Raw genomic sequence first — 144,179 nt, forward strand, 5'->3', positions numbered from 1 at the left:
ATATACTTTTTGCATACCTTCAACTTTAAACTTAGGCACCCGTGTCACAATTTCTTTAGTCTACATAGACTTCATTCTTTGCACATTTACATGCCCAATTATCTTATGCCAAATATCTATATCCGTAATAACTCCTGAACCATTTGCAAAAATTGCAGCACTCACTTCAGGCATATTTACATTCAATGTAAACATTCTACCCACTCTGTTGCCTTTTGCAACCAACCTGCACTTATCTTTAAAGTCTTCTACATAACAACCATCAGGGTTAAACCGGACCTACAACCAACCTTGCTCAATCAACCTTTTGCAACCAGCCTGTACTTATCTTTAAAGTCTTCTACATATAACAACCATCAGGGTTAAACTGGACCTACAAACCTTGCTCAATCATCTCGCCAAAACAGAGACCAGATTCTTTGTAATGTTTGGAACATAAAGTGCATCTTCAAGGTACTTCACCTTACCATCCTGCATAGATAATGGCATATCTCCAACATGGGCAATCGGATGAGGAGTGTCATCCCCTGTTCAACAAAACCTTATTCAACTCTTCATTTACTTAAACCACTCACCATGACTTGTCATGTGGTTTGAAGCACCTGAATCAATATACCATACATCATCCTTACATGTTGCTACATCATTTCCAAACACAACATTAACTAAATGTTAAATAACAAACAACCTCTCATTATCCTCATTATTTTTGCTAGAGGATGCATAGTTGTTTTGTTTGTACTTTTCTGTTTTACATGTCACTTTGCTTCTTATAGCAATCTACCTACACATATCCAAGCTTACCACAGTAAAAACAACCTTGTGTATCATTATGTTGCCTTTGCCAATTACCACGACCTCTCTGACTTCCTCTGCCTCTAAAACTGGCCTCTTCCACTGCCTCTAAAACTGGCCTCTTCCACATGTGTTTTGTTGTTGCGAATCCTAAGACTGCACTACTGACCATAATTTTGATTACGTGTTCGGCCACCACCTTGGCCATGTCCACGATCTCTACCTCATCCTCTACCTGCACTTGTGTAGAAGGCGTACTGCTTTGAACTGTTTTTGTTTTGTGAACACTGTTGATTTTCACCCAAATTCTTCTCTTCAATGATCAGCATTGACAACAAATCTGTGAAGTTGGGAATGTTCTCTCGAGTTTGAATAGATATCTTGAATGCCTTGTATTGTGCAAGACCACGTAAACAAACTTCCACCCTATCGGAAACACCAATTGATGTAAGGGATTCCACAATGCCCTTGATCTTCAAGGCATAATCATTCACAGACATATTTTTCTTCTCCACAGTATGAATCTCATTCTTTAACTGAATCTTTTGTGCCTTGGTACTAGTTTCATTAATACAGCTTCACCAAAGTATCTCATGCCTTGGTGACTTAGCATCATGCCCAATCATAGTGTCATGTATGATGATAGAAAGCCAATACATGACTTTCCTTGCTCTTTGATTCCAATCCTTGAATTCTTTTACATTTGTAATAGTTGGATTAATCTATGGTATCTCTGGTGCCTCCTCATGTTCATCTTCAATGTAATCCCAGTAACCATTTCCTATCAGGAAATTTGTCAATCTAAACCTGCAAGAATGGAAGTTGTTCTTGTAAAGCTTCTCTATAATAATATGGTTTATTCCATCATTCAACATCTTATCTGCAACACAAATTTACAAAAAACAGCACTCTTATTTGACCTACACAAACTGTTGTATTCTTTCTAGCGGTACTATACTGCACCCACACTGTCACAACCAGTGACCTTAATTTGCATACATAAACCCAATGGCAGCTTTAAGACCTCTTTGCAGTACAAAGAGTGTCTGCACAACCAATCGCCCTTCCTACAGTTCCAAAAACAGAGTTCTGCAGAGAATTGAAATTTACCCACAGTGCCCGTGAACCAATGCGAACTGAAAAACGGAGGTCCAAACACTGTCTGCACAACCTTCAATGTAGTTTTAGTAACCTTTTCCCATCACAAAGTTTGTCAATCTAAACCTCCAAGCATGGAATTTGTTCTTGTCAAGCTTCTCTACAACAATTTGGTTTATTTCATCATTCGACATCTTGTCTGCAACACAAATTTACCAAAAATAGCACTCTTGTTTGACCTACACAAACTGTTGTATTCTCTGCAGCAGTGGTACTATACTGCACCCAAACTATCACAACCAGTGACCTCAATTTGCATACATACACCCAATGGTGGTAACTTTAAGACCTCTTTGTAGTACACACAATGTCTGCACAACCAATCGCCTTTCCTACAGTGTCTGCACAACCAATCGCCTTTCCTACAGTTCCAAAAATAGAGTTCTACAGAGAATCAAAACTTACCTATTGCAGTGCCTGTGAATGCCTGTGAGCTGAAAAACGGAGGTCTAGACACGCCCGATATGCTTTTGCAGCCCAAAAAATGACGTCCAACACAATTTAGTTGCCTTGTAGCTTTGCTTTGCAAAAAAAGCTCCTCAATTGGAGTTCATTTGCCAGTGGCTCCCAAAAGGTCCCGACAAGGGTGTAGTAGCCAACATAAAGGGAGAAGAGTAGATGAAGCTCTTACCCTCGTACTACTTCCTGTTCTTCTCTTGCTTGTCGCTCAACCCTTAGCATGAACTAGTCTCTGATACCATGAAAAGATGCAAGGGAGAAGAGAGCTTGAGCTCTTGCAAGCACACACACACTCACACAAACCCTAGAAGAGAACACACAAGGTGAGAGGGTGAAAATTTGCAACACACATTTCCAATAGATTGCTGACTTGCATTCTGTGCAACCACATTTCCACTTACGTTAGCCCCAACAACATCTTTTTCAACAACATACTAGCTACTCATCTCATCAAATACAACATCCATGCTTACCCTCAATCCACGTGTATCAGGATTATAATTTCTATATCCCTTTTTTTCAATGGAATACCCAATAAACACACATTTTTCAATGGAATACCCAATAAACACACATTTTTCTACTTTTGGATCCAGCTTAGTACTCAAACTCATCTAGCACATGTACATATAATATACAAATAAATCCAAAAACTTTGAAGTGAGACAAATCAGGTTTCTTGCCAGTAAACTTCTCCTCTGGTGTTACATCATGTATGGCTACAATAGGAGTCTTGTTCATGATATAAACTGCTGTAGAGACAGCCTCCGCCCAATAGATATGTGGCATATTCTTCTCTACCATCAATGCTCATGCTATCTCTACAATGTGCCTATTTTTCAGCTCAGCAACTCCATTTTTCTACGGAGTGTATCTACATGTAAATTATCTCTGAATGCCATTCTTTTGCAAGAATTCAGAGAACTTATTGGAGAAGTATTCTCCCCCTCCATCTGACCTTAGGCACTTCACATGCTTTCTTGTTTGCTTTTCAGCCACTATCACTCTGAAATTTTGAAAATGAATGAACACTTCACTCTTCTCCTTCATGAAATACACCCACACTTTCCTCATGTGATCATCAATGAATGTTAGATAGTACCTACACCCATCCATAGACATAGTCTTTGCAGGAACCAATACATCTGCATATGCACAACATCTAGTACATTCTTGCTCACATTTTCGTCATGTGGAAATACATGCTTTGTTTGCTTTTCAAATTTACATGATTCATATACTTTCTGCATACCTTCAACTTTAAACTTAGTTAGCCCTGTCACAATTTCTTTAGTCTCCATAGACTTCATTATTTGCACATTTACATGCCCAATTCTCTTATGCCAAATGTCTATATCTGCAACAACTCCTGAACTATTTGCAAACATTGCAACACTCACTTCATACATATTTACATTCAATGTAAGCATTCTGCCCCCACTTTGTTGCCTTTTGCAAAACCAGCCTGTACTTATCTTTAAAGTATTCTACATATAACAGCCCCATCAGGGTTAATATAAACCGGACACCTACAACCCTACTCAATCATCTGGCTAATTGAAACTAGATTCTTTGTAATGTTTGAAACATGAAGTACATCTACAAGGTACTTCACCTTACCATCCTGCATAGACAATGGCACATCTCCAACATGGGCAATCGGATGAGTAGTGTCATTCCCTCTTTTAACAAAACCTGGTTTTTCAAGACTCTTCATTTCCTTGAGCCACTCACCATGACTTGTCATGTGGTTCGAAGTACCTGAATCAACATACCATACATCATCATCCTTACATGCTACTACATCATTTCTAGACACAACAATAACCACATGTTGCATAACAAGCAACCTCTCATTATCCTCATTATTTCTACTAGAGTTGTTTTGTTGCACTTTTCCATTTCACATGTCACTCTACTTCTTATAGAAATCTGCCTACACATGTCTAGGCTTACCATAGTAAAAACAACCTCGTGTATCATTATGCGACCTTTGCCAATTACCAGGATCTTATTGACTCCCCCTGCCTCTAAAATGGCCTCTTCTACTTGTGTGTTGTTGTTACGAATCCTGGGACTGTTAATGCTGCTCTGCTGAGACCATAATTTTGATTACCTGTTCGGCCACCACCTTGGCCACATCCACGACCTCCACCTCGTCCTCTACCTGCACTTGTGTAGAAAGCCTGATGCTCTGAACTGTTTCTATTCTGTGAAGACTGTTGATTTTTACCCAAATTCTTCTCTTCAATGATTAGCATTAACACTAAATTTATGAAGTTGGGAATGTTCTCCCGAGTCTGAATAGACGTCTTGAACGCCTTGTATTTTGGCTCGAGACCACGTAGACACACTTCCACCTTATCATCATCATCAAGAGAAACACCAATAGATGCAAGGGATTCCACAATGCCCTTGATCTTTAAGGAGTAATCATTCAGAGACATATTTTTCTTCTCCACAGTATGAAGCTCATTCTTCAACTGAATCTTTCGTGCCTTGGTGTTAGTTTCATATACAGCTTCACCAAGGTGTCCCTTGCCTCCTTAGGTGACTTGGCATCCTATATATGCCCAATCATAGTGTCTTTTATGCTAAAAGAAAGTCAATGCGTGAGTTCCTTTCTCCTTGATTCCAATCTTTGAATTATTTTACATCTACAGTAGTTGGAATAATCTCCGGTATCTCTGGAGCCTCCTCATGTTCACCTTCAATGTAGTCCCAGTAATCTTTTTCCATCAGGAAATTTGTCAATCTAAACCTCCTCATGTTCACCTTCAATGTAGTCCCAGTAATCTTTTTCCATCAGAAAATTTGTCAATCTAAACCTCCAAGCATGGAAGTTGTTCTTGTAAAGCTTCTCTGCAAACAATCTAGTTTATTCCATCATTCGACATCTTGTTTGTAACACAAATTTACCAAAAATAGTACTCTTGTTTGACCTGCACAAACTGCTGTATTCTCTGCAATGGTACTATACTGCACCAAACTATCACAACCAATGACCTCAATTTTCATACATATACCCAATGGCAACTTTAAGACCTCTTTGTAGTACACATAGTGTCTACACAACCAATCGCCCTTCTCGCAATTTCAAAAACAGAGTTCTGTAGAGAATCGAAACTTACTCGTAGTGCTTGTAAACACCTGCAAATTGAAAAACGGAGGTCCAGATGCGTCTGAAATGTATTTCGGCCCAAAACATTTTGTCCATGGACATTATGCTTGCCCTATAGCTCTGCTCCCATGAAGAAATCTCCTCAATTGGAGTTCGTTTGTCAGTGTCTCTGAGGAGCTCCCGACAAGGGTGTAGTAGCCAACACAAAGGAGGTTGAGTAGATGAAGCTCTTACCCTCATACCTCTTCTTGTGCTTTTCTTGCTTGCCACTTAGCCCTTAGCATCAACCAAGCTCTGATATCATGAAAAGATGCAGGGGAGAAGAGAGCTTGAGCTCTTGTAAGCACACACACACTCACACAAACCCTAGAAGAGAACACACAAGGTGAGAGGCTGAAAATTCTTCTTCTTCTTCACACAATAAAAGAGGTCTACAAATAAGATAAAGCAACTAACACAAATAATAGAGTATATACAAGAGGTCCATAATGTGAACACACTAAGTGGGTAGGTACGGACCAGTCGGTGTAGTCCAGATAATAGAGTATATACAAGAGGTCCATAATGTGAACACACAGTGGAGTGGGTAGGGACTAGTCGGTGTAGTCCAGCTATAGAATCTCTGGCGAAGATATGTCGGTGCCAGTTACCTAACCCACCAGTGATGTAAATGTCAAACGTTCATGTAGGCACCTCGTGAATGTGAGCTCATGTTGAGCTTAACATCTTAACATAAAGGGTTCAAGAGCAAGGATGAGTCTTGCCATCTAATGAAATCTTGGAACATGCAAGAGTCACCCTAAAGACTCGTAAACACAAGTAAATAAGATTAGGAAGGGGAAAACCACGTGAGAGTTTGAGATAGCTGAGGTGAGGAAAATGCCTTAAATGTTTGAGTAGGATAACCTACCTTTGATCTAGACCAATGTTGGGGGTAAAGGCGCCTCCGCCTAGCCACCCATGTATTACTACACTGACACACAGTACCCACACCTGCACACTGCAGGAAGCCGGCGCCATCACTATCTCTTCATTCTTTATTCTTTCAGTGACATTTGAATAAAGGGAAGGTCGGTCACACATCGTGATTGTTGGAGTTCCCACATTTGGTGTCTCTCTCTCTCTCTTGCTCTTACTCCATCCCGCCATAGCTCTCACCTCCGTGCTCTCTTGTTCGATCCTTCTCACCTTTCAACTAGTAATCAGAGCTTGGCTCTTCGAGGTCTTGAGGGTGGTCGGGCACTCCTACCTTCAGCATTCATTCGAATCCCTACACCATTGGTCTTCACTCTTGGCAGCAGCCATAGCCATACCTTCGAGCTTCCAGTTGGTCTCATCCTTCTCAGGCATGCATTGGGCCTTCTTGGGCAACCTCAGGGCATTCATCCATAGGTATTGGAGCTTCTTTTCATTGTTTTACTTCAGTTCACAAGGTTTGAAGAGCAGGGCAGCCATAGCATTCTCTCATTTATGGGGTATGGGCTGCTTCTATCAATCATCTACCTTGTTGGGACCCCCTTGAGTCCCTCTACCTTCCAAACCCCTTTGCCTTGACCTTGTGGAGCCCCAAGCTCCCATTTTCAGCTTGCGCCATATCCAGGTCTGTTTTCAGCAGCAACAAAAACGTGGCTTCATATCCAGCTTCTCCAAGCCATTGGCACTTCACAAAGGCTTCATTTGATGCATCGAAACATGCTTGGAGCTTGGCATTGAAGGTTTGATCACTTGGCATTGGATTTAGACTGATTTACCTCAGTTCTAGGACTGTCATAATAGTCCACAGACATTTACAGACAGTGTTACATCAACCGCATCCTTAATTAACGTCATCTTGCATAATCTATCATGCTGTTTCCATGTGTGTTGATCAATTAGGATAAGACATGCATGTGGATGTGTGCTGTATTATATGGTAATTATGCATTAGCGCTACAATGATCGCATACATGTAGTTCCTCACATTGTGCTGTTGCGGTGTTCATGGTTGCAGGTATTAGCGTCGCTAAACCGCCACCCTGCATGATGTTTAAACTAATCAGCATCATTCTAAACCACATGCTTAATTAACACCATCTTGCATGATCTATCGTACTATTTCCATGTGTGTATATCAATTTGTATGGATGTCTGTTGTATTATATGGTAATTATCGGCAATGATCGTTAGAATTCTGATCACACATACACGCAGTTGCTCACATTGTGTTGTGGCGATCATGGTTGCAGGTTAAAGAGTCTTGCACTCTGTCAAGCATTGCAGTCCGTGAGCTGCAAGCGGAGCTCCAGATTGAAGCTGTATCAAAGCGATAATTAATTAGTTGCGCAGCCGTTATCTACATTTGATTAGATCCGCTTGTCGCCTATATTGGGACTTATCCGGCCTAACATCACTTCAATATGTTGTTGTACTTCAATTAATCTAATCCTATCTTTCATTAATTATATTATCATTTCACTATAGTTATTTTTGAAAGATATACAAAGCCTCAGAATTCCAACTCTAAAAAAGGGCTTAAGCACATTTATGCATGGCATTGCATGCTGTTTTTTACTTCTAGCCCTTTGGGCAACAAGTGCTCAGATGGTTATGATTTTTTATGTGAAGCGGTTTGTATAATTATAAATTATCACTAGTACAAAACATGGTAGAAATGGCAAAAAAGTGTCATTAAATGGCACGTTTGAGATGTCATTTCTACCATAATTTGTAGTTATAGTTTATTTGCCATTTATTGTAATAGTATTTTTGTCATTCAAGTTATCTTTTTTTAAGTTATTATTTTTAAAGTGCCAAATCAAAAATTTGGCCCATTGGAGAGGAATACGCATCGCTACCCTATTCGTCCTTTTGCCTTTGTCTTCGTTCTGCCATTCCTCTCCTCTAGGCCTAAAACTTGAAGGCTCCAATGGGCATCAAAGCCATTTTAGCCTTCACGTAAAGGCTACCACTAAAAAGAAGCTTGCAAATAAAGGCCATAAAAGCAAAATTTCCTTAATAGTGGGCTTCAAATAAAAGCCAAGATATCACCTAGGCCTTCAATTTTGAAAATTTTGAAGTCTAGGGCAAGGTTGCAAATTTCAGGCCTGCTCTCCTCTCCTTGCTTTGAGAAGGTCTCCTAGTTGTGCCTCTCCCCCAAACACAAAATGGTGGGGCCACTCGCCTACGAGAAACCTTCCACTTCTTGTAGGGCTTCTCTGGTTCAGGATCAAAGGAAAAGCATTCTGCATAGTGTGGTCCCAAATGTGATCTGGCCAGTAGATATCTCCACCCTACCACCCATCATGATTGGTAAGGATAACTTTAAGATGCATGTAAACCCATTGTCACTTCAGAAAGGACAAGTGGCACAAGGCTCCCCCAATCTCTCTCTCTTCGACTATCCCCTCGGTGACCCACAAATAGCCCATAGATCCACCATTGACAAAGGAAGAAATAAGGAGATCTTATCAAATCTACAGATTTAAGTAAGAAAGTTATGTCCATTTCAATCACCCTTCCACTTCATCTAGCTTGGGATTGGGCTATTACACACAAGGCAAGGGCACTAATTGGGCTCTGCTTTGCCCCCACCCCTCGATGGAGGTTCTCAAAGGTTGGATCAGGGAGAATTGGGAGAGTAGAGGAGTCTAGGTAGAACATACTCAATTTCTCCCCACAATAACTACTTCACTTTTTGTTTAAAGAGGAGGAGTTGGCACTTATGATGCTATTGGTGTAGGACAGTGGATGATTGGCAACTCGCCTCTCTCCCTTTTCAGATGGTACTCAGAATTCTCCCTAGCTAGCCGTAAGGCTACTAGGTGTCCTATTTGGGTGGAACTACCATGTCTCCCCTTCCATCTTTAACTCTTCCTCAAGAACTTGGTAGAACCCTTGGGTCGGCTACCAGGTACCTGCCCCATGGCAAAAATCAACCCGAGAGATGGCACCCACAAGCCTTAGTAGAGATAGATCTATCTTGAAACTTTCCAAACAACCTCTTGATTGATCTTGGAGATTGTATCATCTCTCAAAAAATAATTTACAAAAACCTCCCCAATATGTGTCTTAAGTGTGGTGACCGCAATCACCAAGTCAGAAATTTCTTCTCTTTACCATGGTCAAGAAGCTCAAGAAGAAGTAGAGTCTAGTAAGGAGAAATAGACATGAAGAAGGTCGTATTTAGGTTAATAAAAGATGTAAGATCAACAAACCCCCTCTCCTGCATTTCATCCTCCAAAATCTAGGGATACAAATAAATTTGTGCCACTTCTTGTGAACGATTATGACCCCACTATTGCAGGTGGGCTTATTTTCAATGTTTTTTCCAATGGATTTGAACATGTTAAAATCCCCGAAAGCATTGATATGCATGTTGAAAAAAGCATCGATATGGAACTGTTGATATGCACGTCAAAATACATGTGTATATATGAGTCGAAATACGAGGTGTTAAAACCGTCCAAAATAAAAGTTATTTTTCGACCTCTTTTTCGATGTTGTTTTCGACACTAACAATGTTGCTTATTCCGAATGGTATTTCAACAATTTCAATGACGGTTATATCGATGGATAAAGGGTTTATTTTTTTTAAATAATGGTACATTCAGGTGTAGCTGGGTGTACCAGTATACCAGTTTTACAAAGTGCATCCCTGTTCTCTACTAGTGAAAGGTCACAAAACTTAAAATTTTTATTAAGTAACAAAAGTTACATAGCTCATAATGGAGCCGATAAAAAGAAGTACACAAAACAGGCCCGACTCTTGTACATAGAACCTAATCATCGTCGTTGCCCTCAGGGTTTGGCACTAGTTCCTACAAAAGAGTATTCAAAGGGTAAAAACTTAGAAGAGACAAGTGAGGAAAAAACTAATGATGCCCTCTTGCTCAAGTTGCTCGAGGAGGGCATATGTTCCGTGAATTAGGGCATACCTTTCCTCCGCATAACTCACAGCACAACCGACCACTCCTTGCTAGAAGCATGAAGCACGAATACTTATTAACAAAAATGAAATGCCCATTATGCCAAAAAAAAGTGAGTGATGGTACTATTAACACTTACAAAGTATGTGTGGAAAGCATCCCAGCCACCACTTCCAAGATGGGAGCTCCCTATGCCCTCCATTCGCTTCGTTGTGGCCTCCTCCTAGTGCTTATACCTTTGGGGATTTGCATGGTGCTTTCTACACTCCTCTTCCCAAATCTCTTCTGTGCAATTCCCCTATCTTTAGCTTGCTATGATGTCGTTGCGCTAGTGCTTCATCATGTTCACCATGTGATCTTTTATCCATCTAGGATGGACCTCTTCACTACCTACTAGTGCTGCCCATAAACTCACTCTTGATTTGATTCACGACTCGTTTCTTATTGGTGCTATCAATTTTATGCCATATAATCATGTAGTCGTGGGGAAAAGGCTATATGGTATAACTCGCAGATTCGAGACTTCATCTCGTTGCCAACATCATCCAAGACCAAATTTCTGTCCACTACTTGGTATCAGGAATGAGCTGGATTGAGGGTAGAGGGATTTTTGTCGAAGCAGCATGATGAGCGCGAGCGTGGTGTCCCCTCACAACTGGCAATGGGTGGGCACTCGCGCGGTGCTTAATAAGGGGAAGAAGCATCTGTGGAGTCACCACCATGGCAACGATCTATCGAACAATCTCATCTTCTACGACTGGAAATAGTCAAGAGAGCCGTGGGCAGGGTTTGTGTGATGTGCCGTGGAGAGTCTGAGGGCGTGGCTTGTGTGGTGGTGGGATGTGATGGCTTTACACAAGTGCCAACGCCTCCCCCAATGTAGGCTTAAGCCATAGCCCTTTTCACAGGGAACATCTGTGACATTAAATGATAAAATTGACTCATGGACATTGCCTGTGTGGTGTAGGCACAATGCAGATGTGTCACTGGGTGTATGATCCATGGTCTACACACATACCATCCATGCTTATGGGTTTGTCCAACAACATGCCCATGCCTATGCCATGACATGGGCAACATTAAAAGCAAGAAGATGCTTTTAAAAAAACCCATAAGCATGAGATTAGGGCACTTAGTGGATAGATTGTTTGCTATTTGGAGTCTTGAGGGAGGGCTTGAGAGGGACAGACAAAGAGAGAGCTAAAAATGACTGAAAACCTACAAAAAAAACACAAACAAAACAAAGCATATTAGCTACTTTTGAAAACCACACACACCCCACACCACACCACACAAAGGCATTAAAATTCATGCATGGATAGAGCTTAATGCATAGATTAAGTTCTATGTATAAAGCTTAATGTGCAAATAAAGCTTTATGCATTAAGCTCTATGCATAGAGCTTAATCTGCATATATCTTAATGCATGCATTAAGCTCTGTGCATAGAGCTTAATCTGCATATAGCTTAATGCATGCATTAAGCTCTGTGCATAGAGCTTAATCTATGCATTAAGCTTTATGCATAGATCTTAATGCATGCATAGAGCTTAATGCACAGAATAAGCTCTATGCATAGAGCTTAATGCATAGATTAAGCTCTATGCATAGAGCTGAATCTATGCATTAAGCTTAAGCTAGATGCATGCATGCTTTAAACCTAAGCTAATCCTAAATCCCAGTAACCAAGGGTGTAATAATCAAAAGCAAGGTAAATAATAAATAAAAAATAAGAGAAAAGCAAAAGGGCTACCTAGAATCTCAGCAAATTAGAAGCTGAAAAACAAAAAAAAAAACATAGCATGTTAGCTCACACACACACAAAAAATCGGAAGCAAGAAAAGGATGGGAGAAGGGCTTAGATTTAGGGTTTAGGGATGGGGGAGGTGAGAGGTGAGAGACGAGAGGAGAAAACTTGCAAAAATTTGGGGGAGAGAATAGAACCTACAAAAAAAAACAAAAAACACAGCATGTTAGCACCACACACATACAAAAAAAAATTGAAGCAAGAAAGGGATAGGGAAAGGGCTTAGGTTTAGGGTATAGGGATGGAAGAGGTAAGAGGTGAGAACATGCAGATATGCTAATAGTGAGGTGCCGCAGTTTTGTTAAAAAATTTCTAGAGTCGAAATACACGTCGAAATAAGGGTCGATAAAAGCTGTTTTCGACATGTGTTTCGACGGTGATTTGCGATGCTTATTTTGACGGTCATTTCGATGCTTGATTTTGTTCACTTTTTTATGCAAATTCACATTCAAAATTTGAATTTTTTGGTAGCCCGATACCTTTCTATAAAGAGACAAAAATATACCGACTAGGCCATGCATGAACTATAAAAGAAGCTCCACCTCCCCCTCATTTGGCCCAAATTCACATGCATATTCAACATACATGGAGCCCGTGAGTGCTATGAACCTTTCAAATTTTGTCAATTTAGAGGAGAAAATGTTGTGCCCATGCAGTCATTGTAAGTACCAAGTTGCCCGACGTCTCAAAGAATTCGCAACGAACATTCCAAAAAATGGGGCATATTTCCAGTGGAGCACTTGCAACATCCACTTACTGGCCTCAATGTTTGCCAAGACAACAATGAGCCAGTGGATATCCAACTTGAGTGGAGCAAAAGAGCAAAGACAAAGGCAACCTTGATGGGATCAGAACCCGAGGAGTAAGCTTTTACGGACTTGGATCAAGTTCTAGAACATGACATGGACGACATAATAGATGCCCTACATGACACAAGCCACGGAGTAGATGATCATGATTCGGAGCATGCAATAGTCCAAGAAGTAGAAGACATCAGAGTTCTAGAACATGACATGGATGACATAATAGATGCCCTACATGACACAAGCCACGGAGTAGATGATCATGATTCAGAGCATGCAATAGTCCAAGAAGTAGAAGACATCAGATGATGTATGGAGCATGCTTTTGGGAGGAGAAAGAGATACGTACACTTGCTCGTTTACTACTTTACCATGGATCACATGTAACAGTTTCAGTTTTCTGCACTTGCCTCTCCATATTGAACTTACAATCAATATATGGGTAGGAGCGTTTTAAAACTTATGGGGTATGTGTCCCTTCCTCTCTCTATGCCATCACATGCTTGCATGAATGTCTTGTCTTTATCCTTTCCTATTTGTTCTATTATATGTACCATGTTATTGAAGGATCAAATTCTACAAGAAGACAATGTGATGCCTTTGGACCGTGCACGAGCAAACAAAATGTTGCACTCCATAGGGATGGAATATAACACACACCATGCTTGTCCAAACAATTGTATTCTCTTTTTGCATGAGTATGCCACTTTTCACGAGTGTCCACAGTGTGGTTCATCAAGATATAGGCAAGATGTCCAAGGAAAAAGGGTCCCTGGCTGCTAAAGTCTTGCAACACTTCCCCATCATTCCATGTATTCAAACAATGTTCAGATGCAAATCCATTGCATCTTTAATGACTTGGGATCAAAACAGCAGATCCACAGATGACGTTAAGCATGTGCCTGGTGATTCTCCAATATTATGGAGGCATATCAAAGAGAAGTGGGTGGACTTTAGGGAAGAGATTTGTGATATTTGTCTTGGACTAGCAATGGATGGAGTCAATCCATTTGTCTTACGAAGTTCATCATGGAGTACATGGCCCGTTTGCCTAGTGAACTATAACCTGCCACCATGGTTAGCAATAAAGAAGTGGCACCTTTACTTTCCTTGATAGTTCCAAGGAAGTACAAGGTTAAGAACATGGACATGTCTACTTGGCTCCATTAGTTGATGAGCTACACACGTTATGGGATTGTATCCAAGTTCATGATGCGTCTAAGTGGTTTGGATAAAGGGTTGCAACAGTGCGATGAATACTTATGTGGACCATGCATGATTGGATAGGCTATGGAGAGTGCTCTGGTAAGTTAATTATTCTAAGATTTTTTGATTAGATTTAATTTCAGGATTTAATTATTCTAAGATTTTTTGATTAGATTTAATTTCAAGATTTTGGTATTTTTATATTATTTGCATATCTCATTCACAATCATTAGTATATTTGACAGGGCTTTCAATATTTGGTTATAATGCACGCTCTATATGTGGGCCTGGATTAGAAGCCCGGTACTCAATAGCTTTGAGGAAGGTTGTTTAGCGAGGGCCACAAAAAGTATTTCCCCGATAACCATGAGCTGCAACAATAGAGATTTCTAGGGAGGCCTCCTCATATGCTAAAGCCAAGTGATTGGAGGAGGACATGGGAAGTGGATCCAAGTTGTTCACCCCCCGGAATGAAGCAGCTATCCATCTTCCATCTACTACCATACTAGAGTGATCTTCTAGTCAATCATCTTCTTGACCCTATGCACATTTTCAAGAACATAGCCGATATCCTTTGGAAAACCATCACAAGTGCTAAAGAGAGCATGGTACAAAGGGATGATCTGCGAGGTGGATCGCATGCAGCACTTATGGGCACATAGTAGACTTGATGGAAAGGTGATTCTCCCTAGAAAACCTTGGGTCTTACCAAAGGAGCGAAATGTAAAGAAGTGCATCTATGAGTTTCGTAATCCCACTAGTTGTATACATTGCTTGAAGGGATAATTCACAAAGGATGCAGAGCTTAGTGGCTTGAAGTCTCATGATTGGCAGATAGTTTGTGCTGCCAATCGCCATGAAGGATTGCTTCAGTGAAGACATAAGAGCAACAATATACAAGATTAGTGCAGTAGTGGTGGCAGAGAAATTATTTCTAACAAGTTTCCTGACCATTCAATTGCACCTACTTGTTTATGTGGTTGATGAGGTTGCTATAGTAACATGTGTTGTTCATAGCCGATGGATGTTTTTCCTCGAGAGATTTATGAAGACACTGAAAGGTTTTGTTCTTCAAAAAGCTCGCCCTGAGGGAAGTATGGCAATGGGATGGCTTGTTCGAGAATCTCTTGTATACATAACATCGTACATCAGACCCAGATATGCCATGATTATGGACACAAGAAGAGGATGATCGGCTCGTTGGGGAAGAGACTTAAGGAGACAAGGGCTTCAGAGAACAATGGATATGGCATTGCGAGAGAAGATTAATAACTTTTGCATCCTTAACTCAAATGCTATGGAGATATGGATCGAGAGGTATAGCCTAGCAAAGAGGGAAAGATATTGAGACCGTTTGAATTTTATAAAGAGTCAAACAACTAGAGCATTGCCACACCTAGATTCACTTGCTCAACTTCTAGAATTTCCTTCTAGTAGATGGCTTTAGAAAACCATACAGCTCTAATCTCTTAATATAAGCAGCCTTTATTTGAAAAAGAAGAAGAGTTATTATGGGAAATCAGCAAAATTTGGAGGTTTTTCAAGGTTTTTTCGAGCACGAAGGGGGCGGTCGGACGGGTGGACGTGTGAAAGCCTACGAAAAAAAATAGGGGACAGCACTGGTTTGTAAGGCATGCCAACCGACGCTCTTATAACAAGAAGCGGCCATGGCACTTGCATGGCTAGAGTTTCTGCGCTGAACCACTCGCTTTCCGAATCATGGGACTCGCCCATCATTAGGCGCCCCTGCAGGTACCTCTGTAAACATCAAACCTTCCCTTATTCTTTCAATTTAAGCTGTTTCTGCCTACTCTATTTCCACCTTGATGGAAGCATCTTGAGCAAAATTTGCATGCTTTTAAATATAGGTAATAAAATGCATTGTTTTCAACTGCACAGCTCAAATATCATCAACAGCATGATTCCCTTATTACCTTGTTTTAGCCATGGATGGCCATCCAATCACATTTGAAGTCATCTGTATGCCTCTGTAGCCATGTTCTCTATAGGCATGGGCACGCATCCCATCGCCATGTTTTCAATGGGTATGGGCATGCATCCCATAGCCATGTTTTCTATGGGTATGCATCCCATTAGCCACGTTCTCTATGGGTATGGGTATTCATATAGTTATACAAGAAAAAGAAAGCATGAGATTTGGCAAATCTTTCCAAGTATGTCTCCATACACAGGCTCCACATTTTGGTCATGATTGGTTTGGTCAATTGGCATGCCACCAACATATTTTAGTGTGATTCGGATTCGAATTCGTTGTCTGGACTTGGCTAAACGGCATGATGCATGTATTGAGCATGTTGGATCGTTAGTGTTGCCTATGAAGTGGGACGCAAAAGTTGCCTTTACTGTGCCTATGTGAAATTCCCAGCTGCTAAGCATTGTCAAGACAAACATGGTAGTACACAACAGCAGCAAGCTGATGAATGATGTAACTCTTGAGAGTGCGGATTGTAAACACGTTGAGTACTTGTAGGTCCAAAAAACGAAGACGATGGCAACGGATGCGGTTGAGAGGGTTATGAAGGCCATAGGGCGGCAGTACCCGACCAGCATTTAATACTGGCCGACTGGCAGTTAGCAGTCGTGAGGGTACTTTCAGCAGCCGACTAGGCTTTTCCTAGTCGTGGGGCTTCATGCATCAGCCGACAGCCTCTTGAGGCAGCCGACTGCTGATTTGTTGAGGTATAAAAGCCTCTCCTCAGCCCACATAATCCCATTCAGGTATTCAGCAGAAACGACTTCAGTTTTGCAGCATCCTACTCATCTCCAAGCAACAAGGAAGAATCTCTTACATCTCAGCCAGCATATGTGTAGTCCTCAGTGATCCGGACTTGCATTAGTGGCCAAGGAGAGTCTTCAGCAGAGCCTCGGGATAGCTGGATACTCCGTCGACGTTTGGGCCTCCTCGTCCTTGCGTTGGGCATTCATATCATTTGTACTTAGCATTGTACAACATTTCTCCAAAGAACGATATAAATAAATACTCTAGCTTGTAGGGGGGGGCCCTTTGCCCTTTAGTGGGTATTGGGACCCAATCCGGTGTTGTCTTCTACATTCTACATTCTCTACTCTCTCCCTATTCTCTAAAGTTGATGCTACATATTCTCACCACATAAAGGTATAAAGAAGGCCCTGTTGGGCGTTATCACGATCAACCTCGGTGCATGTAACATCCATAGTGAAGATGCGGAGAATCTACTGCCAAATTTGTTGAGCCTAAGGGCAATTCCAAAGACAATGTCGCTCTTAGACTCTTGTTTTGGCCGACCTCCAACTGCCAGCCAAGTGTCGACCGCCAAGCTCTTGTGTGCCATCAGTCAAAGAAAGAGGGTGATCTTTCTAGGCTGAAAACTATCCTGAAGCCTCTTCCAGGAATCTGAAAGGAAATGTTGTGAGAGGCCGTGTGATTGCCAATGTACTGTTGCTGCCAGGTTGCCATCGATCTTTGGCAATTGAATCCTCCGGCCTACCCGCGTTGTATATGCAACGAAGGGGGCATCCAGAGTCTCCTCCCGGTCCGCGAGATCATGCCAAGTCCACTCTCCCGGGTCCCACTGTAGGCGCGTGAGAGGTCCTCCGCACTCCCATATCCATAGCTGCCAGAATCTCTCCCTGGGCACCTTGGACAGTGGTGGGTCTATGTGCCACTCCCGTGCCCGAAAACCAATCACCCTCACCCTCTGCAAGGTGAGGGAAGCTCATATCTCTCTAGTCTGCCATGGGATCCAATAGAAAAAGTGAGTAGACCACTGCCCTCATTTGCTCCATGGGACCGCCACGAGAATATCATGTCTGGTAAACACACCTAGCCACACTAGGGGAGGCGGGTCTGGGATAGGAGTCAGCCACTCCTGAGGGATAAGGCTCAACAGGTTTGGTTGTGGATTGTCCGCATCTTCACGATGGACAAGGCCTCGACCCAGATCATTACATGGGGCACAGTCGCTTGGGCCACAGAGGCTGAGGCGGTCAGGTCTTACGAGGAGGATGGTGGGGGGCTAGCCCTTTAGGTCTCTCACCTCCGCATTTTGGCAATACCAGTCACAGCCCCATCTACGGACCACTGGCTCATGTCAGAGATGGGAGATTTGCAGTAGCATCACAACGTGGCACAGATGGTGAGCTGGATGCAATGAAGCCATTGAGAGTACCCACAAGCCGCCTGCTGCAGAGTCCATCAGGAGCATTTGGCTCGACATCATCCATACCTTCCGCGGCCAGTGGGGGAAGTTGCAAGGAGGCTTTGGCCGCATGCGGAAGCGGCGGGAAGCTTTCTTGAGGCTCTGGTGGCCTGGCCCTTTTCTCACCGATAGAGGTGGTGATCCCACTTGGTATTACAGACCACCTCTGTGTGTTCCCCCCCCCCCCCTTCCCTTGTATGAGATACCCTTCCCCTCGTAGAGCGGCCAGCTAGAGGGGAAGTGCATCTTTCTCCCTTTGATTATTTGATCCCCACCCTCTACATGAGGAGACTTTGTATCTAGCCCCTCGTGGTTGTATTTAGCCCCTTGTGGCTGTTTTTCATTAACTAATAGAAGGATCTTTTTCCCGAATTTTGGAATTGCCAGATACTATGAGTGTTTGTCCTCGCGTGTCAAGAACCCGATCATCAACATAGAAGCAGTCTAAGTGTGCATAGATGTAACCTGCAACAATTAGACCAAGAAAAGAGGAGAGAGGATGGTGGCTGGCCTTCTGTGAATATCATTGTGAAGTCAACAATGTCTGCCATGTATAGAGATGTATGGAGAGAATAAACCTCTCCTAGGAGGCCTTCTTAAGTGGGTGCGCCATACCCACTTTTCCTCTTTTTTTATCAGTGGGTTGCTCAACCATATTCTAGCGTGGAGGTCACCTTTGAAGAGATTGAGTTCCCTTTTTTTCCTGATTGCTACGAGTTCTTGTGTTTGGTGCGGAGGTTGCCTCTGAAGAGATTGATTGACCTTTTTCGCCCGGTTGCTACAACATTTGGAGGGCCATCTTGAATGATTTGTCAAGTTGCAAGGGCCCGAGATAATGTCAGCTCTAGCGCATGACGTCGCGGTAGTTATGGATTAACCATGACGATGCTTGATTGTTGATCTCTTACACTTTCCATTCTTTGTTGAAGTAGGCTGGTGAGGCTCTTACCTCTTGTCATGTGTATAAAATGCCATGGATATTCTCTGGAGCTAGTCCAGAGAGAAGGGGCAACCAGAAAAAGAGCAGTAGAACTAGATGATGGAGCAGAAGGTGCTGAAGTGGCAAGTTTGGACTTGGAGGAGGACCAGGATGCTGTCGGTTGCATGAAGGGGTACTGTCGGCTGCCTACTACGGGAGGCGTCGGCTGTACCAGAGACCAAGGCGGCTGAAGGAGCATCATGACATGGCAAGGCGGCTGAAGGCGCAGCATTTTATGATTTATATAACCAGTCGGCTGGCCGACTGCTGGTTGGCCAGCACTCCAAGGAGTCCAAAGGGCTATAAAAGGGGGCACATGCTCATTGTTGTAATCATTCATTCCTTTAAGGAATGGGTCCAAGTTAGGGACTGTTTTGGGTGATGTTCACCTCTTTAGCAAGGCAGCCTAGGGCTGTAGACTAGAGTACTTTTTTGTACTATATGAAATATACTGAATTTCCAGCATATCTCTCTCTCTACTCTCCCTTTTGTCTGCGTTTTTGCATCAGCATGTTCTCAGTGGTGTTTAGGGCTGAAAGAAGACTCTTAGAGCTTCCGCGTGTTACACCTCTGCTCTTTGGTTGCTTTTAGAGCACCATTTCATGTGTATTTGCTGGATTGATTGTCCTTCCTTGGCCAGGACCTTGGTGTTTGTTTTCTCCTGCTCAGCTTGGTACTCTCTCTCTGTGGGGTTGCCATTAGGGTAACCTTGGGTAAACAGACTTGGGTGCACCCTTCAAAGTAATCTTGGACCTCTAATAAGGTCTTCGGGGTGCCCATAATTGTTGGCGTTGTTGTGAGCTACATTGATCATTAGATGACGTGTTACTTTGTCTTCTCTTCCTTTGTTTGCTAGCCACTGGCGAGGGATCCTTAGATGGCATGCTGCTTGGTCTTCTCTTCCTTTGTTTGCTGGCTATTGGTGAGGTATCCTTAAGTAGCCAAATTTGAGCATTTCCCTCATAGTAACCTTGGGCACCTAGTAAGTTCTTTTTTACCCACCTCTGGTTGTTGTCAGACACCATGGAGTTCTTTGTAGGTGTTGCCTCTTCTTGTTTTTTTTTTTTTTTGGGGGGGGGGGGGTAGTTTTTATGGTAACTTGCAGAGCATTTGTGGGTTGCATTGGAGCCTCTGTTTTTATGATGACGGGTAGAGTTGACAAAGGGGTGATTGATGCGGTAGGCTTTGGGAATGCAGGGAACACGGGGATTGTTGGAGTTGGATCTTCCTCACTTAGTACGACGATTACCGTTTCAATTGGGGAGTTATGGACTAGGCGCTCGGTTCTAGATATAGCAATTGGTTTGGCATATCCATCCTGTTACATGCGGAAGCTCTGGGAGTCTTCTTTCATCCCTAAACACATCCTGGAACATGCTGATGCAAAAGCTGAGTAATCCTATGATCCAGCCAAACAAGAGGTTGAATGCTGAAAACGATGAGCAACAAGGCCTTTTATAGGCTTGGGAATATCCACATGGACTGGCCGACTGCTGGTCAGCCAGGTCTAGGAAAAGAAATCAATTCATATGCTGCAGCCAACTGCTCCTTCTACTCTCATAAACTGTCCGACAGCAAACCCAAGGTCCTCCATTAGATATCCCTTGCCAAATCAGCAAAACGCTCCTCAAACAGTTGTTTCTACTCTGTCTTTGTCTTGTTGCCTCTTGAGGACTAGCTTTGAGGTATGCTTGTGCATGTTTTGCACATGACATCCCCCTCTGCTAAATTTGATGACAGGATTCCAACCTGTTTCTTGGATGACTGTCATCATCCCATTCTATTCCTGGAGTCCCTTTGTCATCCTTCCTACTCTGGCAACCATTTCACTGAAAACCCGGCCCGGTCTCCAAATCCACTCCAACACTGATGAATATATATGCATTTGTTCCATCCAGCCCCCATTCCATTCCTTCCATGTCCTTGAACAGTGTCTTTGGTCTTCTTTTGTGAGAAACGAGTCTGGCACTCTCACTCCATCCCTTGGAGGATCAACCTCCCCTGGAACTGTTCCTGAAAGTGCCCCAAGTGGCACCCGACTCACAGGACTGCCATCCCCTTGGGCTTTGTGGAACACCACCAACCAACCTCTTGGGAATTCTTCCTTGTCTTGTGTTCCTTGCCTCGGGCCTCGTACTTGTGCACTTTCCTGTGCCTTGGACCTGTGCACCTTCATTTGGGACTGAATCAATGTTTAGCCTTGCTGAGCCTGATGCTCTAATACCAATGCTACATGCGGAAGCTCTGGGAACATGTAGATGCAAAAACGCATGCAAAAGAGAGAGGAGAGAGAGAGATAGCTGAGTATTCAGTATATTCATAATGTACAAAAAGGTACAAGTGTCCTTACAGCCATAGGCTGCCTTCTGGAAAAGGTAGAATACCTAATCAAATCCTAGTCTACGACTAATCCTAGTCTACGACTAATCCTAGTCTACGACTAATCCTATGATCCAGCCAAACAAGGGGTTGAATACTGAAAACGACGAGCAACAAGGCCTTTTATAGGCTTGGGAATATCCACATGGACTGGCCGACTGCTCGGCCAGGTCCAGGACAAGAAATCAATTCATATGCTACAGCCGACTGCTCCTACTCTCATAAACTGTCCGACAGCAAACCCAAGGTCCTCCATTATATATCCCTTGCCAAATCAGCAAAACGCTGCTCAAACATCTGTGTCCGCTCTGTCTTTATCTTGTTGCCTCTTCAGGACTAGCTTTGAGGTATGCTTGTGCATGTCTTGCAGATGCCACATCCCCAGCCTAATAGTGTTTTTGCTTGGATTATAAATGCAAGGATAACAAGGAATATACCTTCTTGGGGTTATTTCCAATATAGAATGATTGAATAAGCCAACAACGAGTATTTAGAGTCAACCGACTTAACACGAGCAACTGGTTGGAGTCAACTCCATTTTTCCAAGAGTACATGAGGTTTCTTGTTCTCTAGAAAAATGGAGTCAACTCCGTTTTTCCTAGAGTACTCTATGAAAAATGAAGTCTAACTCCATTTTTCCTAGAGTACACAAGGTTTCCTCGGACATTAAGTTGTGGCAAGCTCTCTTGTGTACGAGAGCTTGTTTGTCACATGTGGAAGCTCTGGGAGTCTTCTTTTAGCCCTAAACACCATCATGAAACTGTCAAAATACGCAGCGGAGATGATAACAAAATCTGAGACCACAAGAGCAAGTAGAGTGTAGAAAATAGACAGCACAAGAGAAGGAGAGAGATAGGCATGTAACTCTTCTCTATACACAAGATCCCGCAATGAAAACAAGATACAATAGGTGGGGGGCCATGGGGCCATTTTATATGGCCCCATGAGTGCAGTCGGCCAGTAGAAGGGCAGCCGACTGCATGCTGAAGTCACCTGACCAGGATTTACTCCACTCGGCCAGCATGCATACATGTGTGAGGTCGGCCTGCTCTAGTCGGCCAGTAGCCATCAGTCGGCCAGCACCTGGACCATCTTGCCAGCACAAGGCAGCCTCCCACCAATGGGAAAAAATGGGGAAAAAATACACCTATATAGGGCGGGCACACCCACAACAGAGGCCCTGAGTCTGATAAAGACAGGAGATGACTTCTAACACCCCCTTTGAGCTCCTGGCTCTGAAATCAACCCTAGGGAGCTGGAGTGCCGCGTGAGCGTAGCCTAAGGTAAAGACATCCTGAAGAGGTCCGCCGCATTGTCCTCCGTCGAACAATAAAGTAGCAAGATGTCACCAGCCAAGATCTTCTCACGTACAAAGTGATACTGTATCTCTATGTGCTTGGTCCGGGCATGGAAGATCGGGTTCCGAGCAATAGCTATACGACTCTGGTTATCACACTGGATGACTGTGGGCTCCTTATGTGGAAACCCAATCTCGCCTAGCAGCCTCCGCAGCCACACAACCTCGCAAGCAGCACCACAAGCAGCCCGGTACTCTTCCTGTGTCGAAGATAGGGCAATAGTTGGCTGCCTCTTACTGCTTCAAGAAACTGCTCCTGAGCCGAGGGTAAAACTGTAACCTGAAGTGGATCTCCTCGTGTCTTGATCTCCTCCCCAATCTGAGTCACTCCAACCTTGGAGTCTGACTCCATCCCCTCCTGTGTAAAAGAGTCCTAGATCCTTCGTACTCTGCAGATACCGCAAGATCCGCAATCCTACGCCCCAATGAGACTTCAATGGCGTCTGCATAAAAGAGCTCAACAGCCTCACGGAGAAGCTCAAGTCCAATCTGGTGTTAAGCAACCAGATCAATGAACCAACCAACTTCTGATACTGCGAGGCATCAACTGGCTCTCACAAGGATCATTAACAGTTAACTTTGTGTTTGGGTCCATCGGCGAAGTAATAGGCTTGCAGTTCTCCATCCCAAAGGCCTCAAGCAACTCATGAACATACCGTTGCTGAGAGACAAAAAACCCCCTCTAGGTCTCCCAGATCTCCAATCCCTTTAAGAAGTGGAGTAAGCCTAGGTCGGTCATCTCAAACTCCTTTGACAAGGTAGCCTTCGTCACGCCAATGTGCTCCACATGACCGCCAGTGAGAATGAGATCATCCACATAAAGGATGATAATCGTAACCATGCCGCGTTCCCGAAAAAGAGATGCAATTTGGGATCTGCAACCGATCTCTGAAAACCAGTCTGAACAAAGAAGGAATCAATCTTCTGATTCCAAGTGCTGGGAGCCTGCTTAAGACCATACAAGGCCTTACATAACCTGTAAACCATCCCTTCTAATCCTAGAACAACAAAGCCTGGAGGCTGCTCAACATACACCTCCTCCTGCAGGTCACCATTAAGGAACGCAGATTTTACATCCATTGGATACACTGGCCACCTCTGAAAAGAAGCAAGGGCATCCTTGTAGTCGATGCCTGGCCGTTGAGCATAACCTTTAGCCCCACAAGTCTGGCTTTGTGTTTGTCCATCGACCCATCTGACGCATATTAAAGACCCATTTGACACCAATGACTGGCCGTTTCGACGGCCTCGGTACCAACTCCCATGTTTTGTTCTTCTCGATGGCATCAAGTTCCACCTGCATGGCTTTCCTCCAAGTATCCTGTGAAAGGGCTTCCTTAACGGAAGTGGGCTCCTTGTCCCGCAGAATACGAGACATCAAAGCATAGTTTACCTGAAGAAGCTCTGCTGTATTGCTTTTGTCGCGGACTCTGTGCAATCTTCGAGGGCCGTCCTTTGTGGTCCACTATGAGGGTAACTCCATGACACCTGACTCTCGAAGGGTGTCCAACAACCACCTGGGTACTCGAACAGATCGTGGAGCCTCCTGTAGTTGCGGGGGCTCTACTCCAGCTGCGGGCTCAACCTCCTGTGTACTGACTGAGGTTGATCAACTGGAACAATGGTCTGGGAATCATCATCAGACTCTTCTGGATCTCCAATAAGTGGCGGCTCCTCGACAGTGGATACTGGAACATGCTCATCAAAGATCACATCCCGGCTGACAACAATCTCATTCCTATCTGGATCAAACAATCTGTATCACTTGGAAAGAGAATTATACCCCACAAATATAAGCTTGCTGGGATTTGGAGTCAAGCGTCCCCCTCTGTTTCTTCGGAATATGTACATACGCATCACTCCCAAAAACACGGAAGTGCGAGACATCAGGTTTCCTGCCAAAGTATGCCTCAAACGGAGTCATATTAGGTAGTGAAGTCATTGGAGACCGGTTGAGGGTATGGACAGCCGTTGCCACAGCCTCTTCCCAAAGTGGACGAGGAAGATCACGATGCTCGAGCATGGTCCACGCCATCTCCACCACAGTCCTGTTTTTGGTTCTACAACTCCATTCTCGGAAGGCGATCCTCTATTGGCCAGTTCCCTCGTGATGCCATGATCTGCACAAAATCTGAGAAATACATTCGAGGAGAATTCACCCCCTTTGTTAGCCCTGAGAGTCTTTACCTGCAATCCAGACTCTTTTTCCACCATCACGTGCCAATCCTTGAACCGTGCAAAAGCTTGGTCCTTCTGTGAAAGAAAGTAGACCCACGTGAATCTGGTACAGTCATCAACAAGCAGCATAAAATAGAGAGATCCTCCCAGTGATGGTGTGCTGAGGTCCACACAAGTCAGCGTGAATCAACTCCAATGCATTTGAAGCCCGCCTGGAAGCTTGCTTTGGAAAGGATTCCCTGTGCTGCTTACCACGTATGCAAGAACTGCAACGTCCTTGCCTGCTGCCAACATTGGGCAAGCCAACAACCATCTGGTCCCGGAAAGCTCGCCGCAGTGCATCCATATTTAAGTGGCCAAAACGAAAGTGCCACAGATCTTCGACTTGAGAACCTGTCAATGAGGAGAGTGCAGAGAGCTTGTAGATACCATTCTCCACACCGCCTTCCCAAACTACCTGGCCAGTCTTACGGTCCCGTAGAGCAACTGAATGCTCCTCAAATTCCACCCGAAAGCCAGTCTTGCATACTTCATGCACTGACAGAAGATGAAAACCAAGAGCAGGGACATAAAGAACACGGGAGGCATGCTTGCCCCCTTGCCGTCGGGAATAATCTCCATCCGGCCCTTACTGTGAATCGGAATGGTGGAGTTGTCGCCAATGAAAATGCGACTTGACTGCCGTTTCAGATCCAAAAAGAAGTCACGGGACGGAGACATGTGCCTGGAAGCACCACTGTCAAGAATCCATTCCCGGGTATCCTTACTTTGCGGTGAAGCCAACTGCCTCCTCGCTCGAAGACGATGAAGCATCGGAGTCCATCTCTAAGTGCACAAATGCAGGAGTCTTTGCAGCTGAGGTTGAAGAATCAGCACTCTTCCCAGTCCGCTTAGGACACTTCCTGCAATAGTGGTCTTTCTCGCCACAATCATTGCAGGACCGCTCGACCTTCAGTTTCTCTCGTTCTGTTTCAGGCTTCTTCTCAGAAGACTTCTCCGGTGAAGTCTTCCCTTTGCCCTTATTGTTATTCCGGCCTTTTCGGCCGTGCCAATTAAGGTCTCCGAACCTCCGCTGTGAGGAGGGTTCGTGAAACGTTCCTTCTGGTCCAAGACCATGGGCACAAGCTCCTCCCAGGTACTGGTGGTGAGCCTGCCATGGGACAACAAAGTAATGGCCATATCTTCTGATGATATCTCCCAGCCTGGAGAACTTCCTGCTGAAGGGCCTGCAGCTTGTTAATGTTCTCCCGCATCGTCGACGACTTTGAAGGGTTCATAACCCGCATCTGCACTTCCAAGGAAATCCTCTTCATGGGCGATACCCTGTTATAAAGAGAAGCCAAGTGCTGCCATATGCCTCTGGCCAGCGTCATATGCTTTACGTGATTGATTACTTGTGGTGTGTAGTTGAGGAAGATAAATGACCGGACCCTGGCGTTGACATGATCCCACATCTGTGCCTGTGCCTCGCGGTCCTTCTTCATTGACAGTAACTCCCCTTCCTCTGCTTCCGACCGTGGAACCCCGATAACGATGAAATCGGCAAGGTCATATGACTCCAGCACAGACTCCATTATCACCTTCCAGATGCCGTAATTGTTCCCGTCCAACTGACGGTCCACTGGGAACGTGGGGAGAGTTGGGATCTTCACATGCTTCTCAGCTAGCTCTAATAAATCTGCCATCGCGGGGATGTAACTGAAAAGGGTGGGTCGGTGGGAAAAAGAAACTTTAAACCTGCAAGTGGCTGTCCAGCAACTTAGCCCGCCTTCCTCTTGCTACTTCTCTTCCCGAACAGTCCCGAACAGTCCACCAATCAGCAACGTAACAATCCCCCTCTTGCTCAGAAAACTCCCAAGATCTTTCAAGAGCCTAGGGCTCTGATACCATGTAAGAATGCGCAGCAGAAGACTAACGCACGTAGGAGACGCATCACCATCGAGCTCCACGAACACCCCCAACGGGCACTGCAGCATCCCTCTACCGGGCTCCCATCTCCTGGTGAGCTGGCTCCCAAAACACCGGCCGGGGGAGATGACTATGACAAGGTGCCACCACACCCTATATATGGCGCTTCAACTTCCCATGCTTCCACTTATGGGATAATCCAAGGCACCTTCTAGCCATAGATCACACGCTCGAAATTGCCAACCTTCCACCACCCTCCCTCGATTCGAGCTCTGCAAGCAACCGAGGCGTCGCCCAGGACCACACACGCCTGAGCCGCCCAGGACCACACACGCCCGGGCTCTGATACCATGTCAAAATACGCAGCGGAGATGATAACAAAATCTGAGACCACAAGAGCAAGTAGAGTGCAGAAAATAGACAGCACAAGAGAAGGAGAGAGATAGGCGTGTAACTCTTCTCTATACACAAGATCCCGCAGTGAACAACATGTAGCCATTTTATATGGCCCCATGAGTGCAGTCGACCAGTAGAAGGGCAGCCGACTGCATGCTGAAGGCACCCGACCAGGATTTACTCCAATCGGCCAGCATGCATACATGTGTGAAGTCGGCCTGCTCTAGTCGGCCAGTAGCCATCAGTCGGCCAGCACACCTGGACCATCCTGCCAGCACAAGGCAGCCTCCCACACCATGGAAAAAAGGAAAAAAAATACGGGGAGTGAGGAAAAATGAGAAAACAATAGAGGCCCTGGTGTTTGATAAAGACAGGAGATGACTTCTAACAGAAACATGCTTGATGACAAACGCATACAGTAGATAGAGAAGAGAGAGAGATATAGTTGAGAATTCAGTATATTCATAATGTACAAAAAGGTGTACAAGTCCTTTTCCATAAGCTGCCTCGTCAATATAATGCGCTTTGCCTGCGCGGAACGAGAGGACCCCTGAATACGAGCCCAAGTAGCCATGAGAGTATGGATGATATCACCCCATATAGTACTAATGCACTGAGACCCAAAGATGTGGACACCCTCAATAGCTCTCTAGATGTGCACTGAGACCCAAAGATGTGGACACCCTCAATAGCTCTCTAGATTTGCTGTAATACTAGCAACAATCTCCCAACTGGTGTCAATCCTCTGTTTGGGGGGTGTATGCTTGGCAATACCTCTACGAATGAGAATAGCAGAGTCTGTACCATTGCCCTCGTAAAAAGGATGCGGACCAGATTGGGAGAGCCAAGCAACTGCCCCCCAAGTCACATGCATGGCACAACCACTCAATTTGCCCATAAGTTGGGCTATAGAACCCCAAATCTGCTGTGTAGTGCTGCACCCCCATAAACAATGCTATATAGTCTCATAGTCTGCTACATATCTCGAGCAAGTAGGTGCTACACCGAAGACCAATCTCCACTGATTTCCGTATAAATGCCAAAGCGTATGCCAATATCTGCACTGTATTGTTGGAGAGAGATCATAACTCTCCCAATATCTGCGTTGTATCGCTAGAGAGATATAATTCTCCCAATGAGACCTGAGAGCAGGGATCCTATGCATCGGTCGAGTGAGGAGAAGCCTGGCATTCTGGACCGTGAACGTGAAAAAGGGAAGGCTTTTCAATGGATCGAAGGCATCAATCCACTCCCACTCTCCTAGATCTCTTGAAGATATCTGATAGGACTGCCACCATATAGCCACAAACACCAAGAGCCATGAGTCACTATCTGAGGAGAAAGGTCAATGAACTAATGCTTCCCCGAACGACCAAATCCTCACTGGCCTAAGCCTAGTCTCTGGGATGATCCCCTCCATGCTATGTCTCCTCAATCTCCCTCCAAGCATGATAGAATAAACGATGCAATCTGTCTCGGGAGAGCAATGAGCTACAGAGGTATGCCTATTCTCGAAAAGACTCCCAGCCAACTCGGATGATGATAGTCTCCATGAAAGGTCCCAGAGAGCCACTCATGCGGAATAGCTGCATCAATCTGATCAGTATGTATGCGAGAGCCCCTAAGATGCTGAATGGATGCAGCTCCGATCCTCCGGAAGACTCTTAAGGGTCTTCCAAGCAAGAACTGTGTATGCACATCTCTCCCATCCTGACCACTGCATGTAAAGAGATGCACCAAGTGGTCGACCGGCCTCATCCCTGATGAACTCGTTCCACATAATAGGTTGTTGGTTAGCCTCATCCAAAGACCTAGGAAGCCTTTGTCACAAAAATGGTCTCATGGTTCTCCATGCTCTGACAATGGCTGCAATAAGAGGGGAAGATGGTGTCCTGATATCAGGCTCCGTGAACAAAAATCGTGCTAGGCAGCCAATCTCTCCCAACACGGGGTATACATCCGGAAATCTGAGACAAGAAAAAATCCTTTCAAGGCTCAGTGCTTGGTAGAAAACCTCTGACCACAAGTTTGTAGAGTAACGCCCTGCATTGAACATCCGGATCAATAATATTCAGCCCTCCCTCTCGTCTGGGCTGAATAACTGTGATTCAAGCTACCCTGGCACGAGTGTCTGTGGTGCCATCCAAACCCAACAACAGAAAATTGCAGATCAATCTCCGCAAAATCGACCAATGCATGCATGAGAGAAGCACCAACAAGAGGAAATAAACCAAACTGAGGCAATGAATACTTGATTAGCCACCAAAGCTCTGGAGGCTACATCTAATCTCCTGGAGCTCCAGTGAAAAAGCTTCTTACGGATACTCATGCTCTGATACCAATTGTAAGGATCCCCCCCTTCCAAAATAGGGGAAACACTTAAGATAGTCCACTAAGTCTTAACTTGGAGAAAATTTCCTACTCATCGACACCTTGATCATGCAGAGATTCAAGGATACGATTCATAGATAAGACCTAGTCCTATCCCGCAGGGGAGCGTGGTCTTCTAAAAATCAAATCACCCATAGGGTAATTGATCATAATTTAGGCAACTACTAGTCTTGATTCCTAGAGACAACGCTTTTTTCCTCATCCATGCAAGGCACAGCCCCACTGGCCTAGTCTTCTAGAATAGAATTGCCCGAGAACCTATTTATCTAGCGTAGGGCTTTCACTTAATTTGTTGGAAAGCTACCCGACTAATCGGGTCCACCCAGCCATAGGATGGTGCTGTCAGGGCATTCCATCCTCCCACTTTCCACCCTACTCGTGTCAATTTGTTTTCTAATTAATCCTACCACACTGTTTGACATAAATAAACATGTTCCTTAATTAAGGCCCTTTTCACAAGGTTTGTTAAAACAACCTTTTTCCATAGAACAATAATGCCAAAGGCAAGATTTATAAAAAAAGTTTATACATGAATCAATTCCATACAAGCCAAACCGACTCTCTTATTCTTTTCCTTTATATTGCCGATGATCTAGAATTCGGCCTTCCAGCCTCTACATGTTGGACAAAACCCTACGGGACTATACACCTCATCGTCGACCGCTGCGAGGACTCAAGCCGGCCTGTCGCCCTCTCAGGCTCCGTCGCTCGATCCTCCCGTCCCTCAGAGGGATGTCTACACACTAGGGTAGGCTTATTCACCGCACTAGCCTGGGCCCTCAGAACTAGACAGCATCACAATCTCTCGCCTCAGTCGGCGAACCTTATTCTCCCAATGGTATAAGGGATACCTTGGACCAATCCCGGGCTTTGCTAACGACGCCGCCCGGCTACACAAGTACGGAACGGAGTTAGCATCGAAGCCAGGAAAAACTTGCACTCTTTCTCTTAAAGATAACAATTTCAATCATTGAATACATCGTCACTTCAAATAGTAGCTTCATACATTTTTTTCAAAGGAAAAGATACACATCTTCTTTCTTCATTTATTGACATTAATATTAAAGAAAAACTCTTTTTAAAAGATAACCAAGCTAACCTGGCCAACATTTCCTTGTGGAGCTTGCAACGGGAGGGTTGGAGCCACATTAGGAGCATCTTTGCCAATTTCATTGTTGCGGCTTGCTTCTCCCGAGGCGATATTTTGGCGTTTTCGGGATGGAGCCATTGTGAATACTGTCTTGTAGAGCGCGGCGTTGCGATCGTAATACTTCAGTCAGATCTCGATTCCGAGATCGTTTGCTCACTTTATGAGCAAAAAACTACAGCACGCGAACCCTCTCTAAGGTAGAAAACCTCTTGCTAAAGTCCACGCAAATGGGAGGGGGAGGGGTGGGGAAAATTGTGAGATGTTCTTAAGGAGGAGACAAAAACGTTTTGCTGAGGGATGAGGGGTGGTACTGTAAGTCTCTTCACACGGGGAAGGGGAGAAGAGTTAAGGACACTCTCTCCTCACAAGGGTGGGCTGGCTGAAAGTTGGCTTATCTGAAAATTGGTAGATCAGGGATGCTGAGAGGGAGCAACAAGAAATGCTTGTAGGTACTGCAGCAAGTACACTGTGTAGGTACAGAAGGGCGGTACAAACAGCGGTACGGCCTTATGCAGAGTATGGGCTACGCAGGAATGCGTGCTGGCCATGGAGCACCCCGAGGGTTTATATAGCCTATACTCTGCATAAGGCCGTGCCGTCGTGTGTACCGCCCTTCTGTACGTGCATAATGTACTTGCTGTAGTACCTGCATGCGTCCCTTGCTGCCTCCTCTCAACACCCCTGATCTGCCAATTTTCAGATAAGCCAACTTTTAGCCAGCCCATCCTTGTGAGGAGAGAGTGTCCTTAACTCTTCCTCCCCCCGGTGTGAAGAGACTTACACTACCACCCCTCATCCCTCAGCAAAACGATTAAGCGTTCTCCTTAAGGACATCTCACAATCCCTCCCCCCTCCCATTTGCGTGGACTTTAGCAAGAGGTTTTCTACCTTAGAGAGGGTTCGTGTGCTGTAGTCTTTTGCTCATAAAGTGAGCAAACGATCTCGGAATCAAGATCTGACTGAAGCATTACGATCGCAACGCCGAGCTCTACAAAGCAGTATTCACAATGGCTCCATCCCGAAAACGCCAAAATATTGCCTCGGGAGAAGCATGCCGCAACAATGAAATTGGTGAAGATGCTCCTAATGCGGCTCCAACCCTCCCGTTGCAAGCTCCACAAGGAAATGGTGGCCAAGTTAGCTTGGTTATCATCTTAAAAAGAGTTTTTCTTTAATATTAATGTCAATAAATGAAGAAAGAAGATGGGTATCTTTTCCTTTGAAAAAAATGTATGATGCTACTATTTGAAGTGATTCTGCATTCAATGATTGAAATTGTTATCTTTAAGAGAAAGAGTGCAGGTCTTTCTTGGCTTCGATGCTAACTCCGTTCCGTGCTTGTGTAGCCGGGCGGCGTCATTAGCAAAACTCGGGATTGGTCCAAGGTATCCCTCATACCATTGGGAGAATAAGGTTCGCCGACTGAGGCGAGAGATTGTGATGTTGTCTAGTTCTGAGGGCCCAGGCTAGTGCGGTGAATAAGTCCACCTTATTGTGTAGACATTCCTTTGAGGGGCATGAGGATCGAGCGACGGAGCCTGAGAGGGCGACAGGATGGCTTGAGTCCTCGCCAGCGGCCGACGATGAGGTGTATGGTCCCGCGGGGTTTTGCCCAGCATGTAGAGGCTGGAAGGCCGAATTCTAGATCATCGGCAGTATAAAGAAAAAGAATAAGAGAGCCGGTTTGGCTTGTGTGGAATTGATTCATGTATAAACTTTTTTTATAAATCTTGTCTTTGGCATTATTGTTCTGTGGAAAAAGGTTGTTTTAACAAACCTTGTGAAAAGGGCCTTAATTAAGGAACATGTTTATTTATGTCAAACAGTGTGGTAGGATTAATTAGAAAACAAATTGACGCGTGAGTAGGGTGGAAAGTGGGAGGATGGAATGCCCCGACGGCACCATCCTATGGATGAGTGGACCCGATTAGTCGGGTAGCTTTCCAACAGATTAAGTGAAAGCCCTACCTACGCTAGATAAATAGGTTCTCGGGCAATTCTATTCTAGAAGACTAGGCCAGCGGCTGTGCCTTGCATGGATGAGAAAAAAAGCGTTGTCTCTAGGAATCAAGACCAGTAATTGCCCAAATTATGATCAATTACCCTATGGGTGATTTGATTTTTAGAAAACCATGCTCCCCTTGCGGGATAGGACTAGGTCTTACCTATGAATCGTATCCTTGAATCTCTGCATGGTCAAGGTGTCGATGAGTAAGAAATTTTCTCCAAGTTAAGACTTAGTGGACTATCTTAAGTGTTTTCCTATTTTGGAAGGGGGAACCTTACAATTGGTATCAGATAAGTACCGGAGCAAACTGCTCTGAAGGAGAAATATCAACCCCAACCTGACATTCCAAATATCTAGCAGTGCATCCTCTACTGACGCAAGTAAAACCAAGCTTTGCACCCCAAGCAACTCTCGGTGAGTCACTTATCCAAAAACCAGCAGATTTGTGCCAATTAATGAGTGGCCTTGCTACCAAACAAAACTCTTCTGGTACTCCCCGAAAGGAACATAAGCATATGTGTGAGGCCTCCAAGAACATGGCTGTGTCATCAGCTAACTCAGAGTCAACCAGCTCCTCTTGACTATGGAAAGACAACTCTCGATGAGTCACTTATCCAAAAACCAGCAGATTTGTGCCAATTAATGAGTGGCCTTGCTACCAAACAAAACTCTTCCGGTACTCCCCGAAAGGAACATAAGCATATGTGTGAGGCCTCCAAGAACATGGCTGTGTCATCAGCTAACTCAGAGTCAACCAGCTCCTCTTGACTATGGAAAGACAACCTCAATCCAAAAATACCAGCAGTGGAGCGGAGGAAGATGATCATGGCTTCTGTAACTATAATATATAATAATGGGGTTAAAGGACAACCCTGCCGTATTGAGCGAGAAATTTGAAACCGCTCTCCTCTATCACCACAAGCGAGCACACTACTTTGGGCATCACGATACATGCATGAAACTCCCTTGATCCATCTCTGAGAGAAACCCATATGACTAAGAGTAGCCTTAAGGAAATCCCAATCCACTCTATCATAGGCCTTCTCAAAATCCAAGCGCAGAATGGCTAAGGGCTGATTGCTCGCTTTGGCCCATTCCACGGCCTCCCAAAATGAGAAAATGTTATCAAGGATGCTCCTTCTGTGTAAGAATCCATTGTGAGTATCATGAATGACATCCTACAAAATTGGCTGCAATCTGATGCTCAATGCCTTAGCAAGAATGTTATATGTAGTCCCAAGTAAGGTGATAGGTCTCCACTGGCCAATCAATGTCTTATCCCCACTGTTAGGGATAAGATAGATAAGTCCCTAAGTGAGAGAAGAAGGCATAGAACCTGTGTCCCACATCTCTTGGAGAGCCGATGTGATCTCAGCCCCAATCTCAACCCAAAAAGTAATGAAAAAAATAGGGGAGAGGCCATCTTCTCGTGGACACTTACCATGAGGTAAGGCATGAAAAGCATGACTGAATTCCTCCATAGAAAAAGGGGCATCCAGAATGACACCCATATGCTCTGTGCTCAAATGTGGCAATGCATTCCAAACGTTCCTATGTGCCCTATGTCTCAAATCAGAGTGTGGCTCAGCACTAAGAAACCGGCGATAGAAATTAGTGGCAATCTGTCTAACCATAGGAGGATCTGAGTGAAGAGTGCCATGTGAATCCCGCAACTGCTTGACACTATCTCTGGTATGAGATGGGCCGTGAGTAGCAAAGAAATGTTTGTTGCATCTGTGACCCATCTGGGTCCAAAAGGATTCCCGAGTATGGTAACGGTACTCCGTACGATGCTCAAGAGAGTGATGAAGTTGTGCCCTAATAGGACATAAAGAATCTGCAACCCATTGAGCATGAGGATGTTTCTTGTTCTCTTTTTGTAAGGCAGCCACTCTGTGTCTAATAGCCCTTTCTAAATCCAAGGCCTCTTGCCTCTTAGAAAGGGCACATGTGTGATAAAAGTCACTAATATCACAGAGAGCAGAGGCCAGGCTGTGCGAGGCCTGCGAGAAATCATGAGATCTCTAAATATCAAGCATACGACGTGATAGCTCTGCATCTGAAAACAAATGATCAGGGATGCGGACATAGGGTGCTGATCCATGGCGACTCGGATCTCTAATGCATATAACCACCGGGCAATGATCCGATTTAGAGGTTCTTGTAGGCAATAAAAGTATGCCCCCCTCTGTGGAGCGCCCAATCATCCACATAAAATCTGTCTAACCGTGCATAAATACATCCTGCATCCCTTCTCCTGTTAGACCATGAATAAAGAAGAGTGGATTGTCTCCTTGAAATGTCATCATCATGCCAACAATCTCTGCCATGAATGGAGTGTATAAACCTCTCCCAAGACGCTCTTTCAAGAGGATGCACCAAGCCCTCATGTCTACCTCTTTTATCCATTGGCATCTCAACCATGTTAAAATCTCCACCGATAATCCAATGGTTGGCAAGAGGCATCAACATAGTGAGAGATTTCCAAAAGACAATTATGGTTAGGAGCATAGAGGTTGAGAATACGAATGCGTGTAGTACCGTGCATAAGAAGGATCTAGTGTGCTCTTGCAGGCAAAATGACACCATGTCCAATGATGCAAGGCAAGATCAAAGCTGAAACAGAGATATAGACACAACCTTTGGTACCAATAGCTGGTGACCAAAAGGTGTCCCGAGAGAAGCTTGTGTCATATTTTTGACTTTGCACATGTGGAGGAACACCATGGAAGGGTAGGTACAAACCCTGGTGTGTGTTTCAGGCATGGTTTAGTATATGTGGAAGGACTCCATGGAAGGATTCAGATCCTGGTGTGAGCTCCTCACATGATTGGTTACATGTGGAAGGGCTCCATGGAAGGATTGATATCCTAGTGTGAGTTCTTGGCATGACTTAGTACATGTGGAAGGGCTTCATGGAAGGGTGGATACTCTGGTGAGAGTTCCTGGCATGCTGATGAAGTCTCATGGAAGGGTGGACACCCTGGTGAGCATTCTTTATACCTGTATCGGCGGTGCGCGAGAAGGGTTCGGTACAAGATGAATAAGTTGGGAGATGGAATCCAAAATATTATACATAAAGCATTTGTGTGTGTGCTGACATGCATGAATGACTTGTCTTGACTGCCTGGACAATGCCTGGTATTTCTTCCTGTGATTGTCTATGGGCTCTGGGGATGCTTGGAAACCCTGTGGACGCGTGTGTGCACACCTGTTTGGGACTAAGGTGGTGGTATTATGTGTTTTGTAGGTGGTAAAACACCCCAAACTCAGTTTACGTTTGTAAAAGTGTTTCGGGCTTGTGTACATATGGGATGCATGGCATGCAAAAAGACTTTGCCCTGAATGCCGTGGCAGATGTACAGAGTGGATGGTTTGGTAGTAGGCTAGTACATGCATGTTTTTTTTGGAAGCAGGTGCTTGAGGGTTGAAGTTCTTTTATTATAGCTGTGCGTGTGGCCTTGAGGAAGGTTGGTCTTCAATGTGTGGAAGGCTTGCGGAAGGTCTTTGAGGTTAGCAGTGTATGGGTAGTGGCCATATTTGGTAAATTATGATATAGCTGATCGAGGACCTGTGGCAGCTCTTGCGTTCATTTTGGAAAGGTGCCGGCACCGCACATACTAGTGAAGCACGAGGGATTGCAGAGGGGCCCTCCTGGCATCGTGGACGTGAGCATGAAGGCCACCTTTCGAGATACTAACGTGGCCATCCTCCAGGCCTTTGGAGACACTAACGTGGCCGGCAAAAGTTGACTTTCAGGTCCTAGCTGCCCACTATTCTGACAGCAGCTTCGCCAAGCGCACAAGAGACCTGGGTTTTCTTTTGGCTAGCGATCGCAGCTCATGTACGAAGTCGCCAGAGTAGGGGGGGCGAAGTCGTCAACGGCAGCGTAGGCAGTAAAACTAAAGAGGACGCCGTTTGGAGGAAGAAGAAGAGGCTGGTGTTGAGCGCAGCTGAGTAGTGAAAAGGTGGCGCCAACTGCAACGAAGCCAAAAGAACAAGATAGCACGTCGACTGTGAAGGAGAGAGAAGAGGAGGGAGCGTCGACAGCACAGTAAAAGAGACAGTCAGCAGCAGAGAGAAGAAGAGGGAGCGTCGACAGCAGAGTAAAAGAGACAACAGAGTAAAAGAGACAGTCAGCAGCAGAGAAGGAGAGGGAACTCTTACGCTAGGACAGCAAAGAGTGGAGAGAAGGAGAGGGAACTCTTACGCTAGGACAGCAAAGAGTGGAGAGAAGAGTAGCAAGCCATATCTTGTGCAACCAGTGAGAGCAGAGAGGAAGAGGCAAGATTGAAGAGGTCGGGTCGCCATCGCTCACACACAGACGGAGGAGCAAGAGGTCTGGCAAGCGTGTGGCAGCCAGCTTATGGTTAAGAGAGAGTAAGCAAAAAGGAGGGAGGAGTGCAGTAAGCAGAGTAAAGGAAGGAAAACGTCACTGCAGTTAAGCCATGTGAGGGTGGTGGCAGTGTCGACTGCATCGAAACAAGAAAAGAGCACATTAACTCTAGAAAGAAGGCAAGGGTGGCACTAACTCCAGGAAAACCGACTAGTGCTGACAGCGCTGTATATATATTTGCTTTGTTGGGGTGCAACTCGTGATAGCCAGAAGCTTGGAGAGTAGCCTACTACAGACATGTATCTTGTTCTGGAGAGCTGGGTCCAAATATCCACGAACTGTATTTTGAAGATCCCTCAATGTTTGAGATTGTATACTCTGATAGTGATACAGGGTATTGGTCAGTTGTAATTCACATAGATGAGAGGGAGTGGGTAGATTATGAGTGGGTGTTAGAGGAGGATGGTTCTGAGGATATTCTGGATATCCAACTTTGTAGAGACGAAGATTTGTTTTGAAATAAAGTCTTGTTTATGCTCTTGGGTCTGGTGTTCTGGGTGTGTTTGTATCTGAGTATGGAAGTGTGACACTCTATAAAGGCATATACAGCTATACCGCTTCCGTGTCATCACCGGTGCTGTGTGCGAGGCCCAGTGTTGACTCCAAAGGTTCGAGAGGAGTGTGAGTGTGAGTGTGATCCCAAAGCCTTGGAAATACCACGAGCCTGGGGCACCACCAGCACACTGGCTGGAACACTTCTCACACAATTCACCACACCACCCACACCAGAAAAACAGCACAATGACCCTCTACTAACCACAACAGCCTGTAGATCTTTTACGGAAGAGGGAAACACCTGGACGCATATGAGATCACACTCACACTCCTCTCGAACCTTTGGAGTCAACACTGGGCCTCGCACATAGCACCGGTGATGACACGGAAGCGGTATAGCTGAATATGCCTTTATAGAGTGTAACACTTCCATACTCAGATACAAACACACCCAGAATACCAGACCCAAGAGCATAAACAAGACTTTATTTCAGAACAAATCTTCGTCTCTACAAAGCTGGATATCCAGAATATCCTCAGAACCATCCTCCTCTAACACCCACTCATAATGTGCCCACTCCCTCTCATCTATGTAAATTACAACTGACCAATACCTTGTATCACTATCAGAGTATACTATCTCAAACATTGAGGGATCTTCAAAATACAGTTCGTGGATATTTGGACCCAGCTCCAGAACAAGATACATGTTTGTAGTAGGCTACTCTCCAAGCTTCTGGCTATCACGAGTTGCACCCCAACAAAGCAAATATATATACAGCGCTGTCAGCACTAGTCGGTTTTCCTGGAGTTAGTGCCACCCTTGCCTTCTTTCTAGAGTTAATGTGCTCTTTTCTTGTTTCGATGCAGTCGACACTGCCACCACCCTCACATGGCTTAACTGCAGTGACTTTTTCCTTCCTTTACTCTGCTTACTGCACTCCTCCCTCCTTTTTGCTTACTCTCTCTTAACCATAAGCTGGCTGCCACACGCTTGCCAGACCTCTTGCTCCTCCGTCTGTGTGTGAGCGATGGCGACCCGACCTCTTCAATCTTGCCTCTTCCTCTCTGCTCTCACTGGTTGCACAAGATATGGCTTGCTACTCTTCTCTCCACTCTTTGCTGTCCTAGCGTAAGAGTTCCCTCTCCTTCTCTGTTGCTGATGCTCACTGTCTCTTTTACTGTGCTGAGGACGCTCCCTCTTCTTCTCTCTCCTTCGCAGTCGACGTGCTATCTTGTTCTTTTGGCTTCGTTGCAGTTGGCGCCACCTTTTCACTACTCAGCTGCGCTCAACACCAGCCTCTTCTTCTTCTTGCAAACGGCGTCCTCTTCAGTTTTACTGCCTACGCTGCCGTTGACGACTTCGCCCCCCCTACTGTGGCGACTTCGTACATGAGCTGCGATCGCCAGCCAAAAGAAAACCCAGGTCTCTTGTGCGCTTGGCGAAGCTGCTGTCAAAATAGTGGGCGGCTAGGACCTGAAAGTCAACTTTTGCCGGCCACGTTAGTGTCTCCAAAGGCCTGGAGGATGGCCACGTTAGTATCTCGAAAGGTGGCCTTCATGCTCACGTCCACGATGCCAGGAGGGCCCCTCTGCAATCCCTCGTGCTTCACTAGTATGTGCGGTGCCGGCACCTTTCCAAAATGAACGCAAGAGCTGCCACAGGTCCTCGATCAGCTATATCATAATTTACCAAATATGGCCACTACCCATACACTGCCAACCTCAAAGACCTTCCGCAAGCCTTCCACACATTGAAGACCAACCTTCCTGAAGGCCACACGCACAGCTATAATAAAAAGAACTTCAACCCTCAAGCACCTGCTTCCAAAAAAAACATGCATGTACTAGCCTACTACCAAACCATCCACTCTGTACATCTGCCATGGCATTCAGGGCAAAGTCTTTTTGCATGCCATGCATCCCATATGTACACAAGCCCGAAACACTTTTACAAAATTTTGCCTAACATACTTTGCCCAACCCCTAGCGTGCAGGACATTGATGTTCTAGCAGTCAGCATTCATAAACTGCCAGCCTCCAGGGTCAAAAGGCCACTGTTGCATGTCTCTTCCAATTATACACGCCTGCCCATCTAGTTCATCTAGGTGATACACCAATTGGGAGTTCCTTTCATCCAAAACTAATGGCATCTCACCATTCTGACTATCCTCTTCAAGCACACTCTTAGCATCACCAAAAGCTGGGTCTGCATAACCTTTATCCACATTTTCTTCTCCTTGGGTCAATCCCAAACATACTTGGGCCTCACTTGCCCACTGCAGAGCCACAGTTAAAAGCATATGTATTAACATTTTGCAACCCAAATCCTTGGGCCTTTGACTACCTAGCTCATAAGCATTCACTGTTGTGGAAAAGTTTCCGTCTTTTTCCAGCATAGCATTTCTAGACCTCATAACCCCAAATTCACCTGACTCTGGCTCCCACATGCCGGGTTTCTCAAGTATTAGTTCTTCTTCAACCGGTTCAATAAGAAAATTCCCAGAATCCAGCACATAAGCATTGCTCACTCACAGGGTCATCCGTGACCAGCTTTCCACTTCCACTGTCCTCTTCGGAAGGTGCTTCAAGCATCATCTTGTCCTCTACTTCCTCATTGCCAACCACCTTGGGATCTTCTTCAAGCTCAGGATTCTCCCTTGTCTCACCCCTCATGTCAAATCCTGCTAGATCTCCCATTTGCAGTCCATCTCCTTCAATCTCTTCGTCTACTTGCTCTTCCACTCCATCCTCTTCTTGTAGACCATCTTCTGTCTCTCCCCTCCTCCCCTTAGGTTCCTGAACTGGCTCTATAAGCCAAGAGAGGCATCTGTCGACATCCAAATCCCTGCCTATGATTGGCAAAACCTTATTCTCTGCAAGAACTTTCTCTGCTTGAACTTTAGAAGCATAAATAACACACCCTGACTAGTGGAAACATTATCAGAAATCTGGTAATTCTCATAACCATAAGCTGGCATAACATCCACCGCTATAGACTTCACAGTGCTCTCATTAAACTGCCCAAAATCCTTGGCGAATGTCTTAGGATTTACCTGGTACATTCCCCTGCCAATTTGTTGGTACATAGTAGATGTTTGTTGCACAAAATCAACCTGGACCATATTCACATCAAGACAACCATTCTTGACCACTTCGTCTTCCTTGATCATCCCATAATCCGCCATTTTCTTCAGCTTCCATTCTTTCTCTTTCGCAATCCTCACCGCCTCTTCATAAGTAGAAGGTTGCTTCAAGTCCACTTTTATCAACAAACTTTGCTTCAAACCTGCTATGAATCACTTCTTCTTCACAAACATGGGGGGAACTTCTGTTTCAAGAGCTAAACACCATCTTGTCCATAGCTCACTAAAAATTGTAACATAACTTGCCACACTCTGGCTTTCACCTTGCTTCAGCTGCTTGAGCTCTTGCCAAACGTCATTGGGATCTTCTCTTCTCTGAAACTCCTTTGAAAGGGCTTCTCTCAGGTTTTCCACCATCGTCATTCGAGATGGGGTACCAATCGCTTCTTTTGCTTCAAACCCTCGAAGCCATGTACCCGTTGTGCCCTTCAAAAAGATCTGGAAGAGCCTTAAAATTTGATCCGGATTATCCACATGGTTGGTAATACATGCCAACTCCATGTTTTCCAGGAAATCCTCTACATCCTCATTCTTATCACCGTGAAATTCAGGATAAGCAAACGCCATGGTTGCAACCTGTAAACTGAAGGTCTTGAGTTCGATCCTCAGTGGGGGCACCAAAAAGCTGTCGGAAATTCCGGACACGGAATCACCTGCCTCTATAGCTGTCCATCCAACAGCCTTGGAAATACCACGAGCTTGGGGCACCACCAGCACACTGGCTGGAACACTTCTCACATAATTCACCACACCACCCACACCAGAAAAACATCAAAATGACCCTCTACTAACCACAACAGCCTGTAGATCTTTTACGGAAGAGGGAAACACCCGGACGCATATGAGATCACACTCACACTCCTCTCGAACCTTTGGAGTCAACATTGGGCCTCGCACACAGCACCGGTGTGATGACACGGAAGCGGTATAGCTGTATATGCCTATATAGAGTGTCACACTTCCATACTCAGATAGAAACACACCCAGAACACCAGACCCAAGAGCATAAACAAGATGACACGGAAGCGGTATAGCTGTATATGCCTTTATAGAGTGTCACACTTCCATACTCAGATACAAACACACCCAGAACACCAGACCCAAGAGCATAAACAAGACTTTATTTCAGAACAAATCTTCGTCTCTACAAAGTTGGATATCCAGAATATCCTCAGAACCATCCTCCTCTAACACCCACTCATAATCTGCCCACTCCCTCTCGTCTATGTAAATTACAACTGACCAATACCCTGTATCACTATCAGAGTATACAATCTCAAACATTGAGGGATCTTCAAAATACAGTTCGTGGATATTTGGACCCAGCTCCAGAACAAGATACATGTCTGTAGTAGGCTACTCTCCAAGCTTCTGGCTATCACGAGTTGCACCCCAACAAAGCAAATATATATACAGCGCTGTCAGCACTAGTCGGTTTTCTTGGAGTTAGTGCCACCCTTGCCTTTCTAGAGTTAATGTGCTCTTTTCTTGTTTCGATGTAGTCGACACTGCCACCACCCTCACATGGCTCAACTGCAGTGACGTTTTCCTTCCTTTACTCTGCTTACTGCACTCCTCCCTCCTTTTTGCTTACTCTCTCTTAACCATAAGCTGGCTGCCACACGCTTGCCAGACCTCTTGCTCCTCCGTCTGTGTGTGAGCGATGGCGACCCGACCTCTTCAATCTTGCCTCTTCCTCTCTGCTCTCACTGGTTGAACAAGATATGGCTTGCTACTCTTCTCTCCACTCTTTGCTGTCCTAGCGTAAGAGTTCCCTCTCCTTCTCTGCTGCTGATGCTCACTGTCTCTTTTACTCTGTTGTCGACGCTCCCTCTTCTTCTCTCTCCTTCGCAGTCGACGTGCTATCTTGTTCTTTTGGCTTCGTTGCAGTTGGCGCCACCTTTTCACTACTCAGCTGCGCTCAACACCAGCCTCTTCTTCTTCGTGCAAACGGCATCCTCTTTAGTTTTACTGCCTACGCTGCCGTTGACGACTTCGCCCCCCCTACTGTGGCGACTTCGTACATAAGCTGCGATCGCCAGCCAAAAGAAAAACTAGGTCTCTTGTGCGCTTGGCGAAGCTGCTGTCAGAATAGTGGGCGGCCAGGACTTGAAAGTCAACTTTTGCCGGCCACGTTAGTGTCTTGAAAGGCTTGGAGGATGGCCACGTTAGTATCTCGAAAGGTGGCCTTCATGCCCACGTCCACGATTTCAGGAGGGCCCCTCTGCGATCCCTCGTGCTTCACTAGTATGTGCGGTGCCGGCACCCATCCCATATGTACACAAGCCCGAAACACTTTTACAAAATTTTGCGTAACAGTGTTCACATAGACTTAAATTTGGGCGGACAAATTATAAAGTGTTCACATACACTTATGTTCAGGTGGACAATTTTTAAGGTGTTCACATCAAAAGGGACCAATTTTTAACAAAACTTGGCCATTACTCAAAGTGGGCAGCCCTCAAGCCAAGAAAAGCTCCACGAGTTGCTATTCTGGGGGAGGAGGGCCAAAATCAGCTAGGCGCCTCCCTTTCCAGATGTTTTTTGGCTGTGGAACATGCAGGGCTGGTGCCAGTTGTGAAGAGGGCATGCGAGGGAACTTGATGTCATGTGCATCACAGATGCCATGGACATTTCTAGGGCTAGATCCAGAAGAGGCAAGCAGATAAAGACTATGAACCAGTAGAAGATGGACATGGAGCAGGGTTGGACCATAGCATGGATCAGAAGGCTGTCGGCTGCAAGGAGGCTGACATCAGCATGACCAAGGGGCTGTCGGCTGCAGGACTGAAGGTGCTGGCAGCAGGCGCATATAGAAGACAAGTCGGCAGCATTTAAATTGATTTTATGACTTAACAACTGGCCGACCAGCAGTCGGCCAGTTCCCCACAAGCTCCAAGGCCTATAAAAGGGCACCTTCGCTCTTTGGTTTACTCATTCCACCCACTAGGAGTGTGGGTCACTTAGAGGTCCCATAGGGGACAGAATTTAGGGTTAGGAACCTTTTTATGAAGGCAGCCCATGGCTGTACAGATTTGTACCTTTTTTGTACATAGTTTATACTGAAATTCCAGCACTTCTCACTCTCTCTCTCTACTCTCTCTCTACGTGCGTTTTTGCATCATGGTGCGTTTTAGCATCAGAAGGTCTTAAAGAGTGTTTAGGGCTGAAAGAAGACTACCCAGAGCTTCCGCGCGTTACATTGGTATCAGAGCATCAGGCTCAGCAAAGCTAAACACTGATTCAGTCCCAGATGATGGTGTACAGGTCCAAGGTACAGGAAAGTACACGGATTCGAAACCCAAGGCAAGAACACAGATCGGGAAGAACTCCCAGGAGGTTTGTTGGTGGTGTTCCACAGTGCCAGATGGGGATGGCAGTTCCGTGAGCCAGATGGGTTCTAAGGGAACGGTCCCAAGGGAGGTTGATCCTCCAAGGGTGATGTGAGAGTGCCAGACTCAGTTCCAGGAACGAAGACCAAGACGGTGTTCAGAGTCAGGGCAGGAATGGATTGTGGACTAGAGGAAGACCAGATGCATAGATCTTCATCAGAGACAAGAGTGGTTTGGAGAACAGAACGGATTTTCAGAGAAAAAGGTTTGCCAGGGATGGATGATGACAGAGGGACTTCGGAACAGGATTGGGATGATGACAGTCATCCAAGAGCAGGTTGGATTCCCGTCATCAAGTTTAGCAGAGGGGGATGTCATGTGCATCACAGATGCCATGGACATTTCTAGGGCTAGATCCAGAAGAGGCAAGCAGATAAAGACTATGAACCAGTAGAAGATGAACATGGAGCAGGGTTGGACCATAGCATGGATCAGAAGGCTGTCGGCTGCAAGGAGGCTGACATCAGCATGACCAAGGGGCTGTCGGCTGCAGGACTGAAGGTGCTGGCAGCAGCAGGCGCATATAGAAGACAAGTCGGCAGCATTTAAATTGATTTTATGACTTAACAACTGGCCGACCAGCAGTCGGCCAGTTCCCCACAAGCTCCAAGGCCTATAAAAGGGCACCTTTGCTCTTTGGTTTACTCATTCCACCCACTAGGGGTGTGGGTCACTTAGAGGTCCCATAGGGGACAGAATTTAGGGTTAGGAACCTTTTTATGAAGGCAGCCCATGGCTGTACAGATTTGTACCTTTTTTGTACATAGTTTATACTGAAATTCCAGCACTTCTCACTCTCTCTCTCTACTCTCTCTCTACGTGCGTTTTTGCATCATGGTGCGTTTTAGCATCAGAAGGTCTTAAAGAGTGTTTAGGGCTGAAAGAAGACTACCCAGAGCTTCCGCGCGTTACATTGGTATCAGAGCATCAGGCTCAGCAAAGCTAAACACTGATTCAGTCCCAGATGATGGTGTACAGGTCCAAGGTACAGGAAAGTACACGGATTCGAAACCCAAGGCAAGAACACAGATCGGGAAGAACTCCCCGGAGGTTTGTTGGTGGTGTTCCACAATGCCAGATGGGGATGGCAGTTCCGTGAGCCAGATGGGTTCTAAGGGAACGGTCCCAAGGGAGGTTGATCCTCCAAGGGTGATGTGAGAGTGCCAGACTCAGTTCCTGGAACGAAGACCAAGACGGTGTTCAAAGTCAGGGCAGGAATGGATTGTGGACTAGAGGAAGACCAGATGCATAGATCTTCATCAGAGACAAGAGTGGTTTGGAGAACAGAACGGATTTTCAGAGAAAAAGGTTTGCCAGGGATGGATGATGACAGAGGGACTTCGGAACAGGATTGGGATGATGACAGTCATCCAAGAGCAGGTTGGATTCCCGTCATCAAGTTTAGCAGAGGGGGATGTCATGTGCATCACAGATGCCATGGACATTTCTAGGGCTAGATCCAGAAGAGGCAAGCAGATAAAGACTATGAACCAGTAGAAGATGGACATGGAGCAGGGTTGGACCATAGCATGGATCAGAAGGCTGTCGGCTGCAAGGAGGCTGACATCAGCATGACCAAGGGGCTGTCGGCTGCAGGACTGAAGGTGCTGGCAGCAGGCGCATATAGAAGACAAGTCGGCAGCATTTAAATTGATTTTATGACTTAACAACTGGCCGACCAGCAGTCGGCCAGTTCCCCACAAGCTCCAAGGCCTATAAAAGGGCACCTTTGCTCTTTGGTTTACTCATTCCACCCACTAGGGGTGTGGGTCACTTAGAGGTCCCATAGGGGACAGAATTTAGGGTTAGGAACCTTTTTATGAAGGCAGCCCATGGCTGTACAGATTTGTACCTTTTTTGTACATAGTTTATACTGAAATTCCAGCACTTCTCACTCTCTCTCTCTACTCTCTCTCTACGTGCGTTTTTGCATCATGGTGCGTTTTAGCATCAGAAGGTCTTAAAGAGTGTTTAGGGCTGAAAGAAGACTACCCAGAGCTTCCGCGCGTTACATTGGTATCAGAGCATCAGGCTCAGCAAAGCTAAACACTGATTCAGTCCCAGATGATGGTGTACAGGTCCAAGGTACAGGAAAGTACACGGATTCGAAACCCAAGGCAAGAACACAGATCGGGAAGAACTCCCAGGAGGTTTGTTGGTGGTGTTCCACAGTGCGAGATGGGGATGGCAGTTCCGTGAGCCAGATGGGTTCTAAGGGAACGGTCCCAAGGGAGGTTGATCCTCCAAGGGTGATGTGAGAGTGCCAGACTCAGTTCCAGGAACGAAGACCAAGACGGTGTTCAGAGTCAGGGCAGGAATGGATTGTGGACTAGAGGAAGACCAGATGCATAGATCTTCATCAGAGACAAGAGTGGTTTGGAGAACAGAACGGATTTTCAGAGAAAAAGGTTTGCCAGGGATGGATGATGACAGAGGGACTTCGGAACAGGATTGGGATGATGACAGTCATCCAAGAGCAGGTTGGATTCCCGTCATCAAGTTTAGCAGAGGGGGATGTCATGTGCATCACAGATGCCATGGACATTTCTAGGGCTAGATCCAGAATGAACCAGTAGAAGATGGACATGGAGCAGGGTTGGACCATAGCATGGATCAGAAGGCTGTCGGCTGCAAGGAGGCTGACATCAGCATGACCAAGGGGCTGTCGGCTGCAGGACTGAAGGTGCTGGCAGCAGCAGGCGCATATAGAAGACAAGTCGGCAGCATTTAAATTGATTTTATGACTTAACAACTGGCCGACCAGCAGTCGGCCAGTTCCCCACAAGCTCCAAGGCCTATAAAAGGGCACCTTTGCTCTTTGGTTTACTCATTCCACCCACTAGGGGTGTGGGTCACTTAGAGGTCCCATAGGGGACAGAATTTAGGGTTAGGAACCTTTTTATGAAGGCAGCCCATGGCTGTACAGATTTGTACCTTTTTTGTACATAGTTTATACTGAAATTCCAGCACTTCTCACTCACTCTCTCTACTCTCTCTCTACGTGCGTTTTTGCATCATGGTGCGTTTTAGCATCAGAAGGTCTTAAAGAGTGTTTAGGGCTGAAAGAAGACTACCCAGAGCTTCCGCGCGTTACATTGGTATCAGAGCATCAGGCTCAGCAAAGCTAAACACTGATTCAGTCCCAGATGATGGTGTACAGGTCCAAGGTACAGGAAAGTACACGGATTCGAAACCCAAGGCAAGAACACAGATCGGGAAGAACTCCCAGGAGGTTTGTTGGTGGTGTTCCACAATGCCAGATGGGGATGGCAGTTCCGTGAGCCAGATGGGTTCTAAGGGAACGGTCCCAAGGGAGGTTGATCCTCCAAGGGTGATGTGAGAGTGCCAGACTCAGTTCTTGGAACGAAGACCAAGACGGTGTTCAGAGTCAGGGCAGGAATGGATTGTGGACTAGAGGAAGACCAGATGCATAGATCTTCATCAGAGACAAGAGTGGTTTGGAGAACAGAACGGATTTTCAGAGAAAAAGGTTTGCCAGGGATGGATGATGACAGAGGGACTTCGGAACAGGATTGGGATGATGACAGTCATCCAAGAGCAGGTTGGATTCCCGTCATCAAGTTTAGCAGAGGGGGATGTCATGTGCATCACAGATGCCATGGACATTTCTAGGGCTAGATCCAGAAGAGGCAAGCAGATAAAGACTATGAACCAGTAGAAGATGGACATGGAGCAGGGTTGGACCATAGCATGGATCAGAAGGCTGTCGGCTGCAAGGAGGCTGACATCAGCATGACCAAGGGGCTGTCGGCTGCAGGACTGAAGGTGCTGGCAGCAGGCGCATATAGAAGACAAGTCGGCAGCATTTAAATTGATTTTATGACTTAACAACTGGCCGACCAGCAGTCGGCCAGTTCCCCACAAGCTCCAAGGCCTATAAAAGGGCACCTTTGCTCTTTGGTTTACTCATTCCACCCACTAGGGGTGTGGGTCACTTATAGGTCCCATAGGGGACAGAATTTAGGGTTAGGAACCTTTTTATGAAGGCAGCCCATGGCTGTACAGATTTGTACCTTTTTTGTACATAGTTTATACTGAAATTCCAGCACTTCTCACTCTCTCTCTCTACTCTCTCTCTACCTGCGTTTTTGCATCATGGTGCGTTTTAGCATCAGAAGGTCTTAAAGAGTGTTTAGGGCTGAAAGAAGACTACCCAGAGCTTCCGCGCGTTACACTTGAGAGAGCTGGTTGACGAAGAGCATGGCTGTTTTATAGCTGGGGGACTGCCTCCATAGATGCTACAACAAAAAGCGATTCTTCTCTCTCCCTTGAAGCAGGCGACCATTCTTGGCCTCTCTTCAGGAATGGTCGACTGCTGTACAGCAGGTATTTTGGCTGGTTATTGATGCTCTGAAGGCTCGGGATTCAAGGCAAACCACAGAGCACTCACCTCATCTCTTGGGGTGACTTTTACAGCATGTTTGTGGGCTGAAAACAGGGCTGCGCAGTCCAATTCAGCAAGGTTCTTTGTGACAGAGTTGAAGTTAAATAGTCTTTGAACCTAGGGTGGAACCTTCGGGTGGCCAGAGCCAAGGTTTTCATGGCTGGTTATTCGGGACAGCATCACTGCTAGAGGGTGTGATCACGTACTAGAGAGTGGTGGTGCCCGAGAGACTGATGGAAGCTTGAGATTGAGTACTGAGGCTATTGTTTGATTTGTTTTCATCTTATTCTGGATGTATCTGGTGCCAGTTTGAAGAGTGTTTACTCTGTGGCACTCATTCTCTTGTATTGGAACACTTTGTTGGTAATAAAGATACCTTGGGGGGTGGGGGGCAACTTCAGCCCCTAGTGCTGTCTTTGTGCAGATTTTTCATATTGTTGTTTCAGTGGTATCAAAGTATGATGATGACGATGATGTCAGATGCTATGTATGATGATGTATGTGATAAGGTTTTTTGTGTTTACGCTTCCATATTTGTGACAGTGGTATCAGAGCTTCGGTTCTCTAGTCTGTGGTAAATCCCCTTGTTGAGGGTAGCAGATAGAGTGTTCCGAGCACAGAAGATTATTGTGTTGGCAGAAATTTTTGATCTGCAATCATGGCTGATCATGTGAGTGATGACGAACATGTAATGAATACACCAGATAGACAGATGTAGGATGAGGTGCGTAGGGATGTACAAAACACCCCACTTGCCGCACCACTTATAGATGTATTGCCTGAGTTGGAAACTCTGAGACGCCAAGTTAGGCGATACGGTGATGAGAATGCAGCATTGAGGGCTATACAAGAAGATCCCGATGTACAAAGAGTTTTGCTGTCTAAAAAAAAGAGTAACACGGATGGTGAGGTTTTCGAGGCCATAGCTGCCCAGTTGGGATATCCGAATTCCAAGGAATTGGCCAAATCTTATTTGCAGGAAAAAGGAGAGATGAAGAAGGATGTGTCTCATCATGCCACTCATGCAAACTCTAAGGAGTTTGATAAAGCCTCCTCTCATTCTCGTCATGCCTCTTAGAAACGGGAACACTGATGAGGGCTTTTCTCACTCTCGGAGTAAGAAAGAGAGATCTGTTTCCCCTGACAGTTACGCAGCAAGAAGAAGACCCGAGAATTTAAATCGGGGGATAAGGACATAAAATTTGAAAATTTCCATGGAAAAATGGATACTACAAAGGATGTTTCTTTTGTTAGGCAATTTGAAATTGCCTTTTGTGATGGAGACTTCACAGAGAAGTCTAAGCTGCGACATGTGGGCATGCACTTGAAAGATATAGCCAGTGATTGGTGGATGGCAAAGTTGTTGGATGGCACTGCAGCTCTCTCTTGGACAGATTTTAAGAGGCAGTTCTATGCACAGTTTTTGCCACAAACTTTGCTAAGAATGTGAAAAAGGAATGGGATTGGCTTAAGCAGGATGGAGAATCTAAGCAGGCTTATGTGGGTAAATTTTGGAAGGTGCTGCTGAGGGTAACCCCCTTCACGTCTTTTGATGAGAAAGAGAAGAAAAGAAAGTTTGAAACTGGCTTGCACTCTGTAATACGGGACAGCCTAGAGGTGTACCCGAATCAGACTCTTCAAAAGCTCATTCATTCGGCTACTGTGGCGGAACGGTTGCATGTTTTACCCTAAAACAGGTGTGTGAGATTTAGTGTAGAATAGCTCTCTTTTTTGTTTTTGAAAAGAATGTTTTTTGCTTAATTTTTACATTACTTTGTTGTTTTTGTGGTTTTTCATGTTCTTAGGGCTTGCACATAGTTTGTATTAGGCTTAGTTTGCATCAATTGCATTAAAAAATGAAATTTTTAGTGAATGTTAGCTTTCTTTAGTGTTAAACATAGAACAATGATCATTAATTAGTGACCAGAAAGGTTCTTTTGATAAAAAGGAAGGCTCATCTAAGAAGCCGGGGAGTAAATTCTTTGATCTTGGGCTGTCCAAACAGCAGAGGCTTGAGTATGTTCGAGATGGGAAATGTTTTGGATGTGGCAGCAAGGACCACTTGTATCTTAAGTGTCCAAAGAATCCCAAGAATACAGGGGACAAAGCTGAGAAGCCTAATGTGAATGTAATTCCTGATGTTCAAGGAAATACGGGGCAGTCTGCTGAGAGTAGAACCATATGCAAGGCTTGGGGGCAACTAAAGGATCAGCCGGCTCTTTTCCTTTTTGATGATGCATCCACAGATAACTTCATCTTTGAGGAGATGGTTACAGCTATTGGGTTAATTAGTGACCAGAAAGGTTCTTTTGATAAAAAGGAAGGCTCGTCTAAGAAGCCGGGGAGTAAATTCTTTGATCTTGGGCTGTCCAAACAGTAGAGGCTTGAGTATGTTCGAGATGGGAAATGTTTTGGATGTGGCAGCAAAGGACCACTTGTATCTTAAGTGTCCAAAGAATCCCAAGAATACAGGGGACAAAGCTGAGAAGCCTAATGTGAATGTAATTCCTGATGTTCAAGGAAATACGGGGCAGTCTGCTGAGAGTAGAACCATATGCAAGGCTTGGGGGCAACTAAAGGATCAGCCCGCTCTTTTCCTTTTTGATGATGCATCCACAGATAACTTCATCTTTGAGGAGATGGTTGCAGCTATTGGGTTAAATGTATCAAATTATGGTATGCAAATGAATGTTAATGCCGCTTTTGGTGGTAAAGGGGTTAATGTAACTCCTATTATTGGGAAACTCTGCATTCATATCGAGGGGTATTTAGATCATGAGAGCTTTTTGGTTGCGCTCCACTCATGGGATGCGATTATTGTTGGGAATGCCCTGGCATGCTGGTATGGAGCCGAAAAAGGACTGTAAGTCCAAGAAAATTCCTTCTTTCATAGAGGTAGGGAAGTGGTCATAGATGCTTGTGCTCAAGGAAACACCATATCTATTGTCAGTCATGTACAAATTCGCAAAGTAATGAAAAAGTCTTCTTGTTCTTGGATTTTGTCAGAGATGAAATTGAACATGCTCAAACTCATGTAAATGTGGATCATTTGACTCATGAGAGATTCAAGTTTTTGCATGGTTTAGCGATTGCTTTTGTGATGTTTTGCCTGGTGATAACTCACCAGAGAGACCCGAGGATCATTGTATTGATCTTATCCTGGGTAGTTCTCCTCCTAATAGGCCACCTTATCGGGTGAGTGCCAGTCAGCAAGAGAAGATTATAATGCAAGTTAATGATTTGCTTGAGAAAGGGCTGGTACGTCCTAGCTCTTCTCCTTATTGTTCGCCAGTTTTATTGGCACAGAAGAAGGATGCTTGAAGGTTCATACCGCATGTGTGTGGATTATCGTGCCTTGAATAAAATCACGATAAAAAACAGGTTTCCTATTCCACACATAGATGATATTGTGGATAAACTGGGAGGGGCTGCTTGTTTTAGCCACATTGATCTCAGAAGTGGCTATCACCAAATTAGAATGGCACCTCAGGATGTCCATAAGATGGCTTTCCGAACTGCTTTTGGGCTATATGAGTTTTTGGTAGTGCCTTTTGTCCTTACTAATACTCCCGGCGATTTTAATCGAATGGTGGACCGCATATTCATAAAACACCGGAAGTTTACTGGCACATTCTTTGATGACATCATTGTCATCTCGAAGAATGAGGAAGAGCATAGAGAACACTTGGCGACAGTTTTTGAAGAGCTGAGACAGCATAAGCTCCACATAAATGGTAAGAAGAGTGAATTCTTCTGATTTGAGATTCATTATCCTAGCCATATTGTATCCATAGATGGGGTACGAATGGATCCAAGCAAAATACAGGCTATTCAGGATTGGCCAGAGTTGAGGTCGGTTTACCAAGTCAGAAGTTTTCTTGGATTATGTGGATATTACAGGAGGTTTATCATACATTTCTTTGAGATTGATTTCTTAGTGGGATGACCTCACTAAGAAGAAAGCTGTCTTTAAGTTGAAAGCTTGTATAATATCTGGACCCGTATTAGTTATTCCGGATTTGCATAAACCCTTCTCAATTGAGTGTGATGCATGTGGGGACAGCATTGGAACTGTTTTGAATGAGGAAGGACATGCCATAGCTTTTGAGAGTAGGCATGTCATAGCTTTTGAGAGCAGGACATGCCATAGCTTTTGAGAGTAGGCATCTTCAACATGCAGGTTTATGAAAAAGAGCTATTGGCAGCTATTCATGCCCTTACAGAATGGAAGCATTATCTTCTTGGGGCTGAATTTGTTGTCAAAAGGATCACCAGAGTTTGCGGTACTTTTTGACGCAAACTAAATTATCAGAGAAGCATATGAGATGGGCAAATTTCCTCTCTATGTTTCATTTTTAGATTTTACATACACCTGGAAAAAAGAATGTAGTGGCAGATGCCACAGGTACATGTTGTCATTGTTGCCTATTATCAGGACCTTTCCTATATGCGAAATTCGTATGATACGGATGAGGATTTTCAGCTTGTATGGGCTGATTTACAGGAGGGTATTTCAGCCCCGAACTATTGCATACGGATGGATATTTGATGATGCAAAATAGCTTATGCGTGCATAAGGATTTACCGGTTAAGGTGATGAATGAATGCCATATACCGCCGTATGCAGGGCATAGAGGAATTCTTGCCACTACGCAGGCTTTGGAGAGGTACTTTTTCTGGCCAAACATGTGCAAAGACATAGATGTATATGTGCGCGAATGTATGGTTTGTTCGAAAGTGAAGTCTGAGAGGCATAAGGCACTCGGTTTGCTTCAACCGTTGCCTATTCTGGATCAGCCATGGGAGTCCATAGCTTTGGATTTCATCATGGATTTGCCTAAAACGCAGTAAGGAAATGGCGCCATATGGACCATCATAGACAGGTTCAGCAAGTAGGCTCATTTCATTCTTGTACGAAAAAATATTAAACCTAAGCACATGGCAATGATATTGTTGGCCCATATTTTCAAGCATCATGGTATGCCCAAGACTATTGTGGGCGATTGGGATCTGAGAACTGCAAGTTTGTTTTGGCGGGCTTTATTTGATCATATGGGCAATTGTAAATTTAGCTGTACTTGATTTGCTCAAATGCTATGTGGCTGAACGGAAATCAGATTGGGAGAAGTACTTTTTTTTTTTCGAGAAAAGATCCTTTCATTAGTTATATAAAAAATGCCCGTAGGGCTACAAAAGACCCTCTCCTGCTCATAAGAAAACAGAGCAGAGATCCAATCAAGGCAGCTAGGGAGACTCTCCCTAGGTGCAAAAAAGTACAAATATCAGTACAAAGAACTGAGGGGCTATATCATACAATAGGAGAGGGGAAAAGCCAAACAGGTGGCCTGTAGTGCCAGCGGGGGGAGCCTGTGTGTAGAATATAGAAGGGGCCGCTGCGCCAAGTGGTGTGAAAGGCCTGGCGCCGCAAGATCGCCTCATCCGAGTCGCCCCGGCGGATGCGGTCATACTATCCTCGCAGGGTGTGGATCAACTCCTGCCGAATCCCCCGAACAGTCTCTGCTGGTGGCTCCAGTCTCCCCTCAAAGGCTCTGAAACACCGGGCTCTCCAGGTGAACCAGATGGTGAGGCTGCTGAGGAGCTCCCATCGAAAATCCCTCTCCTGTGTCTAGGTGGCGGACGAGAAATCCGGTGAAGGAACAAGGCGAGACTGGCCCCTAATGAATCTGATGGCCTGGCTGTCCTGCTCTGTCTCATATCCCAGAGCAGGCCCTGACGAAGTCGGCCAAGCAGCGGCACCCCACGTATACATGCCCTCTGGAGAGAGGGGGGCCAGAATGCGTAGCATCCGCAGCCAAATCCGCTGCGCCTGAGGACAGTCCCATAGGCAGTGTCTCTGTGTCTCCAAAGGGTGGCCGCATCAGACGCAGGTCGCCAAAAGACCACTGTAGACAAGCCAGGTGCCAACTGCAGAGCCCCTGTGGGCGACCAACCACTTGAAAGTCGAGATCCTGCGTGCCTGTCGACTAGCACAGAGCCTGGTCCAAAAATCCTCCAGGAACTCCTATGAGAGTCCCTGTAGCCGCCAATGCTCCGATGCAGCTAGAGAGACCATCCTCCTCGCAGTCAAAATATGTCTCCCCAACCGAACAATGTACTGGAAAAAGGTGATCTCTGTGGCCTTGGGGGATGCATAAGGATCGTGCCACTCGTACTCGCCAGGGTCCCACTGGAGCTCGGGCCAAGGGGCACGCAGTATATGCCCATATGCGCCAATCAGAGTCCACATCTGCAGGGTCTGGATCAGTATGTCACTTTCGGGAAGCGGAGGCCACTACCCGTATCCTCTGAAAGATGCACTCTGCAACCAAAGGCGACTCCGCCTCCACTCTCTGAAGTTTGCCCTCATCCTGGATCTCGTAGTAGAGGCATCTACAATCGTCAGTGCAAGCTCTGACAGCAATCAGGATCTCCAATTGTGTAAAGGCTCCCATCCACCATGGGGCCACTTGCTCGAGAGGCGTGAACCACTCCTCTGTGAGTGCCTCATGAATGTCATTCCTCATAATCAGCCCCCCTCTGAAAGTGACTCAGCCTCTCCACCTGGATCTCCTCTGGGAGACTGCAGAAGGCCTGCCAGTCTCCAAAACTACGTGCTGGGCCTGCCGCCAATGGTCCCCAGGCTAGACGAGGCCAAGAACCCAGCATATGACCCTGCTCTGTGCGTACCGCTGGGCTCCAAATGAGCGGCTGTCTGGCCCGCTCCTCGTCACAAGAAGGTCTCTAAGAGAGCCCCGGTCTTAGCAACTCCCAAGCTCGCAGGATGCTCAAGGCAAATCTGTCCTCCCACCTCTACTGAGGCATGTCCTCCTCATCTCTATGAAGATCCATCGTATCTCTGGTGCCCAAGTGCCCCCTGCTGGGGGAGCCCTAGCCTGGAGTCGTCGCCGAAAAAGAAGCTCTTTCCAAGGCTCAGCGCCTTGAAGCAGCCCCCGAACAATAAGCTTCCCCAATAAGGCTCTACTCTGATCAAGTGGATCTATAATGCCCAAGCCCCCCTAGGCCAGCGGAAGAGTAATAACTGCCCAAGCAACCTTAGCCCGGGCTGGCTGACCATCTCGCCCAGACCAAAGAATGTTCCTGATCAGCCTCTGTACCTGGCTGATGCAAGAGCTCGAGAAGATCCAGCAAGACGTGATGTACCACATGGTCGCTAAAAGCACCTGATTTGCCACCACCAGCCTCCCAGCCAAGGATAGCCGAGCTGTACTCCAATACAAAAGCTTCTTCCGAATGCTTAGAAGAAGCGGGGCGATCTCCTGCTTAGGTGACAAATCTAGTCCAATCTGGCATCCCAAATACCGCACTGTTGTGCCAGGAGGAATCCATCTAAAACCCGGGTCTGGGCTCCGTGCCAGAGTGGGAGCGCTACTGATCCAAAAGGCCACTGTCTTGCGCCAATTGATCAATGCTCCCGAAGCTGCACTAAAAACATGAAGCGACTGCTCTGCCCTCTAAAGATTGGCCTCCTGCCCATGCAAAAACAAACCCATGTCATTAGCAAACTCAGCATCGAGCACGTCCTCACCCCCCGGACTGGGAGCTGGAGTCCTCTCAAACCAACCTCCTCTGCCGTCAGATACATGCTCATAGCCTCAGCAAAGAAGAGAAAAAGAAACGGGGCGAGAGGACACCCTTGACGGACTGATCTGGTCAACTCAAAACTCGGCTCCCATCCTCCTGCCATCAGTACTACCTGGCTACGAGCTGTGGAATATAGAGCCGCCACTCCTCGAATCCAAACTGGCTCAAAGCCCAGGCGAAGCATAGTGCCCTCTAAGAAACCCCAATCGACTCTATCGGATGCCTTCTCAAAATCGAGAAGCATCATGACCAGGTCCTCATCGAGAAATCTAGCTCGGGCCGTCGCCTCCTAGAAGGTGAAAATGTTGTCAAGGATACTGCGCTCCTTGAGGAATCCTGTCTGGGTAGCATGAATCAGCTCCCCAAGGAAGGGCTGGATCCGAAAACTCAAGGCCTTTGCTAAGACCTTGTAGACAGTATTGAGGATCGTAATAAGTCTCCAATGCCGAATATCATCTGACACTCCCTCCCCCTTGGGGATAAGAAAGACCAAGCCCTCTGAAAAGCTATGTGGCATCACCCAAGTGTCCAAAACGTACTGAAAGCCCCTGTGGAGGCCTGGCCCCAAAAGGTCCCAATAGCGCATAAAAAAGGCAGGCGTCAATCCGTCCTCCCCAAGGCAACTATGGCGCGGAAGGACCCTCAAAGCCTCAGCAAGCTCAACCTCTGAAAGAGGCTCACCCAGAACTGTGCGCATACGATCTGTGACCCTCCTCTGCACATGGCCCACACAGTCTGTCTGCAAGCATCCCGAGCCTCCGTGGCTGGCTCCGCTGAAAGCAGGTCTCTATAGAACTCAGTGGCAATGGCTCTGATCTACTCGGGCTCAGTGGCTACCGATCGCTGCTGCCTCCTGAGCTGGTGTACTCCTACTCGAACATGGCGGGGTCCAGTAATCTCAAAAAAACTACCCAGTCACTCTATCACCAAGCTGCGTCCACTGAGAGGCCTGGCGATGATAGTAGAACTCATGTCTCTGCTCCTCTGCCTCTCTAGCCTCCTGGCATGCCTGGCTCAGCTGGGACGCCACCCACTCACATGTAGGCTGCTGCTCCTGAAGGCGCTGGAGCGAAGCAAAAGGCTACATCTCAACCGACGCTCCCGCTCTCGAGTCTCTCCCAGCCGTGTCAAGGCTACAGCGTGCAAAAAAGAGCTGAGCTCGATGAGTCCCTGGGCACACTGGCCTGCTACATCCTGGTCAGAGCTCTGGCTATCATGCCATATCCTCTCAATGTCCTCAGAAAGACTAGGATCTGTAAGTACCCTCTCTGGGATCCTGAACTGCAAGCTGGTCTCCCGTGTCCTCTCCTCAAGTGTCAAAATAACTGGCGCATGGTCTGAAAAAGAGGTGCCAGCGAGAATGCCAACGGAGCCCCCACGCTCCCCGAACTTGTCGCCCACATAGAAGCGATCAATCCGTGATAGATTAGTCCCTCCCTGCCGGCGATCCGACCGAGAAAAGCTAAGAGTGTCCTGAGAGCGGGAGAAAGCCTCATGCTGCCATGCATCAGTGATCCGCAGTGTCATGCAAAATCGCTCCCAAGCTGCAAGCTCCGTGCCGTGCACTGTAACATGACTGCCTCCCACCCTATCGGCTGGGTCCTCAAGCATGTTGAAGTCTCCCCCGACACACCAATGTGCGGCCTTTGGCAATGCATCCGTAACAAGAGTCCAGAACTCTGCTCTGGCACTAGCATGGTTGGGCGCATAGACGTTGAGCACGCCAAAGAGCTCATCATACATCCTCAAAATGACATACTGTGCTCTACCAGGCACAATGACCCCGCGATTCACAATGGCTTCCCGCCATACATCCGCAATGACCATACATACTTCTCCCTGCCCACCCAAGGGGCCAAACCCTGCAGACCAAAATGTGTCCCATCTACCATGCATCACCGAACCGTATCTCCGGATCCTGCTCTCACCCAAATGGTGCTCCTGCATCATCAGAATATAAATACTGCCCCCAACCAGGCATCTTTGAAGCTCCTGCCTCAAGAAACCACGATAACGTACAAAGTGTGCGCCGCCAAGGCCCTGTACATTCCATGAGATGATCCTCATGGATGACTTGCTGAGGTGGAGGCTGTCTCAGCCGTACGGCGGGCCTTCGCAAGCGGCTTGGATGGACAATAGTCCCCATCCGAGCGGCTACGAATCTCCCCACCCGGTGTGCTGCAAGAATCTCGGATCAAGCGCCAGTGGCTGTGTCCCATGGCGATTGCCTCCCGCTCAGAGAGAGCAACCTCGTGTATGCATACATAACTAGGGTCGCATGCTAAGTCTGCCACTATGCGAACCACCAAATGTCGAATCCCGGAGGCGTCCACACTCCCGGTATCAAAGAAAAAATGAGCCAACTCCCAGAGTCGGCCTATCACGTCTGTCACCTCCAGATCGCTCACATGGTGAGAAAACTCAACTGCCCGAGTCTTCAAAATGCTAAGAGCGAGATCGAGAGTCCACTCCCGGTCGCTAGGGCCACACAGAGGGAAGGAGAAGGCCACCGTTGAATCAAGTGCCTCCTCCACTCGGGCCGGAGGTATCACTACATGAACTCTGATGGGTGCTGGCTCATGGAAGCCCTCTGCTCCAAAAAGCCGTGTGATGGAGTAGTCAAAAGCCTCCGAGCGCTGTCTAGTGTCGAGACGACTCGGCCGACTGCGGATAGAGGATATCCGTGAAGCCCGAATCGGCACGGTAAGTCTCCTCTGCGGTGCTCGAGCAAGGTCGGTGCTCAGTGCCTGCCGAACTGCAGGTGAGCGCCAGGGAACTGCCAGGGCCTCCCGGGGAGCTGAGGCGAGCGGAGGGGGAGGAGGGGGGAGAAGGGGGTGGAAAGGAGCCGCTGCCAAAACCGGAGCGGGAACAGGAGGAGGCGAAGGTGGAAGCGAGGCGGGAGGGGGGGACGGGGGAGGGGGAGGGGGGGGTGGGGGCGAAGGAGGGGGTGGTGGCATCTCCTGGTCCTCAGTCGGCGCTGGGGTCTCCTCCTGAAGGGGAGCAAAACTGTTCCTCACGAAGGACGGCTGCTGCTGCATCGGTCTCTGGGCGTGCTGCTGTGGCTGTCTCCCTCTACGGCGCCCCTATCCAGGTTGCCACTCCGAGGTCTCTGTGGGCTGAGCAGGTGTCCCGGAGGCTGCCTGCCGGTGGGCGGGCCATCGGGGCCTGCTGCTGCGGTGAAGGTCGGGGTCTCCTGCGAGGCCATGTGGCCGACCTGCTTGCATATAAAACACTGGTTCGGGAGCCCCAAAAACTCCACTCTCTAATCGATCCATCCCCCCCTATCCTAGGTAGCTGAATGACCTTCGGAAGGGAGGAGATGTCAGGAACCAAAACTCTGACCGAAGGTAGCCCAGCTGCTCTAGCCACCACTGAAGCTGCTGTGAGGCCAGTCTCAAGCACCGAGCCCACCAATGCTCCTAGCCTGGAAAGGAGCGGAAGGTACTCGCGGCGGAGTCTAGGGAAGCAAACTGTAACATGGAATAGGCGCTCTCCCTGCTCGGCCCTGCTCGGCCGCTGCTGGGTCAAAGCCATGCTGCCAAGGTTTGAAGAATGCCCGAGCACCCCTGATGTCAAGGGGACTCATGGCTAGGACCTGGGCCACGCTCTGGGCTGTCTCGAACTCAATCTGGTAGTGTCCACGGCCCAGTAACTGAACGTCCAGGATCTTGCCCACATCTGCAAGAAGGCGGGCCTGGAGAAGATCCCGGATCTCCCCTCTGCTGGGGCGAGTGCCGACTATACGGCAGATGGTGGAATGTGCCTGGAGGCGTTCCACCTCTGCGGGGCGAGGCTCGCTTCCTCTTCTGGCGAAAGAGAAAGCCTGATGGGGGTATCCTCAGGGGCGGGCGAGGGGGCTGCGGAAGAGTCCCTCTGAGGTAGGGCGAGAGGAGCCTCCATCAGTGTCTGAAGCTAGGTCGAAGGCGAAGCGAATGCGGAGAGTCCTGCAAGAACCGAACTGCACAAAAGGGCGGAGGGGGAAAGGCGGAAGGCAGAGAAAAACAGAGGGGGCGGAAAAAAACAGAAAAACGGGGAGGGGCGAAAGGCGGCGGCGAAAAAGCAGGGGGGGTTTGAGGCAACGCGAAAGGGGGTGGGGGGGAGAGAGGGCGGAGGCTGGCGGAGGGGGTGGGACGGTGAAGAAGGGGAGAATCAGGGGGGTGCGAAGGAGAGCAGGGGGCGGCGGGCGCTACAGAGCTGGGGCGGGGGGCGCAAGAAGACCAGGCGCGGGGGGGGGGGGGGGGGGGGGGGAGCAAACACGAGGGTGGCAAAAAACAGGGCAGGCGGGGGGAACAGACGCGAGGGCGGGGAGGGGGAGGGCGTGCAGGCTGCAACGCGAGCAGGGGGGGAGCGGAAGCTTCAGCGAGCCGTGTATTGGGAGAAGTACTTGCCTCTTGTGGAGTTCGCTTATAACAATTCGATGCACACCTCGATTGGAAAGGCACCCTTTGAGATTGTTTATGGCAGGGTGGTGCTTCCACCTATCCTTCAGATAGAGGATGAAATCTTTGCTGCTACGGATGAGTATGTTAGAGATCTGGATACAACTTTCTCATAGGTACGGAAAGCCATACAAAGAACTCAGGAAAAGTATAAGAAAGGTGCAGATAAACATCGTAGGCAAATCGATTTCAAAGAGGGTGATTGGGTGCTTCTCGGGTTTGAGAAGGCACGCCTTTAGAACCAACCTGGCAAGGAAGTCAAATTTCCAAAGCTGTCTCCTAGGTAATATGGGCCATTCCAGGTATTGGAACGGATTAATGAGGTGGCTTTCAGGCTTGCTTTGCCTGAACATTGGTGCATACATAATGCTTTTCATGTTAGCCTCCTCAAGAAATATGTGGGTCTTGAGCTAGTTATTGAGGGCCAACCCGAAATAGATGAGCTTGAAGAAGTGCTTCAACTGGAACACATTGTGTTTCATAAGGAACGGAAAGCTGTTGGTGGCAGGCTTATCCGCAGGTTCCTTTTGAAGTTTAAGAACTACCCCGCTTTGGATGCGAAATGGGTAGATGAAGACTACTTCAAGGATTATCCGGATCTTCTTCAAGTTTATTTGGCCGCATTTTAGTTGCGGACAACTGATTAGAAGCCGGGGAGATGTCATATTTTTGACTATGCACATGTGGAGAAACACCATGGAAGGGTAGGTACAGATGTCACAAAATTCCTTACATGTTCTATTTTTCTACTGTTCATGTGTGGCATGTGGAGCCTGACATGACATACATGTATGGCTAGTGTAGCCTGACATGGTGTGTTTGTGTGGCATATGGAGCGTGACATGACAGTACATGTATGGCTGGTGTAGCCTGACATGATAGTACATGTGTGGCTTGTGGGGCCTGACATGGTGTACATGTATGGCCCATGGAGCCTGACATGATGAAATTCTCTGGGACTAGCTATCTTGGAGATCTTTTGTATTTATGTTCTGGGAAGGTTCCGGAAGGATCATGAGCCCTGGACATTTTATCGGATACAATTGAGCAGATAAGTGTTTCTTCCAATCTAGCTGCACTCATGTGTGTGCATGACTTGTCTTGTTTGCGTGGACAATGCCTGAGATTTCTGCCTACGTTCTCCATGGGGCCGGGGACGCCGGGGACGCGTGGGTACCCTGTGGATGTGTATGTGCACACCTGTTTGGTACTGTGGATGTGTATGTGCACACCTGTTTGGTACTGACAGGTGGTCTACATGTGTTTTGCAGGTGGTAAGTATTCCCAAAAACGCAATTTACAACTTTATGAGTTCACATGCTAATAATTATTGGTGCAGGTTCACACTCACTTATAAGTGACCGGACAACTTATAAGTGAGTACACATTGAGCAGGACTTATTTAATACACGTGGTGGCCAAAAGCTGGGCACTGGACATTATTTGGGCCTCCTTCAAGTAGGTACCCCTTCTGAACCTAAAAAGCACACGTGGGAGCTGAAACTGGCGGAGGAGCTCTAATCTTGAGTGAGACTCTAGTTTTAAGTGAGGCGCCTGTTTTTCCGGGTGCATGGGAGCTGGTTGACTGCTTCTATAGGCTGTTTACAGCCTTCTATCGCGACAAAAACCTAACAGGTGCATGGGAGGTGTTGGCCGACCCCTTAATGTTCTCCACTGTTGGCCGGCTGATTTACAGCTGGAACAGAGGCTGGACAGAGGATAAATACAGAGAGGAAGAGCTGGTCGTGGGCATCTGGACAGTTTTCCTTCTGATCGGGGGCTTGTAGGCTTGTGTACAGCTGCTGGTCGATTTCTTCTGAGGCTACTGAGGGCTGCTTCACTGCTGGAAACAGCCTTTGAGGGCTGGTCAACTTGCTCTATGAGCCTGACAGGAAGAAGATGATGATGTTGAGTTGTCCCGGGCTGATGTGGGAGTGCTATGGGCTGTCCATAGTTGTCCTGCATGTGCTTGATGCCAATGGCGTAGAAAGAGAGAGACCGGTAAGCCATCCTTGTCCGCACACTTGCCTTGCGGAAGGGCACGAAGTGAGTGTCCCCTTGAGCTCGATGAGAGAGAAGGGGGAGCACAAGAGGGCATGGAGGGTAGGGGGTACCACCTCCTACGTAAGCTGCCAAACTCTCCCTCGCCGCCTCCACTTCTGGGGTGAGGGCATCTCCTCAAAGGAGATCTTTGAAAAAGCCTGTGGCTATGGTCTGAACCTGGGGGGATCTACCTCAATGCTATCGTCTGGGCCCCTCAACCTTTGAATCCTGTCTTTGTGATGGTGAGGGCTTGCAGTGTCAAAGAAATCATGGGTGACCTTGTCCCCCGCCCAAGTCCAAAAGGAGGCCCTGGCATGGTACCGATATTCCATCCTCTTCTCCTCGATTACTTGGATCTCTGTGCGGGTGTGGCCTCCAACTAGGACTCCACTCTTGGGCTGTTTGGGGTTTGCCCGTGAAGCCGTTGGAGGGAGGCCTTGGCATGGTACCGATGATGGTTTCAGGAGAACTTGCCTTTATAGCTCCGTCCAAAGCACACCACTGTGAGAGGAGACTATCACAAGCACCACAACCCAGTAGAAACAACACTAGATGTCACCAGCACACCCAGCTGACATTCCCTGGTCCTCAGCTGCTCCAATTGGATATTTCAGTACCCTCCCAACCTCCCTTCTCAATCCAGTTGCTTACTCAGGTTATCCTCTAAGGTTAGCTCCCACTTCAAAAACCTCTGATCTTTCAACTAAGAGCCCCTCTTGACTTCAGCTAACTCCCAGCTGATCAAAACAGCTTCTAGCTGCCACAGAAAGTGCTTTCGAAGTCCTCTCTTTGTTTCTTGTCAGAAATTTGCTCTCCAGAGTCCCAAAGTGTCCTCCATAGTCCGCTAGTCTCAAACACTAGTCTTAAAACCTCTCAGGACCAAGCAACTACCTTCAGTTGACCACTGGCTGACAGTATACTCTTTCAACTGCCACAAACAAGTCAGATTCTCATTGTTACTTGCTTCCGAATTTTGATGGCTTTACCCCAGTCCAGAATCGATCGTCCAATGTTCTCTACGATCCTCCAGTGTCAGCAGACTTAATTTCCACAATCCCTAGACCTTCCTGGTTGCCCTGCTGACCCTCCTCCGACGGTCCCTTATCAATCCACCTACAGAGTTCTGCCTTCGAATTTTGCCATAGAACTGTTTGTCTCTGAAGTCTTTTCTGACACAAAAACTTCTCCAAACATCCTCGGACTTCTACAGTCCTTGAGGCACCTCTCAATTCAACAAGATATCACCTTACAGGCTCTTTGATGACTACCACAAGCCCACAGCTGGCTACGAATGGACTGTTTCCACCCAACTAGCCAAACTGACCTGGCTGACAGAGATTCTCTCTCCTTGAGTTAGCTAACACCACACGAACCTCAAAACACTTAACAAATCCAGAACCCAGCCTTATTAGAATCATTTAGCTGACCACCACTGGTGCCAGACTGCTTCCACAGAAACCTTGTAAGACAACAAAGCGTTCTGACAGCTGACAGCTGTCCTCTGACAGACTTAAAACTGTCAGCTGTGCCTGAGAACCACTTCCTATCAACTCAAATAGGTCAAAACAAGAACCTTAAACAAATTGCTGACTAATCTGATGTCTGGTTGACTATAGTTTCCCCCTACACAGGTTAACTGACCCAACACAGACTCAACCAGAGTCAATTCTTCACTTACAGCCTTGTCTTCAAAGAACTCCATCCAGGCAACACAGAATTGAACCAAAAACCACAAAATAACTCTTTAATGTGGCACAACTTGATTCTCTGTGTATTTTAAGAAGGCTGTGCAACACGCAACAAACCCTAAGACTTGAGCAGATGAGAGAAAAAAACAAAGGAGGCCAAGAGAGCTCTCACACAAACGACACAAAAGAAACCAAATATATATTCTCAACTCCAACAAGATCATCAACAACCATATAATCTGTAGCAACAGCCTGTAGGCTTCAAATGGCTAATACAATTGGGAAATGCTTGTGAGCAATCCTTAATCTGGTCCAAGTTATAACCATGATGCACCCTGAGAGGTTCTTGGACACAAAATAGAACCCTCAACCACCTCTGTAACCCCTGCTCTGGACAGATCTAAGCCTTCTCAACAATCTCCCGTCGCCTTCTACACAGAACAAGCCCATAGATAGCTAACCAACTTCACAACCAAACACTAGCTCTCCCAACAATCTCTTCTTCAACACCAAGCTCTATCAATGCTCTCTCAACACTCACTCAATGCACACTCTTGCTTACACCCCTTCCCTCTTGCGCAATTACGCTCTATCTCCATGCATACCCTCACCTACTCTACCCAATCTTGTCGGCTATTTTCCGTGCAACAGTCCTAACAACAGCTAATAATAGCAAATAACAGCTAGTCAGTACTACGCAGATATCCGTGCATAGGCGGGGGATCAATGTGCCACTCGTGCCTGAAAGCCGATCACCCTCACCCTATGTAAGGTGCAACCACTGAAATTATCTAGAAGGGGCTTTGATCTCTCTAATTTGCCATAGGGTCCGATAGAATAAGCAAGCAAAGCACATTGCCCATCCGCACCATGGATTGCCAGGAGAATATCATGCCTAGTAAACAACGCCCAGCCACTGCGGGGGGGTCGGGTCTAGGATAGGGGTCAGCCACTCCTGGGGAATAGCAGAGTCGATGTCAAGGCTGAGTCTGTCTCTACCCCGGATCCCAGCAAGGCCTCTCTCCTGAGCCTCCGGGGGAAGCTGTCTGAATGCAAGCCGTCTCCAAGGGACCTGGCAGGTCCTATGCTCAGCACTCCCCATGATACATGAGGTCGGCCCCCCAACATGTGGCCATTGGGTAAACGGATCAAGGGGTTCCATATCAGGGGCTGCTGAAGACGCTCCTCCGAGGCTACCGGAGCGAAGTGTTGAAGGGCCCCGGCCTGAGGTGAGAGAAGTCTGGCTGCAAATCTGTCCTCAAAAGCTGGGCTAAAGTTGCGGGCGCGCATCTCTGTGAAGATCTATATGGTGCTCTATGGCCAGGCCCCCCCAGGCTCGGAGTACGGGCTAAAATCCGGGCCAAGAGGAAGTCCTTCCAAGGCTCACCACGTGGAAGAAGTCCTCCCTAACAATCAACTTGCCAAGTAGGGCGTGGCTCTAAATGGCGGAGTCAATTATGCCTAGGCCCCCTTTGCGTCGCGCGGCTAAATGATCACTCTCCCGGCCACCTTGGCCTTGGCAGGCCTCCCATCACTACCGGCCCACAAGAAGTCCCAAATCAATTGCTATACTTGGCCAATGCATGCTTGGGAGAAGGCCCAACAAGAAGCAACAAGAAGTAATGTATCACATGGTGGCAAGGACGGCCTGGTTTGCCACCACCACTCGGCCGGCTAAGGGGAGCATCGCGGAGCTCCAGTACAAAAGCTTCTTCTGAATGCTATTGAAAGAAGAGGGGCGAGCTATTGCTCTGGGGAGATATTGATGCCCACTTGACATCTTAGATTGCGGACTGGAGTGCCCCTCGTCGGGATCCACTAGAGAGCCTCAATTGGATGCCAAGTCGGGGCAAGTGTAGAGCCTACCCAAAAATCACACAACTTGTGCCAGTGGATCTGTGCTCTTGATGCACGACAAAAGATCTCAATTGCCTCTGCGAATCTCTGGAGATTCCCCACATCTCCGGAAAGGTATGTTGCTGTGTCATCTGCAAACTCTGAGTCCAGCAACTCCTCCTAAGTACGGATGGGGAGATGCAATCCCTGGAGCCTCGTCTCCTAAGCTAAGAGAAAATTGCTCATAGCCTTGGCGACAAATAGGAAGAGGTAAGGTGCGAGTGGTGGACAGTCCTGTCGGACTGAGCGAGAAAGGGGGAATCTGTCACCTCGGGCTCCCTGAATGAGAATGTGACTATGAGAGGCTGAGTAGAGACCTGAAACACCATGGATCCACTCCATTGGGAACCCCATCCGGTACATTGCCCTCTAGAAAGCTCCAGTCAACTCTATCATAAGCTTTCTCAAAGTCTAGGATGAGGACAATGAGGCCCTGTTGCCGCATCTTGGCCGAAGCTGTCACCTCTGTAAATGGAAGGGCAACTGTACACGGAAAAATCTTATCAATCATGAAATCTGAAAATACACATAAGCATGCCAGACAAAACAAGATGACAAATCTGCTCCGTACATCACACTAGGGGCCAGAAGATGGGCTGAACCCCCCCCCCCCTTATGGTTAGATTACTAAAAAGGAGTCTGCTTCCAAATACAACTTCACGGGTGCCCAGGGATTCTCCAATGGCTAGCACTTGTCTCTTCCAGTACAATATGAAAGCAAAACAAAAACACAAGCAGAATTTGTTGATGATCCTCAGTACAAGAGAGCAATCCCGGCATAAAGCATATGTAGGACAACCATGGACAGCTTATAGCACTCCCACATCAGCTTGGGACAGCTCTGCATCTGCATCTTCCTCGTGTTTGGCTCATAGAACTAGTCGACCAGCCTTATAGGGCTGTTAGCAACAGTCGACCAGCTCTCAGAAGCCACAGAAGGGGTCGACTGGCAGCATCACACATTCTAGGAGGACTCCGATCAACAAAAGATGACTCTCCCCCAAAACGGCCAGCTTTCTCCCCTCTTTTGTGGCTGACCAGCAGCTTTTTAAGAGCTGTAAACAGGCAGCAAGAAAGGCTCCCAGAAGTAGTTGGACCAACTTCTACCATACACCTGGATGGTTTCCGTCGTGATGGATGGTGAGAAAAGGCTGCCCACAGCTGCAAAACTGGTCGACCAGCTCCCATGCACCCAGAAAAGCAGGTGCATGCTCCAAATCTGAGTTTTCTTCCACACGTGTAATCACATGTCAGGCTGTATATGCCACACAGATACACCATGGCAGGCTACACCAGCCATACATGTATGTCATGTCAGTCTCCACATGCCACACATGAACAATAGAAAAATAGAAGCTGTAAGGAATTTTGTGACAGCCTCCCAGAAACTGAAGATGTTTTCCAGAATGTTTCGATCCTGAACAAAACCTATCTGAGTGTTATGGATCAAGTCAGGGAGGAAAGGCTGAAGTCTCCGGTTGATGGCCTTGGCCAAAATCTTGTAGGTGGTCCCAAGGAGGGTGATGGGTCTCCACTGCCGGATCTCCAATGGCGAGGATGGAGGATGAAGAGGGGGGGAGGAGGCAAGGGGGGGTGAAGAGGCGGAAAGAGGGAGATGGAAGTGGTCGTGAGAGATTCACTAGAGAGGGAGGGTGAGGGGAGGGGCTCGCCAGGGGCTCAATGGGGCCAACTGGCCTTGTTGGAATTCGAGAACCTGAGGAGTCGTCTCGGTGGGTTAATGGTCGCAATACCGGAGGGATTGGAGGTGGGACCGTCGCACTGACTTGGGGGGGCCCATCGTCGACGCGTGGCTGCTGCGATAAATACTCGAAATGGTTCTCTAACAGAACGGATTACATTGCTTAGCTTCGGAAGTTAGCTGGCAACCTTGGTGTGGGCCAAAAGTTTGCCACTCTCCGGCAGCAAAGTCATTTGCGGTTGGGTGTGTGCGGGCTTGCCTCTCTCCCTACCCCCAGATGATGATCGGAGCTAGGACTAGGGGGGACCACCGAAGGCGGTCTCCTAGATTGGCACCGAGGGCAAGCTCTGGCGAGGTGTCCCATTTGTTTGCAAATGAAACATTGGCCAGGGAGGCTTGAGTACTCCACTCTCTGCAAGATGGGGTCTCCGGCGAGGCAATACAGATACGAAGGGATGGAATCCCGGCCGCTCGTGCGAGGGACGAAGCGGCAATAGGGGGGACTACATCACTCTCCCAATGGCTCCACCAATCACTAGGAGAAGAGGAAGGTATTCCTTCATGAGGCGTGGGAAGCACACTGTCATGGGAAAGCTTGAAACGCTAGCCAGTAGGTTGGATGTGGGGTTGAAGCCGTGCTGCCAGCTCACAAAGAAAGCCTGACTATCTCACGCCACTGGTGAGTCAAACTCAACCTAGTAGTAGCCGCGCCCCAAAGGATGAATGTCTGGCGCTTCAAGGAGGCTAGCATGTAGAAGATCTCTGAGTTGTCCGCGTGCCGGGTGGCTAGCATGTAGAAGATCTCTGAGTTGTCCGCGTGCCGGGTGGCTACCAACAATCTTGCACATCAGAGTGGAGGCCTCTAGAGATGCAACTGTCGTTAGCGAGGAGATGGAGGTCCACTTCTGAGAAGGATAGGCAAGGGACGATGGCCTCGGTCGGGGATGATGGAGCGGTTGCCATGGAGTCCTCCTGAAGGGTGAAAACCAGGAGGGGCCGAGGCTTGCCAAATGAAGATTACCCAAGAATAAGAGGAATGCCTGGAGAAACGGAGAGAATGGAGCCGATGGGGGGGATTGGAGAGGATGCAGGGGAGGAAGGCAAGTGAGGGGGATGGGGGAGGAGGTGCAAGTGGAGTGCAGGGAGCAGGTGGAGGGCAGCAAAAGAGAGAAAAAAGGGGGGGAATAGGAGAGCAAGGGAGAGGGAAGAGATGTGGGAGGAAGGGGGGGGGGTGGGGGATGAGATCCATGAGTTCAAGTGGATGCCGAAATCTAACAACCAAACCAATGTCCCATTTTTCGAAAAGTTGCTAGAGCCATTTAGTCCTTGGTTGGGTTTATGGAAAAACGCTTGGCATTCCTTTGGCCACTCACGACGACAAATGGTCAGCACATGGTGCCTTCCCTTGTGCATGATGATCATTAAGTTGAATTCAATCAAGATCAACAATCAACACGTGATGTGGCCAATTGAAGAAGGCTTGTTCACTAGATACAGAAAAGCTCGACGGTCAACATAGAAGATAAAGTTTTTAGCCAATAGGTAACGACTACACTTTTTTACCGCGTAGAGCATGGCCAATCCTTTGCACTGCAGTGTAATTCATCTCCACAACATATTTGATAAGTGGCTAGCAAAACTCTCAAGGGAATCTATCTTGTGTTCCTCAGGTAGTGGTACTATGCATTGTTGGATTTGCTGGCTCTAGCTTGAAACAAACCATGGATGAAAAGATTATGCAATGCTTAAAAACAAGATTGAGACTTCATTGAGGTTAACAAACGAGAACGCACAAGTTGCAAAAAGAGTTCACATTACTATGGCAGGGGAATATCCTTTCTCTTACAAAGCATTTGCCAAAAATGGCTAAGGCATTTGTGACTCTCCTCTCTCTGTTTTTTCCTTGCTGTCATGTCCGCATGTGAGTGCCACGTGGACATGCTTCCTACTTGCAACCGCCTTCTAGGCAAAGTTCACGGCAGAGTATGGCCTTTTTGGGGCTGTTTTGGCAGTCCAACAGGTGCCCGGAGGTGCCCAGGACATGCACAAATAGTTAAGACACAAGTTTTGGCACAATATGAACACAATAAATGACATTTTGGATGACTTTTTGGGTAATAAAAGGGCTGGCCGATGATCAGGATTTTTGCAACAAGGAGATAAAAAAGGGGAGTCCCACCCCACCAGCCAAATCAATACTGCCATTTCGAGGAATCTTATTAACACACTAAGTGGCCGCTAGGAATGCTTTGAAAGAAGAAACTCATAGGCTATGTAAGAATGAATAACAGCTTTCTGTGCATATGGAGCCCAGGACCGTTATTGTCTGGATGCCAGGGTGGGTTTTAATGGTGCTAGACTCCCAATGTGCCCCCACACCCCCCCAATTAACATTTAGTCTCCGTTGCACCATGGAGGGAGTGCCCCCTTGCCTCAGTTTCATTTTTTGAATATTCACTTTTTACTAATATAAGGATCTGGAAAAAGAACACACATCAGTTTCATTTTTTATGTATTCACTTTTTACTAATATAAGGATCTGGAAAAAGAACACACATTAGTTTTTTGCAGGCAGCAGCAAGCTCTATGACCAGTAGCCAGCCTTCTTGATTTATTTTCAGGACATTCATCCAGTGCTGTAGCAAGTTAACAAAGAGTTTTTAAGAGTTTTATGCTATTGCTCTAATATGTAGCATCACTCTCGTCACATGGATTACATGAAATGGGTCAAACCAATGCACACAATCTCGACTTCTCTTTTCCTGCAATGAGCAGTTCAAGCAGTAAGCTTAGCTTATGTTCATTTCTGGCAGGCTAGATTATGCTTATGCCAGCAATGATTGCGGCTTCGGGTAAAAAAAAGAAAGAGGGGGAGCCTTCCATATTTATTTTCAGGACATTCATCCAATGCTGTAGCAAGCTAACAAAAAAAAGAAAGAGGGGGAGCCTTCTTGATTTATTTTCAGGACATTCATCCAATGCTGTAGCAAGCAAACAAAGAGTTTTATGTTATTGATGATGTTTTGGTAATATGCAGCATTGGCTTCCCTTTTCCTGCAGTGAGCAGTTCAAGCAGTTAACTTAGCTTATGCTTATTTTGACAGGCTAGATTATTCTTATGCCAGCAATGATTGCGGCTTTGAGTAAAAAAAGAAAGACGTGGCTTGCATAAGACCATCAATGCATCATGGTATCAACTGTTGGTTGGCAAGGATGGGTAACATTAGCTTTGATAATGCTGATGCTTGTGGGACTCACAGCAGAGATTGCCCCACCTTACCTGGTCATGATGGGCACACTTATCATTTTTCTCCCTTTGGGTATTCTAGATTTGGAGCAAGCCCTTCATGGGTTCAATGATGAAGCAGTTCTTTCTGTCGCTGTGTTATTTGTTGTTGCCAAAGGTATATGCTTAAATAACACACATTTTTTGCAGTTGCTTTGGATTATGTTTTGTAATATGCGATGAATCTAATCTTTGTAGGAATAGAGCTTTCCGGAGGCTTGGAGTATGTTTCTAAGTTGATGTTCAAAACCCAGAAAACAGAAGAGAAGGCTGGGCAACTTATGAAGAAACGTGAGAATAGTATTGTGTGGGTACTTTTGAAGTTCACGGTACCAGTGGCTATCTTCAGTGCTTTCTTGGCCAACATCCCCCTTGTGGCTATGATGATACCCCCCATAATCGAATTCTCACGCAAGGTGAGATTAATAATGCAAAGGTTCATATGTTTACCAAAGGAGAAAAAGCTCCCCGTACTACTGAACTGTGTGCCCCCCTGTGTGCACCCTTCACCGCTCCCCTTCTTCCTGTTTTCCACCCAGCCCTACGCTCCCCTTCTCATTCCATCTCCCTTGCTCCTTCACCCATCACCGTTCTATTTCCCGCATGTCCTCAATCCCTTTTCAGCGTTCTCTTTCCCACATGTCTTGCCCTTTTCAGCATATGGAAAAGTCCTATTGTGTTCAAGTCAGCTGCCCCGTCCCTTGATTGGCATTATGGATTCTGCCCAAGCCAATCCTTTTGCACTCCCACAGGCCGTGAGAACTATCAATTTTTCACAAGACGAGCTTCTCATCCTCCAAAGTGACATCGACAATGAAATGAAGACTAGTCTCATTGGGATGGTCTATGGTCTCACCTTGCCCATTGGCAAGTTAGAGATTGAGTTTTGGCAGCCGTACCTTTGGAATTGGCTGTGAACTTTCTTGATGCATGTTTACTTGGACCAGCTTTCTTCCACGTTGACTTCAACTTCCCAGAAGCCACATCTCAAGCACTTGCCGGCAGCCCCCGGCAGCCCATTTCCCCTTGGCCCGTGGAAATTATTCTTGTTCGAGTACTGGTTGGACTTTGATCTTGTGGGCAGAGGATCAGCACCTTACTCCGATTTCTCTCCGATTTCCCTCTTCTTCCACGGGTTTTTTGGAAGCTATCGGCTTCCATCGGAACTGCATTTGGTTTGGTTTTGGAAGTACCTGTCCTTTCAAGGGCTCCCTTCATCTGCTTCTGCAGTGGTTACTGCCACCTCGGATGGAGTACCATGAGTTTTTTGTTCTTGTTCCTGAACCCTATTATTGATGGTTACATCTTGTTTTTGCAGGAACCAGATGGCTCACATTTTCAACAGAAAATGGAGATTGCTGGCAGACCAGATCAGTGCAACAAGGGTCATCTTGCTAGAGATTGTCCCAGATCTAGAGGCCGCATTAGGAGGCGGTGTGGACATGCTCATAAGATGTCTCCCCCTACAGCCGCTCCTTCACCTTAGCGCACTACTCAATAGCGATGGGTGATGGTTGAGGGATGGCAAGCGATCCCTGACACATTGCATCCCTGGCTACACATGATGATGTTTCTGCACAGGAGGAGGATGCTCTACAGTTGGGTTGTCATGGTGATGAGAATGCATTGTAGTTATTCTTTTTTTTTTTTTTCTTGGAAAGAGACTTCTATTAAGTATGAAAAAAGGCATACAACAATCACGGGTATAAGCCGGAATAGAATAGAATCACCGCAATATGTAAGGTGATCTCAACCATTGAGGAGCATCATGGTGCGAAGAAAGATCTGTGGGACTAGAGGAAAAGAAAATGCCATGGTCCCACTCCCGCATAAATACAACGTGCTTTGCCTGCGTGGAACGAGAGGACCCTTGAATATGAGCCCAAGTAGCCATGAGAGTATGAATGATATCACCCGATATAGTGCTAATGCACTAAGACTCAAAAATCTGGACACCCTCAATAGCCTCTGTGCATCTAGCTCTTTAGATTTGCCATGTTGTAATACTGGCAGCAATCTCCCAACTGGTGTCAATCCTCTGTCTGGGTGGTGTATAATGTGAGTGAGGGACATCCCGCAACAAACCTTGGTGGGCAATACCTCTACAAATGAAAATAGCAGTGTCTGTATCATTGCCCTCGTAGAAAAGCTGCGGACCAAGCTAGGAAAGCCAAGCAATTGCCCCCCAAGTAACATAAATGGCGTGGCCACTCAATTTGCCCATAAGTTGGGCTATAGAACTCCAAATACACTGTGCAGTGCTGCAACCCCATAAACAATGCTGTATAGTCTAAGAATTTGCCGCACATCTTGGTCAAGGAGGAGCTACACTAAAACCGATCTCCACTAATTGGTGGGGAGACCACCATGTAAAAAGAACCAAAAGAAATGAGAGATCTGGATGCGAAAGCCTATGCCAATATCTGCGTTGTATCACTGGAGAGATGTCATAACTCTCCCAATGAGGCCTGAGAGTATGAATGCCAAAGCCTATGCCAATATCTGCGCTGTATCACTGGAGAGATGTCATAACTCTCCCAATGAGGCCTGAGAGTAGGAATCCTATGCATCTGTTGAGCGATGAGAAGCCTGGCATTCTGGACTGTGAAACTAAAAAAGGGAAGGCTTTTCAATGGATCGGAGGCATCAATCCACTCTCACTCACCTGGATCCCACTAAAGATATGTGATAGGACTGCTACCATACAGCCACAAACACCAAAAGACATGAGTCACTAAGGATCAATGAACCAGTGACCAACAATCCTCATTGGACTAAGCCTAGTATTTGGGATGACATTGTAGTTATTCTTACACGGTGGACTCCTCATTAATTAGTGGAGGGCTATTTTTGGAGCAGACCTTGCCTGTCCCCTGATGCTCGGTAGCTTCTGAGACGGTGCAACATTTCATATGGGGGTGTAGAGTTGCTCGGAAGATTTGGGGCTCTATAGCTCATCTTATGTGTAGATTAAGGAGAGATACCATTTATGTTTCCTAGGTTGCTATTTCTTGACTCACTCAGTCTGGTCCACAAATATTTTTTGAGAGCAGGGATTTGGACACCGCCATAATGATATGCAGAGGTGTGGCCCAATGCTATAGTGCTACTGGCTATTCCTCATACATAGTATAGACCACATTGCCAGTATCATTGTCAAAACCCCCAAGGATCACCTCGTAGAACGTTCCTGATACAAGACTCGAAACCTGCAAAACAAAGCCAAGCAACGTTAGGGGTGTAGGCCTGACTCACCTCCCAACCTTGACAGTCGTGGGCAAAATCCACAAGCCTTGGCTGTCCCCACCGAGCCACGAGCTGAGTTAACTAGCTGGACGTACCGACCAATCTCTACTTCGTGACGTCCCATACCGCCACGAAGCTATCCTCGCTCGCGGGCCTCTGCTGTCGGCCTTGGCTGCATAAAGCATGTGCACGTCTGCACTAGATCCAGGCTCCTGACCATAGAGCTCTCACAAAGACACGCAAGACTTTACGAACTAATGACTAACCTTGGCCACCCTTTTATAGGCTCTTGGCCGGAAATCGGGCGTCCACACTTGGACGCCCGCCCGTCCATACCTGGGTGCGCGCCCCTAGTCTATCCCTAACTCAGCTCGCCAATCAGCCTGCCTAGCTCCAAGCTTCCCCAAACCTCGAAGCTAGTCTTGTGTGCGTGTAGCACACGGTAGATACACACTGTGCACATGACATACTCCCTTTTCTCTAAGGGCTCACTCCTGAGCTCACTAAAAAGCTAGGGTAATCCCTCTGAAAGGTAGTCAATGTCTCCCATGTAGCGTCCTCCTCGACACGGTCCTTCCACTTTTTTTTTTTTCGAGAAAAGATCCTTTCATTAGTTATAAAAAAAAACGCCCGCTGGGCTACAAAAACCTCTCCTGCTCATAAGAAGGCAGAGCAGGGCAGCTAGGGAGACTCTCCCTAGGTGCAAAAAAGTACAAATATCAGTACAAATAAATGAGAGGCTATATCATACAATAGGAGGTTGGAAAAGCCAAATAGGTGGCTTGTAATGCTAGCGGGGGGTACCCGCGTGTAGGGTATAGAAGGGGCCGCTACGCTAAGTGGTGTGAAAGGCTTGGCGCCGCAAGATCGCCGCATCAGGGGATGCGGTCATACTGTCCTCGCAGGAGGGTGTGGATCAACTCCTGCCAAATCCCTCGAACAGTCTCTGCTGGTGGCTCCAATCTCCCCTCAAAGGCCCTGAAACATCGGGCTCTCCAGGTGAACCAGATGGTGAGGCTGCTGAGGAGCTCCCATCGTAGATCCCTCTCCTGTGTCGAGCTAGTGGACGAGAAATCCGGTGAAGGAACAAGGCAAGGCTGGCCCCTAATGAATTTGATGGCCTAGCTGTCCTGCTCCGTCTCGTATCCCAGAGCAGGCCCTGACGAAGTCGACCAAGTAGCGGCACCCCATATACATGCCCTCTGGAGAGAGGGGGGCCAAAATGCGCAGCATCCGCAGCCAAATTTTGCTGCGCCTGTGGACAGTCCCATAGGCAGTGTCTCTGTGTCTCCAAAGGGTGGCCGCATCGGACGCAGGCCGCCGGAAGACCACTGTAGACAAGCCAGGTGCCAACTGCAGAGCCCCTGTGGGCAACCAGCCACTCGAAAGTTGAGATCCTGCGCGCCTGTCGACTAGCCCAGAGCCTGGTCCAAAAAATCCTCCAGGAACTCCTGTGAGAGTCCCTCTAGCCGCCAATGCTCTGATGCAGATGGAGAGACCATCCTCCTCGCAGTCAAAATATGTCTCCCCAACCGAACAGTGTACTGGAAAAAGGTGATCTCTGTGGCCTCGGGGGACACACAAGGATCATGCCACTCGTACTCACCAGGGTCCCACTGGAGCCGGGCCAAGGGGCGCGCAGCATATGCCCATATGCGCCAATCAGAGTCCACATCTGCAGGGTCTCGATCAATATGCCACTTCCGGGAAGCGGCGGCCACTACCCGTATCCTCTAAAAGATGCACTCTGCAACCAAAGGCGACTCCGCCTCCACTCTCTGAAGTCTGCCCTCATCCTGGATCTCATAGTAGAGGCATCTACCATCCTAAGTGCAAGCTCTGACAGCAATCAGGATCTCCAACTATGTAAAGGCTCCCATCCACCGTGGGGCCGCTGGCTCGAAAGGCGTGAACCACTCCTCAGTGAGTGCCTCCTGAATGTCATCCCTCATAATCAGCCCCCCTCTGAAGTGACTCAGCCTCTCCACCTGGATCTCCTCTGGGAGACTGCAGAAGGCCTGCGAGTCTCCAAAACTGCGTGCTGGGCCTGCCGTCAATGGTCCCCAGGCTAGACGAGGCCAAGAACCCAGCATATGACCCTGCTCTGTGTGTACCGCTGGGCTCTAGATGAGCGGCTGTCTGGCCCGCTCCTCATCACAAGTAGGAGGTCTCTGAGAAAGCCCCGGTCTCAGCAGCTCCCAAGCTCGCAGGATGCTCAAGGCAAATCTGTCCTCCCATCCTCTACTGAGGCCTGTCCTCCTCATCTCTATGAAGATCCATCGTATCTCTGGTGCCCAAGTGCCCCCTGCTGGGGGAGCCCTAGCCTGCAGTCGCTGAAAAAGAAGCTCCTTCCAAGGCTCAGCGCCTTGAAGCAGCCCCCGAACAATAAGCTTCCCCAATAAGGCTCTACTCTGATCAAGTGTATCTATAATGCCCAAGCCCCCCTGGGCCAGCGGAAGAGTAATAACTGCCCAAGCAACCTTAGCCCGGGCTGGCTGACCATCCCGCCCAGACGAAAGAAAGTTCCTGATCAGCCTCTGTACCTGGCTGATGCAAGAGCTCGAGAAGATCCAGCAAGACGTGATGTACCACATGGTCGCTAAAAGCACCTGATTTGTCACCACCACCCTCCCAGCCAAGGATAGCCGAGCTGTACTCCAATACAAAAGCTTCTTCCGAATGCTCAGAAGAAGTGGGGCGATCTGCTGCTCAGGTGACAAATCAAGTCCAATCTGGCATCCCAAATACCGCACTGCTGTGCCAGGAGGAATCCATCTAAAACTCGGGTCTGGGCTCCATGCCGGAGTGGGAGCGCTACTGATTCAAAAGGCCACTGTCTTGCGCCAATTGATCAAGGCTCCCGAGGCTGCACCAAAAACCTGTAGCGACTGCTCTGCCCTCTGAAGATTGGCCTCCTGGCCATGCAAAAACAATCCCGTGTCATAAGCAAACTCAGAATCGAGCAGGTCCTCACCCCGGACTGGGAGCTGGAGTCCTCTCAAACCAACCTCCTCTGCCGTCAGATACATGCTCATAGCCTCAGCAAAGAAGAGAAAAAGAAACGGGGCGAGAGGACACCTCTGACGGACTGATCTGGTCAACTCAAAACTCGGCCCCCGTCCTCCTGCCACCATCAGCACACCTGGCTACGAGCTGTGGAATATAGAGCCGCCACTCCTCGAATCCAGACTGGCTCAAAACCCAGGCGAAGCATAGTGCCCTCTAAGAAACCCCAATCGACTCTATCATATGCCTTCTCAAAATCGAGAAGCATCACGACTAGGTCCTCACCGAGAAATCTAGCTCGGGCCGTCGCCTCCTAGAAGGTGAAAATGTTGTCAAGGATACTGCGCTCCTTGACGAATCCTGTCTGGGTAGCATGAATCAGCTCCCCAAGGAAGGGCTGGATCCTCAAGCTCAAGGCCTTTGCCAGGACCTTGTAGACAGTATTGAGGATCGTAATAGGTCTCCAATGCCGAATATCATCTGATACTCCCTCCCCCTTGGGGATAAGAAAGATCAAGCCCTCTGAAAAGCTCTGTGGCATCACCCCAGTGTCCAAAACATACTGAAAGCCCCTGCGGCGGAGGCCTGGCCCCAAAAGGTCCCAATAGCGCATAAAAAAGGCAGGCGTCAATCCATCCTCCCCAAGGCAACTATGGCGCGGAAGGACCCTCAAAGCCTCAACAAGCTCATCCTCTGAAAGAGGCTCACCCAGAACTATGCGCATACGATCTGTGACCCTCCTCTGCACATGGGCCCACACAGTCTGTCTGCAAGCATCACGTGCCTCCGTGGCTGGCTCCGCTGAAAGCAGGTCTCTATAGAACTCAGTGGCAATGGCTCTGATCTCCCCGGGCTCAGTGGCTAACGATCCGTCCTGCCTCTCCTGAGCTGGCGTACTCCTGCTATGTCCTCATCACTCCGTGCATGGATTTGGGCATCGCAATCACTTCTCCCGGCGCGTCAAAGTTGGGCCCCGGCGAAGATAGTGCAAAATCGCCATAACAGAGTGTGAGATCCCTGTTCCCACCGAGCAACGGATTCGAGGTACTAGCAGCGGAAGTAGCACTTCTCGCGCGGGACAGGGGTCCCACATTCGGGGCCTCGCCCACGGATATCCGGACAAGAGACTAATCCGTCGGTTATCCAAAACCGAAACCGGAAAAACTTTCTTTACCCGGAAAGCACGGGCGATTCCACCAGGATAATTTTTACTCTAACGCAGTCAAAACCCTTACTGATCAAACAGATCCGACTGCATCTATATAGATACTTGGTCGGATTAAGGAAGAACTTGCACTTGGATCATTGGGATCAACGCTTTTTTCCCCACCAAGGAGGCACAGCCGTTGATTCCTATCCATAGAACAATTACTATCCGGGATTTACTTTATCTATCGTAAAAACAAAAGTTTGAGTCTCGATTTACGGATCCATCAGTCCAGCCTAACCCCATCCGATCCCATGGGTTAGCCAACCGCCCAACCACTGTAGTGATGGGATCCAATTAAGAATTTGGTTAGGTTTTGTCCCGGGTACCAAGGAAAAGAGTTCCAAGGCCCCCTAGCCGGAAGTTCATACAAAAATAAAACTAGTCACACCACTTACACACCCAATATGAAATTGCCTTTTTATAGATTCAACCAAAAACAATCCTTTAATAAATCCATAGTTTCACTGATCACAATCTTCCAATTTCTCCGGTTGATTTAATTTCCCATCATTCCTTCATCAGAATATCTATGGCATCATTGGCAACTAGAACGCTCACCACCTGTCCACACAGGGGCCGTTTCCATAGTTCCTAGCCCATAATACTCGGCAATATAATCATTTATCAAGATGGACTCTCGTTGAAGATCAGCAAGATCAACCAACAGATCCATATAAAAGAGCCATGGACTCATCCGTTGAGGACCAGCAAGGTCAGTCAACCAGATCCATGCCCGGTTTCACAAAACAACTCTTACTCCTTGTTCCAATATCTTCCTCGACGCACGCGTGGGTATCCTAGGCGACCCAGAGCCCGAGCACCGTATGGTCAGCACCCTCTAGGATCCTTCGCAGGTGACCTAGCGCTTCACTCATAGGCCGCTTCCTTGGTCCCTCATCCACCGTACCGGAAGCTCACCATTTTAATCGAACCGAGGCTGGTCAAGACCTCGGTCGACCTTGCTACGCGAGACGTCCTCCATTGACTCTCCGTCACAGCAGTTGCAACTTTATCAGTTAGGTCTTCATGACCTTAATCACAAGACGGTCAAAATGCTTCCCCAGCATTCTTGACATAAAACAGCCATTTACAAACAGCATTTACAAACAGTTTACAATTACAGTTTCTATATTAACTCTCATTTTTCCACATTGTTCCTCATTAATCCATATTACTTATTCCACATTCCATTTATATGTGTACTCATCCAATCACCTCATTTTCCATCTCTTCACTTCAATTTCCTTCACATCACATATCATATATTCATATCCATATCCACATCCATACATCCACATCCATATCCACATTCACATCCATACATCCACATCTACATGCTTATCTCCATTTTCACATCCTCATTTATACATCCACATCCCATATCCACATTCATACATACACATCCATACATCCACATCTACATCCACATACATACATACATCCACATCCACATTCACATTCACATACATCCACATCCACATTCCCATACATCCACATCTATACATCCACATTCCACATTCACATCTAAACATCCACATCTACATTCACATTCACATACATCCACATCCCCATTCCCATTCACATCTATACATCCACATCTACATCCACATACATACATACATCCACATCCACATTCCACATTCACATCTATACATCCACATCTACGTTCACATTCACATACATCCACATCCCCATTCCCATTCACATCTATACATCCACATCTACATCCACATACATACATACATCCACATTCCACATTCACATCTATACATCCACATCTACATTCACATTCACATACATCCACATCCCCATTCCCATTCACATCTATTCATCCACATCTACATCCACATACATACATACATCCACATCCCATATCCACATTCATACATACACATCCATACATCCACATCTACATCCACATACATACATACATCCACATCCACATTCACATTCACATACATCCACATCCACATTCCCATACATCCACATCTATACATCCACATTCCACATTCACATCTATACATCCACATCTACATTCACATTCACATACATCCACATCTACATTCACATTCACATACATCCACATCCACATTCCACATTCACATCTATACATCCACATTTACATCCACATTCACATACATCCACATCCACATTCCCATTCACATCTATACATCCACATCCATTCACATCTATACATCCACATCTACATCCACATTCACATCTATGCATATATATCTTCATGCATATATCCATTTTCACGTTCATACATCCACACTCCCATCTCCACATCCACACATCCACATACATACATCCATTTCCACATTCCCATTTATATAACCCCATATACCTTCACATCTAATCTTTTACATCACATCCATTCTCGCCCTATCACAACCCATATACATCTTATCCTATCACATACACTTCTTACCTCATCCCCCCATACACGTCTTAATTCATCTTATCACCTCCTAACTTTTTTCATAAGCATCTTATCACCTCTTATCACACCTCTTATCACATCTCTTATCACCTCCTAACTTATTTCATAAACATCTTATCACACCTCTTATCACATCCTATCACATCTCTTATCTATTTATAGAATACAAGAGAATTCTTACATTTGATATAAGATTTCTTTACACATTTATTTATGAATAAATTCTATTTAAGGAGATTAATACTTTCAAAGTAAAAATCAATCTTTTATGCATCTTCCTATGCATAAATTCATTTTTAATGAAAATGACACTTTTGAATTAAATTTTAATCTTTTATGCATTTTTCTATACATAAATTCAATTTAGATGAGAATGACACTTTTGAATTAAAAAATCAATCTTTTATGCATCTTCTTATGCATAAATTCAATTTGGTAGGAATTACACTTTTAGAATAAAAAAATTTCTCTTATGCATCTAAGTTAAGCATAAAATCCATTTATGAGAAAAATCACACTTTAGTATAAAAAGAATATCTTTTATGCATACCTATATGCATGAAATTCAATTATGATAAAAGTCACACTTTTATAATAAAATAATCAACTTTTATGCATACCTCTATGCATGAAATCCAATATGATAAAAGTAACACTTTTGATATAAAAATTTTTCCATTATGCATACTTCTATGCATGAATTAAAAATGGTAAGAATAACACTTTTGATATAAAAATTTATCCATTATGCATACTTCTATGCATGAAATAAAAATGGTAAAAATAACACTTTTGATATAAAAATTTATCCATTATGCCTAATATTAAAATTCAATTTCTCCATGATTGTAATGAAATTCTTTCAATTAATCTAGGATGATAATTCCTAGAATATGGTAGGAAGTCCTCTTTTTATGCTTTGAATGAGATTATTTTATACATAATTTTTATAAAAATTTTGCCATAGCTCCGCTGCTATGACTGATAAATCTCAATTTTTCTAAGGTATAATACTTATCATTAAGGAAATAATTAAAATGATCTCTAATTGGATTATTAATCCATAATGAATTGAATCATCAATATACATAAACTAAAAGCATAGAAAAAAAAGCCATTAATTTGGCCTCAAGCATAGCTTAATCTTGGGTTAAGGAAAAGCTTTATGAAAGCTTGATTTGGATTGAGAACGGGTCATGATTATAACCATTTCTTGAGTGAGAGAGAGAATTTACATAAGAATCATTAGAATTTAAACATAAATGAAAATTAACTTCAATAGCATTTATTAAATTATGTAACTCTTCACTACTATTCAAACTTCAATAGCATTTAAAAAAAACCATACCAATTAAACTTCTCAAGCTTGAGAGGGGTTGAGAAAAGAGAAACATTGAGAAATTATAGAAAGATCAATATTCACTAATTACCTTACAACTTGCTTGATTCTTTATTCACGGTAGAGGCCCCCAACCAATCAATTGGTTAAGTATGTTGATGGAGCCACTAATGGGGATTGAAGAAAGAGGGAAGCTCCAAAAACTAGTGAATTATTAAATGAATTCACAGTTCTTGGCTTAGGTGAAGTAGAGTAACGATGCATAAACACTATCTATTTTTCAACAAGGGGGAGGCTTCTATTTATAGGAAAAATTGAGCTCCTAACCAAACAAACTGATTCTAGAATTTTCTAAATCAGTTTGGTCAATATTTGACCATTTTTAGGTCAGTTAAGCTAACTTTTTGGAACTAGACTTAAATGAGGAGAGAGGAGAGATGAAATATCTTAATTTTTATGAGTTTAAAACTTATTCAAGCATGTGAAATATGCACCTCCTTTAAAGAACTCCCCTTCCTTACATATGTCATATTTTTAATATTGCTCATAGTTTTTTACTAATAAACCTTGTACATTTTCAACTCTTCATCTTATGTGAAATATGCACCTCCTTTAAAGAACTCCCCTTCCTTACATATGTCATACTTTTAATATTGCTCATAATTTTTTTCTAATAAACCTTGTACATTTTCAACTCTTCATCTTATGTGAAATATGCACCTCCTTTAAAGAACTCCTCTTCCTTACATATGTCATACTTTTAATATTGCTCATAATTTTTTTCTAATAAACCTTGTACATTTTCAACTCTTCATCTTATGTGAAATATGCACCTCCTTTAAAGAACTCCTCTTCCTTACATATGTCATACTTTTAATATTGCTCATAATATTTTACTAATAAACCTTGTACATTTTCAACTCTTCATCTTATGTGAGCATTTACTCATTTTTGGGTATTTTCTTTTTACAATTTGGATTTATCTCCTCCCTACACATGGATTGATGCTATTGGCCCATAGAAACCTTAATTGGACCATAGTCGAACGATTTCTGAAAATCTAGACCCTTAGGCTAAGGTTCTTTATACCTATTTCCAATTAATTCCAATTGCACATTGGAAAATTCTTTTTAAATTTCTGTTTCAGGGGAACTCATCTGAATTATAAGAGATATTTTTCTATCCAAAAATATTCAAAATCTAAATATTCTCTCTCTAGAATATTTTCTCTCTCTAGGTTAAAACAGTCACAAACAAGATTTCTTATATTTCAGAAAAGGAATTGATTACAGGGGAATATACTAGACATCAAAAAGGGGTTGGGAGAGGAATCTTACACAGAGTTTCAGATCCGAAATGAGTCCGAATCGCATCTGAACACAACAAGAAAGATCCGGATTGCTTGCACACATTTGCCCATGCATGATTCAATTTTCATGCCTCTTCGGTGCCGTTTGGGCCACGATTGGAAAATTCGGCCATTTGGCACGCTCGTGCATCTTTTTCGAGAACCCAAATTCGGACAGTTAGAAGTTGAGGATCCGGGATCCCATCAGAGAACGGACCACACAGACTTGTGCTTGGGAAGTTTCTCTATGTCCACATCACTCCAGTAATCTCAAAGAACTCCCTAGTCACTCTATCACCAAGCTGCGTCCACTGAGAGGCCTGGCGATGATTGTAGAACTCATGTCTCTGCGCTTCTGCCTCTCTAACCTCCTGGCATGCCTGGCTCAGTTGGGACGCCACCCACTCACATGTAGGTTGCTGCTCCTGAAGGCGCTGGAGCAAAGCAAGGCTACGTCTCAAGCGACGCTCCTGCTCTCGTGTCTCTCCTAGCCGTGTCAAGGCTACAGCGTGCAAAAAAGAGATGAGCTCGATGAGTCCCTGGGCACACTGGCTTGCTGCATCCAGGTCAGACCTCTGGCTATCATGCCATATCCTCTCAATGTCCTCAGAAAGACTGGGATCTGTAAGTATCCTCTCTGGGATCCTCAACTGCAAGCTGGTCTCCCGTGTCCTCTCTTCAAGTGTCAAAATAACTGGCGCATGGTCTGAAAAAGAGGTGCCAGCGAGAATGCCAACGGAGCCCCCATGCTCCCCGAACCTGTCGCCCACATAGAAGCGATCAATCCGTGATAGATTAGCCCATCCCTGCCGGCGATCCGACCGAGAAAAACTAAGACTGTCCTGAGAGCGGAAGAAGGCCTCAGGCTGCCATGCATCAGTGATCCGCAGTATCATGCAAAATCGCTCCCAAGCTGCAAGCTCCGTGCCGTGCACTGTTGCGCGAGCAGTGGGGGAGCGAAAGCTTCAGCGAGCGTGGAAGATGTCTCTTCACAGTCCTTCCTATTACGCAATCGTCTTTCACGAAATCCAAGAATCTTTTAAGGTTCGTGTGGAACAAATGTCATGTCCTCGACATCTATAATTTCTTGAGGAGTAACTAACTGGTCTGTTCCACACCTAGTACTTCCTTAAGTCTACTGACATGAAATACAGAATGAACTTTCACATGAGAAGGCAAATCCAATTCATATGGGACTGAACCAATCCGTCGTGTAATACGAAATGGTCCACAGTATCTAGGGGATAATTTCGGAGATCGACCTGTCTGTAAAGTCTCGGAATCTTTGGGAACTCGCAAATACACTATCGTTCCTTCAGACAACTCTCTAGGTGAACGATGTCTATTAGAATAAAATCTGTCTCTGTCTTGAGCACTTCTAATAGATTCCTTCGCAACTTGTAACATTTCTTGCATATCTTGCAGAAAATTACGTGCTGCATCATGCTAAAGTCTTGAAAATCCCACGGTAACAGGTGATCTAGGTTGAAAACCATACATAAGCATAAAAGGACTAAAACTTGTACTTGTATGCTTAGTACTATTGTATGCAAATTCTAACATAGGAACATAATCCTCCCATGAACTCTGTCTTTTGGAGACATATGCTCGAAGCATATCCTCCAAAATCTAATTAACTCGTTTGGTCTGGCCATCAGATTGAGGATGATTTGAGGAACTCAAATTCAAAGTTTTTTAACTTCTCGAAAACAAGCCTCCAAAAGTCACTTATAAACTTAAAGTCCTATCACTGACTATGTCCTGCGGTAACCCATACAGTCTAAACAATTGCTCGGTAAATTGCCTTGCTAATTGCGTAATTGTAATGGTCTTCCATGTTGGTAAAAATCTAGGGATAGACTAACGGGCGGGCACCCAAGTATGGACGGGCGGGCGCCCAAGTGTGGACGCCCGATTTATGGCCAAGAGCCTATAAAAGGGTGGCCAAGGTTAGTCATTAGTTCATAGAGTCTCGCGTGTCTTTGTGAGAGCTCTATGGTGAGGAGCCTGGATCTAGTGCAGACGTACACATGCTTTATGTAGCCAAGGCCAACAGCAGTCTTGAGGCCCGCGAGGGTAGCTTCGTGGCGGTATGGGATGTCACGAGGTAGAGATTGGTCGGTACATCCAGCTAGTTAGCTCAGCTAATGGCTTGGTGGGGACAGCGAAGACTTGTGGGTTTTGCCCACGGCTGTCAAGGTTGGGAGGTGAGTCAAGCCTGCACCCCCTTCCCAACCTTGACAGCCGTGGGCAAAACCCACAAGTTTTGGTTGTCCCCACCTGAAGGCCAATGGAGTGTTAGGGTTAGGGTTTGGAGATGCTGCAAACAGGCGTGGAGAGCAACATAGAGAGAACACGACTGCTGTATATCCAGATCAAAATGTGAAGTACAATAGCCACATAATAAGTGACCTAAAGAGATGTGTTCACATTTCCGGCCATAAAATGTGCTGGGTGGACCAAAACATCTATAAACTGCTTATAAGTGAAACTAAGCTAAACTGGGAGAAAAAACCTCCACTAACTGAAGTAAAAAGTGCCCCAGTAATCTACTGATGATCACTAGCACTCCTCTGGGTGCATACACAGCATAAAACCCAACAAACCCCCCTGGAGTGATATGTGATCACTGTACATCATCCACCAAAAGGAAACAAATTCAAAGCAGTGCGGAATGCTTCGAATTTCGGACGTGGTAATGCCTTGGTGAAGATGTCTGCCACATTCTGATCTGTAGGACAGTAGATCAGACTGATATCTCTTGCCTGGAGTCTCTCCGGAACAAAATGATAGTGAATCTCAATGTGTTTCGTGCGAGCATGAAACACAGGATTCCTGGCCACAGCAATGGCACTCTGACTATCAGTATAGATAGGTGTAGGCTCCTCCACTGAAATATCCATATCAGTCATGAGACGACGCAGCCAAACACACTCAACAGTAGTGGTGTAGGCTGCTCTGTACTCTGCCTCACAAGACGAAGTGGCCACTGTGGTCTGTTTCTTGCTTAGCCAAGAAATGCATGAAGAGCCAAGAAAGAAACAATTTCCACTAGTGGAATGTCTGGTATCAAAATCACCAGCCCAATCTGAATCACTGTAAGCGTATAACTGCATGTCACCCCCCTCAGGATAAAGCAATCCAAGAGACAAGGTACCCTGCAAATAACGGAATACACGCTTCACAGCTTGCCAATGTGACAACCGCGGGCTGTGCATGAATCTGCTCAACTGAGAGACTGCATACTGAATATCTAGCCTTGTATTACACAAGTAAATAAGGCACCCAATAGCCTGAGCATATGTAGTGGCATCAAAGGAAATACTGTCATCTTGTAGTGACAGTTTCATCCCAGGCTCCATAGGAGTACTAATAGGCTTGCAATCCTGAAATTTAAACTTCTCCAGAAGTTTAGCAACATACCGAACCCAATGCCTCTGTTATCCTGCACAAACTGTATGCCCAAATAGTAGTGTACAAGCCCCAAGTCAGACATGTCAAATGTCTGCTGCAGTATCTCTTTAAAAGCTGCAATTTTGTCATCATTTGATCCCATGAGCAAGAGATCATCTACATAAAGACTGATGACCAGCAGATCTGTCTCTTCTTTCTTTACATACAGAGTGGCTTCTGATGGACTGTTCACAAATCCCTGAGTGAGTAGGAAAGCATCTATTTTTGCATACCAAGCTCGTGGAGCTTGTTTCAAACCATACAAGGCCTTTTTCAGCCTGCATACTTTCCCCTCATGACCATGTTCTGCAAAACCCATGGGCTGATATACATAAACTTCCTCCTCGAGGTCCCCATGTAGGAATGCAGTCTTTATGTCCAACTGGTGAACAACCCAACCACGATGTGCAGCCAATGCAATGACACACCTAAGTGTCGACATACGGGATGTAGGAGCAAATGTCTCCTCATAATCAATGCCCTTCTTCTGTGCATAGCCCTTTGCAACTAGACGGGCTTTGTACCTGCTGTCAATGGATCCATCTCCATGTCTTTTCAACTTATAGACCCATTTAGTACCAATTGCTTTCTTGCCTTTGGGCAGATCATCCAAATCCCATGTTTGATTCCTTTTAATAGAATCAAGCTCATCATGCATGGCTTTGTTCCAATGCACATTGTCTCGTGCATCCACAAATGAATCAGGCTCATCATCATCCTGTAAACTGGCTGCCATAACCAGATTCAAATCCATGATGTGTGCATGCTCATTGGTCCGTGTCTCCCTACGAGTACAACCAGCAAGAGGACCCTCTAAATGGCTGTCCTGTAATGTCCTCAAATACCATCTAAAGTAGACCTTCAAACACATCATTTTCAGCCTGATTTGCATCATAACCAGCCATGGATATTTCTGATTTTTCATCAAAAATCACATCCCGACTAGTGAATATCTTCCTGGATAGTGGGTCATATAACCGGTAGCCCTTGCTCTCATAGCTATACCCAACAAAAATGCATTTTGTGGCTTTATCATCCAACTTCCTCCTCAACTCTTTGGGTATGTGTGCATATGCAAGGCACCCAAAGATACGAAAATGTGATACAGAAGCGGCCATGCCAAGCCTCAAAAGGAGTAATGGAAACCAATGCCTTTGTGGGACATCGATTCAAAATATGACAAGCACACATGACTGCTTCCACCCAAAAGATATGTGGTAGCCTCTTTGCCTTTAGCATACATATGGCCATCTCCATGAGTGACCGATTCTTCCTTTCTGCAACCCCATTCTGTTGTGGAGTATAAGGAGTAGTATACTGATGTTTTATACCTCTACTCCCAAGAAAGGAATTCAGCATGTGTGACATATATTCCCCCCCTCGGTCAAAACGGAGAGTCTTGACCTTGCATCCTGACTCTGTCTCAGCAAGTGCTACAAAGGCCAAAAATGCATCATATACCTGTGATTTCTGTGTCAAAGGATAGACCCAGCATATACGAGAGAAGTCATCAATAAATGTTGCAAAATAGAAGCAACCACCTAATGACTTCGTCTGCATGGGACCACAAAGATCACTGTGTATAAGCTGCAACTTTGCAGTTGCTCGTAGAGCCTGATCACGTGGGAAGGAAAACCTATGCATTTTTCCCAAATCCTTCACAAATGTGATCTGGAGGCTTCTCCATGAGAGGTAGATCTGTAAACATGTTATGTCGCTGCATAAGCATAAGACTACCAAAATTTACATGCCCCATGCGAGCATGCCATAACTCCGCATCAACCATAGCTGGAGTAAGAGTGAATGCATTATAAGCAGACTGATCCACTGGCTGAAATGCATCCAACTGATAAAGTCCATGACATAATGTACCAGTAAGCATCAAGGTCAAAGCATTAGCTTTGTCTCTGACCACGCATTTATCATCATCAAAGTGGACTTGCATACCACAATGTGCTAAAGAAGAAATGGACAACAAATTCTTCTTTATCCCTGGTACATATAAGGCATCTGTAAGGCGGAGAATGGAGCCATCAATGGCTGTGAGCTGAATCTCCCCAATGCCACGAACTGGATATGAAGCATTGTTGGCACACTGAACAGTTTTGCCAACAGGGGCAGGGCCAACATAACTAAACAAATCCCTGCGAGATGTGATATGCTTTGAGGCACCACTATCAAAATACCAAATACATGCATGCTCTGTCATACTGAGTGCCTGTGAAGACCAAGAGGCATCATAGCTGCATGTATAAAAATAGTAATCCCTGTCCTCAACAAAAGAAGCAATCTCTGGAGGAGCTTTAGAAGCATCACTAACAGACATCCCAGCTTCCTTTGCCTTCTCTTTGGCAATCCTCTTCCTACATTCAGTGATGTAGTGACCTGGCTTCTTACAGTAATGACATTTGGCCTTCTTCTTGGGCTGTCCATCACCTTTCTTGGTATCCTGAGATGAACCACCATCACCTGAATTCTGATTTGAACTCTTTGGCTGAGTTTTTCCTTTCCCCTTTTGACCTGTAGTAAATGCTTGTGTTCATATTCATATTCTTCCTCATTTGCTCTTCTTGTAGCAAGAGAGCAACAAGTTCCTGATACTTGAGGGGTTCAACAGCATTCCTCATGCTGAGGTTCAAAGAGGTATGAAAAGCCAAGTAAGATCTTGGCAAAGAGTGCAAGATGGTGGACACAAGCTGTGTCTCAGGAATTATCTCATCCACATTGATGAGTTGCTCTCTCAAATCCTGCAGCTTGTTTAAGTGGCTAGACATATCATCTCCTTCATTCATTTTCTGATTTTCCAGCTCTCTTTTCAAAAATGAGATCCGAGCCTCATTACGAGCAGCATACATGTGCTCCAAAGTCACCCATGCATTCTGTGAAGAGCTAGCTGAACGAATATGAGGTATAATAGACCTCTGTACTGACAATGCAATGAGTGACAAAGCTTGTGCATCCCTGGCATCCCATGTCTTCTGAGCATTTGTTCTTTGAACAGGCAATGGCTGACCTAGAGCCTCTACCTGTTGTCCTCGTCCACGAGCACCCCCTTGGGGAGGAGTCTCTGGAGCCAATGGACCTGGACGTGGTTCATCACCACTAACAAAATCCCAAAGACCTTTTGCCACAAGCACATTTTTCAGCATAAAACTCCACAAGGAGTAGTTCGTGCTGTCCAATTTGTCTTCCTTAGACAAATATGTGAATACATCACTCTGCTGTTGATTTGCCATTATGCCTATGCACAATGTTGTACCTGTGTATCAAAAAAACCCAATAGCAAGAACCCTGAAAACAACTGTACTCCACTGAATACAGTTCACCCAAATATGCCTGCACTCTCAATCCTCTGAATGTGCAGCTCAATGCACCAATGACTGAGTAGAGCAGCAAAAATGGCGTACACAATGCCAAAATGCCCCAAAAATGCCCAAATTTATTGCACCCAAAGCTGTGCAAAAAGCCTGTAGACTTCTTTGCAAGAAAGTCTGCCTGTAGTGCCTGTAGATTTTCACAGAGAAAATAGAATTGCCCAAAAAACTAAATTTGTAATGCTTACCACAAGTTGACTGAGCAGGTTGTGGTACATATGCAGATACAGTCCACCAAAAGAACAAGTACAGTTGACTGTACTGTGCAGGTACAGTCGACTTGTACTGTACAGAACTGAAGGTGACTGCAGGCAGATACTGTGCAGGTACTGACGCAGGTGGCGCTTAAAGGCTCAGAAGCTGCAGTACGGCGGCGCTGACAGGTACGGAAGCTGCAGTACGGCGGCGCTGTCAGGTACGGAAGCTGCAGTACGGCGGCGCTGTCAGGTACAGTCGGCGCTGAGACAGGTACTGTAGACGGCGCAGATACTGTACGGGCAGGTACCTGTACGGAATGCTGCCGTTTACGTCTGGTACGGAAGCTGCAAGCTGTGATGTAGCTGCTGAAGGCGGCGCTTACAGTGTGTGTACGGGCAGGGCAGTGATGTATGGGTTGTACTGAAACTGAAGGTGGCAGTGTACGGGCAGGGCAAGGGCAGGCCTACAATGCTCCGATACCAAATGAAGACCAATGGAGTGTTAGGGTTAGGGTTTGGAGATGCTGCAAACAGGCGTGGAGAGCAAGAGAGAGAGAACACGACTGCTGTATATCCAGATGATCAAAATGTGAAGTACAATAGCCACATAATAAGTGACCTAAAGAGATGTGTTCACATGTCCGGCCATAAAATGTGCCGGGTGGACCAAAACACCTATAAACTGCTTATAAGTGAAACTAAGCTAAACTGGGGGAAAAAACCTCCACTAACTGAAGTAAAAAGTGCCCTAGTAATCTACTGATGATCACTAGCACTCCTCTGGGTGCATACACAGCATAAAACCCAACACCACCGAGCCACGAGCTGAGCTAACTAGCTGGCCGTACCGACCAATCTCTACCTCGTGATGTCCCATACCGCCACAAAGCTACCCTCGCGAGCGTCAAGACTGCTGCCGGCCTTGGCTGCATAAAGCATGTGTACGTCTGCACTAGATCGAGGCTCCTGACCATAGAGCGCTCACAAAGACACGCGAGACTCTATGGACTAATGACTAACCTTGGCCACCCTTTTATAGGCTCTTGGCCATCGCGCGTCCACACTTGGGCGCCCGCCCGTCCATACTTGGGTGCCCACCCGTTAGTCTATCCCTAACTTAGCTCGCGAATCAGCCTGCCTAGCTCCAAGCTTCCCCAAACCTCGAAGCTAGTCTTGTGTGCATGTAGCACACGGTTGATACATGACAATCACAGCTTAGTAGAGAGGGCTAGATGCATAGAGGCTATTGAGGGCATTCATATATATGACACTCAGCACATCTGCACTATATATTTTTCACAATCTTATGGCTACATGGGCTTGTACACAAGCCCTACCTTCCAGATCTATGCAAGCAAAGCACATTGTCTTCATGAGGGAGTGGGATCAAGGGATCTTTTTCTCATCGACCCCCACGAGACTCTCGGCACCTTTGTGCCCTATATTGGTTGAGGTCACCCTACATTTTGGGATGAGGTCTTATTTGTTTTGGCTTCCATCCATGATTTTGTATGGTCTATTTATACTTAATAGAAGTCTCCTTCGTGCAAAAAAGAAAAAAGAAAAAAAGAGAGAAAAAAAAGCAAAGGTGCTTGAGAAACTATGCCTCACTTTAAAATTTGAAGGAGAGGAAGTCATGCGCTCCCCATACACTGGCTAAGTACCGTCTATGTGCAGCACCACCTCTATTTTACCTTCTGTGGCTTTTGCCGGCTTTCATCCTCCTGCTACACTTCCCATCTACTTCCTACTGTTGTGCCTACCTTCCTCTCGCCCACCTCCCTCTTCCTCCGACCCGCCTCCCTCGTCTGTCTGTGCGCTCCAATCCTGCCTGCCTCCCTCTTGCCTGCCTCTCCTCCTCCTCTCCCTTCTCCTCTTGCCCACCTCCTCCTCTTGCTTCGCCTTCCTCTGCCCACCTAAGGGTACCCGCTAATTTGTTCAAGTTAGCACATCTAGGTATAGAATATTTTATTACTTGTGTTCAAGTCAGCCGTTCCACTGTACATTTGTTGGAATGCAGAGCAAAAATGAGACAAACTGCTGTGAGAGAGAAAATGCAGAAGTGTAGAGAGCGATACCACATGGTAAATGTGGTAAATCATCCTCAGGATGATAGCTCTCTCTCAGACGTTTTTCATGAGTTTCTGGGACATTGGGGATGAAATCACACGAGCTCTATGCCTCCTTTTCTTATCCACCTTATCCCTAAGGGTGATGATAAGATAACATTGCCTAGTGGAGGTCTCATCACATTTCTTGAGACTGCATACAAAAGTATTTCCAAGGCAGTGGGTATGAGATTGCAGCTAGTGTTATAGGTGGTCATTCATGACGCACAAAAAGGATTCCTCGAAGGAAGAAGCATCTTTGATAATATCTTTTCCCTTTGGGAGGCGATACAGTGGACCAAAGCAAGTAATCATCCCTTGGCTATCTTGCTACTTGATTTTGAGAAAGCCTACAATAGAGTGGATTGGAACTTCTTAGAGGGTACTCTCACATGCATGAGATTTTCTACGGATTGGATCAGAGGTGTCTCTTGCCTTTATTGGGAGGCTCACAACAGTGTGCTTGCTTGTGGAGGTTGAGGTGAGCGCTTCCGGATCTCTTGCTCATTATGGTAGGGATTCCACTTAGCTCCCATGTTGTATCTCATTGTTGTAGAAACTTGAGCGTTCTCCTTCGCGTCAGTGCTGGAGTATTTGGATTGAGATTGCCTTTGTGCATGGAGGAGGAGCTTATGGACTTTGAGTTGGCAGATGTTACAACGATGTTTCTTGAGGCATGCTACTCTTGTCTTTGCTGATTTTGCACTGCCTTGGAAGAGTTTTGTTTAACAGGAGGGACTTATATGAATGGGCATAAGTCTGATAGATTTCGGGTTAGTGATTCTGAGAGGATTGATTTGAGCACATATATTGGCTTCACTTGGATTGAGAGAGGACACGTTGCCAGATATCTTGGATGCCAGGTTGGGATAGACATTACACCTGCCCAGCATTTTTCCCTTGTGCTGAGGTAGATTACCACCCCATGTCCTCCCCAACTGGTTTCGTCCATCATCCGGGCTTGGGGTAGTTTGTGAGTGCCCCCCAGCTTAATATATGAGGCTGATAGGCAGCCCATCATGTGGAACAACCTTATTAGAAATGATCTTGGTAGATCCTGGGTGCAACAAGATATATGCAGTGGCCCGTTTGGGAGAGATGCACATCGACAATACTTAAGTGGAAGAACTTTAAAAGTCTTCTGGATGATGCGAGAGATGCATCTACCAAGCATCTCAGAGGGAGTCACTGACGGATTGCATAGATTGATGTATCTATACCGAACCGTTGTATCACTGGTACATTCTTAGATGAGTATCACCACTTGTGGTTGGGCGTTTTTTTTGGGACAGGCGTGCCTCTTCAGGTGATGGGATTCGCGAAACCAGAGGAGGAAGAGGCTATTGCCTTCTATTCCATTCGGACTGGAGGGCGGATGGAGAGATGTGATGTACAGGTGAGCACACCTAGCTCTGTGATCCGTCCACTGAGAGTAGTGGGTATCTATGGGAAGCATTGGTATATTGACCCTTCCCTAGTGATGGTTACTCATGCTTCCTGGTGCCTATGGCTATATGGTGGATGCCCTATTAGATATCTACATTGGGACCCTGGTGAGTGGGAATGGATTGATACGAATGACCCCATAAGAAGCATAGCTTTCTTCAGCTACACATTGTGCGTGATGCCAGGTTGCTCATGCTTGGATAGGCCTAGAGAGTTCCCACTCTTAGATCTAGGCACTCTTACAAGAGTACAGGAGGAGCCAAGTATCCTACTTCTTCTGGCCCTCCAAGTATCCTACTTCTGGCTGTTTCTACACGGTGGGTTGCCCACCAACTAGTGGAGATCTATTTTTGGTGTGGACCCGTCTTGTCCTAGATGCCCAGCTCCATCGGAGACAGTGTATCTATTGGAGTGGATAGGAGCATAGAGAATCAGGGTATCTATAACCCAGTTCTTGGGGAGACTGAGGAGTGATCCTATCTATATCACTTGGGGTACTATTACATGGTTGACTCAGTTTGGCCCACAGATTCTTTTTGAGGGCAGGTAGGCAGATCCTGTTATACTTGTCTGTAGCGGCATAGCTCACAGATGTTTGCTTCAGGATATCCCCTAGTCATGATACACACCACCTGAGTATTGACACCACCTGGGAGATTATTGCTAGTATCACAGCGTGGAATATCTGGAAGGCAAGAGGCTCAGAATCCTTCAAGGGTATTTAGGTTTATGACACCGAGTGTACTTGCAGTATATGGAGTGACATCGCTCACTCTCCTTTGGCCACCTGGGCCCGCATACAGGGATCTTCTAGAGCTGCGCAGAGACAAAGCGTAGCAGATTTATGAGAGTGAAACCATGGTATTTTCTTCTCCTCCACTCCTACGGGGCTTTTATGGCAGCATAGTGCCTCCTTTTGGTTTAAGATCTCCATTTGTATGATTTTATTCTACTTGATAGAAGTCTCCTTCCTGAAAAAAATAAATAATGCAAAGGTTCAACATACTATTATGTAAAAACCTGGCCTATGCTATGCATGTATACATTATGAAGTAATTTAAGGGAGCTTATTGGATCCAGGTTAACATGGCACCTTCGAAACTGCTGATGCCATTAAGCTATGCAGCACTGTTTGGAGGGACACTCACACTGATTGGTACTAGCACAAATCTTGTGGTTGTGTCCCTGGCGGCAAAAAAGCTTCCACAGCTGCGAATGAGTTTTTTTGAAATAGGGATTGTTGGTGTGCCTGTCACTTTTGCTGGCATCCTGTATATGTTTGCCCTCTCTGGAAAGCTCCTACCTGATCGTCTTGCTATTCAAGCCACGAGCATTAATGCGAGGTAAGTATGGTAAAAAAACCAATGTCTAAACCTTAATGCTTGCCATGAAGCTGTGGTAAAGAAGTCATATCATTTGAATCGGCAGGTAACTTGAGGAAATCTGTGATTCCGACTTTGTTTTAGGCATTAATCAATTGTAAAATCCCGTTAAGGTTGATCCAGATGGTCGTTAGATGTATGGGAACTGTGTAATTCCAGTTTCGCTAAAGGAATAAATCAAATGTAAAGTTCAAGTAAGGTTGATCCAAAGGATTTGATGGTATGCATGATGAGTTATATGAAAAAGTGTCACCATGTATGTGTCATGATGATGATGGGTAAAGGATGTATGTGCATTGTGTATACTCAAATAGACAACCTTATATCATTTAGGGGCTGACTTGCAGGGAGTACAACATAGTCTTGGCTGTAAAACCGACTTCTTCACTGACCAGGAAGTCGATTCAACAGTCAGGAGTGAGGAGCACACCGGGCCTCAACTTATTCCAGATTGAAAGAGATGGAAACCTTATTCCCTGTCCGGATGGAGACTTGACAATCATGCCAAACGATCACCTTTACTTTACAGGAGTCATAGACACAATTCTTGCCTTAACACAACTTGATGGTCTGGTGCTTGCTGAAGATGAGGTACATGTAGACCATCTTTAGTAGTGGAATATTTATATGTCTCTTGCATTGGCATCAAGGATTTGATGAATTCGGAAGCCCAGTTATTACACTAGAAGAAGAATTGGTGTAAGGGGTGTGTGTGTGTGTGTTTTTGCAGTATATGCTTTCTATCTTGAATGAATGTACGAAAGTGTATTTATGCATGTGTACATACATACATATACATGTACAGTATGTATGCATGCTATATGGATGTATGCATGCATGAGTATTGTAATGAACTTTGAACAAATCCCCTTGCATGATCTTTTGATAGGGCCAAGGGCAAGTTGACTTAAATAAGCTGAAAAGGAATCAGTACCTTGTGGAAGCAGTGGTTGCGAGCAGGTCTCCAATGGTACGAAAGAAAATTTCCGACTTGCAATTTCGCTCACGCTATCGGTCAGCAGTTGTTGCCATTCATAGGCATGGAGCAAGGCTGGATAGGTTGAGCACCATATTGTGCCTTTAGAACAATCCAACAACAACCTCATGAATACTTTGATTTAACTTTAACATTTTAGATGGAGACTAGATAAATATGCTCTTGATACTGTGCCCTTCACATCTTGGTCGTGATGTGCACAGTGCAATTGGAAATACTGAGCTTGAAGCTGGTGATTGTTTGTTGATGGTCGCTGAAGGCTTGGAGTTTGTGACAAAGCACAGGAACAACTCAACGTTTTCTCTGGTTTCTCAGGTGTCTAATCATGGGAGCAATCAAGTTGTTAACCTGCCAAGTTTTTGAACCCTTTCCTTGCACCATTGATATTTTTCTTTGTAGTGATTTTTTGTCGATATGTTTGAGGTGTGCAGCTTCCAGGTTTTGAGCCTATTCAGAGGCATAAGGCCTTGGTAGCAGCTGTTTTTGTAGTGCTTATGGTTGTTGCTAGTGGGCTTGGGGTTGATCTGGTTGCATCCTCTTTGTTTTCGGCAGCTGGGCTCTTGATAACCAGATGCCTTTTGCCCAAGGATGCCATGGTATGGGGCAGTTAGGTCTTTTTACTATATATATAAAGGAGAACAATTGTAACCTTAAATTGAATCGAATCTACATCATAGGTTGAATTTAATCTAAATTAACGGTGAGGATGTTATATTTACTCTTTCAAAGATATTATGACTTTCCTGTGTCTTTTGGCCATGGGCTCCCGTACTAGTTAGCCTGACAAGGTGGTGTGGCCTTTCAAAATTTGTAGGATTCAGTGGAATTGCCGGTTCTGATTATGATTGCAGCGGCTTTCGGGATTTCTGAGGCCATGGTACAAAGTGGAGCGGCGGACTTAGTTGCTAGAGCTCTTATGGGTCTTGCAGGACCATCCCAAGTACAAATCATCTCAACAAATCCTATTGTAACCATTTTTTGCCTGGTGTAACTGTTTGCTCTAGGCTCATGGGGTTGTTCATTATATTTATAAACCCCATATAGAAAACCCTTTTTGAGATTCTAAAGACAATTCTGTAAAAGTACCCGTATTTATGAATTTCCGCTCTCTTAATTGTATCTTGTGTAACTCCATGAAAAAGAGGAACCTCTTTTGTTAAAATCTTGTGCTAGTTTGTGTAGTTTCAAGTGGCCTCCCTTAGTCATTTGTATGATTGTCATGGTAGTTTCTAAAAGAATTTATTTTTTAACTTGTCTTGTGTAATTTGCAGTTTGGATTGATCACTTGGACATATATTGCTACCACACTCTTTTCACTGGCAATCACAAATAATGCAGCTGTCACCATCATGTTTCCAGTGGCACTCTCTGCAGCACAGGCACGAAACTTGGACTTCCGACCATTTGCTTACACGTTGATGCTAGCTTCATCCGCTGGCTTGATGACTCCCACAGGGTGCCCTACCAATCTCATGGTTTATGGGCCTGGGGGCTACAGATTCATGGATTACATTGTCTACGGTGGACCAATGCAGGTCAAAACATTGTGATACAACCTATTTCTATATTTGGATGTGTTGTGGTTTGAAAGTACTTTTTAGACCTTTTTAAGTTGTTTTTATCTGACAGCATCCATCACTGAATATAATTTTCAAAATTTCTGTTCTTTTTTCTATGACATGTCAAGTTGGCTTCCTGCCTGCAAGTGTGCTTCAATAAGGGTCTCTCTCAATGCCTACAAATCTCATGCACATGCCCTTTGTTTGTCATATTCCGTGACTCTACATAGAGGATCAAACCCTTCTCTAAAAAGAAAGTGCTCTCTAATCTTATAGTATCGAGAAGGATGGTGTATCTAGTCTATTACAAAGACCACTTTCTCACAGTCCATGACAAAGGATTTATTGAGATGCCAAGATACTTGGAGGTTCACTTACGACATGCATTGAGAATTTCTGTGGGGCAGCCGTGTGTTGGGTTGCATGTAAAGAACACTATGAATGTAAGCTGCCAAAGGTCATTCCCATAAACTCTGTTTTGCTCCTGTTTGGCCAGCTGGTTCTAGTGTCGTTTATTGGAAAGGCAGTAATACATCCATAGAAAGTCCAAGGCATGTCGTCAAGCATATCAACAGTTAGGAGAAAACCTGAGCAGCTATTTACATAGAAGAAGGTAAGGCAAGCCATGGTAGTCTCTCCATCTTCCCTCGACCTCTCTCTCCTGTCCGCCGATGAATTCTTTCAATGCATGTTATTGACTGATATGGTGCATCACTGAGCTGCAAACTCTGGTAAGTTTATTAGGTGTGGTATGGGCGTTCCCCCCCCCCCCCCAACCCTTCTTTTCCCCTTTTTGTTAGTAGATCCTTCTGTAGTCGCAATTCGGTACCCTCCTGGAGGTGGCTTGGTCTTCTCGCCAAAGGCATTACAACTTGTGACTACAAGTGGCTACAAAACCAAAGGGGGCCTGTTGGGATTGAACTCGGGACCTCCTCTTCCCGAATCACAAGCTCACACTGCTCGGAAACATGCTGGTTGGTGGGGGATGGAGGGTTTAATGCGGATAACGCATAATGGCATCTTTATCTGGAGCCTCTTTATGTGGCTCCACTCTAGCTCAGGGAGGTCCCCAAAAGGATAAACCATGCAAAGCTGGTGTTGGACGAGCTGAAAATGGGCCTGGAAACACTGTTTCTCAAGGTGAGCCAATGATGCATAACCTCTCACCAACAGTAATATGTCAGCTGGTCTCATTGTAGAACAACTTGGGCGTGAAAAAACAACTCCCAAGTATGTGTATGCTTGTACAATCTCCAGTAGTTCTCCATCAAATGTAATGGATTCTTTGTGCAAGCACAGAGACAAAGAAAGGAAGAAAAGAAAATTGTCTTACAAAAGACCACTACCGTCTGTGAGATCATGGTAATACATTGAGAGTGTATCTATCATGCACAGTGGGTGGGAAACGAACTGGAAAAAAAAGAATTTAATTGCCTATTTGATATTTAGAAAGATTCTGACTGAGACACCTTGCTAAAGTGGTGAAGACCGTGAGGCATGAAATAAAAGATTTGATTTGGTATGCTGGTGAAACTAGCTACAATGCATACAAAAGGTTCCGGGCTGTTGTGGGGGTGGACAGACCTCTTCAGCCCAAAGAGCCCAACCACCCCCTTTTTCCACTACTCGGCAACGCTAGGCCGCTGGATCAGATGCACGAGATCGACGGTACTCCCGCTTCAGTAGACTAGTGGTTCTACCAAGACATCTCCCCTAGCTTCCTCAGAGACTACTGGAAGCGAGTGTGGCACAGCCTCTGACCTCGGAAGGTCACTCTTTTCCTTTGGCAGGTAGCTCACAGGAGATTAGAAGTTGGCATGTGGCTGGCCATTGGTGGTTGTCCAGCAATGTGCATGAGATGAAACCACCCACAGTAGTCGCAGTGCCATTGCCTTTGGGATTGTCCCAAAGCACAGTAGGTTGGGATGAGGATTCTTCATCTTCTCACCACCTCCGGGACTTCCTCCCGCATCATCAGCAGCAGTTGCCTGGGTGGCGGAAAGGCAGCTGCAAGGGAAAAGCACATGACATCCCCTCCTAAACTTGGAGCACTTGGGCACCTGATGCACCTTTGTTTCTCTTCGAATAGTGTGGGGGGTCATCACTGTATGTGAGAGCAAATTTCATGCAAGCTGGACTAAGATTGGTCCAAGTTTTTGGAGTTCCATGGCTGCCTACCTAGACTTGACCAAACATTTATGCAAATTTTTGCTACATGGAAGACCAATTTAGGGAACCCAAATGCACATGCACAAGACTTGCATATGCAAAAATGCAAATCCTAATTTGAATGCAAATACAAAAATGCAACCTTGCTTTGTTCCTTGCGCATCTTGCAAAGCCTAATGCAAAAATTGCTTCCTAGGGCCAATGAGGTGATAGCTCAAAGGGGTAGAGGTGTTTTAGTCTAGGACCAGGAGTTCCTATGTTCAAAACCCCACATGGTGCTTCCTCTGCAGCATCACCTACAGGCGGCGGATAAAAAAGTGCCTACGGGTGGGCGCCTATGGGCAGTGAAAAGGAGGATCTCGGGCCTAAGGCCAGTCCAAGAAAAAAAAAAGCTTCATAGGAAGAACTTGAATGCTGTGATACCATTGTAACATGCATGTGGAGCTATTTTGGATTAACTCTAAGGACATGAGATATACACACTAATCCTACTCTTGACAAGTACACAATAGAGAAGAGAGACAAGAGATGTGAAACCCTAATTACTATATATTTCCAAAACATGCTATATATACAATGAAGTTCCTGATTTGGTATGCTGTTTGCTACTATGCATACAAAATATTTTTGGCTGTCCTCCACTTGTGCATGCTCAACTCACGTGAAAACTGTTGTGTCCCGCTGATTCACAGCTTCTCTGGTGATCCACCATGTGCCCTTGCTACTACATTGCTCTAGCTAACAATGCTTACAAATGACCATTTACCTACCTTTATATAGGAATTTGATGGCAAGTCATGCACTGGTTGGCCAATCCTTTTCCGACCCTATTATCCAAAAGGTCATTAAACTTGTTCATATCATGCCCGACTTGTGTTCCATCCATTGGTGCATGCCTTAGGCACCTTCCAACACTACCCAAATTGGCCATATCCTGCCCCTAATCTTGCCTAAAGGGCAGTTGCAAGGGGAAATCATGTATATGTGCAACTCTGCTTGGACAAAAATCCAAATGAACCGGGCCGCCTCATCTCGTTGACCGGCGTGAGCATCTTATGCAAATGAGATCTAAACAAAGTTTCCACACTTCTTGAGCCCCGTACGCATGGTCAGCTTCAAAGGGGGATGGTGGGATGGAGAAGTCGAGGAGAAGGTATGCCAAAGCCAGAGATCCCATGAGGTAGGCCACGGTGCTAGTACCTCCTGAGTGAGGGAAGGAGGTGAGGGCGTTGGAGGAGGGCTATCGGGACATCCCGTTATAGATAAGAAGACCATGTGCAGCTCCTAGCTCTAAGAAATATCTCCCATACACGAGAGAGAGAGAGAAAGAGAGAGACAGAGAGACAATTCACAAAAGCATTGACAGCTTCGATTTGATACAGCAGATCTGGCTGCTTTTCATCACAGTTGGTGTGACTGCCACACTCAGATGGTGGTGGCTATGGTGGAGCATCCTGGTCATTGTCTCTGTGTGTGCTACCCCTCTTGTTGCTAGACTGGTAATTAATTATTTTCCTTGCTGTGCACATAACAGTTCTTTGTTTTCTGCTAGACATAATGACATCTAATGAAAAGTAAGAAGACAAACAAGTCATCAAAACTAGGAGAACCTTATATGCTACTTGTATTATATGGTCATATTGCAGAGGTGGAACAGTTTTGATTATAGAAAGACTCCAATTTGCACGAGCACTGAACTCCAGCTGGTCTCACCAGAAAACGATCTGGTTATGCAACAGCCTGCCCTTCATGAAAGTGAGACGAGCAAATCTGCAATGATTTTGACCACATCCATTTGATGTCTTGCACTAGGCGAAGCAGCATGCAACCTAACATGTGCATCATGTTAACAGTTCTAAAATATCTTAGCAGCTTTTGTCCAAGTGAAAGATATTTCACACATGAAACATTCACATTGCTTTATAAAAGCAAAATTGTACAAAATTTTAGAGCTGTGTATGTATCTCATTCACATTGCTATATTAAAGCAAAATTGAACAAAATTTTAGAGCTGTGTATGGAGCAATACAACCATGACATTTTGGAGTAGGCTAAAGTTTTGATGGCTAAAGTGACATCCATGTGGTCTTGATGTTGGCTATTCCTCCACTTGAAATGATTCAATTTCAATCTGTGAATTCCAACTCCGTATTTCCATCTTGTTGCTGTTCTCTTCAAACTTTGTGTTTAAAACTTTTATCACAATGAAGTCGGTCATGATCCTCTCTCTCTCTCTCTCTCTCTCTCTCTCTCTCTCTCTCACACACACACACACACTCTCTCTCTTTTTTTTTGTGAAACTACTATGTTATTCTATATATTTGAGAACCCTCAAAGTGAGAGGCGCTCATTACAGTGCATCTAAAAACAATGGAGAAAAACTTCATAGTTTTGTTCTCTCTCTCCACACGCTTTTTTTTTTTTTTTGGTGAAACCACTATTTTATTCTATATTTGAGAACCCTCAAAGTAATTGAGAGGCACTCATTAAAGTACATCGAAAAACAATGGACAATAACTTCATACTTATGTTGATCACTTTAAACTGTCATGCAATGACTAACGTAATGATCGACGGAAGTGTACATATTTGTCGATCCAAGGTTGTGCAAACACCTCATAATTACGATCTAGCCATATTGTCCATATAGCCTAATATCTCACCCATGCAAAGAAAAGTGCATATTCTTGCAGTTTGGAAGGATATCTTCCAAACGTCCAAAACATTTTCACAAACGTCACCCGAGGGAATTGTTCGCATATCCAAAAATAGATGATTCAAAAAATCCCTTGTCAGTGCATGCCCATAGCGAATGACAAGTACTCTCCATGTGATGATGGCATCGTAAACAATTTGGGGCTCTAATTTTTCACTTTGCCAAATACTCTCCTAGGAGCGTTTTCGTGAGGCATCTCCATAGAAAAACTTTCTGTTTTGAAAGCAATTTGCTTTGCCATATCTTTCCCAAATTACCTTTCCACCAGCTTAAGTACTTGTTCATATGAAACAGTCTATCCACATGTCCCTTTATCCATGGTTGTGGAAGCAGTAATCTATATGCCCTTGTTGTTGTCAGTCCATAAAGAGGAAATTACATAATATAACCAGGTTGACTATTCTTTAGGAGCCAATCATCCTGTCATTGTCCAATCGATATATAGGACATATCCTTATGTCCTACTAGCTGAGCAACAAGTCTCCATAAGGGGCAGTAACGGCTCCCAATCGTCATGCTTGTGGAACAATAATGGTGTGCCTTGAGCCGATATGACATCTCCCACACACTTGCAATTTCCTTTGTGTGCTAAAAAATAAGCGTTTCTTGGCTAGCCACAAGCACTGGCATATCAAATGCTCTACTCCAATAAACATTTCCAGCTACCAATGTTTTTTTAGGAGGCATTGACCTATGTGCCCAATGCAAATGTATGAGCACAGGCTTCCAGTCTTGCACCAATCTAGAATAGTAGGGATTTTTCCTTGTACTTGACCCACCAAGATATCCCAGTAGGAGAGATTCTAATGTCCAAAAGAATCAACCTTGTAACACGCACACATTGTAGGCAGCTTCCGTGTCCATGGTTGTCCTTGTTTTTGTAAAGTTATTATCATAGTACTTTTCCAAACAAGTATATAGTAACGCACATTCAAGATTTTCAGCCCACCATGCATTTAGGGTTGCAAACATGCTTCATTTTCGATGGCCCTAAAGCCTTCCTATCAATGCTTGTTTTTCATAACAGTTCCCATTGTGATGACATGAATGTGTCAATCGGTTTTTTGTCCCAAATCAATAATGGCAAGAATAACTATAAGTAAGTCATTATGATGGATTGTACTATTTGCAGCTTGACATGCAAAGGCCATGTAGACAAGTGCCAGTTATCAACCTTTTGTTTGAATTTTGTGAGCACTCATGCAATTGCTTCTTTGAAAGATATGTTCCAACACAAAGGGTATCCCAAATTGGCTTGGGGGTAGTACATCTTGTGGCCAGAGGGTACTATGCCAATCATCTTGTTTTAGTGGTAGTAACTTCGACTTTCTAAAGTTGATTTTCAGCTCCACACTTATCTCAAACAATTGTAAAATATCCATAATCATTGTCAAATCCCTTTAAGTATTTGACGGGAAGAAAAAAGAGTCATCGGCATACGCATGTGCAACCATTGATGACCCATCTAGCTGCACGAGTCCATGTAATTCTCTTTCCTGAGTAACAATATCCATATACATCAGTAGAGGATGAGTTGCAATTGCATACAACATTGTGCTTAGTGGTGGTTAGCCTTGCTTAATCGATTTTCCCAAAGTCCAAGGTGATAAATCTAGTTGTGCTACCTATATATAACTAGTAGATGACTTTTGTCATTTTTTGACCAAACCCTAGATGTTTCATGGTGGTAGCAATAATGCTTGGAAAGATGAACCCGTTGAAATGTGCATTTGCTATTAGGAGCGGATTACTGCTCGGACACAAAGTGTCCAAAGATGGAATTATTGTTAATCTGGCAAATGTCAGGATGATAGTCGAGCTTGGTCAACCTCAAAACTTGAAGGAGCTTAGCAGATTCCTTGGTCAAATAAAAAAGCATAACAGATTTCTCAAACACCTTGGTGATGTGGCATAATCACTATATAGTCTCACAAAGAAGGGGGTGGAATTTCTTTGGTGTGAAGAATGCAGAAAGGCATTCCAAAATTTGAAAAAAAATGCTTGCTAGTACACAAATAATTCAACCACTAGAATGGGATGACATTCCATGTGTTTGTGGATGCATCCGACATAACCATGGAAGTGTGCTGATGTAGCAGCTACAAGAAGGGTGGTACAGACCAATATACTATGCAAGTCGAATGTTGACAATGTTGAAAAGAATTATAGCACCACTGAAAGGGAAGCTCTAGGACTCATTTACTCAGTCAACAAATTTCGGCATTATTTGTTGGGCAATCAAGTTGTATTTCATGTAGAGCATCAGGCACTACTATATTTGGTAAATAGGCTAGATCTGAGAGGGAAGTTAGCAATGTGGATGCTTTTATTGTTGCAAGAATTTCATTTCATCACTATGCACACTCTCGAAAAATCATAATGAAGTAGTGGATTTCCTTATCAGAATAGACACAGGAGAGAAGCCTACAGGGATAGCTGATGAGTTTCTAGATGCAAGCCTATTTGCTGTTTAATTTGTACCAGTGGAAAGAAATTGGTATTTTGATATATTACAGTTCATCACAGAAGGGACATTACGTGATGACATGACTAGAGATCAGTGGAAAAAGTTGGCTCTCAGAAGCAAGAGTTTCCTTAAAATTACAAGGGATTTGTACAAAGAAAGAATATACAAGTCGTCCTATCGTCGTCGTGTACCGGACCATGAACAAGCAGCTGTGTGTTGATAGAAGCATATCAAGGATTGTCGGGCGGATACTACTCTAGTGAAACAACATGACAGGCTAAACAGAATGATGCAAAGAACTGACCTGGCCACTAAGAATATTATCACAACGTTGAAAAACATAGCAATGATGCAAAGAACTGACCTAGCGACTAAGAATATTATCACAACATTGAAAAACATAGCAAATTGTGTGATGGAAAAGCTATTGAATGAAGACAAAATGGCCAAGGTAGATCAAATTGAAGAACAAGTCTAGTAGCTCTTAGCTCAAGTCCAACAATGTTAACCACATATTGGGTAACACATTCATATGACAACTATGTCCGCACACTTATGTAATGGGCACCTGTGCTATATTGTAAATCCCATCATTTGATGAGGAAAATGCGCTAAAGATGCTCCCAAGTATTGAGCTTCAAAGGACAGACAAGAGGATCATGTCAGTTGGCCAAACCATAGAGAAAAGCCTTGTAACTATGTTTTGGGTGCCTTGGGTCACTTACTCCTCTCGAGCAGCCTAGTGGGAAAAGTCTTGGAACTATAAAAGCCAATTTCTCTTGTTTGTAACTCATTCTCCCATTTGTGCAATAGAAGTGGAGTGTTCTCTTTCTCCCTCTCTCTTGAAACTCTAATCTAGCATGTGTGGTGTGCTTAAGGTTAGGGTTTGGGCCCTCTCTTGCTTCCTCTCCCTCTTTCTCTCTCGAGTGATTAGGCTAACCAACACGATCCTCTTCCGTGGAGATTCCACACGATCTTTGCGAGAGAGCTTGCACCACCCGTTGGATTAGAGCAACCGCCCTCGATGTGACAAAATGAGTGCGAGAGGACGGTTGACGAGCGGCTATGGTGGTGCTCTTGAGCCATGCTCGAGCTCGGATAGGCAACTTCCCATGACAGGGTTTCCTTAACAAACAAAACCACCAACAAGATGCTGCATAGGGACTTGCTAAGACAGTAGCAATAGGACACCATTGGCAAACTATAGGAGGAAGCAACAAGACTATAGAGAAAAGGAGATGAATGGGAAATGGTGGTCTCCGAGCTTAGAGCAACAAACAATGAGATCCAAAGCAAGCTACATTAAGCATAATAGGCAACTCAGTTAGAAGATCAAGCCACGGAAAAGAAAACCTCCCTAAAGACAAGGTCCCAAGAACACAGCAGCAACGCAACATAAGACCATCAGCATAAAGAAATTATATCTTGTTGCACAGATTAAAATAAGAAACTCTGAGTTTCGGCACTACCTATTGGGTAATAAATTTACCTTTCATGTGGATCACTCTGCCTTGTTGTATTTGGTAGATAAGAAGAGTCTAGCAGGAAAGCTAGCTAGATGGATACTAATACTCCAAGAATTTGAGTTCACAATAGTGCACACCCTAGGTGCCAATCATACAGTGGCAAATTATTTATCCTGGATTGAGTCCAGAGAAGCCCCACCAACCGGAGTAGCAGATGACCTACCGGATGCTAAGCTATTCACAAAACTAACAAGTCATCCTCCCCATCCCCCCGACATGGTATGATGAAATGCTAACATTTGTTGTCACAGGTCTGATGGAGGATAATCTTTCTAGAGATCAGCGGAAGCGGATTGCCATCCATAGCTAGCACTTCTAAGTCATAGCCGGCCAGCTATACAAGAAAGGGATCGACCAAATCCTCCGGAGGTGTATCCCACCACATGAGCAGGAAGCTATCGTCAGAGAAGTTGGCCAAGGAATTAGTGGAGGACACTTTGCAAGAGAAATCACCAGGAGGAAAATCCTCCAAACAGGTCTCTGGTGACCGACAATACTTGGTGATACATATAGATGGGTCAAACAGTGTGACGTATGCCAACGTCTAAGCCAGCCCCAACAGCAGATAGAGACAGGATGCCACACAACCCAATCCTTCCCCTAGAACCATTCCACAAATGGGGCCTCGACGTTGTTGGTCCATTTAAGCCGCTAGCCCGTTGTACTGGTAACAAGTATATCCTGGTAGCTACAGACTACAGCACCAAATGAGTGGAAGCCCGTGCTCTCCAGAGGATAACATAGCATAATCAACTGCCAAATTCCTGTAGGAGATGATAATCACTCATTTTGGATGCCCAATCGAGTTGATTAGTGACCAAGGCAAGCACTTTGTCAATGATGTCATCAAAGAACTGGTCACCCAACATCTCATCATTCACAAACTCTCCACAGTGTAGTATCTGCACTCAAATGGTAAAGCTGAATCAACTAAAAAAATCCTCAAGAAGATTCTTACAAAGTTGGTCAATCAAAATCACAATGATTGGGATGAAAAGATTTATTCAACTTTATGGGCATTGCACACAGCCTACAAGATTTTAATCAGAATGACCCCATTCAAACTAGTTTATGGCACCGAGGCAATCGTACCAATGGAATTCCTAGTGCCAAGTCTCCGCATTGCCATTACAGAAAAGTTAAGCCCGGAAGAGTCCCTTCAACATTGCACCTGGACCAACTCCTTGCACCGGCGGATGAAGCTCGATTCAAAAGTTTCTACATCACCATAGTCATTCAAAAAAGAAGAAAGAAATGGGTTGACTGCCACTCCAAGTTCCGGATGTTCAAGAAAGAAGATCTAGTCCTCTTATTTCAGTCTTGCATGGGTTCGCATCTCGAAAAATTGAAGCTTTGGTGGACAAGACCATTCTGGATCAACAAAAAGTTCTATGACGGAACTTTCCTTCTCAGCACGCTCAACGATGAACGTTTCCAGAAGCTATTTAACGTCTACCGCTTGCGACCTACCACCCGACGATGCCACCGAATCCCTTCATTAAGGTGACAGAACCAACAATCCACTACTTGAGCATAGAGTTCAGTGATTGAAGTTGGTTCTTGGAGGGCCTCCAAAACAGGCAAGAAAATATACAACTGAGGGGATCCATCACCATCATGACATTGCCTCAAGTGTTGAGCGACATGATGCAATCTCATAAAAAATCTTCAACCACTGCGCACCAATGCTACATGGTAACTCTTTTTAAATCCCCCCAAAATCCAACTAATCTTGGTGTATCTATCTGTTTGCATGCAGCACCCCTTCTCGCTCCAAGTCATACCTATTTGCCTGAAAAAACGACCTTCTACGCTTTCTCTCACCTTACACATGCTTTGTACACAGCCATGAAGAATACCATATATCTGCTCAAAGGCCAACTTCTAACCCTAGAAAACCCAACCCCCATAGCTAAAAGTGAAGTACCACCCGTCTACACATCCACACTCCATGAAGTACAACACACTCCCAAAATCCAACAGCCCCTAGTTCCTTCTTCTGTCTCTGTTTACACAAGGCGAAGTTACCATTACCTTGAAAAAGAAGCCACCACCTATGACGGTTGTCTAGGCCTTCGTAGAAGTTTCTAGAGTGTTTCTACAGTGAAGGCTAGTCATCTGGAAGTGGCAGTAAAGATCCTTACAACAAAGAGAGAAGCTGAGGACATCCAGAAAGAGAATTGCGTTCTTCACAACACTGGAGATCAAAGAATGGGTTTCAAAAGTTCACTCCTAGCTATGCCAACAACCAGCACAACAATCATAGCTCTGATGAGAAAGACAATTACTTTGGAGGGAGAGGGCACATAAATCAGCATTCTAGAAGATGGAGATACAACAACAATGACACCAGAAGACCATTTATAAGAAGACAATATGATCGTGAAGTTACTAACAACAGTAGTAACATGGAGGAACATGCAAACACAAGGGATCATATTCAAGGATCATGGGCAACTCCTCTACCTCCCATCTTAGTGCTACTACTTGATGTCGTTGGGATATCACTAGAAGAGGCAGATCCATCCTCACCTTAGAGCATCACTTTACGCTCTCAAGTAAGTGATGAAGTCAGGAAAGCAACAAAAGTAGCAGAAGTGGAGATACCCCTACAGAACTTGCCAGCACTAAATCCATAGACACCTATCAACATAGGAAGGCTGCAGCCTTTGGAAGTATTGAAGGATTATTCCCTTGCTCTCCAGAAGAACTATGACCAGCTAATTACCATGATAATGCACGATAAAGACCAAAAGCAAACTGACAACCACGGCACCGCCGAGATCCTCGCTCACATCAAGGAACTCAAGGCAAGTATGCTGGGAAGAAGCCCAGTACTACTACGAAATTTTTCTTTCGAAAGTTTGCTTCCAAGAAGCAATCTCCAAAATTCATCTTGTGGAAGGCATTCGTCATCCTCTGCCTTCCGGATCCACTCTTCCAAGATGTTCCTGCTACCACAGCATTCAGGATCCGGTCTCTACAAGCACCGAACTAGAAGTCATTACTAACACCTCCATTAACTGTGATTAGAACTCGCTCGGAGACTAAAAGACATCTAGCACTCCGAAAGACGACAACTTTGAGGGTTTAAGTCATTGGATTGAGAATCCAACCCATCGGGTGTGCCAAATGTTAGCCGTAGGAGGCTAGCCTGAGCCATGGGCTAGCATCACGGGCTCAGGCTAGCATCCAGCAGAAGCAGCCAGCCAAACATCCACATGTCAGCACTGTCAACTGTCAAGGCTCGCTTACTTAATGTTGGCCGTAGGAGGCTAGCCTGAGCCATGGGCTAGCATCACGGGCTCAGGCTAGCATCACAGCAGCAGCCAGCCAAACATCCACATGTCAGCACTGTCAACTGTCAAGGCTCGCTTACTTAATGTTCGCAACACTAGTTGACCTTGATGTCTCAACACAAAGACCTCCTCTTATGTAAAAGTGCATTATCTTTTCCTGATTCTTTTTTCATCCTATGTAAAAAACACATAAATAATTAACCATAAAACTTACAATAGCACATATAAAAAATGAACCAGTAGTAAATTATAATAGTGTTTAGCACTTAAATCTTAATTGAAAACATGGCATGATACTTTAACATCAAAACAATAGAATATAATGTTAAAACTTATTAAAAGAAGTGAGAGAAGTGCTCCTTTTTGAGTTTATATTTTTCCTAATGCTAGTTAAAATAACCAAAGAAGAAAAAACGTTTTTTAGCTCAAATAAAAAAGTATTAAGTAATTTCTACTCGAAACACAAATCTAATCACAAAAAATCAATTATTACACAAACAAAACTAGTCAAACAAAGCAAAACCACACAAAAACCCATCCAAACAAATCCATGGATGGTTGTAAGCCAATTTCTATGGCAAATTTCTATGGCATTAGATTCAAATGGTAAGTTGAGTGCAGTTTTGCGGGTGAGATTTTGGAGAACCCTACTATGTACAAGAAGATAGTGGGTAGATTGATCTATATGATGATCACCAAGCCAGATTTGAACTATACAGTTAGATTGGAGAGTCAGTTTATACAGGCTCCTCGGAAGCCACACTTGGATGGTGTGAGGCACACATTGTGGTATGTGAAGTCTACATTAGACTATGGTCTCTTTTATGAGTCTAGTATAGAGTTGCAGTTGTTTGGATACACCGATGTAGATTGGGATGATAGTATCGCAGATATGAGATCTACCATTGGATTTATGTTCTTTGGAAGTGGTGTTGTGACATGGAGCAGCAAGAAGCAGCCAAACAATTGCATTATCGAGTAGGGAGGTAGAGTATAGGGGTGTTGCAATGGCAGCATGTGAGGTAGCTTGGCTGCACAACCTACTTGGTGATTTCAGGTTGACATACATGTTATCATCTATTGTGAAAACCTAGGAGTATATAGTTGGCGAGGAACCCAATTTTTCATGCACAGACCAAACACATAGAGGTCCACTATCACTTCATTAGAGAGAGGGTCTTAGTAGGAGACAAATTGATCTCATGTATGTTAGCATAGAGGAGCAAGTAGACATTTTCATGAAAGTTATGGGAGCAGAGAAGCTTTACAGATTTTGGACTATGCTTGGAGTCACCGTTTCCGCCACTATATTACTCGCGTGTTTGGTAGGATTCTAACATGATAGATCTTCGCCAGAGTGATTCTATAACTAGACTACACTAGCTACTAGTCCACCATTGAGTTATGGCATACATATCTTGCCAGCTCACTTACTTAGCATGTTCACATTACGGACCACATGTATATAGTACTTTATTACTCTCTTATCTCTTTGGTAAGAACCCTTTTGTTAAGAAGAAGAAGAACAAATGTTCAGCTCACTTACTTAGCATGTTCACATTACGGAACACATGTATATAGTACTTTAGTACTCTCTTATCTCTTTGGTAGAACCCTTTTGTTAAGAAGAAGAAGAACAAATGTTCAGCCTCTTATCTTGTGTGTTCTCTTGTAGCGTTTATGTGAGTGTGTTGCAAGAGCTTAAGATCTCTTTCTCCCTACATCTTTTCAAGGTTTAGGAGAAATGCATAATGAGTCAAGATTATTTTTTTCTTGCATGTAGGAACCTACTTTGTAAATTCGTAACTTTTTTGGATATACCTCTACTTATAGTGATTTATCAATTATATTTAAGGTTATTTTTATCATTTTAATAATTTTCCAAGGTTTGTCACACTCATAAAGACATGATTTAGAACTAAAATATCGCTCCCATTCACAAGATAGGAATTTTTTAGCAAACCCCTGAAAAGAAATATTTATGTCCTATGGAGCTACCAAACTAGTGTTAACCTTTATTGAGTAATCATTTTTACTCAGCTTTCCTTTGGTCACATTTTGTAGCTCTATTGTAGGTGCATCTTTCAAGCTTGAGTGTTTATATTGTACATCTTCACCAAGATATCCCAAGCCTCCTTAGGCATATATGCATCGTGTATATGCATAATCATAGAGTCTATCACATTGATAGGAAACTAGTATAACACCTTTTGGGCTCTTTCATGCCATTCTTTATATGCGTACAGTTGTTGAGGGATGAGATTTTCTTAACCAATATGTGGCTCCTTTTCATCACTACCTGGCGATGAAAAGGAAATTGGTAACCTTGAAATTCCATTCTTGGAAGTTATTCTTGTCGAGGTTCTTGCTTATAGTCTATAAACAAGCTATGAGACATAACACCATTATTAGATAATATGGAAAAATTTACATTTTGAGAATTTTGAAATTGAGAGGTTTTGTATAATTTGGAAATTTCCTACTTAATGTGGGAAAACAAACGTAGGTATAAAGCTCCATATTTGCAAGGAGATTGATAAATCATGTAGGAAGTGTTGAGAAACACGGATTGAGCTCTTCTAAAAATAAAGCAATTTACCTAATCACAAACTAATCCTACACTAATGATAACACTAATCTAAGGTGGATAGAAATAAAGAAAACTCATAATGATTGTGTGCTACTTAAGATGCATTCAAGTACAATTAGACACTAAGATGAATTATCTCGAATACATAAAAGACTTGAGATAAGTGCAAGTGATATGTTCATTTCTTGAAATGGCCCCCTTTTATATGAGAAGCTATACCCTTGGGCTTATACATCAATATGGGATAATTCCTTTGCTCATGTGGCTTCATGCTAGACTTTGCTCTTGCTTGGCTCCTCATTCTCACTCCCTACCTCTTCCTTGTTCTCAATGGCATCACATTTCTCAAGACCCCCCTTGTTGCCATTTTTAAAGGCTACTGTAAGGTGGTCAGATACAAGTTTTATAACATATTTTGACCCCCCCGTCATTTCTAACTTGCCTAAGTAACTTAGAGGATCTTTGGTTTGGTTACTCTCTAGCTCAGAGGTTATTTTAGAGATGGTTTCTCCCTTCTTAGGGTGCTACTTTGGCTACTCTTTGGTAGTCGAATGTTTACATTTGCATCACTTCCCCTAGGTGCTATGAGAAACTTTGGCTCATGTGCTACTTTGGCACTTCCCCCCCTTAATTCTACTTTGGCTCTAGGTGAGGGATAAATTTCTAGCTTGGGTACATCATCGGTCCCAGAGCTTGGTTACGAGTAGTTTTTGTAGGAAGTAGGATTTTTTTTTAACACAATAAATTTTTGTTTAAGAAATGGGTAGTGATTGGTAGCCCCTTTGTTGCTTCTTCATGCTTCATTTCGATGTCGATGTTGCGGTAGCCTCTTGGTTGCTATGACCTTAACTCCACTTCATGTTCTTCTTGTTGACAACATCTTCTTCGTCATTGTTGGCTTCTTTGGCCCTCTTGAACATTGATTTGATTGTTGCTTTGTAAAGGATTTTTCAAATGTTTGATTTTGGTGATAGTGCCCATGTCGGTGTCGAAGACCGTGATCAATTAAATGTCGGTGATGCCCATGTATTTGCCGATTTTGATGATGATCCAGAAGATGAAGAACATGCCAATGGTTTCCTTGCCAGAGACATGCAAACGGATCCCATCACGCTCATGTACATTTGGATTTTATTTGATGTGTGAACAACCTCTTACGGAAGAGTCGTCACACCCCAAATGTTTAGAGCAAAAGGTTATTTTGCTTTTAAAGAAATGGCGAAATGTTATCCGTTAACGTGTGGAGCTGAGCGTATGCAAAAAAATGCTGGAGAGAATATAAGATCTCTTCCTCTATGAAGGATGGCCCTTCTCTCTGCGTCAGACCACACTAAGCTCTAGCTTTGTTGTGCTCCTATGGCTTTGTTGTGTGCTTGAGGATGGGAGTCCAGCTCTGATCGCTATAGTCGTGAGCGAGCTATGCTCTTTGATGAGACCAACATCATTGATTCACTCAGCACTCTTTCTGATAGCTCTTTGAACTATCCCTTCCTAGTCTGTCAATTTTAGATCTGTTAGCATCTAACCTTAATACTTATGAGAGGCTGCAAAGCTGCATGTGGCAAGCTCTATAAGGGATCTAGGTTAGACTAACCTAGTAGAAGAAACTATGTTCTGAATCCTCTGACTTCCATACTCACACCAATTGCTATCCTAGACCTAGAAGATTTTTTTTTCTCTAGACTCTCTTCTTGTACTTAATTATTCTCCTCTTTCTTTTCATCAAGCATTATTCAATTGACTTCACTCATAAAGACAATCAATAAAAAAATAGGTAGCTAGGTTCTCCCTGATTTAATAGCTCCTTTCTTATGAAAGTGTCTCTTGTGTGGGGATGTGAAACAGAAAGCTCTTAGTAAAGAAGAGCTTGGTGCTCTCCTATTGTTATTCGCAAGGCCACAACAGGCAATCGAAGGCCTCCTACCAAATAAGATAAAGGAGACAAGGCAAAACAAGAGCACATGTTTTTCTCTTTCTCTCTCTAACTCAATCTTATTCTCTAAGTGAATTAATAATCTCATTATCAACTTGCTAATCATGGAGTAAAAAAGAGAGATGTTATTGGATTGTTCAACAAAGGGGTTTTGGGGTTTGTCTCCTCTAAAAGGTTGTGGTTAAATTGTTTTCGTCTGTTGGTAGAGAATAATGGCTTTGAGTGCTTGTGATTAGGGTTAATCATTGCGTAAGTCTCCTCTAATCTCTCCTAATAACCTCCTAGTCACCTCAAAGATGTGAAAACTATCCAACAGTGTGGAAATAAGGAAAGAACTACACATGAATATGGCAAAAAGAATGTGTAAGTATGGAACTGGGGTGAAAATTAGGTTACTTGCTCTTAGAGAGTGCTGTAAAGTTGGACAAGATTACTATGTAGGTGGCTTTGCATCTCTTAGCAGTGTGTAGCCACCTGTCAGTGAGTTGCTTGGTTTGGGCAAGCGGGGTTCAAGGTTAAAAATTGATTTTTCTCAAAATGCGTTAAAATTGGGGCTGCCTGTGATAGTTGTGTGGATTGGATTTGATTTGGTGGTATGAATTTATTGTCATAGAAAGCGATACAATAGTGGACGAGGAGAGAGACATCAGTTATTAACCTCCTGACAAAATTAGGGGTGGAAGTAGATGAGACTCATCCACCCACTGGCAGGGAGTTTTGATTGACTGGAGTGATAGGTTGGCACTTGATTGCGGCACATGATTGGTTGTGGTTGGCACTTTGTTTTATTATGATAGCATGAGAGAATATTTCATGGTACTGTGCTTCTGCATTTCATTCCTTGGTGCTAGACATCATTCACTTCACACCATCTTGATAACTCACTTCAAACTGACTTGACAACTCTATCTCTATTGGCTCCTACCTAGCTTCTTTATGTGGGTCACCTCACGACTATGAGCCTCATGCCTCTCGGTCTCCTTTGTTTTGCCTTTGAGGTGTGAGTTCTTTGTCCTTGGATTTCTAGTTTTGTGTGTGATTCATATCTCTCGGCCTCCTTAGTGTTTCCCCCGAGGTGTGTTTCTCATGCTTCCAGATCTCGAGTGAATCATTGGGTTCATATTTCTTCTTGTCATGTGTTGATAAGTGGGATTGTGCCTTCACCTCTCAGCCTCCTTAGTGTGGCTCTCTAGGTGTGAGCCTCATGGGCATTAACTTAGATGGAGTAGCTAGATAATGGCTCCGAGTCCTAGAGCCTCCTTTTTTATAAGGCCACTTATGTTACCTTAAAGAATTCTTATAGGATAGAGTTCTTAAAGGTTGGACTCATACTACAAAAAAGAGGGGTTAGTGGCAGTTATAGCATGGATTTTATAAAAGGATCTAGAAAAGTGTCCAGGCATAAAAGTCACTGTAAGTGCTGCTATTTTTTTGATGTTGTAACCGCCGCTATATCCCACTTTATAACTGTCACTATATCCCATGCTATTTTTTTTCGCTCAGTGGTGACATTGTAAAAAAACATCAGCATCGTTATTTCTGTTACTCATCGATGCTAATAAAAACATCAGCATTGCTATTTTTGCCGCTTAGTGGCGCTGATTAAAAAATCAGGGTTGCTATTTTGTCACTCAGCGGCACTAATAAAAAATGTTAGCATCGCTATTTTTGCTGCTATGAAAAATAAATTGGGAGCAGATTAGGGCTAATGCCCCAAACTGCATCCAAAAAAATTCAATTCAATATATTCAAGACAGTTCTAATTTGTACAAATAGATATATCGACATATGAAACATAGTAACTCTCGACATCTTTATTGTATTAAATCCAAAATGCCATAAAAGGTGAGCTACATCCAAAATGCAAGAAAAGGTGAGTTACATTGCGTATGGAGTTACACAATATTAAACACAATAGGCTGATCTCTACTCATTCTCCTCCTCCTCCTCCTCCTTATCATCATCCTCCTTGTCCTCCTTGCCTATTGCCTCTTCATCATCTTCCTATGTCACACAAGATTAAGTAATGTTAAAACACAAACTAGATAAATTTCTAAAAGCTTATAAAACTAAAATAATATAAACTTACAGCAGGCATAGCTTCATAGTTCAAAGTAACACTATGTTGTCGCGCACAACCATGTGACTGAGATCCCATTGCGATAAGCAAAGTTGTACTCCTCATGAGAAGGAGAACGGCCCACCACATTTTCCTACATTAAATACACATTAAAAAAGAATAATTTATATAAGATTTAATTCTTTGTAAGAAACCAAAGTTTTGAATACAAAATGTTAAGAGTTCAAATACTTACAAACTGAAAGAGGAAAGATGGCCATCCACCCGATCGAAGATGAGAAGCCCCTATTTCAAATGCCCCCTAATGAGACCGAGTGGACCTGTATAACCATTGTGGCCAGAAGGGTCACTACTCGAGGAAATTTCCTCGACAGAGCACCAAGAAAGGTGTAGATTTCTCAATTGTAGCTGCCGCCGCGAAGACTCCAGCTTTTGTGCACTTGGAGATTGTGGACACCGAAGCTTCATCTTCTTGGAGTTGTGGTATCGGGAGTGGATTCTAGATAGTGGTGCTTCTAGGCACATGACGCCTTCCTGAGAGTTGTTACAGGACCTTTGGAGGCAAAAAAGTCACATCTTTATTGATGACAAGTCCACTATCCCGATTCATAGTGAGGGAAGGTTGGAGATCATTCTCAATGGGCAGAGGGGGGAATCATTCCTCCCGGGTTCTTTATGTCCCATATCTTGGCTTTCATCTTTTGTCAGTGCATGAGGTTTGCAAGAATGGCATGTGGGTGGAGTTTGATGAGCAGTTCCTATCCAGGACAAAGCAATAAGCCAAGTTATTTGGGAAGGCGGAGTGAATAATGGGATTTATACACTCTCTTCTCTTATAGGTACTCAGCTTGGTCATTTGTGGCATTTTCACTCTGGCACGTGAATGTGGATGCGTTGCGGGGTGAGCTTTCCGAGGACAAGAAGGTGGATGGCTTGCCAGACATTGTTACTAGGCAAGGACATTGCACTATGTGCCACAAGTGTACCTATTTCATAAAAACAAAATTACGTTAGCCTAGTTCATATAAAAAGGGTGTGAACCTATAGTTCCATAAGCCAACATATATGAGTAAACATATGTCAACTTAAAGATGAGTGTCTAAAGGCATAAGTTAATAGATGTGAGTCAATAAACCTGAGTCTAGCAATGTGAACCTAGCAATATGATCCTAGAAAATAATAATATTAATAAATATTCAAAAAATACATAATAATAATAATATCTTGACAAGAGTAGATGCATCTGAAATTAGTTTCAAGCTTACTTCACAAGCATGAAAGACTTTTACAGTTTGGATTCATTGTTGGAATTAATAATATAGCTAAATGTAGAGAACATAAGACCACACTTCCTCAAACCTACCTAACCTTTGGTCCCAATAAATTACCAACACTTAACAAATTGTTTTCTATTAAGAAGACAAAACTTCTTTAGATCCACCTAAGTAAGGATCTTTGGGAAGAAATAAGCCAACAAAATGTAAATGTGAATAGTGGAACAATGGAGCACATAGAAATAGGAGCCGTCGGTCCTCTAAGATCTAGATTCACCAATTGGATCCATAAAGAGCACCATGAAATTCATGAAAATGAATTGAAACTACCCTATTTTTAGGTGAAGATCTAGTGAAGGGAGACGATTTAATGAAGGAGTGGGAGAAGGACCAAGAACCTCAAGGTTTGATCCCTCAGGAAGTGGTCAACCATGTCAGATGTGCCATAATTTAATGTTGATACCTTGGGCTAGGTTTATCCTAAGCTAACCATGACCAAGCAACTCATAGCAAGAGTTATGATAATCTGGACGTATCTCTTTTACTCTAACATTAGGGATAAGTATTTCTCGAAACACCCAATAACAAGCACACAAAATGCAAGCAAGAGTCTCACCTTTTCAAAATGAGCTTGCTATAGAAACTTATTCACCACCACGAAAATAAGTTCTAGAGCTCATTTATTTGGAAAAAGAACATGAAACATAGGGAAGGGTAAAGAGCCAATGTCTAGGACTACCTCAAACCAAAGCGATCAACAAGGGTATTCATGTAATGTGTCCTCAACCATAATGACTCTACAACCTCAAATCCAGGCTAGCCTAGCATAAGTACCATTAGAAACTATAGAATCCACCAACCCCATGGGGTAAAAGATCCCAATCCTTGAAATAGAATGTTTTGTACAACCACTCCTTTATGTTCCTGCTATGTGAATATGCCAAAGACATTATTAGGATGGCATCTGAAATGGGAAGGGGTGTTATTATAAGCATAGCATCTCAAGACTAAACCAACCCCATGGGGTAAAAGAAACTATAGAATCCACCAACCCCATGGGGTAAAAGATCCCAATCCTTGAAATAGAATGTTTTGTACAACCACTCCTTTATGTTCCTGCTATGTGAATATGCCAAAGACATTATTAGGATGGCATCTGAAATGGGAAGGGGTGTTATTATAAGCATAGCATCTCAAGACTAAAGACATGCATAGCATGGCATTTGAAATGGGAAGGGGGGCAACCTAGAGACACAAATTTGGGTAAAACTAATCCAATCCACATATCAAGGATGATGACCAAATTTGATGGAACTAGAGGTCCCATTCACTACCTAAAGAAGTTTGATCAAATTTGTGAGGCCATGGGAATGATGATGATCCCACCAAGATCTATTCATTCAGACGTTTCCTTGAAGACAAAGCATGCCATTAGTTTTTTGATCTCTAAACCCACTTGAGAAGGTAAGCATTTAACAGGGCCTTGAAACGCATTCATGGTGGGACTCTCACTGAGTGGAGCTAGATGGAGACTTATTATATAGATTCATAACCTCAAGTCAGAGAAGGGAGAAACAATTTATGAATACATTACTAGAACCAAGTATGTCCACTTTATCTCCACATGAGATATAGCCCCCCCTCTCCCCCTTCAATAGATTAGATGACTTATCCCTCATTTATTAACTTCATGACCATCTCTATAGGTCAAGAGGAGGAGGAGTCATGACCATCTCTATAGGTCTAGACATTACATATTTTATGAGCAAGAGGTTTATGAGCGGTCACAAAATTAATAGGCTTCATGACCTCCTGTACAGGTCTAGACACTACATCTTAGATGAGTTTTTCTATGTTCCTATGAGGTAATAGTCCTAGTAGGGGAAGAGCAGAAATGAGAAAGCATTAGGACTCATTGCACTTAGCTTAAACGATGAAATAATTCACCACATTACAGGAATACAACAAGCTAAATATGCATGGGATGAACTTAACAAATTATTTGGCACTCAAGAAAAAAATTCAAAGATAAATCTGCTATTGCAATTCAACAAACTTGACATGAAGGAAAGTGAACCTTTAACCACACACTTGAACAAATACAAAAGCATTAAGCAACAACTGGCAGCAATTGGGAAGAAGGTAGAAGATGACGAGGCACTAGCAGTGCTTCTCAAGAGTGTGGACAAGGGAGAGTATGAGAACATTGTGGCAACCTTAAAGAATGTACCAGATTTGAAGGTGCATGAGATAGAAGGTGCATGAGATAGAAGGAGCTATACTAGATCAAGAGAACAATGTCAAAGAGAAGAAATGATTGAACCCAACAACAATGTCAAAGAGAAGAAATGATTGAACCCAACAACAACTGGAGAGGAGAAAGCATTCTACACCCGCGAAGGCCTTGCACAAGGACGAGGACGAGGAAGAGGCAGGGGAGAAGGAAGTCAGGACATTTTTTCTGAGAGAGAAAGAAAGAGTAACCCCACAACCCAATGTAACCTACCCCAATAGAGTAAAACCACATCTGAGCCACCCCGATGATGTAGGCCATGTGGTAGATGTATGGGTGAGCAGTTTAGTCAAGGTCACGGGCACTTGTAGCAGCCTTGGACACATAGAGAGAGACTGTTAAGGACTATGAGTTAGGGACTTCAGGCACTCATCATGGGCTACCAAGTAAGAGGGAAACTTGGTATAGGGGTCTAGGTGTGCTAGAGTTATTCACTTGAGGGGAGGTGTTGAAATATACAAGTGAATGGGTGTATGCGGGAACAAGCCCTTATCAAGAGACTGTAAAAGGGAGTCTATAATTAAGTGGGTAGCAGTGAAAAGGTGAGAGGAATCTACTAATGAGAGAATTAAGGGTAGCATGAGTGAATATAGGGGTGTGGAAAGATTCTAGAAAAAGGTGCCCCAGATGTAGGAGAGGTGGCACAAATCAAGGAGAAATGAATGGGATTAGATGCTTGGCATCTTGTGGATGTAAAATCTATAAATTGAGGCATTGGCCTAATGAGAAATTTCTGGTTTCTGAGTATCCATGCCTACATTAAGCTATTAGTTAATTGTGCACTAATCTCATCTTAATCATCTACAAATTACTTGCTAATCCTGTTGATCCTTGCATTTGATCCACCATAGCTCATCACATTGCTACAAAATTAACTCTGATCTCCACTTAAAACCCCTCAGCTGACCTTAGCTGGTGGTCAGCTGACCTTAGATGACCACCACCTAACCAAAAACACTCCCAGCTGGCTAACATAAAGTGATTGATTTGCTGACTAAAAATTGATCAGTCAGTAAACATACCTGTTTTTGCTGACTGCAAATTGAATCAAACAGTTGTTGTTGCTACCTACTATTGACCCTAGTCAAAATTATGTTCGCCAAGCTTCCTCAAAGTTCTTCCAGCCTCAGGTATCTTAAAAACCTTACTTCAAAACCTCACAGAACTTGCCAAGATGTCCTTGCTAACTTATCTATCTTAACAGCATAGCTGACTCAGAACTCTTCACCCCAATGTCCCACCGACACCCCCAATCCCTGAAATACCTCAAATCCTGTCAATATCCAACTCCACAAACCCAAGGCTGACAGTAGCTGACACCTTTCTGACTTGAGACAGCCCTCAGCTCTGACACCTAGATCACAATCCAACCCACAACCTATCAAACCGACTTTCCACTATACTAAGATTGTTAGACTAGGCTCCACATGCTTCAAACATGTTAAGATCCACCTTTCAATAGCACAAGATGACTACCCCAAACTCACAACTCACTCCAGCTAACTCTATGAGACCGTGCTGACTCTAAATTAAAGCTTTTTGACACAAACCTGACTTTCAATCCTAAGATCTTTACTCACACAGGAGTTCTCTTAGTAGCAATCTCAAATAGCACAACATAAACTAGAGCATAAACAACTCATTAATCAAAACCTTAGGAAACTTTCTACATATAGATGATAAAAGAGCCTGTCTCAACAACCCCAACATATGGGGATTAAAAAGAAAAGAGAGAATACCATGAAACCGAGGGACATCCACATGATTATCCCTAAAAAAACCCTTTCAAATTTGTATCTGCAACTCCACAAAAACCAGTAACAACCAAAAGCATTGCAACTACACCTTGCAGGCTTCCACCATCAAACATAATAGAGAATTGTTAAGCAAAGACTTAGGGTGGTCCAAGTTCTAATAGAGTTGCTATTCCTAGAGGTCCTAGGGAACAAACCTCCTACAAGACCCTGTATCACCTTACCACCCTCTGCCTAGGAAAAACCCACTCGGGTACAGAGTACGGCACTCGAGGCCCTCCAAGAGGCGTCAGAAACAATTTTGGTCTCTCTGTTTCAAGATTCGGTGCTGTGCCATGCTCACGCCAAAAGAGTGACCCTAAAGCTTGTTGACATGGCACTTGCACTACGTCTACGTCAGGATAAAGCACTCCATAAGGAAGGATTTATAGGATAGGATTAAGCTTTTAGGTGGCGGCCTTTGTGCCTTTTGTAATCTCCAACATTGTAATACATTTTTTTGAATCTATAAGATATTGTCAATGACTCGTTAACCAACGTATTCATTTGTTTCAACTGTGTTATAAAAGCAGACATTTCATTTCTTGTACTGTTGTTTGAATGGGTAAAACTATTGATCATGTATTAAGAGCTTTAGTCAAACAGGAACGTATTCATTTGTTTCAACTGTGTTATAAAAGCAGACGTTTCATTCAATTCTTGTACTGTTGTTTGAATGGGTAAAACTGTTGATCATGTATTAAGAGCTTTAGTCAAACAGGAACAAAATTTGTATTATTGATAAGGTGATTGTGAAAACCAATATGAAATTTGAATATTATCTTGTTATACGTGGTATTGTTGTTGGCATTGAACAAAGTATCCTTACATAGTGCAGAAACAAAATTAAATTGAATTTATTTTAGGACAAAAAAAAGGCTTAAAGCTCAATAAGGCCTTAGAAAAGCTCAAGGACAAAAAAAAAAAGTCATTTGGGGCTCAAAATCACCTGGTGAAGTCTGGCAGTAGATAGAACATTTTTAAAAAAAGCAAAAGTTTTTCTTCTTTTTTTATGTTTCTAGGCAGAGTAATCATCAAATCAAGTGTACACAATGTATTAAAGTGTACAAAAATGAACAAATGATGCATGTGCACTACGGCGCAAATTTAAGCTTGTCCTCAACTTTGAAAAGCATAAATTCGCGCCGTAGCGCACAGGCTTGTTTTTTTCATTTTTGTACTCTTTCATGTATTATGTACACTTTTAGATGATAAAAATGCTTACAAACATCAAAAAACATAAAAAATTTGATTTTTTTTAAATTGTTCAAATTTTGTACTGCCAGATTTCAGCTGGATGTTAATTGACAATATTTGAACAAATATTTGATCATTATCAATGAAATTTCCTACACATTCACATGCCTTCCAATAGTTTATAGGGCACAGTGCTGACACAACAAATAAACAAGGAAAATGGTTGAGAATTCTTAAAAACATTACAATTAAAAAAGTATACATTTTGTATTGATTTCGTAGAAAGAAAATTACAAGTTCCTGAGAAGATTTCTGAGAGCTTCTTTAGCTTCGTCACTCTGCGTGGCTTTCTCACCTAGGCTTTTAGCTATAATAATAGGATTGGTTACACCTTTGGAGATTGATGTAGCACAATGGCTTAGCACATGGCCGGTGTAGTTGCCTGCAAATGTATACATAGCTGCCTCCCTGCTAATAAGTATACATTTGTTTGCATTATTTGCTAGCCCATCTTTGGTGAGAACCCCACTTAGAGCTTTACACTTGATGAGCTCTGCTTGTGCCTCCTCAGAGTACTCTAAATGGATTACTCGAATAAATGATGGAGAGAGGCTAGGAAGGTAATGAATCAGGGAGGTGTCTCGTCCATCGGATTGCACACGAACTCCACCTCCACGTGCAGCAAACTTGTCAAAAATATAAGCTTTCTACAAGAGAAAAAGTTCAGGTGTTAATAATAACTCACTTATAAATATGAAGGCACAACTTTGATTTAACCCCACCTCAATGTCATCATCACATTGGCTTGTGCATGGGTTGCATATGTCTATACTGCTTCCACGCTGCTCAACTGATGTATCTACATGCAAGCGCTTATGTGGTTGAAATGCTTCTTGAGGGACACTTTCATACTCTGCTGCTACATTTTCTATAACAACAAGAGCATTGGAAACAGTTTCCTCAATTGTACGTTCTGTATCATAACCTTGAAATGCTAGCGCTTTGGTAAGATCATGGTCATCAAAATCAATTTGTACACCTGCAGTCTGTTGCCCAAGTGTCTTCTTTGCAAAAACCAGACCCAATTGCTAATATGCTTAGGGCCTCATCCTCCCTTAACCCCAAGGATTTACAAATGTCATCAAGGAAAAGAAATTCCTTGTTATCCATGATGATGGGATTCAAAGTGGTTACATCCAACTCGGGGATCTCTTCCACAATTTCATCCCCCTCGAGGTCACGATGAGGCTCTTCATCCTCAGTTGACCCTTGTTGGAGAAGCACCAAGGCCATGGACGCTTCAGCTTCTTTTGAGAAAACCTCTTCCACCTCGCCTTTGGATTCCTTCACAAGAGCTACTTCTTTACTCATTGCCTTTCCCTTCTTTTTTCCTGCATCCCTGGCTTCTTGCAGAAACAGTGCTAACGTCATATCCCATGAAAGAAAGGTGGTGCCTACATTACCAACCTGCAATTCATAAACGGTGTCATCATCTTCGATCCTGTAATTGCTAGATGTAAGCCCTTTCAAAAATCGATTGAGCCTGAATCGGAACAACTTGTCACCATGGTACAGATGCCTGATTAAGTCCACTGGAAATAATGGTAGACTCAGGCAATTGCATGACATAGTGTGCCACTACATCATTCATGTACTGGACCTGCTCTTGAAAATCCTCTGCATGAAGGTCTATAGTTCTCTGCATATCAATCACCCCCTCAAAAATGGCGATGTTCTGACCTGCACCTACTGAGAGCCCAATTTTCTCAAGCTTTGCGCGTAGCGAGTTAAAGCTTGAAGCCATGGCGGGATATTGAAGGGAAATAGAAACTGCGAGATCTTAAGAATGAAATGAGCTTTATAGAGCAAAACCTATTCTTATAAAGCATTCCATTTAAACATTTAGTAAATTTATAGAACATACTTAAAAATCTTAAAATTAACAAAATTAAAATCCAAATTGCAGTGAAATACAGAGGACATTGGGGCTATGGTGCAATCAAAAATTTTGTATTCAAAAGTACACCACTATAAATTATCACCAAAAATCACTCAAAATGTTACCTAAGTCTGCAACTTAATAGTCTTTCAAGCTAAGGACCCTAGGGGGCTCCAATGACACACTGAGTGTATGTTTCTCTGACCTGTGACGCATAGGTCAATTAGAAACAACAAACTTGAATTGGTTCCTTACATTAAAGGACATGACAATACGATCTCTCAACTGAGCAAAATTCCAATCATCATTAACTACCACTGTATGCTCCTCTCCTGGGTGAACTTCAATATAAAGTTCTACCTCCTCCCTATCATAGAGATCAGAGTCCAAAGCTTCTCATTCACCATGCGAGCATTTCCACCTTCTAATAGGGTACACCATAGTTAGATTTTGCTTGCCTATCTGATACCTGCATCTTACCATTGACATTACTGCTGAGCACTTTATTACATCGCCCTGATGTTCTGCCACCTTGGTGGTCCAATCGCCTTTTAGAAATGTATCTAGAGCTTCAAAGGCCCCATCTTTGCTTATCCACATTGTTGGGGTGCGATGGAACTTGCCTACTTTGAAAATAGCATTAAACACATGTAAAGGCATGAAAAGAGATACACTTATCTTGTGGGATCCATATGCAGCCTTTAGGCTTGACTGAATGTCATGGAAAATCCTACGCTGAAAGCTCTCCATTGTGGTGGGGTCTGGAATGGGCCATTCCGGGCTATTTAGTGCAGGAGGAGAAATTGGCTCAAGTGCTCCAAACCTTCCCCTCTGTGGCACAACATATGTTGCAGCAATGAAAAATACTCCTCTATTTGCAAGTTCGGAACTTGTTTCCCCAGCATACATAAGCCTACCTAGATCAACATGACATGCTTCAAAGGTCCCTGTAAAACATTCTAGAGGCTGCCATTCCACACATGTTGTTGAAGGGAAAACATCTGCATACAATAGAATACATTGGAGTTCTTGATATTCACATAGTCTTCATGCAACCATTTCTCTAAGGCAAAGAAACATTAAATAAGTTCTGAAACTTACAGTTAGTTGGGAACCGTGGTGAGTTCTCATCTTCAAGATGTATTTGGCTTGAGGTGTAAACATGTTGCACCTTTGCAAGCCGCTTTCCATCCTTGTTGCAAATTTTGAATTCTAAAATCCTTCCTTTCCAGTGATGGCTTGTGGAAGCCATATGCCTTCGAGGAACCTTGTGTGCACCCCTCAAACTGGGCTGCATTGTTATCCACATGAACCGCTTAAAAATGGTAGGAATCCAATAACCTTCATCATCCTGTACTTTGGAAATAGCCATGGACTCGATAGTGGATGATGGCCTGCGTACACACTGAAGAGCCATAGATTGCCCGAATGAAAAGAAAGTGAATGTTAAGAATATGGTAAAAAAGCAAATACCTGCTCAGAGAGAGAGAGAGAGAGAGAGAGAGAGCCATAGATTGCCCAAATGAAAAGAAAGTGAATGTTAAGAATATGGTAAAAAAGCAAATACCTGCTCAGAGAGAGAGAGAGAGAGAGAGCTAGCTAAAGCTTCAAAGAAGATCGCTCTGCAAATCCATACACACACACACACACACACACAAAAAGCTAAACCTTCAAATGAGAGATCGCATTAGGTGCCTGCTTGCAGAGAGAGAGAGAGAGAGGGAGAGAGAGAGAGAGAGAGAGAGAGAGAGAGAGAGAGAGAGAGAGAGAGAGAGAGAGAGAGAGAGTCTGATAAAACAGAGCTTCCTCTGGAGAGAGAGAGAAGGGCTGATAATAGAGCTTCCTCTGAGTAGCTGGTAGCAAAGAGCTTTCCTCAAAAGAAAGCTAATGAGAGATTGCATTAGGAGCCTGCTTGCAAAGAGAGAGAGAGAGAGAGAGAGAGAGAGAGAGAGAGAGTCTGATAACAGAGCTTCCTCTAGAGAGAGAGAGAGAGAGGCTAATCACAGAGCTTTCTCTGAGTAGGTGGTAGCAAAGAGCTTTCCTCAAGTTGGAGATGAAGATAGGGCTGCAAGTGAGGGTGTAGTGAGTGGTAGATGGGGAAAGTGGGTTAGTCTAAAAGGGAGGAGAGAGAAACACGCCAGGGAAGGGAGGGGGGGTAACTTTTTGAAACTTTTCCTTTAAAAAAATATAAAAAGAAAAGATATTGAAGATTTTCTTTGCTGGCAGATCTAAAAAAGGTAAGATTCTACCTTCGACACAAGATTTAGGTTCTTAATCAACCCAAAAATTTTTGTACACATGTATTTTTCCTATTGGCCTTCACACTAATCATCTCCTTAATCTCATGGCAGCTTAAAGGGCCCCCATAGACCTCAACCTTCCCCTAATGATGCTATGGCTGTGGCGACAAGGCTGTTCGGGTGTGACGAATGCGATGGCGTAGCAGCAAAGTGACGCCCGTAAGGTATGTGTTGATTGAGCTTGCCATTGCTCAAGCTTTGTTCTGTAGCTTGTTTGGGAGGATACAGGAGCTTCATTGAGCACATTAGAGTGCTTGGTCTCATCATCAGTTTGGAGCAACGTCTGCAATTTTAACACATGAATTGTCTGCGTGGGAATTCTGCTAATAAGGAGTGTTGAAAAGCACAAAGCTCGTGGCTATGGCAGAACAGTACACTGCCTGCGTGGATTTCGCCTAGAGAGAACAACACTTTGCCTGCATGCATATACAATGTGGAAAGTGCTAGATAGCTGTGACATGCTATTACCTTGTTGAATGCACATCTGTGAGCTGTAACAGAGCTCTCTACTGTACCCAAAAGGCAGCGTTGGAGCACAGGAATATGCAAAGCATTCATGCGCTGGATTTGTTGGCTTGAAGCAGAAGTTTAACGCTCGAAATTGATGCAGTGACATTGTCTTGGCTGGTTGCTAACAGTGAATGCAATCTTGACATGCATACAGCACACTTGTGGTTGCTCATATGGTCATGTATTGAACCCAACACACTGCAGTGAATGTATGGTATGATTTGTGGACTTTGTGGAGCTAGATAAAGCTTGTTATGCTGAATATCTGCTGACTGCAATCTGTGAGCAAGGGTTTTGACACTTGTACTTGCTGTTTATGCACTGATTTGTGCATGTATGGTTATGTGAGGACTGCTACATGTACTAACAGATGTCTATGAAGGTTTGGGACATGTATGACATGTATACGACTCAGTTTTGGTACTGAATAAGCTGCTGGTCATTGACAGTTCATAGTTTATAGAGTGCATGTATGTACTCTGATAGTAAGGTTGCAGGAGATAAAGCTGAAGCAATTACATAGCATATGTATTGACCATCGTACCTACAGGTGGGACTACTTGTTTGTGGACTATTTTGAGCTGCTGAAGGGCTGAAATACCCTGGTTTTGACAGTGAACTTGTTGTAGAAAAATTGTCATAAATAGTTAAGGGCTGAAATACCCTGGTTTTGACAGTGAACTTGTTGTAGAAAAATTGTCATAAATAGTTAAGGACTGCACTTCGTCACAGTCATACTTGTTGGCTTGCAAGAAGTTAAGCATTTGATAGACATAGTCTGCTGAACCATGGCTAATGCACAAGGCACCGACAATATTACCCAGATCGTTGGAGAGAAGTTGGATAACAAGAATTTTGCCTTGTGGAAGTTCATGATGAAGAATTTTTTTGGTTGGTTGAGGATATTGGGATCTATGTACAGGTGATCTGAGATGGCTGAAAGACCGACACAAGATCAGAGAAGAGCTCATAAGCAGTGGACAGAGAGAGCATGCAAAGTGCTACACTAGTTTTCTTTATGTATATTTGATGCTATGGCAATACAGATCACTGGATGTGAGTCCCCAAAGGATGCTTGGGACATACTCATGAAGAACTATGGAAATGTAACACATGCAAGGAAGATTTAGCTGAAACAGCAGTTCAATAACATGTCTAGAAGTGGCAGAAGCATCCAGGTTTATACGACAGAGGTTAAGACCATAGCAGACCAGCCAATGGATCACAGGTATCTGAAGATGATATGATTGCTGTCACACTGAATGGACTTGGCAAGGAATACAAAGCATTCGATACATCTATTTCTGTTAGAGCTGAAACCCCTGATTGGGATAAGCTAGTTGCTTTATTGTTGCATGAGGAAGTAAAGCTTGGATTGAATATAGATTCTAGTGCATCTCAGAGTAGAGACACTGTTTTGTACTCTAGCCACCGTGGTAGAGGCGACAGAGGCCATGGTTGGTTTCGAGGTCGTGGTGATACTCGAAACACCTATGGTCAGCAACAACAAAGTAATTGGCGTGATATAGATACACAGGGCCAGCGTGGATCTGGCGGCTTCAGAGGCAGGGGGAGATCACCCCGTGGCACAGGTGGTGCATCATGGCAGTCAAATGATCAATCTAACAAGGACAAAGACTGTCATTACTGTGGTAAATATGGACACATAAAAAAGGATTGTTTCAAGAAGCAAAGAGATATGAAGACAAAGGGCAAACAGCATGGGCACTATGCATCTTCTATTGGTACTCATGATGAGCAGGTTGATAGATTGTTTGCCATGCAGCATGTGTCCAAGAATGCACCTAGACAAAATAGAGATGAGAGATGGTACATTGACTTTGGGGCTTCTAATCACATGACACCCCATGGAGAGTGGTTTGATGAGTTGGTTGCAGGTTCACATGGTTATGTGTGTACTAGGGATGATACCCAGCATGATATACAGCACACAGGAATTGTTCCATTGATGATGCCTAATGGCAAGAAGAAAAGCCTGCATGATGTACTGTATGTATCGTCAATAACAAAGAATCTTTTGTATGTGGGATAGATGGCTGAACAAAATCTGTAGGTGAGATTCAATAAAGATGGATGCTTTATTGAAGAATATGGTAATGGCTGCAAATTAATTGCTAGAGGCAGAAGGGATGGCAGGATGTTCACCTTGGATGCATCCATTCCGGAACTTAAGGCAGCCATGTTTGCACATGATGAGGGTGCTATTCGGGATGTTGAGATTTGGCACAAGAGGATTGGCCATGTCAATGTACAAAAGTTGAAATCTATGCAACAGAAGGAAGTGGTACTTGGATTGCCCAAATTCAAGTATAATGACTTTGGTCATGTATGTCCTGCATGTCAGTTTGAAAAAAGCAGGCAAGATTTCCCTTCATGAAGCATGTAAAGAATAGCTCGAGACCCTTACAGTTGGTGCACAACACCATATTAGTGAATAAAAATATTTTTTTGAAGGTTATCAAGTTAAAAACTTTCTTTTGTTATTTTACTTAAGGTGCAATGAAGATTGAAGTAATCTCACCTCCAAGGATAGGGTTGCTTTAACTTAGAGCTTGCTCAAATTTTCAACTTTCCTTCTAAAATTGCCCAAAGAAAGAATGAAGCCCTTGCAAGACTATAAAAGAATAATTATATCTAGGTAAAAATATGAAGAAAAAAGCACATTCAAAAATCACCATCTCCCCTTCAAGCCATGATGAGAAAGATTGTAAGGTTAAGGGAAAATAGTTCAAGAAACACTACTCACCTCTAAACTAGTGTTCACATGAGACTTGCGAACTAGGCAGGGGACATATAATATTTGCATTTCAACATATAACTATTTTTCACAAAATTAAGGAAAAATAGTTTCAGAAACACTACTCACCTTTGAACTAGTGTCCACATCAAACATGTGAAACTATATAATCGACGAGGTGGGGGAGATGGCCTTGTGGTAAGGGCTCTTGCCCAACACCGCGACAACCCTGCCCCCTTCTCTCGTATGTCTAATGGCATGTGGTCTGTCAACTCCGTCTCTAAAATAACCCTCGTAGTTTTAAAAAAAAAGAAAGAAGAAGACTATATAGTGGGCATATAATCTTTCCAATAGGGGCCTACAATGAGTGAAAAAAGAAATTCAATTAAGTAGTTGATGGCTGGTGCAAAGGGACGGACAGAAACAAGCTTGTTGCTCTCGGCCAGGACAGATGGCAAGAGGTGGTGAAGAGCTCGGTCGCGGAGAAATTAGTTCAGTTCAGTAAAAAACCCTACAAAATTTGCAAGTTAATGGTTTCTTGAGGAAAATGTACCCTGGATCACTGGGGCTGTTCCCGCGCATGCGACGAATGACCGTTTCGAGCCACGTGTCCACACAAGATAATGGCCACCACTGGCGTTAGTGGCCTGTGGGGGAACAACCCCTCTAAGGGAGTGCTGAACAGTGAAGCTGCGCGTTTGCACGTGGGGCCGGATGAAAAAGAAAAACCACACGATCGATTGGGGCCACACGTGGAGAGGCGTAGCCCTGTATACAGGCTGTAGCGTTTCGGCTAAAAAAGCAAAAAAGGGTAGATTTGGCCTAGCCGTGGACCCCGTTATCGGGGGCCAAGTGGCAAGGATGTGGACATACGATACCTTTTTGGAGATCAAGGCCGCCCTCCAAAATCCAATCTCGGGAGGAAAATATTATTGCAAGGAAACCATAATAAAAAATAATATACATATCACTAGATTCACGAGGTGATATGATACGAGCACGTACTAGGCTCTGTACGCTTCGTCTCTCCCTAATCAGTAGCCTCAGCCTGCATCGGCTCTGTACGCTTCGTCTCTTCCTAATCAGTAGCCTCAGCCTGCCTCGGTAGCTTAGTTGCGTGTGGCAATTTGATGCTTAGCTATGGATTCCTCCCTTGTAATCCCAGGGCTTCCAAACCACATCGCCTTGCTCTGCCTCCTCAAGGTTCCTCGCATCTACCATGCTTGCCTCGCTGCTGTTTGCACCGCCTGGCGCAAGTTGGTCCGCTGCCCCCGCTTCTACCAGGAACGCCGCCGTCTCGGCATTTCTGACGCCTGGTTGGTCCTCTTGTCCGCTGAAATGCTCGCCTCTCCCTCCCTCCTCTACTCCGCCTACGACCTCTCCACCAAGCAGCTCCTCTTCAAAGTCAAGTTCCCGCCCAGTGTCGCCTCTAATCATGGCCGATATTCAAGTTTGAACTCGCTCGAACACTACCGCATCGCCGCCATGAACGAGTCTTTCGCAGTGCTTGGCTTCACAAGAGACGGTCGCTGGCCGCGCCCGTCCAAGTGTCACTTCATTATTTACAACACCGTCAATGACCAGTGGCAGATCGGCGCTCCGATCTGTGTCTGCCGCCAGATGTTCGCTTGCGGGGTCATCAACGGACGCCTCTACGTCGCCGGAGGCTTCAATGACGAGGGCATGATCGAGCGCTCCACGGAGGTGTACGATTTTCGGACCGATGAGTGGCGAAAGGCGGCCAGCTTGCCAATGGAAGTGGAACGTATCCAGGCGGACGTCGTGTTTCAAGGGAAACTGTATTTGCGATGCTCGGGCGGGGGCGGACGGGGGGGCGCCGCCCAGGCGGACGAGTCCAAGTCTGTGTTCTGGGTGTATGACCCGGAGCCTAATGATTGGAAGCAAGAGCTGCGACTGAGCTCGGCTGGCAGTAGCGCGCGGCTAGCGGGTGGGCAGCTGTTGGCGACGGACGACTTCATGTATGCAATGGGCGCCCAAAACGAGCTGCTTTCGCGCTTCGACACGAGCTCCGGCGAGTGGACGTCCGTGGGGCGCTGCTACAGAGAACGGACATCGGCAGATCGGGCATGGGGTGCACCCAGCAGCTCGAAGTGGCCGCCCGCCTTGACCTTTGGTGCAAACTCTCACAATTCTCAGTGGGCGTATGGCCATAGCAACGACATCTTCCTTCTCAATGAAGCAGATCAGTCGCTCTGCAAACTCGGGGGCGATGCACTCACAAAGTGCCATCGGCTCTTTTCTGGAAAGCCAAGCTGGTATCACGCCGGCGCCGTGGTTCAAGCGTAGATCGGCGTCCGCCAAAGCGACGGAAGGAGCTGAGCTCCGACAGCTTCTGTCGTAAGAAAATGAACGTTTGTTCAATCTACGATGCGATTCGGGGCTATAAATCAGATTGTATATGTACCCGTCACAAAAGATTTTGTGCCACGTGTCCTGTAGCAAGTGACATCTTTTTATTCGCGTGTTAAAAAAATACTTTTCATCCCTCTTCACTTTCAAATAAAATTTTTTTTTTTTGAGAGAGAGAAGGGTAATAACGTGCAACACTAGGGCATATACGACCGGTATTAAAAAAAAATTGAGAGAGAAATTTTTTAAACAACTTTCAAATAATTTTTTTAACATGTTCTCCTAAAAACAAAACAAAACTACAAAGTGAGGGATTATCACATTATAATTATTAAGAGGGATAATGTTTTCCACCATGTTTTTATTTGATTATATTAATATGAAAAATCTTGGCAAGTTTGTATAAATGTACTAGATATGACAAATGTAAAAATATAGTATTTAATAAGTAGCAAACTAGCTTTGCATTAATATAAAAGCCTCTAAACTTTAAAATTGTACCGTTTTCAAGCTATGCTTAATTTATTCAAGCCTCTAAACTTTAAAATTGTACCGTTTTCAAGCTATGCTTAATTTATTCAAGCCTCTAAACTTTAAAATTGTACCGTTTTCAAGCTATGCTTAATTTATTCAAATAGAAAAATTCATGGAGGTCTCAATTGATAAATAACATGAAAATGCTAAGGCAATACAATCTTTGCACTAAGGTATCTTTGGTTTAATAAAATAGTATATTTAAGTAGAAATTTCATTTCAATAAAATGGTAAGGCTATACAATAACATGAAAATCCATTTCAATAATATATTTAATAAAATAATATACTTAAGGAGAAAATTCATTTCAATAAAATAGTAAGGCTATACAATAACATGAAAGTGGTAAGGTTGTCTAAGATCACTTTGGTTTACTAAAAGAACATTTTAAGTACAAAATTCATGACACATGCTTGTGGAATTGACAATTCTCACCAAGGAAAAGATCTTATTGGAAGTAGAAGAGATTAACCCTCCAAAATTCATTTCAAGCCCGGTTTGCAAAGCTTGCTTAATGTGAATCTCTCATGTGAGTGGATTCGTAAGGTGGAGATTATTCACCCTCCGGCCAAGGTCTTTTAGAAGAACCTTTCTTTATCTTGTTTCTATTGTTGGGATTTGGAGCACATGGCTAAAGATTTTACGTTGGCTTAATGTGAATCTCTCAAGTGAGCGAATCGATAAGGTGGAGAACACTCTCACCCAGATGCTCACCAAGGTTTTTTAGAAGTACCGTTCTCCTCTTGTTTCTATTATTGGGATTTGGAGCACATGGCTAAAGATTTTTGGCACAGAGAAGACCACACCCAAGCCAAGATTCAAAAGAAGGTTTCCCAAGAGGAATGAGTGGAACCTATGGCACCAATCGATGTGGTTACGGGCTCTACCCCAAGACTGGGGTCGCTTGACAATCATTGGGTAGGACCAAGTCACCTGAAAGGGCTATTATATTATATTCCAATAGCTACACTTTGTGAAAGCTCCTAAGAATAGTTCATATAGAGACTCTCAATATGAAGATAATCTCTTGCAATAGCCAACAAACTTGGGGGGTGAAAATGGACTTGAGAATGCAGAACATATGGATTTTCGGACGTAATACTTCATTCATAGTTTGAATTCTTCCTTTCCCTTGTGGTACATGAGAGACCATTTGCCGATCTTCCTCGTTGCTCCACAATCGTGGCATGGTAGGATCTGTTTGAGATAGATAATATTTGGATCTATTCGTGGCATAGTAGGATCTATTAGAGATAGATATTTGGAGATGTAGACAAGAGACTCTTGCGACAACAGCCAACCCTCTGCCATGCTTTCTTACGACCTTGCTCTTTGTCTCACAAAGACCTTAAGGGTTTTCATGAACCTTTCAAGGAAGAACATCCATTGGCTATAAACAACACCACAAAGTTCCACTTCATCCACCAAGTACACCATAACAGAAAGTTCTCCTCAATTTTATACAATGTCTCTATTACACATTGAGATGATTCATCTTAATCATCGATGCAGGATTTATCTCCTTAGAAAATATCTATCTATAATGGAATTATACATTAGAGAAATAAGCAAAAACATCCAAATAACATTGATCCAATTACAACAATGTCATGTAAAAGAAATCTAGAGTAGTGAATATTCATACCTCATCACTCCTCCTATCTTGTAGATGGACTTCCCCACTTACTCCTCTCCATAACCACTAATATAAATTGGAAGAATAAACTATACATAGAGTAAATGGATTAGGGTAATTATAAACTATACATCAGAGATCTCTTGAAAACATAAAGACATAATGAATAGAGGCATAAATACATGCAACATCTCTTGTGCCAATTGTGTTTTGTGTTTTGAGATCATACAATTGTGGTCCTAATTTCTTCTTGTTTTTTTAAGAGACACCCTTTAATGAATGCAGCACTCCCATAGGTGTATAAACAGATGCAACTTGAGGCTTCACACTTGCTTGCTCCTTCCTTGTTAGTATCCATGGTATGACTACCTTCTCATTGTCATCCTTAAATGGCCATGATCTCCGATAGGCAGCCAATCTTCTTCAAGTTTTACTACCTTTGTATCTCAAATGTTGGAAATATTCTTGAAGATGTGCATTGCATCAAGGAGATGATTGATTTTTAACTCGCACCAATATGGGCAGTGGAAGAAGATTGAGTACCTTGTTGTAAGATTCCTCCCTCCAGCTTTTGAGGTGTACAGGTGTAAGAACCTCTCCTTCTGATCTTGTAATTATTACCCTCTTTGAATTAAAAGAAAGATTCTGTTTTACCCTGTTTTGACCTAGAGAGAGGTAATCCAAAATTGAGATATTTTTGGATATAAAAATCCTCCTAGTGTCTAAAATGGGTTCCCCTGAAACATAAATTCAAAAAGAACTTTCCAATGTGCACTTGGAATTAATTGAAATTATGTATAAAGGACCTTAGCCTAAGGGTCTAGATTTTCAAAAAAATTTGGATTATGGTCCAATTAAGGTTCCTATGGGCCAATAGGATGAATCCAAGTGTGGGGAGGAGATAAATCCAATTTAGAAAAGAAAAACCCCCAAAAATGAGTAAATGCTCACATAAGATGAAGAGTTGACTAAGGACAAGGTTTATTAGTAAAAAACTATGAATATTACTAAAAAAATGAGATATTTTGGGTATAATGATTCAATTTTGACACCTTGGTAAGGAGAAGGGAGCTCTTCCAGGAGGTGCCTATTTCACTTGTGTGGTGGAGTTTTAAACTAAAAATATTGTGATATTTTTATCTCTCCTCTCTCCTAGATCAAACCAAATCAAAAGGGAACCAAACTAGGTCCAAATCTTGTCTCCAAATTCAGCCAAACTGAACCTAGAAAATTCTAGAAACTAGTTGGACTTGGTTAGAGGCCTCCCTCACCTATAAATAGATCCTTGGCCCTTTGTAAAAAAATATGAGAACTATACCATGCCAATATTATACTGAAATAATGATATTTTTTATTATCCTCTAAAAATCCTCTACAAATTGAAGAGATTGGAGCTTCTCTCTCTCTTCAATCTTCTTTGGTGACTCCAACAACATACCAAACCAATTGATTGGTTGGGAGCCTCTACTGTGATCAAAGAATCAAGTAATTTAGAAGGTAAAGTGTGGAGTATTGTCTTCTTTTTCTTAAATCTCCAAATGTTTCTCTTCTCAACCCCTCTCAAGCTTGAGAAGCATTAATTTGAATGGCTTTTGAATACTATTGAAGTTCTTTAATGTATTGTAATGAAGAAATACATAAAATTTTATTTATGCTTAATTTATAATGGTTTTTAAGCATTTATCTCTCCTATGACCTATTCTCAATTCAAATGAAGCTTCTCATGAAGCATTTCTCTAATCTAAAAGTAATTTCTATGCTTGTCTAATTGGAAGCCAAAATAATGGCTTTTAATACTTTTATGCTATTTAATTTATGGTAAAATTAAGAATCAATCCATAATTAGATAATGATCCAATTAGTGGTTATTCTAGTCATATGAATAATCTAAACTTTATTCTTTCAAATTTATTGAGAATTATCAATAATAGCACAGCGGAGCTATGGTAAATTTTTTAAAAAATAAACACATAAATCATTTTCATTCATAATATGAAAAGAGAACTTCCTACCATATTCTAGGATTAATCATCCTAGATTAATTGAATGATTCTCATTATAATCATGGAAAATTTGATTTTCATATTTATGCATAAATAGTAATTAGCAAAAGAGAAATTTCTAGTAATTCATTTTTAAATGTTAAAAGAGGAATTCCTATGACATTTGGAATTCCATCATGGAGATGGAAAAAGAGAAATTCCTAGCATATTGGAATTATTGGATAATTCATTTAAATTCAAAGATGAATTTTAGCTAAATTTATTTTATCAATGAGAAATATTTAAATGTTAAAAGAGGAATTCCTATCCTAGCATATTGAAATAATGGATATTTTATTTTAGATGATTTATTTTATGAGAAATAATTGACAGAAAAAGAGGAATTCCCATGACATTGGAATGCAAATAATCAAATGCAAAAAGAGGAATTCCCATGGTATTTGAGATCCAAGAAATTAAATGGGAAGAAGAGGAAATTTTAGTATAATTCAATTTATGATTATTTACCAAAAGTGAAAATATGGATAGAATTGATTTCTACAAATCCCATGAATTCTTTTATTCAAAAGAGGAATATTGAATATAATTCAATTGAGGGAATATGGAAATAGTCATCGAGAAAAAGAACCTTTGATTAGGCCAAACAATTGGTAGAAATTTAGAAAAAGTCCCATTATCGGTATCAAACTAGAAAAAGCTATTAAATGGGAATAGCATGTGAATGGATGTGATAAGATGTGTATGGGATGTGATAGGATGTGATAAGATGTGATGTAATGAAATGGATGTGGATGTGAATAATAAGATGAGAGAATATGTGAAAGGGTGAGATGGAAAGTACATGGATGTGGAAGTGGATGTGTATGTGGAAGAATGGATGTGAATGTATAGATGTGGATGTGTATGTGGAAGAATGGATGTGGATGTATGGATGTGGATGTGTATGTCGAAGAATGAATGTGAATGTGTATGTGGAAGAATGAATGTGGATGTGTATGTGGAAGAATGGATGTGGATGTGTATGTGGATGTGTATATGGAAGAATGGATGTGGATGTATATGTGGAAGAATGAATGTGGATGTAAATGTGGAAGAATGGATGTGGATGTGTGGATGTGAATGTGTGGATGTGGATGTGTATGTGGAAGAATGAATGTGGATGTGTATGTGGAAGAATGGATGTGGATGTGAATGTGGAAGAATGAATGTGGATGTGGATGTGGAAGAATGGATGTGGATGTGGATGTGTATGTGGAAGAATGGATGTGGATGTGTATGTGGATGTATGGATGTGGATGTGTATGTGGAGGAATGGATGTGGATGTGTATGTGGAAGAATGGATGTGGGTGTGTATGTGGAAGAATGAATGTGGATGTGTATGTGGAAGAATGGATGTGGATGTGGATGTATGGATGTGGATGTGTATGTGGATGTGTATGTGAGAATGGATATGGATGTGTGGAAGTGGATGTGTATGTGGAATAATGGATGTGAAAGAATGGATGTGGATGTATGGATGTGGATGTGTATGTGGAAGAATGGATGTGGTTGTGTATGTGGAAGGATGGATGTGGATGCGTATGTGGAAGAATGACTATGGATGTGTAGGTGGAAGAATGGATATGGATGTGTATGTGAAAGAATGGATGTGGATGTGTGTGTGTGAAAGGATGTGATGTGAATCGAGATGTGATGTGATGTGAATCGGGATGTGAATGAATGAGATGTGATGTCATGCGAATCGGATGTAAATGTATGATATGGGATGTAAATGGATGAGATGTGAATCGGGATAAGAATGAATGAGATGTGATGTGATGTAAATTGAGACAGATGTGAAATGAATGAGGTGTGATGGGATGTGAAAATTGGTTGATTGGGAGTGGATGAGATGTGATGAGAATAAATGAGGAACGATGTGATGAGATGGAAAAATGATAAAACTGGTTGATTGGGAGTGGATGAGATGTGATGAGAATAAATGAGGAAAGATGTGATGAGATGGAAAAATGATGTGATTCCAAGGATGAGAATGGGTGAGAATGGGTGAGAATGATGTGATTGGATGAGAATGGGTGAGAATGATGTGATTGGATGAGATTGGGTGAGAATGGGTATACATATGAATTGGATATGGTTTAAGTAATGTGGACGGATGTGAAACAATGTGAAAGACGAGAGTTCATTATAGGAAGTGTATTTATGACCTGTTTTTAAATGACTGTCTTATGTCAAAAATGCTGGGGAAGCATTTTGACCATCTTGTGGATGAGGTCGTGGGAGACATAACTGATAAAGTTGCAACAGCTGACGGAGAGTCAACGGAGGATGTCTCACATAGCAAGGTCGGCCGAGGTCTTGACTAGCCTCGGCTCGATTTAAATGGTGAGCTTCCGGGACGGTGGATGAGGGACCAAGGAAGCGGCCTATGAGTGAAGCGCTAGGTGACCTCTTGCGAAGGATCCTAGAGGGTGCTGACCATACGGTGCTCAGGCTCTGGGTCGTCGAAGATACCCACACGTGCGTCGGGAAAGATATTGGAACAAGGAGTAAGAGTTGTTTTCTGAAATCGGGCATGGGTCTGGTTGATTGACCTTGCTGGTCCTCAATGGATGAGTCCATGGCCTTTTTATATGGATCTGTTGGTTGATCTTGCATGCTCTCCAAAAAGCTCAATTTTTTTGATATTTACCCACCCAACATAGTCAACGACAATGGAGCCGAATTCTCTACCCTCAAGGATGCAGGTTAAGCCAGATAGGTATAACAAGGTGGATATGCACAAAGTATACATATTACATAGGGGTGAGACAGATGATTAGTTGGATATGCACAAAGTATATAGATTGCATAGGGGTAAGAAAGATGATTGGGCAAGCATGATCCACAAGGACCTCACTCACTACCTCAACAAAAATGGAAATCAAATGGTAAACCTACCTCACTCACTACCTCAACAAAAATGGAAATCAAATGGTAAACCTACCTCCTCACACAAGTGCTAAGCCATGCTATTGAGATTCCCTCATTAGAAGGTCACCCCCAAGAACCCAAAACACTCCCCCTAGACAAAGAGGAATTGAGAAAGCGATTGGTAAAACATTCAACGGTCATAGCGGAGACAAAGGAGTTGATGGTGCATCTTGGATTGGGCTCCCCAAAACAGGAAAAGAACAAGAGAGTAGACCACCCCCTGACTCCTTTCAGTTTTCTCGCCCCACCACCATCAACCTTAACTCATGCAGAGGAGCAAGAAACTACCACAGAGGTGAAGTTTGTAGTACTCCACCACCACCACCTTCTCCATATCCACAAGAACCTGCTACCACCTTGGATGTCCCTGAAGAGGCCAGTCTCCCTGATGTGCCAATCCAAAAGCCTAAGGAAGTATATGGCCAACAAGAAAGCCTTCCTTTGCCCCATAACAACAAGCCTAAATGGTACCTCCTTGGGATTTTGTTGACTTGTTCGAGTTACAAGACCTCATTGCTCGCATCAAAACCCGATCCTCAGCTGAAATATCTTCATCCAAAAAACATGCATGAACAGAGAGTATTCTAATAAGTTCTGGCAAGGAGGTGGAGACGACATCAATGCAGCAAAAGAGGGAAGAAGAGCAGAAAGAAGAGGATTCTTTTAAGCCGCTTCTCATCCAATTACAAGACATGGACATAATAGCTAGAAACGTGACTCTCCATGAGCTAGAGAAAGGACTTTTGTAGTACCTGCATCCCAAGTACAACACAATGGAAGAATACTTAAAGCAAGGTGAAAGGGAGGATTATGAAATGGAGGCTTATGTTTCAGATCTTAGCATCCTCTTAGCTCAAATGATGGAACAAAACTTCCACATGCAAGCCTCCACCAATTGCATGCTTAATGCACAAGTAATGACAAAGAGAGGCGGGTCACTAAGGAGGCTGAGCAAAAGAAAAAAGAGTTATTAGATGCAAACCATTCCCTCACCACACAAGTCCAAATGCTCCTCGAGCAGTTGGAGTCCTAGAAGCAAGAAGTGCTAGATGAAACATCACATAATACAAAGCTACATATCCAAGTGGATAGCCTTGCCGAATAACACAAGCTCAAGGTCACTAAGTTGTAGGCAAAGGTATACACTCAAGTGTTGGATGTACAGGAAAAGCTCACAAATGGGAAGAATAATCACCATGCCATGGAAAAAATATTAGAAGAGAAAGAGAAGAAATTAAAGGCTACAGAGACATGCTTAAAAGCACACATTTTCAGCCTTGGAAGAACATCTAGTGCAAGCTAAAGAATATATGAAATCAATAAGAAGTACAAAATCTAGGCCAAGGACCTCAAAGAATCATTGCAGGGCTTGTAGGTAGAAAAGGTGGAAATGTTCTCACACTTGAGCAGACAAATTCTAGATGCGCATATAGCAAGTCATCTCACACTTGAACATACAAATTTTGTATGCATACAGTAACATCAGGACTACATGCTAAAGTGGTTATGCTCTTAAAGGAAAAGGATTCCCTTGAAGCCCACCCAAAAAAGGAAGCTGGATTAGCCAAGGCCTTGGCCAACCACAAAGCTCAAGTCACTACTATTATCCAACAACAATTCCATCAGCGTAGGAAACTCACAATGGGAAAGGATGATGATACTTACAATGGAAAGGGTAGCCCTCTGGCTGACCTTTCAGTGGTTCCTCGGGCCCCTACTTAGACCTTCACCCTGTTTTTATTCACTCTTTCTATCAATGTAACATTAATCTCAATTAGAAACTAACACAACAGGATCTGCTTTAATATAACAAAATACTACACGTTATGCTGACCCCAGAGTCATCATGGGATGTCAAACTAAATAAGAGTCAATAAATTTATATATACCACTAGCTTCTTCTACTCAATTGTGCTTAGCTTAATCCATTCCACTAGCTTTAATGAGGGTGAAGAACTACTTGAAATAATGAAACCCGCTAACATTAATTCATTTATTGCTCCCTTCCCCAAAATACAACAAAGCCTTGACTTGATGCTTCAACATGGGTGGGTAGATGCCTTGGTGGATACTCACCAGCACCTTATCCTCCATAATAGTAAAATGTATCATCCTAAAACATTTTGATGTCATTTGTGCACATCTATGTATCTTATTAATACCATTAGTATATGAATTTGAATAAGTGCACATAGCATACCCCTCATTCCCTAACCTCATTCCCTAAGGAAGACCTATCCTCACTTCACGATTTCTTTATAACTAAAAAACCACCGCCAACTTCCGATGACGGGGATAGGGATAGAAAAGAGTTGAACACTGAGAATCCTCACTTTGGATCACCTTCCAAGTTTTTTGAAGCAAAAAGCAATCATGTTTTCAGTAAAATCTACTAATCTCACCCACTTGGTAAAGGAATTCGACATTGAACTCTTCTAATGAAATGTCACACTCTTAATCATGCACTTAAACATATGGTTTGATCAAAAATCAAAATTTTCAAACGTAAAATTTCCTTCGTAAAAAATATACTACATATGGCATGTCCCAAACTTGGAAAGGTAGATAGTACGATCATAAAATGTTAATAACTTCCTTGTTTTAACTCCAGTTCCATCCCACTTTGCACACAAGGAAGTCATGCAATGGAGATCTTAACTTGATTTATTGAGTAATTTTTGCATGTAATTTCTATTTTAAATTAATTATTATATATTTTAAAAGTATACAAAAATAGTATTTTTTTTGTACAACACATCTTTATATAAAAAATTATGTATTTCTACTTGATTTAATGATCCAAGGATAGAAAATTATGTGGATACTATGACCATATGGTGAAAGTTCATTCTTAAGGGTTAAATTTTCTGAGATCTCCATTGGAAATTTACTTCAAAGTCTTAGAGTAGCTAAATGTACATAGTAAATTAATTATAGAAATTCATTTTTATGTAATGCAATAATTTTATGTGAGTAAGTAGTGCTAATCATGATGAATCTATAGAAAATGATTTGGTTTAATTTG

General features: G+C 44.3%; 2 protein-coding genes across 5 annotated transcripts; both read left to right on the forward strand.

Moving 5' to 3' along the window:
• Window positions 1–15,788: 15,788 nt before the first annotated feature.
• LOC147612128 (putative sulfur deprivation response regulator) lies at window positions 15,789–103,008 on the forward strand. 4 transcript variants are annotated; one of them, XM_086783995.1, is made up of 12 exons: window positions 15,789–16,004; window positions 71,503–71,802; window positions 71,883–72,100; window positions 95,935–96,197; window positions 96,584–96,827; window positions 97,126–97,295; window positions 97,437–97,548; window positions 97,665–97,829; window positions 98,048–98,200; window positions 98,505–98,768; window positions 102,347–102,460; window positions 102,608–103,008. In XM_086783995.1, the coding sequence occupies exons 2-12, from the start codon at window positions 71,586–71,588 to the stop codon at window positions 102,758–102,760; spliced, it is 2,073 nt and encodes a 690-aa protein (XP_086640121.1). In that variant the 5' UTR covers window positions 15,789–16,004; window positions 71,503–71,585; the 3' UTR covers window positions 102,761–103,008. The 4 variants fall into 4 exon arrangements, with proteins under 4 accessions (XP_086640121.1, XP_086640122.1, XP_086640123.1 ...); XM_086783996.1 differs by having other exon boundaries at window positions 98,048–98,173; XM_086783997.1 differs by lacking the exons at window positions 15,789–16,004; window positions 71,503–71,802; window positions 71,883–72,100 and adding an exon at window positions 72,953–73,296.
• Window positions 103,009–132,628: 29,620 nt separating this feature from the next.
• Window positions 132,629–134,137, forward strand: LOC147612129 (F-box/kelch-repeat protein At2g44130-like). The gene has a single exon (XM_086784266.1). It carries the CDS (start codon window positions 132,777–132,779, stop codon window positions 133,941–133,943), a length of 1,167 nt encoding a protein of 388 aa, XP_086640392.1. The 5' UTR covers window positions 132,629–132,776; the 3' UTR covers window positions 133,944–134,137.
• Window positions 134,138–144,179: the final 10,042 nt, after the last annotated feature.

This window comes from Cibotium barometz, chromosome 46 (genome assembly GCF_041138505.1).
Source record: "Cibotium barometz isolate CiBa-2024 chromosome 46, ASM4113850v1, whole genome shotgun sequence".
Taxonomy (NCBI): Eukaryota; Viridiplantae; Streptophyta; class Polypodiopsida; order Cyatheales; family Cibotiaceae; genus Cibotium; species Cibotium barometz.

What these genes read in the sequence shown, in the direction of transcription:
- LOC147612128 (XM_086783995.1), top strand. Translation starts at nt 71,586, where the DNA reads ATGGTATCAACTGTTGGTTGGCAAGGATGGGTAACATTAGCTTTGATA. An exon ending in CGTTTTCTCTGGTTTCTCAG is followed by an intron (nt 97,549 to 97,664) that starts GTGTCTAATCAT and finishes TGAGGTGTGCAG; the next exon opens with CTTCCAGGTTTTGAGCCTAT. An exon ending in TCATCTCAACAAATCCTATT is followed by an intron (nt 98,201 to 98,504) that starts GTAACCATTTTT and finishes TGTAATTTGCAG; the next exon opens with TTTGGATTGATCACTTGGAC.
- LOC147612129 (XM_086784266.1), top strand. Translation starts at nt 132,777, where the DNA reads ATGGATTCCTCCCTTGTAATCCCAGGGCTTCCAAACCACATCGCCTTG.